The following is a 144,179-nucleotide window of genomic DNA, read 5'->3' on the forward strand; positions in this document are numbered from 1 at the left end:
CACCTTTGTACAGTGATTGTCAGTGTTGCAGCCCCTCAATGCTGTCAAACACTGACAGCAGAACTGTCAAACTTAATGTGGCTGTGGTCACTTTAAGGAAACCGGCTGATGATGCATCATCAAGTGACGTTGTCAGACCTGCTTCCTGTTAATTGGCCGGGAAGCCCGCAGGGCAGGACTTAACAACGCCAATCAAGGGAAAATCCCTTTGACAGAGCGGCTGCAGCCAGGCTCGTGACTGGAACCCGGAAACCAGCTCTCCCGCCACCATCCTGACACCGCTGATAAAATTACGGCCAAGGAGTGGGAAGGCCACGGAGGGATTTGAAAACAAGGATGAGAATTTGAAAAATTGAGGCGTTGTTTAACTGGGACCCAATTTAGGTCAGCAAGAACAGGGGAGATGGGTTAGCGGGACTTGGTGCGAGTTAGGGCACAGGCAGCCAAGTTTTGGATGACCTCAAGTTTATGGAGGTTAAGCACGACATTAGCTGCTTCACCTGCGAATCTAATTTACCTACCCAGCACTCTGGGGAAGGAGAGCAGATTGAATTTTCCTGCCAATCCCAACATTTGCATGAGTTTTTTTGACTTGTGTTCGAGCTCACCTCACAATTCAGCATAAATACCTGGCTTGGGTCACCATTATCCATTCCTGCTAACATTTTAACGCTCTTATTTTCACAAATTTCTAACCTTCGATGAAAATTAGTTCAGTTTAGATTGTTAAACATAACTGACAGTATTCCAAGTTACTGGGGGTCAGTTTTCATCAGCTGACTTACTGGAGTTTCATGTCCTGGCTTCCTGCTTTCTTCTTCCTCATTTAAATTCCTCGAATGATTTATATCAGATACTTATTCCCATATGAGAACTAAGAGCTGGGTGACTGACGACAAGTGCGGATCTGTTCTTCGCGAAGAAAACGATGTGGATTCTGATTCTTCTCGTTTGTTCCCTGCCCGGTGAGTGACAGCCAGAGCGGGATATTCAGATAATCAGTGTTAGTTTGAGTCTAGTGTACGGCTTATAGAGCAGAGAGGTTTAAATACTTGTAGACATGTAAAGGCACAAAATACCCAGCTAAAATATACATGAATAATATTTGTGTGAAGTCTTGTAATCTCTTTTTGACTGTACTATTGTACGAGACAAATATTTACCAATATACAATAAACTGCATTATTCATTGTGAATGGAAAATAAGGCCCATTTAATTTTTTTAAAGCTACACGAGTAACATAATCAAACTGCAAAGGTAATCCATTTTATTCTGTAAAAAGTGATTTTTTTATGCAGTCTGATGTCCAATATACACTGAAGACTGCAGCAGTAATAATCCCTCACACAGAACATGTCTCGAGTTTGCAATTGTTTCTGTTATTTAAAGCACAGCTGATGAAATATTGTTTCATGAGGCTCTGTCAGTGACACTGTTCCTCACTGGTAGAGGGTTGGTCTATATTACTCTCCCAGTAAGTAACCGCTTTCTTCTCACTCTAACTCTAACCAAGTAGATTTAACTTTTACACTCCCGCCCCATATTAACCTTACGATATTATGCTGTAATGGAATTTTTGATTAATCCAACTCCTCCATTTATGACAAATCGTTGTAACCAGCAATGTTGAACTCCCAGTCCCAACCTACCGTAAGCCACGACCGTTAATTCTATTACATCAAACCTCCTCATGAAAGTTTGTGCCTCTAGCTTACCAATTTTACACAGAATACTTTATGTACTTATGTACATGCAACTGATGCGTGCCCTGTCTGTTTGGCAATCTTCCTCTTTTCAATCCTTCCTCTTTCTGATCTGATGTCTTTAACTCCCTGTTTCCCTCTTTTATCTTTCCTATATCCTTTTCCCTTTCTGCTCTTCTCTCTGCCTCTTCACCTTGTTTTTAACCTCACACCTGCCATTTTAGTGTAAACTCTTTCCCCACAGCACGAGTTCCTCTCCCAGCAAGGCCATTGGTCTAATAACTGTTCAAGTAAAGTCCTCCCGTCCTCTACAGGCCGCTCCTCTTCCAGAATTGGCCCCAATGTGCCAGGAATCGGAGCCCTTTTCCTCTGAACCATCTCTCCAGACAAATAATCACTTCCCTTACCTTACTATTCTTATACTGACTACCATGTGGCACTGGGAGTAATCCTGTGGTTACTACCCTCGATGTCCTGCTCATTGATCTATCTCCAAGTTGCTGAATCTTCCCTTGCCGATCCTCAATCCTCTTCCTTTCTATGTCCTTGGTTGCATGAACCATGTTCACCTTCCCTCTCCAAATCCTGCTGGTTCAGGTTGCAGCAATGAAGTTGAGAGGGTGGGCATTCCTTTGGCTGTTCCCATGGTGCGGGATGAATGGGAGACGATCATCAAATTCAAGTTGTTGTTGCTGTCAGAATCAAAGACTTGTGTTTAAGTAGCACCTTTCACGACCTGAGGATGCCCAAAGCGCTTCACAGCCAATTATTTATTTGAAGTGTTGCCAAAGTTGCAATGTAGGAAAAGAGTCAGCAAATTTGCACACAGCAAGGTCCTACAAACAGCAAGGTGATAATGACCAGATAATCTGTTTCATATTGATTGTTGGTTGAAAGATAAATGTTGGCCAGGGCACCGGGAAGAATTCCCCAGCTCTTTTTTCAAATAGTTCCCTGGGAATCTTTACATCCACCTGAGAGGGAAAACATGGGCCTAGATTTTCACTGTGCCGTGAGGCGGGCTTTGAGGCATGCGGGGGGCTAAAATCCCGAATTCGGGGGTCCCGACACCATCCCGCCCAAAGGAGGCGGGCACCCGCCCTGTACTGGGACCCGCCGACCCGAGGCGGGAAGGGATTAGTGTCAATTAACTGCCTGTTAACAGGTAGTTAACAGGCAGTTTTTAGCCTAATCCCTATTTTGAGGGGTGTCGTGTGGGATTCCCGACGGCTCCAAACCACGCCAGGTTAGAGCAGTCGGGCCGTCGGGTTGAAGGACTTGGAGGGGTCGCGATGTCGGTGTTCAGGTGAGTGATGGGTGCATGAGTGCAAAGGTAAGTGTGTTTGGTGTGTCTAAAGTGTGTAAAGAAGTTTAAATTACCTGTACTTACCTTAACAGTCTTTCTTCCTCTAGACGTCGGGAGTCCATCACTCAGCCAGCACTGAAAGCTGAATGGCTGCGATCTGTCAAAAGTGACAGCCTTCAGCATTCAGTGCCGGTGAGAGTTCTAACTGAGTCTGTGTAGAAGGACTCAGGTTAGAAGTCAGACTATCAGTGTTTGACAGCTTCAAACAGCTGTGAAACACTGATATTTCATCTGTCAACACCTCTTGACAGATGAAATTTCAGTCTGTGACGTCACCTGTTGCCGGGTTGCCCTTAATTGGCCTGCTGAGCCCGCTGGGTGGACTCAACAAGGTCAATCAAGGGAAAATCGCGTGGATTGGCTGGACGTCGATGGTTGTAGTCCCGCCCCCTTCCCGACTGCTGAATGAAAATCCAGCCCATGGTCTCGGTTTAATATCTCATCTGAAAGACGGCACCTCCAACAGTGCAGCACTCCCTCAATACTGTACTGGAATATCAGTCTCGATTTTCTGCTCAGAGTCTCTGGAGTGGGGCTTGAACCCACAATCTACTGATTCAGAGCCGAGAGTGCAAACACTGAGCCACAGCTGACACAATAACAATAGTGACTGTACTTCAAAAGTAAATCATTGGCTGTGAAGTGCTTTGGCACATCCTGAGGATGTGATAAGGCACTGTATTAATGTTCCCTTTCATCACAAACTAGAAAGAATTCAACTGTGTTAATAGATGGAGCGGAGAGATTCCTCTGCACAGAGTGGTAACTCTTATTAAAATATATCTGTTTATATTAAGCGGTTATTTCCTGTTCAATTTCTGAAATGTTGTTGCCTCAGTTTCAGGTGCATTGTGGGCAAAAGCTGAAGTAACAGGAGTTGTGGGAAGAGCGATCACAATAGATTGTCACTATGACAAATCGAAGTACCAGTCACAGGTGAAATATTGGTGTCACGGCTGGACTCGCAAATGTTCAGTTGTAGTAAAAACAAATGGGCAACCTGGATGGAATGGAAGAGTGTCAATCACAGATAAGAAGGCAGCAGGAATATTTGTTGTTACTATGAAGGATCTTCGTCCAGGAGATGCAGGATGGTACAGCTGTGGGATTCAACAATCTGGCTATGATTCAATGTTTAATGTAAAGCTACAAATATCTTACGGTATATTTCTCAGCGATTTACTTTATTACTCTCGACTGAAATGTCTGATCAATGTTTTATCTGGGAGGAAACATGACAGCTCCGATATCCTGAGGCTCCGCAGCAGTGCAGAGTCTCACAGGTAGCGGGCAGAGGTCGGGAAATCCGACTCATGTTGAATATTCCAAATTCGTGGCCTGTCCAACTAGCTGACCAAGAATTGCAAGTATTATGGGACGAACAATTCCTTTAACTACAGAGTATTGCGCCAGCCATCATGTCTTCCTGTCTCTGAACTGTATTAAATGTCAGATGTTTGCATTCAGACTAAAGCTAATAGTCAGACAATAACAAAAGCAGTGAGCAGCAAGTCGTTACTAATGGTATAAATTCTTAGAAAATAATAAAAATAGAATTAATCCACAGAGCTTAACAGGTTTCATAAGTTTCCTGATATCATGGGCTGGATTTTTTCAATGGGAAGCTTTTGGAGGCGAGACTGCTGCTTACCGGCTTTCAATTCCACCTCCATCAGCTTCTGGCCAACCTGTGGGATTTTCCCCTGATTGACGTTGTTAAGCCCGCCCGGCGGGCTCAGCAGGCCAATTAGGGGGAATTCAGTGACAGAGCACGTCAACGTCTGACACGTCATCTGTCAAAAAATTTTGAAAGAAGTAATGTCAGCGTTTGACAGCTCTGTGAAGCTGTCAAACAGTGACATTCTGTGTAGTTTGATGAGACCTTGGCCTAGAAATTGAGTGGGCTTAGCGCCCATTTTGCGGCGCTAGAGGGCATTGCGCTGGACTTACAGCCGGTTTTGAAATTGACTAGGGCCCAACATCGGCGTTACACCGGTAGCGCTGCGCCGGCACCGATGACGTCATCGGTGTGCGCAGCGTCCCGGTTGCCGTGGTGACGGGCCCCAGCGCCGAAATTCAGTTGCGGCCGCCTCGCCCGTGGCAGCCGCAACTAAGACTCTGGCAACAGAGTCTTGCACGACTTTGCGCCGGCGCATAAAGGTGGAGCGGCGGCCGGCCGCTTTCCCGCCGGCCGCCTGCCCGCACCTCCCTCCCCGGACTCCCCCACCGCCCCCCCGCGGAACAGATGCTTCTCGGCTGCGAGCCCGGCACTTCCCCGAGGTGCCGGGCTCATTTTTGTGGCGATTTAACCGGCCAGCGGGCGGGTGCAGGCAGCTCCTCCTTAACTGAAGGAGGAGGCCTGCACTTCCCGAGCCTGCCGCACCACATCGGGCACCGCAGCGCCGGAATAGCGCCGCAATGCGGCGCGTAGCGCCAGTTTTCAGGCGCAAACAGCCTTCAGTAGCGCCGGCAGCCGTTTGGGCGCGGCGCTACTGAATTTTTGGCGCGCGCAGCGTGACTTAGCACCGGCGCTAAATTTCCGGCGTTAAGCCCCGGCGCAGCGCAAACTCAATTTCTAGGCCCTTGTGTTCAGGACTCATCAAACCTTTCAACTTTGCAGAAATCACCTGGCTGTTGGTTTGGAGGATCCAACAGCCAGTCTGTGATCTCTACAATGGAGATGTCGGGGACTCCGGCTCCACAGCGGCTGAAGGCTGTAGGCAGAAACAAAGGTAAATGAACATTTTCCAACACTTTACACTCACCTTACATACTTACCACTCCACATTTGCACCCATCACTCACCTCTACATCACACTTTCAGACCCCTCCAACCCCCGCAGACCTCCTACTCGTCTCCTACACCACGTTCCCCGAAGTCGGGAAGCCTGCACCTCGGAAGGAAAAATGGCGATAATCCTAATTTCTGTCTGTTAACTACCTGTTAACCGACAGTTAATAGGCTTTAATCCCTTACCCGCCTCGAGGAGACGGGACCCGGGGCAGGACGGCTTCCCGCCTCCTGGCAAGAGGGCACGGAGGTGGGTTGGGGGCAAGTTTGCCACCCGCCCCCATATTCTGCAACTTTACCGGCAGTCCTGCCTCCATACCCGCCTCCTCGGGGCTGGCAAAAGCCAGCCCGTGGCTCATATCATCAATAAGATATTTTGTTCAACTTTACAAGAGAACTAAACTAAAATTGAAAAGCCAGGTCACTGTTTTGATGGTAAAAGAAGCCTCTTTATTAATTGTTGAGACATTGGGGTAAAAATTGGGTAACACCCACTCAGTTTAGCGCCCCGAAAAAGTTAGCGACCCCGCAGCCGATTTTCCCAGTTATCAGCCCGATAGGGAAGAGGGGCACTACTGGAAGCACCCCGCATCCCTCTTGAGGCGCTGCGAGCCAATATCGTGGCGCTACGTGCCGTGGTACTGCAGGCCTTCCTCCCCTTATTAAAGGGGAGGGGCCTGGTGCAGCGCGTCCCAGCGCCCAGCTGGGCCACCAGGGATCGGGAGTGTCGGCAAATGAGCCCGGCACTCAAGAGGAGTACCGGGCTCACGGAGAGCAGCTGGCACCCCGCAGGGGGGCTTCACGGTGGGCCGGGGACAGCAGCGGGGACAGGCGCTAACAGGAAGCGCAAATCAACCGAATTTAGCCCTCATTATCTTCCTCCCAATCAGACCTCCTGATGGATCAACTATTAAACACAATGGCCCGGATATTAACTTCGAGGTGTGTTCGGAGTAGGGTATCCGATATCGCCTGGGAAACCCGGAAGTAATTTCAGTGCGTCTGTCTGTGGCATTTTAACGCAGCCACTCATAATAATTTTACTCCCGGGTTTGGCGTTGTATGTGCGGTAACGGGTGTGGTGCGGACCCTCATGATGTGATCTCAGCTCGAGTATTTAACTGGTCAATCAGAAGATGGAATTTGAAGGATTTGGGAGCTTTGGAACAGGGACAACAATCAGAGAAGATAGACTCAGGACTTGCAAAGTTGCACCCCGCTTTAACATCATCTCCCTTGATTCACTGCTGGGGGCAGTGCGGAGTCAGAGTGGGACAATAGAGCCATAACAGCACAGAAGGAGGCCATTCGGCCCGTCGAGACCATGCTGGCAAGGCTAACACCTGAACAGGAACCTGAACCCTGGACCCTCAGATTAAAAGTCTGATGCTCTACCACCTGAGCTATCCGGGCTCTTCCCCAGCCATGGCAATAAGAAAGCTACAAAGAACCCGTGCCTGGATGTGACCGAGGAGGCCAGCAGCAGGAGCATTATACCACGCTGCTGGAGTCAGCGCAGGAAACCCTTTAATGATCTAACCAGGTTAGGAAAGGTGAGTACAGTTGCTCATTCGCCTAATACCCGTTGAGCACATCACCCACCCCCTCACCCTGTCTTGCCAAGCCTACTCCATCACATCACTCCTCACACCCACCTACCTTGCATGCACACCCATCCTTCTCTTTCTATGCACTTCCTCATATCCGCATCTCTCCATCCACCACTGCCACTCACCATGATCCTTATGTAATTTCATGCCGTTCGCTGATAGTCACCCTCACCATATGCACTGCATCCATCGGGTGAACACATGCCATTACAGTCACTCATAGGTCTGTTCATTCTCCCGTTGCAAGAGAAGAGTGTGCAGAACACTAGGGAGAGACAGAGAGAACCTCAGGTGGTCCTTGACAGATCTCACAGCTGACAACTGCAGAGGAGGAAGCGCTGGAGATCAGTGGCAACTCGTCGTCCCTGGCCATTGGAGATATGGACCTCCCAGCAACCTGGTGACAGAATTAAATATCATGGGCCCACATGTCATAAAACACTCAGTCATGTTGACCTGATTTCAACAATTAGTCAAATATAATCATCTTCATAATGATAAGTAACAACATCCTTACCTTGCCAGTACTAATTCATATCTTTTCTCTCTGCCAGGGCCTTCACATGTGCAGCAGCAGTCAGTGGACCTCGTGGACGATGAATCCTCAGAGGAGCTGATTCCTTCTGAAGGTGCACCATCACAGGACTCATGCTTAACATGCACCAATGCAGATATTCACACTTCAGTGAGTTCAGTTAGACAGATAGTTGGGTTTTACCTCCTGAATCACACTTCAGAAGGGAGCAAGAGCCAACAGTGGTGGCAGGGACAACTGCAGAGAGTCCACGTCAGAGGGCAGAGCATTCTCCAAACTCTGCTCAACTGGACACAGGTGCTGCACTCTGGGGGCCGCCGATTAAAAGGCTAATTATTGTGGGGCAGCAGAAAATCTGCTACATACTGACAGGCCTTCCATGCACACTGTCCACAATTGCAGAGAGATGGGAGGAGTCCACCTCAAGCATGAGTGGGTTGATGTCACAAGGCATTGCGAGGAATTCTTGTTCCATGGAGAGAATGGCCAACTCCGTCGAGCATCAGTTACGACAATCAAATGAGTCCATGCAGACATTGACCACGGCCGTGCAGACTCTGGATGCCAACATGTCTGTCGCATTAAATAGGGTGACAGACACCTTAGCCTTGGCCTTACAGTGCATCACTGACCTGCACCAAGCTGCTCTCCAGCAGAGTGGTAGGAGTGAAGTGCGGCTGGGCCATGAGAGGAATGCTGCCTCCTCTCCCGATGGCTGTGTCTGCCCCTGCACAGGGGCAGATGGAGCAGTCTTTGGCGGGGGCCACGTTGGGCTTCAAACCCAGAGATCATCGACCAAGAGAATCTCAGCAGTCAGAGCAGGGATCTGAGCAGCCTGCCTCGACCTCTGCTGAAGCCATGAGGGTTGCACCACATAGGAGCGGTAGGAAAAGGAACAGTAAAGTTTTGTAGTTGCACAAGGGTATGCACATGTGTGTTTGAGAAATTGTTATGTTGTTAAGTTTATGTTCGTTAGCAGAATCACATAAAATATATTACTTTGCACCACTTTCCCATGTTGCCCATTTTTGGTTACTGGGTGGCAACTCACCTTTTCAGTTGCTCGTTAATGAATTGGAAGACCTGAATTGAGGGGGAGCAATGGGGGATGTGCAATGTGTGGTTGGTTGGTAGCAGGTCTGCTTTCTGTCAGTGGGATTGGAGGGGGGCGGGGGCAGTTCAAACCGTCTGTTGGATGTGGTTGTTACATCGGTCCAGTGGTGGTAACTAACTGAACCTTACAGCTATAAGGGAAACGCTGGCATCGCGGACAGCAATGTGAGTGACTGGTGATGCGTTGGAGTCACAATCTCCTTCCTCCTCCTGCTCCTGCTTCATTTCCTCTCTGTCCTCCATCTTGGATTCATCCGTAGACAATGTGTGTGATGTGCCTCAATAATTCCGAGACTCGATGTTAGCAAAACAAAACAAGGCTTTTATTAACTTAGAAAGTAACACGTAAGAGAGAGAGGTATCTTCCTTCTGGAGACTGAGGCCAGACTGAGCTAGCTTACAAAAGGGGCCAGGTATGGGCGGAGCCCTACACACAGCACATTCCAGCACATTCCAATAAACAATACAATGAGGACTGGGGGAAGGGAAATGACACTGAAACCGACCACAGTCACAGGCAGTGATGAATGGAATATTTCATCACATTCACCCCTTCTATAGATTTAGTCTGTTCGGGGGTTTGATAGTCCTCTGCGACCGATGTGGCTGTTGTGGTGCCGCGGGTGTCGGCTGGGTGTCCCCGGTAGCCTCCTGGGTCTCTGCCGGGGGTGCCGCCAGGGTTGTTGAAGGGGTAGTTGGTGGGGGTGCCGTTGGTCGATGTTCTTCCGGGGGTGATGAAAGAGTAGTGGGTGGGTAAGAGTTGCTGTGATCGTTGTTGCTGCTATTGCCGTGGTTGTTGTCGATGCCGGCTGGGGCGACGTCTTTTATGGACACGGTGTCCTCCCTTCCATCGGTGTGCCAGACATATGCGTATTGGGGGTTGGCGTGGAGTAGGTGTACTGGCTCCACGAGAGGGTCCGTCTTGTGGCCCCTCACATGCCTTCGCACGAGTACCGGACCTGGGGTGGAGAGCCATGACGGCATGGATACGCCTGAGGTGGATTTCCGGGGAAAGACAAACATTCGTTCATGAGGCGTGGCATTAGTGGCCGTACACAATAGCGACCGTATCGAATGGAGCACATCCGAGAGGACTTCCTGCCAGCGGGAGATAGGGAGGCCCTTGGTCCTTAGAGCTAGAGTGACTGCTTTCCATACTGTCCCGTTCTCTCGCTCCACTTGGCCGTTACCCCGGGGGTTGTAGCTGGTGGTACGGCTCGTGGCGATCCCCTTGGACAGCATGTACTGGCGTCGCTCTTCACTCATGAAGGACGCCCCCCTATCCGTATGGATGTAGCTCGGCATACCGAACAGGCAGAACAGGCTGTTGAGGCATTTAATGACCGTGGCGCTGGTCATGTCTGGGCAGGGGAAGGCGAATGGGAACCGGGAGTATTCGTCCACAATGTTCAGGAAGTAAACATTGCGGTCGACGGACGGGAGGGGGCCCTTGAAATCTAAGCTGAGCCGCTCAAAGGGCCGTGTAGCTTTGATTAAGTGGGCTCTATCTGGGCGGTAGAACCGAGGCTTGCACTCGGCGCAAGTGCGGCAGTTCCTGGTCAGAGACCGAACTTCCTCAATCGAGTAGGGTAAGTTACGGGACTTTATGAAGTGGAACAGCCGCGTGACCCCTGGGTGGCAGAAGTCGTTGTGGAGGGTCTGTAGCTGATCCCCGGTGGCGCTGGCACACATCCCTCGTGAGAGGGCGTCAGGGGATTCGTTAAGGGCCCCTGGCCGGTAAATGATGTCGTACTCGAAGGTGGAGAGCTCGATCCGCCACCTAAGAATCTTATCATTTTTAATCTTCCCCCTCTGTTTATTATTGAACATAAACGCTACCGACCGCTGGTCGGTAAGTAGGGTGAAGCGTTTGCCGGCTAGGTAGTGGCGCCAGTGGCGCACTGCCTCCACGATGGCTTGGGCCTCCTTTTCCACGGAGGAGTGTCTGATCTCAGGCCCTTGGAGGGTCCTCGAGAAGAAAGCTACGGGCCGCCCCGCCTGGTTGAGGGTGGCCGCCAAGGCGAAGTCAGACGCATCACTTTCCACTTGAAATGGAGTGTTCTCGTCCACTGCCTGTAGCGTGGCCCGCTCAATATCCTGCTTAATGCTTTTGAAGGCGGCGTGGGCCTCAGCAGAGAGCGGAAAAAAGGATGCTTTCAAGAGGGGGCGGGCTTTGTCGGAGTAGTTGGGGACCCATTGGGAATAATAAGAAAATAACCCCAGGCACCTTTTCAGGGCTTTGGGAGTGTTGGGCAGGGGCAGCTCCCGTAGGGGACGCAATCGGTCGGTGTAAAGTCTGTGGGTTGTGCAGTTAATAAATACACAGACTTCAGAAGTAACAAACAAACAGGTCTTTACTATTCGAAGGTCCGGGCGAATCTGCCCCAGCAATCCTGCCACAACACTTATATACTGGTGTGGTCACTATCGGTATTACAGTATACAGAAGCCAAACAAATAGTGCCACCCCTAAAGTAGTTCCCTTAAAGGTGAACGGTTACATTCAATAGTTCCCTTAAAGGTAGACGGGTACATACACTACAATCCTCCCTTTTTAGCTTATTACTTACAGGGTCTCCGTTAAACATACATATCTTCAACTTCCTATAAACAAATTACAGATATAATCTCGGTGGAGTCAATGTCATATAAAACAATTTACAGATATAATCTCGGTGGGAACAGTTCACAGGTTCAGTCTCTGCGGAAACAGTTAATAGATTCAGTCTCTGATCTTGACTCGTTCCGAACAACATTTCTTTGGTGTAGCCGGTTCACCTAGCTAGCGTGACTCCTCCATAGCCTTTTTCTTGACGTAACAGCTTGAACTTTCGTCCTGTTGAACCAGCAGTGCGGACTTTTACAACCAACTGGCTGTCTTGACATTTTCCAGTTTTTCAACTAATTTAGCTCCTTTCGTAGTGTCCCGCCTGAGATGGTAGAAGTGCTAATTTTTTTTAGACAGTTATTATCTTCTGCTTCTTCTTTTTCTTTTCTGCCTTTTTGAAACTCTCAGAGCTCCTTTCTCGGCTGCCAGCTGTAGCGCCACCAACTCTCTATGTTCCTTAGACCTTAAGTGCTTCCTCCGGATTTCAGCACTTTGGGAGTTTTCATCACAAGCTGGGCAGACCACATCCTCGTAATATTCAGTGTCACTCAACAGGTCATGGTAATATTCGGGTTCGTCCTGAGTTAGGCCAGCGAGAGAGCCTTCTTCTTCCTCCTCACCTGTCTGGACGTTAGCTGACGGTGGTTCCTTCCCTAGACATCTTTCTTGAAAAGACTTCTTCATGCATTCATATTCATCCCGCTCTTCCTGGGTTGTCTGCCATTCCTTCACTACTGACCTCATTTGTGAGTTCAATACCTTCTCTTCCACCGGGGATTGCGGTATCAGGCTATTTAATCCTTCTACTGAAGCAGCTGTTTCAACATTCTTCTGTTCACATTGACGTGATTCAACGAACTCTTCATAGAGTAAACTGTAACACAAAATCTGTGTTGCCACCTCAGTTATTTCCGTAACTTTTGGGAGCTCCGAATTCCTTCCCTTTGCAGATTGAAGCTCGTGTTCCCATTGTGGAGTCTTGTCTCTCAGCATGTGAAGGAGTTGGCTGACCGTTAACTCTTCCACGGGGACTCTGTGGATCAGAGTCTTCACCATTTCATCCACCTTTCCCTCCAATGCTTTCACCTTCCTTTCCTCTTGTACTTTGGTTTCAAGCGCTCGAAGAAGTTGCGCCTTGATGCTCCCAAGCTCATGTTCAGAGCCCATTCTTACAGTCTCTGTGTTTCTTACAGTTTCCTTCCCTTCCACTGAAAGGATTCCCAGTTGACTCTGCTCTTCAAGTCGTTGAACCTCGGTCATTGCCGCCTCATATTTGTCTTGGGTTTCCTTCAATATTTTTATGAGTTCTTGGACATCTTGTCTTTCATGTTCTGCCATGTCTTTCACCTCTAAATTCCCATCTATGGATGGAACTTCTACCGATGAGTCTGTCTTGGCCTTGAGCTCATCAAGAATTTCCTGCAGCCTTTGGACTTCTTGCTCATGTTCAACCTTTAGTTGTTCATATGCTTCTACTGAAACTAGCTTTTCGGAGGTTGCCGAGTTAATCCCCTCCAGAATTGTAGCCTGGGCCTGTTCATACTGTTCTTTCAACTTCTCACACTCTGCTTGTAAGGAGTCGTAGAGAAGAACTGGAATAAAATCCCGGCTTCCTGAAGATTCCTCTTCATTTGCTTCTTTCGCAATTTCCTGTTGGAGTTCAGCCAAGGCTGCTATGCTATCTGCCTCTTGAAGTCTCACTGCCATCAAATCTTCTTTATTCTTGCAGTCTATCTCAGTCATTTTCCGTTTATTTTCATTTAACTGAGTGATAAGCTCCTCTTGCCACATGGCCACATTATTCACATCAGGTAAAGAAGCGTTTCTCTTTTCCATGTCCAAGATTTTTTTCTGCATCTCTTTAAGTGCACACTGCAATTCAGCTTCTCTTAACCTTGCCTGCCCTAGCTCCGTCTCCAATTGCAGAATAAAATCCTCAGTGTAGCGTGGTTTGCCTTTATGCTGTATCTCTAGATCATGCAAATATTCTAACTCCTGAACTTCATAAGGGAGGTGTGATCGGTAATTGGTCACGATGGCTCTATGGTCGCTCTCTGCTTGAGCCAGCAGGTTCTGTTGTCTTTCCAGACTCTCCCATTCGGTGTCATAGAACTTTTTCATTGTTTTCATCTCTTGTACGAGACGGTAACTTAATTGTTCGAATTGTTGTCGTACTTTGAAATAACGTGGAGTTCGAGCTCGGTGTTCCTCCGTAATGCATATGTCTGTGACTTGAACAGACTCAGAATTCTCTGTCTTTATGCACGCCATCGTTTTTCCAACCTTAGTCAGTGAGTTCATGTTAACCTTGTTTTTCATACGTGGGCTGGACTTATCGTCTTCCGGCTCAGAGTCTGAGCTGCTTGTCTGCACCGAGTCCTCACTCGTCATTGCTTGTAGGTAGTGCCATTCCATGTCTATTTTCTTGATCCACTCCCGTCCTAGAAGTGGTGGTCCTCCCTCATGTAGTACATACAAGTTCATTCTTGGGTGTACTTTACCCCTATCTCTCACCTTGACTCTTATTTTTCCCATGGGGTATACTTTATGCCCCGTGTATGTCTGCAATACGAACTTGGTATCTCTTAAGGGTATGTGTGAGAATAGCCGGTGGTAATCCCCTCGATTTATGACTGATACAGCTGATCCAGTGTCCAACTCCATTTTCACTTGGACTCCAGCTATTTTTAGCATGACCCAGATAGTTTGTAGGTCAGCTTCCTTACTCACATGGTGGATACTCAGACTACCCAGCTCCTGGCCGTTTGGATCTGAGTCTGGATTCTGTTCGTCTGAACTCTTCTCAGCCCCCTTGTATACCTTGTTGTACTTTTCTTGTGATGGCTTCCTTTGGTTGTTGGTCTTCTTCCCTGACCGGCATATCTTAGCGATGTGACCCAGTTTGCCACATTTCCTACATTCTTGGTTCTTAAACCAGCATTGATTCTGGTCGTGTGTTGTCTTCCCACAACGATAGCATTTTGTTGTACTCGAGGTAATTTGGTCCACCCCGAGCGCCGCCGCCTTTAGTTGCATTTCCGCCGTTCCTTTCGCTGCGGCTTCGTGTGATGCGGCTATAAGGACAGCCCTGTCAAGTGTAAGGTCGTTCTCTTCGAGTAGGCGCTTTTGCGTCCCTTCCTTGGACAATCCGCCTACGAACTTGTCTCGCAGTGCCTCTGTCAGATTCCCTCTGAACTGGCAGTATTTCGCTAGCCTACGCAGTTCGACCAAGTATTCTGCGTTGTTTTCGTCTTCCCGTTGCGTTCTTGCATAGAATTTGAATCGTTCAGCCAACATCAACGGTGTGGGGTTCAAGTGGTCCTTCAGAACAACCACAATTTCTTCAAAAGACTGATCCGCCGGTTTAGCTGGTGCTAGTAAATCCTTCAAGAGCCCGTATGTCTTTGCGCCCATCGAGTTTAACAATGTTATCGCCTTGTCGTCTTCCTCTATTTTGTTGGCTTCACAATAGATCTCGATGCGTTCCACGTACGTGGCCCAGTCTTCTATCTCAGAATTAAAATCATTAATATTCCCTCGCTTAGGCATCTTTCTTCCCTTGGGAGCAGCACCAGTATTTCTTTAAGTATTCTTATTTATTTGTTTATTTCTAAGATGGCGGTTTTCCCGCGAAAATGGCGGTTTCCCGCTCTTCCTTTCTCGCCCCGCCCACTTCAATGGCGGTTTCCCGCTTCTGGCGTCTTCTCCGCCTAATGGCGGCTTCCCGCGTTTCTTCCCGGTGGAAGGGGTACGCTTCCCCCACAGCGGACAGGTTCAGCCGCTGGCTGGCTACCGCACAGCTCCCCTTACTCGGCTATGTCTTTTCCTCCCGCCCGCACGGCTCTACCGGCGCTGGGTACACCCCGTTAACAGAGAACAGTTCAGCCGCTGGACTGGCTCTCGCGCAGTCTCTCTCTCCGTACCCGGCTCTGTCGCTCTCTCACCCGCACGTTCGGTGCTACCGGCCCTGGGTACCCCGTTGGTGGAGAACAGCTCAGCCGCTGGACTGGCTCTCGCGCAGTCTCTCACCCCGTTTTCGGCTGTGTCTCTCACCCACTCCCGCACGTTCGGTTTTGCCGGCTCTGAGTACCCCGTTGGTGGAGAACAGCTCAGCCGCTGGACTGGCTCCTCGCAGTCTCTCTCTCCGCACCCGGCTCTCACCCGCACGGTTCCCGTTCGCCTCCCCAGCCCTCTCGCAGACCAGTGTTTCCCTCCCCGGCTGCGGCTGGGTTTCTCTTCCCGCGCCTACTCGCAGGCTCAGCGCTTCGTGGCTGCGGTCGCTGCCCGGAGTTTTCCCGCCGATCGCGGTCCGGCTGTCACCCGACGCCGTTGGACCCGACTTTTGGCCGGCACAGCTCCCCCTCGACCGAGGTCGAGTGCTCTGCCCTTATCCTCCGGATACTTCTACACCTTCCCCTACTCACAGTCTTTTCGGCCGCCTTGTTTCTTGCTGGTCGGCTCACTCCGCACCGTGGCAGAAGGGTAGTCAGTGCCTGTTGCTGATACAGCTTTTGTTGTTAGTCTTCCTGCTTTCTGTTGTTGCAGCCTCGTGTTTTCTTTCGGTAGCACGACGAGGGCGGTTGTCTCTCTTCGACGCTCTTCGTTGCTTTTGGTAGTCTTGCCGCAGGGTACGATCGGACTCGTCGCCACTGTAAAGTCTGTGGGTTGTGCAGTTAATAAATACACAGACTTCAGAAGTAACAAACAAACAGGTCTTTACTGTTCGAAGGTCCGGGCGAATCTGCCCCAGCAATCCTGCCACAACACTTATATACTGGTGTGGCCACTATCGGTATTACAGTATACAGAAGCCAAACAAATAGTGCCACCCCTAAAGTAGTTCCCTTAAAGGTGAACGGTTACATTCAATAGTTCCCTTAAAGGTAGACGGGTACATACACTACAGTCGGGGTCTGGTCCGATTTCCCCATTCTCCACCACGCTGCCTAGTATGCAGAGGCGCGTGGTGTTGAAAACGCACTTGTCCTCGTTGTAGGTGAGGTTGAGTTTTTGTGCGGTTTCCAGGAACCTCTCGAGGTTCGAGTCGTGATCCTGCTGATTGTGGCCGCAGATGGTGACGTTGTCGAGGTAGGGGAAGGTTGCCTGCAAGTGGTGGTCATCGACCATGCGGTCCATCTCCCTCTGAAAGACCGAGACCCCATTCGTCACCCCAAAGGGGACTCTGAGGAATTGGTAGAGGCGTCCGTTCGCCTCGAAGGCGGTGTACGGGCGGTCCTCTGGTCTGATAGGGAGCTGGTGGTACGCTGACTTGAGGTCGATGGTGGAGAACACCCGGTATTGGGCGATTTGGTTCACCATTTCTGATATGCGGGGTAGCGGGTAGGCGTCTAGTTGGGTGTACCTGTTGATCGTTTGACTATAGTCGATCACCATCCGTTTCTTCTCGCTACCCCTTACCACTACCACTTGGGCGCGCCACGGGCTGTTGCTGCGTTCAATAATGCGCTCTTTCAGGAGCCTGTCTACCTCGGTTGCGATAAACCGCCTGTCCTCCCAGCTGTACCTCCTGCTTTTGGTCGCTATTGGCCAGCAGTTAGGGGTAAGGTTCGCGAATAGCGAAGGCGGCTTTACCTTCAGGGTAGCCAGACCGCACACTGAGGGGCGGCTGGGACCCACCGTACTTGAGCGTGATGCTTTGGTGGTTGCACTGGAAATCCAGGCCCAAGATCACGCTCGCACATAGGTTCTTCATGATTAATACTTTAAAATTATCGTATACAGTTCCGTTAACGCCCAATTGTACCGTGCAGTAACCCAGAATGGTCGATGTCTGGGTTTTATCAGCCATAGAGATGGTACCCTGAGCAGGGACCACCTTTAGGGAGAGTTGTTGTGCCAGTTCAGAGTGGATAAAACTCTCCGTGCTTCCACTGTCAATTAAACATTTAACCCGGCACCCATTTACCTCGATGTCCACCATTGATTTGGATAGCGGGTGCGGCCTGGTCTGGTCCACTGTGACCGATGCCACTGTAGGGCCCTGATCGATACAAGATGGCGTCCACGCTGTCTGCTCATAAGATGGCGGACCCCACGAGGTCGGGCAAGATGGCGTCCAAGATGGCCGCTCCCACGGCGCACACGCGGCGGTGGCGGGTTTTCCGGCGGTTGGTTTTCCGGCGGGGTTCCCTCTGCACACCTTCCCGAAGTGCCCCTTCTTACCGCACTTAAAGCAGGTGGTGCCTTTCGCCGGGCACAGGTTTCTGGTGTGTTTTGGCTGCCCGCAGAAGTAGCAGTTGGGTCCCTGACGCGTCGCGGCTGTCGTAGGGCTTCTGGGGGGAGAGCGGGGCCCCGCCGGTGTCGGGCTGCCGGGCGGGGAAGATGCCTTCCAAGATGGCGGCGCCCTCGGTGCACACGTGGCGGCGTGGACGGCGTGGGCTGAAGAGTAGGCGTCCGAGTTTCTCTGGGCCACATCCAGGGATCGCGCGGTGTCCGCAGCCTGTTTCAGGTCCAACCCCGTTTTTTCCAGCAGTCTTTGCCGGATGTAAGTGGAGCTGAGGCCTGTGATAAAGGCATCGCGAACAAGCTCGTCAGTGTACACTGCAGCTTTTACATCTCGGCACTTGCAGTCTTTGCCAAGCATTTTCAGGGTGCTTAGGAACTCCTCCACCGATTCCCCAGGTCGCTGTGCGCGAGTAGCGAGCAGATGCCTAGCATACACCTCATTCGTAGGCTGCTGGTAATGCGCCTTTAAGATGTCGCAGGCGGCCAGGTACGTATCGGTGTCTTGGATGAGGGGGTAAACCCGGTGGCTTACCCAATTCCGCAGAATTCCGAGTCTCATCCTCGCAGCGTCCGTAGCGTCTTTGACGGCTGCGGAATTGTCCAGGAAGAATTCCATACACTCAAACCAGTGTCCGAAGCGTGCTGATGCGTCCGGAGCATGTTGATCCAAATCCAAACGTTCGGGTTTCAGGAGTTGATCCATAGTGTTGAAAAGTAAGTTAATAAAATTGATGTGCCTCAATAATTCCGAGACTCGATGTTAGCGAAACAAAACAAGGTTTTTGTTAACTTAGAAAGTAACACGTAAGAGAGAGAGGTATCTTCCTTCTGGAGACTGAGGCCAGACTGAGCTAGCTTACAAAAGGGGCCAGGTATGGGCGGAGCCCTACACACAGCACATTCCAGCACATTCCAATAAACAATACAATGAGGACTGGGGGAAGGGAAATGACACTGAAACCGACCACAGTCACAGGCAGTGATGAATGGAATATTTCATCACAGTGTGCTCAGCACCTTGTTCCTCCTGCAGCTCCAATCTTGCTGCTGTGCAATGTTGTGCAGAGCGCAGCAAACCACGATCATTCTGCAGACCCTGGCTGGTGATTACTGAAGGGCACCTCCAGATCTGTCCAGGCAACTGAAGCACATCTTGAGGGTGATGTCAGGAAACACTTCTTCACACAAAGGGCCGTGGAAATCTGGAACTCTCTAGCCCAGAAATCTGTTGAGGCTGGGGGTCAATTTCAAAACTGAGATTGACAGATTTTTGTTAGGCAAGAGTATTAAGGGTTACGGCGCCAAGGTGGGTAGATGGAGTTAAGATACAGACCAGACGAGATCTAACTGAATGGTGGAACAAGCTCGAGGGGCTGAATGGCCTACACCCTTTTCTATGTTCAGGACCGCCTGATAAATTTTCAGTGGATCTGGGAGCGTGAGTAGAAAAGTGCTCAGGGACAGGCTCGCAAGCAGTAGCATTTCAAGATAGACAGTCCAGTCACCAAGCAAATTTTGGCCTAACTGTTTCTGAGCACAGTTTGTGGCAAGGACAGAACATGTAACAGATATCTGCCAATTTTTTCCCCTCATATTCGGCTGTGGTTTTTTAGGACTCTCTCCAACTAATTAATGTTCGAGAGTCAAACAATTCAACAGCATTGGAGGCTGGCTACCTGCTACTGAGAGAAATTGTTAGCCCTGATTTTCACGTTGACACATCCTCAGTATCATTGCGGCTGTCCTGATCGGGAGCCCTGCTATGTTCTGATATAATGGCAGACAGGGTAGTTCAGGCTGCTCGGAGGGTGGAGAGACACAGAGAGGTAGATGTGCCGGTGAGATTCTAACATGGCAGGCCCTGGCTGAGAAGTGCTGGAAATTGGAGAGTATTTGATTTTTAGATGTTCAGTCAGTATCTGAATGTTTGTTTCTTTCCCACAGAATCCGTGTCAGTTCCTGTACTTGGATATTTATCGCCACCAAATGTCTCATGTTTTGGGGGCTCAGTGTCAGCCGACTGTGAGTCTGTCCAGGGATCCCTTCCCATTCAGTACACATGGTACGAAAAGACCCCGTCTGAAGATTCAAAGATCTCTGACACCAATAAACTGGATCTACATTGTCAATCCTTCAAACAGCAACATCATCAATATTACTGCACAGCCTCAAATAACCAGGGACAAAAACACAGTGAAATGGTTAAAGTATCAGTCTTCAACAGAGCAGGGAACAGCTGCAGTTATGTGACACAAATCAGTGACATTGGTAAGTGTTACTTTAAACAAACAACATGGTTAATGAATGTTTTAATTGATGTTTATCCAAACTGGTTGCTGGTGAATTTCCTTCAGTCACTCAGAGAAACCGCAATTGGCCAAATTCACTCCATTTGGATCCCTCAACAGTTAAAAACTGAATTACTCAGTCACCATAAAACAATGACCCTGGTTCTGACTTAAGGAGGAACTTTAGCCTATTTAAATGTAGCGGTTTAATTTTACGCAATGTGGGAAGCAATATGTTCACCATTGGATGCTCTGAGAAACATTAAAACGGTCAGAAAACAAAGAGAAATGCATTTTCTCCAGAGCAGTAATACATATAAATTAACATATGCAGATATTGACTCTAGCCATATGCTAATGTGGTCGCTTGCTTTAGCTGTCAGACAAGAAGGATGTCAGCAGCAGGTAGAAATTTCACCTGTAAATTGCATTTCTCCTGTAGGTGTCAGCAGTAGCTCAGTTGGTAGCGCTCTTGCCTCTGATACCAGTAGGTTGTGGGTTCAAGTCCCCCTCTAGAGATGTAGGTGGGAGAAATTGGGCACCTTTGCACCTCCGGCTATCGCCTCCGGGGGGCGATGATGGGGTGGTAATTACTTACTGACTGGGCGCGTTGAGAAGATCGACTCCCGCGATATTCGGCGGGAGCTTTACGGTGGCGCTATAGTGTTGCGCCCCGATCTCCTTCGCCCGGAGATGGTAATGTCATCGCCCCGGTAGCGCCCCAGACCCGAACTTCAATTCCACCCCCTGGTTACCTGGTTTGTTGTCCCACCAACCTGATCCCTTTAACTGCCCCAATAGTGACTCTGTGCCACCAACTCTCAGATATGGGAAAAAAACAGAAATTATCAGTAAAAATGGGCCACGGCCAGGTGTAAGCAGCATCTCTCCTTGCTACCAGGGAGGGGGAAATTACACAGGAATTAAATCATCCAGATCCATTATATCAACCAGGCTTTTACTCAAGTACTGAGGTTCCATTTGACAATAGTGCTCTCTTGGTTGACTACAGTGAAAATGAGGTGAATCTGAATTTTATTCCCTTGTTTCAATAGGAACTGAATATTCTTGTGACGGTTTTTCAACAGTATCACCAACAACTACACATTCCACAAGTACAAATATAATTTCCACTGATAATCGAAACCAATCTTCAGGATCCAAATTGCCGATAAGGTACAAAGTTCTCATTGCTGGTGTTTTGATTGGCTCTGCTTCCATGTGAAAGATTCGGGGAAAAATTTGCTCGCGCCCTCTTTGCGGCGATAACTTCGCCGGGACACTACTTTTAGTGCCCCGAAAAAGTTAGCGCCCCTGCACCGGAAATTGAATGGTAGCACCCAAAGCAGGAGGCGGGGCCCAACTGGAAGCGCTCCCCCTCCCTCTTGGGGCGCTCTCATTGAATATCGCGACGCTACGTTCAGCAGCATCACACGTGTCGGCCCCGAGCACCGCGGTAGTGCAGGCCTCCCTCCCCTGATTAAAGGGGCGGGCTCTAGCGTAGCGCGCACCGGGGCCTTGCTGGACCACCGGGGAGCGGGGCACCGGCAAGAGATCAATCGCCCAATCGCGGCCGGCATCCCGCAGGAGGAGGCGAGAGGTGACAGGTGCTGGCAGGCGTCCTGAAATAAAAATGGCCGCCCGGCACCTTGCCTTTAAATTAGTGCCACCCCGGCCGCAAACACGGCACCCTGACCCTATTGGACACAGCATCCGGTGGTAGCTCATGGGGAGAGAGCCAAGTTTGCAGCTGGGGGCGCGAGTGGGCGCTGCGTATAGCTATGACATCATCGCCGGAGGCACAGCTCCATGGGGCGCTATCGGCTACTGCCGCCACTAATCTCCCACTGAATTTTTAAATGGTTCTTTTATAATTTTATCATAAGGGGTGAAAATCATTTAGTGGCCCAGAAATTCGGGTCGGAGGTTTCCCACGGGTGCAAGCCCCCGACCTGCACTTACCTAGCGCGCCGGCTGTTGTGTTGTGGGCCCGCGTGGGATTCCAATCCTGGGCCTGCTCCAACTGCCGGTGCGCAGTGCTTGCGTATCCCAGGGGTGCAGTTAGTTCGAAGCGTCCCCTGGGATCACGTGGGCCATGGAGAGCCAATGGTAGCAGGGAATGCCAATTCATAAATTTGACAGGAAGAGCTGTCAAAACTATAAATACAAATCAGCCCCAAAACATAACTGAAACTTCAAATAAATATAACAAAACACATCACATTTTTAAAATAACTATAAATTACATAAAATAACAATTTTAAACAATAATTTAAATTTTGAAAAAATTAATTACAGTTTCTAATGGGGCTAAAAATAAATTTAGCTTTCTTTAAAGTATTTAAAAATAATAAACCTGTGGAAAAATTGTTTTAATTTTACTTAATTCACCACTTACCTTGTTAAAAGTAGGCCTTACGACTGCTTTTTACAAACGTAGCTCCTGGAGACTTACCCTCCTGGAGAAACCTGCAAAAAAAACGTAAGTTCCAGGCACACGCGCTGCCTCTCCGGCGCACGCGTTCGACCTGTGAACCTCTTCCTTTAAGGGAACGGAAGTTCCGGTTTCCCGCGCATGCGCAGTGCATGCATGAAACCGGCACTTTCGTTGGACCTACGCGTGAGTACCCAGCGCGTACTCACCCGTGGGGACCCGAATTTCTGGGCAATATTTCAGAATGTAAATGCGCATCAGAATGAAAATGGTAGCTGGGTTTACATCATGCTGTTGTGTTAGCTTCCTAATGAAGGTGCTATCCTTGTTGGTGGAAAATAAGAATAAAAATTACGTATATCCATTTTGCCACTCCTTAGATCGTGTTCTTTGCATTATTCAACCTGATTATTTCAACGTGAAGTTAATCTCATGGGGTTGCCCTTGCCACACTACAGCAATGCCAGTTTTCTTGCCCTTATCTGTTCTGGAGTGGCACTGACAGAAAAGTTGCATTCTCTGTCATTTTCTCCTTCTCAGTTCCCGATGTTATACACTGTTCCCAAACTGTGAGGGGGGGAAGGTTGCCTGATTCCAGCTGCTCAGCAATTGCCTGTTAGAAGAGCAGCGTAGGATGATGATATTCTGACTTTCCTGATTCCCTGAGGAGATATCTCACCATTGCTACATGACCCCAGGCAGCGGTGCTTCCCTCAGATGGCCAGTCACTTTTATAAAGTCCTCAATTATAAAATTGTGGCTTACCATTACACTGTGGACATGTTAATGAAAAAGTTTGCTTCATTTGATCTTTATCGAATGATCACAAAGTTGACTTTCCTCTAAAAGTCAAACATTAGTTTACTTTCCCAGCTAAAGCAGGTTAACAAGGCCATAAAAAAGCAAACCAAGCACTAGGGTTTATATCCAGAGGGACAGAATTGAAAAGTAGAGAAGTTATGCCAAACATCTATTGAATCTTGGTTAGACCACACTTGGAGTGCTGCGTACAAATCTGGTTGCCATATTATAAAAAGGATATAGAGGCACTGGAGAGGGTGCAGAGAAGATTTGCAAGGATGATACCAGAACTGCGAGGGTATACTTATCAGGAAAGAATGAAGGGCTGGGTCTCTTTACGCTTCAAAAAAGAAGGTTGATTGATGTCTTTAAAGTTCTGAAAGGTTTTGATAGAGTGGATACAGTGAGGGTGTTTCCACTTGTGGGAAGAGCATAACTAGAGGCCATCAATATAAGATAGTCACCAAGAAATCCAATAGGATTTTCAGCAGAAACTTCATTACCCAGAGGGTGGTGAGAATGTGGAGTAGTTGAGGCGAATAGTATAGATACATTTAAGGGGAGGCTAGCTAAACATATGAGGGAGAAGGGAATAGAGGGTTGTGCTGATAGAGTTAGATGAGGAAAGATGGGAGGAGGCTCGAGTAGAGCATAAACGCCGGCATAGACTGGTTGGGCCGAATGGCCTGTTTCTGTGCCGTATATCCTATGTAATCCTATGTAATCCCTTGGCTCTGCTGCTTTACATTGATGCACTGTACTAAGATTACAGTGTAAACAGGAGGGCTGGGATTTTACTTACCTTCGCGGGTCCAGTGTGGGCGATGTCGGTGGCAGGTCACTGCCCCGCTCCTGGCTCTATCCCGCTCTGTGAAATTATTTCCTGGTGATAGGGCTAGTGAATATAGAAACAGGAGGATATAATGGATGAATGCATGGCTGGAGAGATGGTGCAGGAGAGGGGGCTTCAGATTCCTGGGACTTTGGGACTGGTTCTGGGGGAGGTGGGACCTGCACATGCCGGATGGGTTGCACCTCAACAGAGCCGGAACCAATGTCCTGATGGTGGGGTTTGCTAGTGCTGTTGGGCTTAAACTAATTTGGCAGGGGAATGGGCACCAGGATGTAGCTTTAGAAAGGAGAAACAAAGTGCGCAAAGGATGGGGAGAGACAGATAGCACTAGAGTAAGAAATAGTGAGGTATTAGGTGCGGTCAGATTAAGAGAGAATACAAGAACGTTTAAGACAGGATTACAGAGCATGTGTGTAAACGCACAAAGCTTGGTAAATAAGATTGGTGAGCTACAGGTGCAAATAGCCACATAGGAATATGATGTCATAGAGATAACAGAGTCCTGGCTCAAAAATAGACAGTAGTGGGTTTTAAATATTCCTGGATATAAGGTGTTCAGTAAAGATAGGGAAGGAAAGAAAGGAGGTGCGGTGGCAGTATTGGTTAAGGAGAATGTTACAGTGCTGGAGAGAGAGGATGTCCTGGAAGAGTCAAGGACAGAATCTATTTGGTTAGAGTTAAGGAATAATAGAGCTGCCATTACACAACTAGGTGTATTCTACAGACCACCAACTAGTGGGAAAGATATAGAGGAGCAAATTTGCAGGGAAATTACAGAGAGGAGCAAGAACTGTAGAGTAGTGATAATGGGGGACTTCAACTATCCTAATATAGACTGGAATAGTAATAGTGTAAACGGCAGAGATGGGGAAGAATTTCTGAAGTCTGTCCAGGAGAATTTTCTTGATCAGTACGTTTCCAGCCCAATGAGGAAGGAGGCATTGCTGGATCTGGTTCTGGGGAATGAGGTGGGTCAAATGGAGCCAGTGTCAGTAGGGGAATATTTAGGGAACAGTGATCACAGTATGATAAGGTTTAGATTAGCTATGGAAAGGGACAGGGAGCAATCTAGAGTAAAAATACTTAATTGGAGGAAGGCAAATTTCAGTTGGTTGAGAACGAGTCTGGCCTGGTTAAATTGGAATCAAGGACTGGCAGGGAAAACAGTAATCAAACAATGGGCTGTCTTTAAAGAGGAGATGGTTCGGGTACAGTCGAGGTACATTCCCACAAGGGGGAAAGTTGGGCAACTAAAACCAGAGCTCCCTGGATGACGAAAGAGATAGGGAGTAAGATGAAGCAGAAAAAGAGCGCGTATGACAGATGTCAGGTTGAGAATACAAGTGAGAATCAGGCGGAATATAAAATGTTCAGAGGGAAAATGAAAAAGAAAAGAAGGGCAAAGAGAGAATGTGAGAATAGATTGGCAGCTAACTTAAAAGAGAATTCAAAAGTCTTCTATAGGCATATAAATAATAAATGGGTAGCAAAAAGGAGACCTACGCATGGAGGCAGAGGGCATGGCTGAGGTACTAAATGAGTACTTTGCATCTGTCTTCACCAAGGAAGAAGATGCTGCCAATGTCATAGTGAAAGAGGAGGTAGTGGAGATACTGGATGAGGTAAAAATTGATAAAGAGGAGGTACTAGAAAGGCTGTCTGTACTTAAAGTTGATAAGTCACCAGGATGAGATGCATCCTAGGATGCTGAGGGAGGTTAAGGAGGAACTCGCGGAGGTACTCGCCATAATCTTCCAATCCTCCTTCGATACAGGGTTGGTGCCAGAGGACTGGAGAATTGCAAATGTTACACCCTTGTTCAAAAAAGGGTGCAAGGACAAACCCAGCAACTACAGGCCAGTCAGTTTGACCTTGGTAGTGGGGAAGCTTTTAGAAATGATAATCAAGGACAAAGTTAACAGTCACTTGGACAAGTGTGGATTAATTAAGGAAAGCCAGCATGGATTTGTTAAAGACAAATCGTATTTAATTAACTTGATCGAGTTTTTTGATGATGTAACAGAGAGGGTGATGAGGGCAATGTGGTTGACGTGGTGTACATGGACTTCCAAAAGGCGTTTGATAAAGTGCCACATAATAGGCTTACCGGCAAAACTGAAGCCCATGGAATAAAAGGGACAGTGGCAGCATAGATACAAAATTGGCTAAGTGACAGGAAACAGAGAGTAGTAGTGAACGGTTGTTTTTCAGACTGGAGGAAGGTTTACAGTGGTGTTCCCCAGGGGTCGGAACGAGGACCACTGCTTTTCTTGATATACATTAATGACGTGGACTTGGGACTACAGGGCACAATTTCAAAATTTGCAGATGACACTAAAGTTGGAGGTATAGTGAACAGTGAGCAGGATAGTGATAGACTTCAAGAAGACATAGGCAGGCTGGTGAAATGGGCGGACATGTGGCAGATGAAATTTAACGCAGAAAAGTGTGAAATGATACATTTTGGTAGAAAGAATGAAGAGAGGAAATATAAACTAAAGGGTACAATCCTAAAGTGGGTGCATGAACAGAGAGACCTGGGGGTATATGTGCACAAATCGTTGAAGTTGGCAGTGCAGGTTGAGAAAGCAGTTTAAAAAGCATATGGAATCCTGGGCTTCGTAAATAGAGGCATGGGGGAGAAATTGGGTATCGCCCCGTTAACTTTAGCGGGAGCGCCAAACTATCGCCGGGCGCTACCCAATTCTAACGGACGCGCACTTCCGGTTTAGCGCTCCAGGAGGGAAGTGCAGCATTAAATCAAGCACTACCACTTCCCCATGAGTGTTAAACCAGGCAAGAGGGATGGTAACAGCAGAGCACGGCACAATCACAATGTCCAGTGCAGCATGCCGGGATCAGAGGCTCCTTCCCCCCCTTAAAGGGAAGGGCTGTTGCTGCAGGCTCTGCAAGAAAACGAATCCCCTGATCGCCGACGGGAATGTCCTGCCCCTGGGGTACAAGAGCAAGGAAGTTATGATGAACCTTTTATAAAACTCTGGTTCGACCTCAACTGGAGCATTGTGTCCAATTCTGGGCACCGCACTTTAGGAAGGATGAGAAGGCCTTAGAGAGGGTGCAGAAAAGATTAACAAGAATGATTCCAGGGATGAGTGACTCCAGTTATGTGGATAGACTAGAGAAGCTGGGGTTGTTCTCCTCAGAGCAGAGAAGGTTGAGAGGAGATTTGATAGAGGTGTTCAAAATCATGCGGGGTCTAGACAGAGTAGATAGAGAGAAACTGTTCCCATTGGCGGAAGTTCGAGAACCAGAGGACACAGATTCAAGGTGTTTGGCAAAACAACCAAAGGTGACATGAGGGAAAACTTTTTTACGCAGTGAGTGGTTATGATCTGGAATGCACTGCCTGAAAGGGAGGTGGAGGCAGACTCAATCGTGGCTTTCAAAAGGGAATTGGATAAGTATCTGGTGAGACATAACGGTACCCCCTGCAATGGTGGTGAGTGTGAAAGGATTGGCTTGGGCATTGTAGGGCTGCTTTATGGTGTTGGTGTGGGGTGGTGCCAACCTGGCGCATGATGTGGCAGCCAGGGTGTACAGCATCAAGTGAAGTAAATGTGGCCATGATGAGGTCATCCCTGGCCTCCCGGGCAGCAATGTGCTCGGGTGCTGATGCCCTCTGTCCTGTGCATCATCAGGTGATTACGGTGAAGGTTGTTGTTGTTGCCTGGTGATGCTGGTGTTGGGGCTGATCATGGTGGGATTATGAGGACCAAGGTGAGACAGTATAAAGGACACCCATATTGATGGAATAGATAGCAGGTGAAGTACAGATGACAGAAGCATTCTGTCAATGGTGAGAAAATTCTTCTAATGAGGTGAGAGTGGATGGAGAGTGGAAAGTGGAAAGCCTGCAGAATCTGTGCTGGAAAGGGACAGAGAAACAACTTGTGGCTGAGGAAAGTGAAGATCTGTCAGGTGGGAGCTTTTACTGTACATTTGAAGCTCTCTAGTAATCAGATGGAACAATGGCCATTGAACTCCCACCTCAGGTTGACAGCCGTGGTCCGCGAACATCATGGTTCCCGTGGCCATAAAGGTAAAGTGAAAAGGTAAGTTAAAAAAGCCTGTTAATGATCCATCAACAAGGCAATAATGAGCTTAATTGGGTCACCCATCACTGCCTGTCGGGTCTGCTCAGCGCTGACAGACCCGACATTGGGAAAGACGCGTGGTGGCGGGTTGACAGCGGAGTCACAACCCGCTGTCAAAAAACCCAACTTTCCTACATGACCCGCCACTGATCCCGTCCGCTGACCCCCCGGAAAATTCCCCTGTTATAAATGTTCCAAACAAAAAGCAATCTTGTTTCCTTCGAATGATTTTGTATTTCTTCTCTTTTGCTCAGTTACATTATATGGAATGTGGTACGCTGGGTGCTCTTTGCTCTCCTGGTGATTTGTACTATTTCAGTCACAAGGTGTACGAGAAAATCTAAGGTAGGAATTACGGACTTTATATAAATCACTCCATCAATTCTTTCAAAAATATTGATCAGTGTAAATTGCATTTATATAAACTCTTTCATGTCCTCAGGATGAAACAAATTGTTTTACAGATAATATGAGTTAGTTTTGAAAGGTTACTGTTGTAATGTAGGTAAAATCCAGTGGATTGCTTGTTCTGGATGGAGTCGGGCTTCTTGAGCCTTGTTGTGGCTGCATCCATCCAGAAGTGATCAGCAGTATTAGTCTAGGAAAACTTCCACTAATAAATAAGAGTTTCACTTTATCACTGAAGATCCTTATAATAAAATTTACACAGAGCCTTTCATGTCTTCAAGATGTCCCAAGCTCTTTACATCCAATGAGTTACTTTTGAAGTGTTACTGTTGTTCTGTAGGCAATTTGCACACAGCAAAGTCCCAAAAACAACAAAGGAGATAAATGACCAGATAACCTGTTTTGGCCAGGACACTGGGCGAACTCCTCTGCTCTTCTTCAAATAGTGCCGTGGGATCTGCTGAACAAGCAGACGGGGCCCTCAGTTAACGTTCCACCTGACTACAGAGCGCTACCTCTGTACGGCGCTGAAGTGCCAGCCTAGATTATGTGGTGAAGTCCCTGGCCAAACAGGCTCAATCCAGTTACTGAACTCCATGTGACAAGCCTTTTATTTCTAATTGGTGTCACTGGGGTAACGTATCATCTTCACAGCATAGGCGGTAATTCTGCGGAGCGATCACCCACCCGTTCTACAGCGGAAGATACAAAAGGACATAGACAGACTAAGTGAGTGGGCAAAACTATGGCAGATGGAGTTCAATGTGGGGAAGTGTGAGTTCATCCCTTTTGGATCAGAGAAAGACAAATCGGAATATTTTCTTATTGGCGAGAGACTAGAAGATGTGGAGGAGTAAAGAGATTAGTGTGTCCATGTACACAAGTCACTAAAAGCTAGTGCACAGGTACAAAAAGTAATCAAAGAGGCTAATGGAATGTTGGCCTTTATTTTACGGGGATTGGAAATCAAAAATGAAGAAGTGATGTTTCAGTTGTACAGAGCCTGGGTCAGATTTGCTCGGTCGGGGGATCCAGACTAAGGGGGCATAATCTAAAAATTAGAGCTAAACCATTTAGCAGTGAAATTAGGAAGCATTTTTTCACACAAAGGTCTGTGGAAATCTGCAACTTGCTCATCCTAAAGACCAGAGGCTGGGCCAATTGAAATTTTCACAGCTGAGATCACGAGATCTTTGTTGGGTAAGGATATCAAAGGATATGGATCAAAGGCGGGTAAATGGAGGTGAGGTACAGAGCAGCCATGATCTAATTGAATGGCGGAACAGGCTCGAGAGGTTGAATAGGCTGCTCCTGCTGCTATGTTCCCCTGTAACCCGCCCGTTATAGAATCCTCCCAACTTTCATTCCATTGTTATAAAACGGTGGTTACAAGGAAAGGAAGGGAGGAAATAGAAAAGGCTAAAAAAAAGGACTTTGCTGTAGGGCACCAGGGACAATGGTTTTCACACAAGAACAGAGGCAGGCATATTTATCCAGCGGAGCACCAAGGGGCTCTGACACAGACCCAGTGCTATTGTTGCTCACAGCCTCGACTGGACTATCGAAAATGTATTTAGTAAAGTAGCCAAGTCAATCTTTTTCTGCTGCCAACTGTCCACCATCACAGCTGCTGGGAAACATTTGTTGCCTGTGAGAAAATGGTGCTACATGTATTCAAGAGGGACACAACTTGCTCCTTTTCCCATCACACGTGCAATAGTGCTGGGGGAGGGAGGAGTGTGATCTCAACACAGCTCCAGTCCATCACAAGCTTTTCCTCAATTTGTTGCCAGTTCCAGAATTCTGTTCAGAACTGACATGTAAAATAATGCATCGTTCTCAGTATCAATAAATCTGATGCCTTAAATATTTTCTTTTTCAGTTACTCAATGAATCAGATCGTCACAGCTTGACCAATGTGGTAAAATGAAGATTCCCTGGTTACATCGACCTTGATGGAATTGTGTGTCCTGTCAAATATTCATTATTCATCCAGCTTTGCACATTTTGTTTAACAATTGTAAATAATAAAATTGATTTGGGCATTTAATTAATGGAGGAAAAATCAAAACCAAAATGATGGCTCTATCCTTCAAGTTGTTTTCTCTCTATCTACATCTTAAGAACATAGGAATTAGGAGCAGGAGTAGGCCATACGGCTCCTCGAGCCTGCTCCGCCATTCAATAAGATTATGGTTGATCTTCAACCTCAACCCACTTTCCTGCCCGATCCCCATATCCCTTGATTCCTAAGAGTCCAGAAATCTATCTACCTCAGCAAATATACTCAATGGTTCAGCATCCACAGCCCTTTTGGGTAGAGAATTCCAAAGATTCACGACCCTCTGAGTGAAGAAATTCCACCTCATCTCAGTCTTAAATGACTCACCCCTTACCCTGAGACTATGCCCCCTAGTCCAAGACTCTCCAGCCAGGGAAAAAACTCTCAGCATCTACCCTGTCAATCCCCTTCAGAATCTTGTAACAATAACAATGGGAAAATTAAGCAACCAAAACAAACCACAAGCTTGCCTACAGCTTTGAGACGCTTTTCATCCACACCATCACACAACCTCCCCATTCCAATGTCTCACAAAGTGTTCCTTAGCTGTCTCAACACAAGGTTCAAACAAGACAACATGCTTCCCTCATGGAACAAGTATAAATGATTTCTAATAATATGTTTAGAAAATAAAGGACTGGTTTTCTTTCTTTAAGTTGACTGTTGAAAACAGGCATCAGTGGTAAGATTCAGAGGTGATGGTTAGAACTGTTCCAGACAACTCCACCAGCATTGTATAGGACTTCATTTTAAATATCTATAGAGAGTAGAAGACCTGATAGAGGTCTGTAAAGATTAGTAATAATTTATCTGTGTGCCCATTTCCTGTCTGCACAATTTGACTTTTTGTTTCAAATCTTTGTCAATTTTTAAGCCTGAAAGTATCACTAACACATGAACAATAATCTGTAAGAAATAGGCAACTTGACTTATTCATTCACTGGAAACCGATAGCTCTAATAATGTGTTGCACTTTTACATGAGATGGAACAATGGCCCAGGTTTTTTGTTGAGAATAACGGTGAGGCTAACAACCCTCACCGTAATTTTGGAATAAATGGGACAGCAACATCTGGAGTATGCACACACGCTGTTAAATGCGGAAATCCGCGACTTACCCTGCTCCTCCACAGGCTGCACTACACTGGTACCTCGCCGATAGACTTGGCATTGAAATCAATGTAATTTTGTGGTACTTACCCACTAGTTACCCATTAAACAAGGTAGAAAAATTTAGGGCTGCTGCATTCAGGTGTAAGTGAATTTTTATGGTGTGAAGTCATAATTGCTGCCAGACAACCTCTCTGGCCCAGAAAATTTAATTTCACAAGTGTGGAGTCTCATTCCTTCAGAATTTAATTAATGTTGGAGACATTAAAAAAAAAATGTTTTAATGTTTCTATCTGTCTCTTTTATCTCGCTCTCTAAATCCTAATTTGCTTTCTGTACACGTTTGAAATCTAATTTATACTTCATGGTCTATAGTTCCTGGTTTAGACTCTGCAGGGGCAAAATTGGGCTCTGTAGCACCTGTTCAGCTATTGCTGCAATTCTATGCAGTTTGGGTGCTGTTCCATACTTGTTTAAAGTTTCAATAGTCTACAGGGAGAGGTCTGACTGAAGCTGAAGTACTTTTTGGTGACTTAAAGGCTTGTGCAGAAACCAGTTGCTTTCAGAAATGGGTGGCCTAGTAGGGCATTGAGCATGACTGGGAGATTGAGCAGAAGCCACTCAGAGTAGGACAAGCTGCTAGACGAGAGAGTTGGATGAGGGTGGAAGGGCTCTCAGCAATGTCCCTTCCCATAATGGCCAGCACTGTCTCCTCCATGGGGGTTAAAACATGCAGGCGTGCCTTTCCCTCTTCCATTAATTCCTGCCACCTCCTGTTGTGTGCCACCATCTCCTGCAAAAAAGAGGGAAGTGCATCATTGAGTGTCGTGCAATATGTTTGGGTGATGTGGCTGTTATGGTGGACTAGCTGCCAGTGTGTGCAAGCTTTGAGATGTGGGTGCAAGGCTTGCTTGCAACAGTGCTAACTGTTTGAGGATGAGGTAAAGCATATATTAGGTATGAGTCCTGATTGAGATTGTTGGTAGGTGAGTGATGGGGTTTAGTCAATTGAATGCTGGATGAGGCTAGTTCTTCTTCTCAGGCGTCCCTCGGAACTGAGGATGACTTAAATGAGGCTAGTAGTGCAGTTGGTAGGATATAGCATTCAAAGATACACTCACTGACCTTTACAACTCATGTGAGATCATTAAACTTCCTCCTGCACCATAATCAATTACTTGGGGCTACACTCCTGGCATTGATCTCCACTGGGATCTCTTCCCGCTGCCTTCTGACATATGTCTGGAGGGCATCCCACCCGCCGGAGGATACAAGACATCGGTCCTTCTTTCCACCTCTTCTATCAAGACCTCCAGTGAAGCATCCGCCGATCCACGGTGCATACTCTCTCCCATGGTCAGTCATTTTTGCTTAGCCCATAGCACAATATTCAGAATGATCTCAGCACCACCAGCAGCCACAATGAACCTCCCCTTTAAGAGGTGCAGGCCAGCTTTAAGTAGTACTAGGCACTCACGATATTGGGCCCCCTGCTGATGCACACAGCCAATAAACAGCACTGGCTGCACGCAGAAATCATGGAAATGAACAGGCAGCACAAAGCTGGTGCACTGCCTGCATTGCAATTAACGGCCGCGGGTTAATCATGCATCGCGATCCCTACACACATTTTCAGGGGTTATCCAATTTAACCCCCTGCGTGTCTCAGTGAGGATTCTTCAACCTGATTGGTTGAAGAGCCTCGCTGTTTCTTGTGCTGCTTAGAGATGTCACTGTAGGGTGTTTTGGTTTGGGGTTTTTGTCTGGCCAGTCAGTCGTGTGCCTGAGCTGCCCCAGCCCCGTGCGGTTCAAATCGCTTACCCCTTTTTAGTTCTGAGCACCAGACTTATTTACGAGTAGCGATATAGACAAACGAGACCAATGGTTTGGTGCAAAGAAAACCAATGTTTATTAAAATAGAGAAATAATTATTATACAGTGAAAATCACTATGGATACAACACAATTACACTTAGCGGGGGAGGAGAAACGGACACATCGAGGGAAAATGACTAAAATGACAATTTTAGCAATCCCCTTAACTCCCACCCTTTACACCTATCTAGGTTATCTTGTGATGGGCCAGAAAATTGATGCTCACCAGTCTAGGATGTTGGAACGCCTGCTCCGTGCCCCGTTGCCTGCCGATGTCTTTAGGGTTTGCATCGCCCAAAGCTGAGATACCCCAGTGATTTAAATGTAACTGTAGGTATCCTGCTTCCCTGGACGAACTCTTCGTCGATGATCCTCTTGATGGTAAGGCAGGGCACCGGAGTCGAGGCGGGAGAGAGAGAGAGAGAGAGAGAGAGGTGGCTTCCCGAGGGACTAGTTATACCCTTCCTGGTAGCCCTTATCTCTCGCCAGATCAGCTTATTTCTTTGTCTGACCTGGACGTGTTGAAGCTTATACAAAGGAAACCGATCTGGGCCCATCGACCTGGATGGCCGGTTAATCAGTTTTTAAACATCTCATGAGTGTTCCCCTTTGTCCAACTGGTTTGGTGATGGGGCCATTCCAGTTTGAATGCCCCGTTGATCGTTTGCAAACAGTGTTGATGTCCTCTAACAAAGGTCTGAATGCAGCTATTACATATTGATTTTCTGTGCAAACGACCTTGATGGGTTTTAATCAGAGGCCCGAATGCCACTGGGTTTGCTTCTCATGCATAAATGCAGAAGGTCTGTCTGCATTCTAATTTCTGGAAAGTTCCTTCTTTGTCAGCCCAAACTGAAACTTACAGGCCTTGGCCATGAGGTTGACCGCAGCCATCTTGTTGAGCCCTGGAGCCCTGGATTTTAAACTCAGTCCAGCCAGGCTTTCTCCAATAAGCCAAAAGTAAATCTTCGGGGGGGGCGGGGGGGAGACATGATATTTGCGAATCCTTTCACACAGACCACCTGTAGAGAGCGCAGTGCTGGATCAGATGCCAGATGACAGCAAGTCTACAGTCAAAAGCCCGCAAAATCTCTGTGGCTGAAACCCTCATCCATGCTGTTGTTCCCATCAGACTCGATTATTCCAACACTCTCCTGGTCGGCCTCCCATCTTTCACCATCCATCAACTTAAGCTCATCCAAAACTCTGCTGCCTGTATCCTAACTCGCACCAAATCCTATTCACTCATCACCCCTGTGCCCGCTGATTTACATTGGCACCCAGTCCCCAAATGCGTCGATTTAAAAATTCTCCTCCTCGTGTTCAAATCCCTCCATGGCCTCGCCCCACCCCCTGTCCATGTAACTCCCTCTGTGAACTCTGTGTTCCTCCAACTCTGGCTTCTTGTGCATTCCCCCACTTCCTTCACCCCACCTTTGACGGCAATGCCTTCAGCTGTCTAGATCCTAAGCTCCAGCACTCCCTCGCTAAATCTGCCAACTCTCTTTAACCAAACATTTCGTCACCTGTCCTAATGTTTCGGTCTTTGGCTCGGTCTCAATTTTATCTGATTACGTTTCTATGAAACGCCTTGGGATGTTTTACAATGTTAAAGGCGCTATATAAATGCAAGTAATTGCTGTTGTTAATGTTGATCACACTAATGTGGGAACAACAATAAATGAATGTGCTTCTTAAGCCACTGCTGTGGCCAATGAGAGGAATCTCCCTTTCGTTTTGTTGAGAGTGAAAACTTTCTGCATGTCCAACAGATTGCTTCAGTGGCCTGAGATTTCCCACTGGTTTCAATGGTTAAGAAGTTTTTGTTGGACAGAGAATGCTGCAAGTGAATGTTCTATCCTAAATGAAACAAATTCAGTTTTAGCACAATTCCATTAACTCCTCAAATATTTAAATGTTGAAAGAGTTGAGTGCTGAATAAAATGTGTGTTCAAGCGTGTTGCAGCTTGAGATGGTCATGGTGGTTTGAAACTGCAAAAAAATGTGTTGTTATTCTCTGTGTGGTTGTGAGACAGAAACACATGAATGTACAATGTCAGGAGGTGTTAGTTACTAAATGAAGGGTAGTGTGTGCAAGTGGCTGAAGAAGAACTACAATATTACAGGGCTTTTTATAGGCAAGTATCATGGGTACTGGTCCATTTATTGGACACTAGATGATGCAGATGGAAGAAACAGTGGGCAGGTGTACAGGGGACATACGAACCACACCATGGTGTGGACAAATGACCACAGAGGGAAGCATTACTATGCGAGATGTAGTTTTATAAATCTTAAAGAGAAGGAGAGGCTAAAGCTGAGCAAAGACTTCTTAATTGATCTACATGATGTGCTGCCAAAAGACCTGAAGAAGCAGTCAACAGTTAAACTGTGCTGTTAGGTGAAGTCAGAGTTACCACAGCTCTGAACATTGACATACTTTCCAGGAACTGAGTGGCAGATATCTCAGGAATCAATGGAAATGCTGTCAACTGTTGCACAAGGCACATTACAGAAGTCTTGTATAAGACATTTAAATATAGCCTTGTCCTTTAACCCATCCAACAGTTTCCAAAGTTGACACCCATGGAACAGACACCGCAAAACCCAAGGATTCAAGAACATCTTTCAAAATTGGCAAGAGGTTACAAGTAAGCTCACAAAAAACTGTTGCTTATAATACTCCTGATTATATCTAAGCATACACAGATTTATTCCCTTACTTTAAGATCAAGCACTAATATGCCAACTCTACATACATATTAACACCAGCGAGTGTTCAGTTCAGCGATGGCTAGACGTATGACTTTAACTGGCAACTGACCAAGTTGCCCCGGACTGCAGCAGACTGTCTTAAAACATCATCTCTTATACCCTAAAAACCTGGGCAGACTCTTCAATGCGTATGTGTCCCAAACTGCGTGACAAATGGTCGGCAGTTGCTTTCCTCTTTTTATCAATGGGCCGCCAAGCCGTTCACACCATTTGCCTGAAGATGGTCTTCATAACGTCCAACCATTTGTTCCTGCTCAGGGTCTGTCACTTCCATATCTGATTAGTAGCTTCCATACAAAGTTCCCACAGGAACCAACTTCTCAACCTCCCGAAGCATGCTGGTATATTAAATTTGGTCAACTTTTTTAACTTTGGTCAAGTTACAGCAAACTCTTACAGCAAATGGCTTATTCTTACACTTGCAAAGGCATGCACATGGGTACATAACATTCAGCAATACCAAACAGAAACAGCAGCCAAGCCTGTTTGCTTCTCACTGTGCTTGTAGGTTCTCAAAGGTGCAGGGACATCATTCTCTGCACACATGCGGCTATTCATTCACCAACCCACAATCCTGACATCAATCAAAAGGAATTCCATCGAATCCCATAGTTGAATAGCCCTTACTGTATGCAAGGTGTGAAATGTGCATATGTGTTTCATGAGAGGGCCATAGGTGTTGGGCATTGGGGTTTTAAGACCCTCTGGCCATAGAGTGAGGTTGAAATGGAGGGATGGAGAGGTATTGAAAAAAAGCCACTCACCCTGACGACCCGAGTGAGGTTGTTGAACTTTTTGTGACATTGAGTATGTGTCCTGGTCACCATGCTCCTGGAGGAGGCATTCTGAGCCAGCTCCCTCCACACTCCTCTGTAGTCGCATGGCAAAAGCCTCCTGCCACTCTCAGGGTGGAGTATAGATTTTCTGCACTCCACCACGCCAACCAGAGCCTCCAAGGCACGCTCGCTGAAGCGCTGAGCTTGCTCTCTCACCCTCTCCATAGTTCTTGGCTGGAAAATGTAGTCACAGGTCACTCCAGGCCGAGATTCAAGGGTCCAATGAGCAGGGTGTGGCTTGAGAGCAAGATCGACCCTCCCCTTTAGAACTGGCCGGCACCAGTGTGTCTGGGTTCCATCACTAACTGACATCACCTGCGCTGTGCCCGCGCTCTGAGGTAGCGTCTCACTCCTCGGCCTTTGCGCCTTAACACAGGTGTGCAGCATCTGATTTAGCACTCCAATCACCTCCAGGTACAATAAAAGCCAAGTGTGCAGTTTTTGCGCCTGGCCAATAATTGCGCCCCAATCGGGGCGATTCTGAATTTCTCCCCCAATATCTTTTGATGGTGTTGCTTCAATGATAAATACAGATGAGGGATCGAGTGGAACTCCCCTGCTTCTATTTGAAATAGTGCCGTGGGTCTTTTATGTTCACCTGAGAGGGCAAATGCGGCCCAAAAGATGGCACCTCTGACTGTGCAACGCTGCCTCAGTATGGCACTGGAGTTTCAGACTAGATTACGTGCTCAAGTCTCTGTAGTGGAACATGAACCCACAGCCTCCTGACTCAGAGGTGTGAGTGCTACCCACAGACACCTGCCTGGCTCCTAAATCTCATTGAACTGATATGAATTTACTTTTGGCAGTTCGAGAACACAAGATGCATGTGTCTGTGGTGGTTAACAACATGGAACGTGAAGACAGAAATGCAAGGAGTCGCTTGTGTATGTTGAAGAGTTGCTCACAGTGACCTGCCCAACCCTGGGAAGCAACTGGAGAAAGATGGGTCAGTGGAACTTGGTGTGGGATAGGATGGGGGCGGCAGAGTTTTAAATGAGCTGAAGTTTGCAGAGGGTAGAGGATGGGAGGCCACCAGGAGAATAGACCCAAAATTTGAGTATTTATATTCCGGTGGACCACACCTAAAGGGGTGGATTTATAAATTGCTGAAGAGGGATGTGATTTCTAGGTTTATTATCCAGCAGTTTCCCTCGACCCCCTCCTTGAATATTTTCAATGGGGTGTCTCTTCATTGTCAAAAGTTACTGGCTGATTTGTACATTAATGAAGGCATGAGTTGTTCACACATCGCTATTTTTTCCAGACATACTGAGCTGCTATATTTGCCTGCAATATTACAGGAAATAAGACATGTCAGGGTGATTCAATAACAAGCAGAGCCGGCTTGACCGGACATCCCAAGATGTCAACAATCGTATCCGCAGGCATTGGAACACCCTCCTGGCAGCAATTGTCTACAGTTCATCAAAGAGACAGATGTAGAGCTGTGCCTTCTGCTGCAAGGACATCTGCAGCTAACATGCAGCATAAAGCTGGCACAGCCAGTGACAGGAATGGTCAGCTGTGACCTCCATTCTGGAGGTACATGACGGGTGGAATGGTCCGAGAGCTCACACCATCATCCATTAATGTCAATAAACAGGATATTGTGGCTAGTGCACCCTACGGCATTCGAGATCCCACCGGTGGCTTTGGGCATCTGCCCATTAAGCACAATTTCTGGGAAGGACATGGGCGGGATGGGTGGAAATCCCATGGTCAGGCTTATCTACATATTGTAGGCAGATCCCTGGACCATTCCAGAGCAAATGGGACATATATCCTACGGTGGGGGTTGGGGATGAATTTTGCGGCAGGACCTTGCCCTGCAATTGTTTGCCACAGAGGAACGGACATTGAGAAAGCGGCTGACTGCACGTCTACCAGGATATGGTTCTGACACAGACCATGTCGTCACTATACAGGCTCTCCAACTGCTTGGCCAGATATTCTTCATGCTGTTAAAAAGCACTGCATTAACTGCTTCATCTGTGAATCTAAGTTACACACCCAGCACTCTGTGGGAAGGAGAGCAGATTGAATTTTCCTGCCAATCCCAACATTTGCTGAGTTTTTTTGACTTGTGTTCTAGCTCACCTCACAATTCAGCATAAATACCTGGCTTGGATTGCCATTTATCCATTCCTGCTAAGAAATAGTAAGGCATTAGGTGGGGTCAGACTAAGAGAGAATACAAGAAGGTCTAAGATATGTTTACAGTGCGTGTGTGTAAATGCAAGAAGCGTGGTAAATAAGGTTGGTGAGCTGCAGGCGCAAATATGATGCTGTGGCAATAACGGAGAACTGGCTCAAAAGAGGGCAGTTTTAAATATTCCTGGATATAAGGGCCTAGAAATTCGGTTGGTTGCGCCAGCGATTAGCGCCTAAAGAGCCCGAGATTTGGGGCGTTACCCAATTTTCAGACGTGCGCAGTGATCCTAGCGCATCCGGCCATATTGAGTAGCCTGTTCGCGCCGGCGCTAAGTCTTTGCGCCTGCTCGCGGGCACAGCCAGATCATGACGTCATTTCATTGTGCAACGCCTTTTTGGCGCCCCGTACCGGAAATTCAGTGGCGCCCCCCTCCGTTTTGCCTGGCGCTATTAGTGACAGTTGGATGGAACGTTACCAGGTCCATCTTGTACTCGGGGGGCGCTCTTTAAAGGGGACAGCACTACTATAAAACCGGCAGCCATTTGGCCTGGCCATTCTGCTCGCTGCTGGAGAGAGTTGCAGACCTTCAGTGGCAAAGACTTGTTGTTATTGAGCCAGAGGAGCCTTGGGACCTTCAGCCCTGTTCAGAGCAGTTGGATCCAGAAAGCTGACTGCGTCTTATTCGTCGGACAGAATAATGGGAGCTGCTTTGGAGGGGCACGTTATCCTTGCTGAACAGCTGGCAGGGGCACAGAGATGGAGGGAGAGAGGGCCAGGATTGGCCAGAAGAAGGAGGGCCAATGGACATCGCCAAATCCGACCATACGCTGCCAGGGTTTTCAGGCAGCAGGTCTCCTACCTTACCATGTCGGAGGAGCAGTGTCTGCGACGCCTGAGATTTGGTAAGGATGTTGTCTCTGAGCTGTGCCACCTGCTTGCTGGGGATCTGCAGCTGCGGATACGGTACAGGACATCTCTGTCGGTGGCCGTGAAAGTGACTGTTGCGCTCAACTTTTACGCCAGCGGATCGTTTCAGGCAGCAGCTGGGGACATTTCTAATATCTCTCAATTTGCGGTGCATTGCTGCATCCGGCAAGTTACAGCTGCCCTCTACAAAAGGAGGCGCGATTTCATCACCTTCCCTCTGATCCTGGAGAAGCAGGGGGAGCGTGCACAGGGTTTCGCGGCTATTGCGTACTTCCCCATGGTGCAGGGGGCCATTGATTGTACACACGTGGCTTTGCGGGCGCCATTGCAGAATCCGGAGGAGTTCCGTAACCGAAAGGGCTTCCACTCCCTTAATGTGCAGCTGGTCTGTGATCACCGGCAGATGATCATGGCGGTGAATGCACAATTCCCTGGCAGCAGCCATGACGCCTTCATCCTGCGGCAGACCTCAGTGGCTGACCTTTTTGAGGGCCCGGATCACCCACGAGACTGGCTTCTGGGCGACAAGGACTATCCTCTCTGCCCATGGCTCATGACCCCGCTCTGTTTGCCCACCACCCCGGCAGAAGAGCTTTACAACAGCAGCCATCAGGCCACCAGCAACATTGTGGAGCACACAATTGGTGTGCTGAAGCAGCGTTTCCGCTGTCTAGACCATTCGGGGGGCGCCCTACAGTACTCGCCGGAGCATGTGGCGCACATCGCTGTTGTCTGCTGCATGCTCCACAACCTGGCCATTCGACGCACCCAGCCAATGCCAGCCGACCCTCAAGGTCCAGCAGAGCAGGCGGACGAGGAGGTGGAGGAGGAGGAGGAGGAGGAGGAGCATGCGGGCGAGGAGGATCAGGAGGAGGAGGAGGAGGAGGAAGATGGGAGGGCTCCAGAAACTGGAAGGGCCGTTCGTCAGAGGCTCATAAGGACTCGGTTCTAGGCCCCTCGGACGGAATGGTGGCTGCGAATCGAACAGCGCCCTCCGGTTTGCTGTAAGCCTATGAAGGCATCGATGATTGTAAATAGTGTACAGCTCGATTGTAAATAAAAAGTGTTCTTTATTTTCAAACAAGTGCTTCCTTCCAGCATGACAACGTAATGGCAACAGAAATCATAACTAACAAACTAACAGGTAACTGTGTGGCAACCCAGCGAAACTAACCAAACCATAACAAACAAACACAACAGGTGTGGACTGCCTTAAAACCGGAAAAAGAGACGTCTTAGCACCTCCCTCTACTGGTGACCCCTTGATGGAGACCGACTCCTCTTACGAGGTCGGCCCCTTCCCTCCCTGCAGCTCCTCCGTAATTGTATCCCAGTGGCTGGGTCAAGGCTGGGGGACGCCTGCTGAGTGTCTGGAGGCGCTGAAGCCCCTGAGGGGCAGCCTGGCCGACCTCTGGGCTTGGAGGCCCCGCAAGCAGGCTGCTCCAACTGGGCATGTCTGCTAGCAGTGTGCCGCGCAGGTGGTGGCAGCTGCTCTGCTGACGTGCCAGAGTTGGCATCAGGACTGGTCACATGCAGAGAGAGGACACCTGCACCGTGGTCGGCCGACACACTGGCACTCTGACGGTGCCGCACCGGATCATCCGCCGCTATCGACTGCTCCACAGATTCATGGCCTGCTGTGGTGCTGCAAGGGCCTGGGGTGATCCTGCCTGATGCAGCTACGGTGGCAGCAGTGAGTGTTCGCGTGGCCTCAATCTGCGTGTGGACGAGGCCAGCAAGTGACTGCATGGCAGCAGTGAGGACCTGCGTGGCAGGTGCCAGTGCTTCGGAGAAGCCATGGACAGTCCTTTCCACTGCTTCAGACAAGGCCGGGACAGTCCTTTCCACTGCCTCGGACAAGCCCTGGACAGACCTTTCCATTGCTGCCCTGAAGCCCTGGACAGACCTTTCCATTGCTGCCCCGAAGCCCTGGACAGTCCTTTCCATTGCTGCCCCAAAGTCCACCACACTCTTTGCCAGAGTGTCGATGGACTCAGGCATCCTCCCCACTGCAGCCATAAGCTCAGTGTGCCTGAGCCGGGCCTGGGCGCTCATTTCCGCAAGGCTACGCACCTCCTCTGCACTCTGTGCAGCAGTCATGGTGGCCTGCCTCGCCCTCCGTGGAGACGGCCCCCGAGCGTCCCTACCCCCGCACGTTGCTGCAGGCCGCTGGTCCCTGCAACTGGCTCCTCATCAGAGCCCCCACCCCTCTCCTCAAGGGAACTACTATCCCCAGTCTCCACATGCGGTGGCTCCCCTGAGGCTGGCACGGATGGTCTGGCTTCCTCCTGGTCGTCGCCTCCGGAGGCACTTCCACTGGCAGCTTGAGGGGCCGGCTCCTGAGCTGGTGATGCAGCATCTGAAAGCAGGGAGGTTGAAGAGTGGCTTTAGTAAAAGGACAGTTTGGCAGCAAGGGATGCAACAGTGTGGCAATGCTATGACATGGATCCACATTGAGAAAGCATGCTGGCGGGGGAAACAACTGAAAGGTGACAGCTGTAATAGTTGAGAAACTTACCATCGCTGTGGACAATGGGGTCGGCAGCTGCAGTGGTGACAGGACCACTCAGACGTCCTCCCACAATCTGGTGGACTCTCTCCTCGAGATCCATCAGAGGCTCCACTTGAGGACGGCCTCGTCCGGTGCGAAGCTGCTCCTTTCGATTCCGCGCCAGCTTGGCCTGCAGGGCAAAGGACGGGAAGTGATGTTACATGATGCCCTGAGTTATCATCTCATGCCCCCATGGTGGAAGAGCCCTTAAATGATGCCCTGAGTGATGTTCTCATGCCCCCCATGGTGGAAGAGCCCTTACATGATGCCCTGAGTCAAATGTGGATGTGTGTGGCCAGAAGGGGCCATGGGTGCTTGCTGACAGATGGCCATTGGGGTATCGCACCCTGTAGCCATAAAGTCAGGTGCTCATGGAGGGATGCATAAGTTTACATTAACTCCACTCACCCTGACGACCCGAGTGAGGTCGTTGAATTTCTTCCGGCACTGGACAGGGCTCCTGGTCGCCATGCTGCTGGAGTTGACCCTCAGCGAAACATCCCTCCAAGCTCGTCGGTAGTCCTTATGATTAGGCCTCCTGCCATTGTCTGGGTAGAGGACATCTCGCCGGCGCTCCACTGCGGACACCAATTCCTCCAGAGACTCAGTGCTGAAGCGCTCTGCTCTCTGCCTCACCCTCTCCATAGGATCCAAGTTTGTTGCGCCAGAGAAGGGCCTGTGCCGATTTGCAGGCCTACAAGGCGCAGAGTGTGGATGCTGGAGCTGCCTGACCCACCCCTTTAAGAGCTGGCCGGCGCCGGGAAGTCTCGTGGTCATCGGTAATTGAGAGCACCTGCGCTGCGCCCGCCTGCCCCGATATTGAGTAGCGCCGGCATGTTAGCGCCTTAGGTACCCCGTGTAACGCCTGATTTCGTGCCTCAATCACCTTTGGGGCGCTGCAACCCAATATCGCACGAGGTGTCGATAAGTTGCGCCTGGCTATAAAATTTGCGCTCAGCCAATTCTAACGCCCCAAGCGGGGCTATACCCAATTTCTAGGCCTGGGTGTTCAGGAAAGATAGGGAAGGAAAGAAAGGAGGTGAGGTGGCAGTATTGTTAAGGAGAATGTTACAGTGCTGGAGAGAGAGGATGTCCTGGAGGGGTCAAGGACAGAATCTATTTGGTTAGAGTTAAGAAATAACAGAGGTGCCATTACACTACTAGGTGTATTCTATAAGCCACAAACTAGTGGGAAAGTTATAGAGGAGCAAATTTGCAGGGAATTTACAGAGAGCTGCAAGAACTATAGAGTAGTGATAATGGGGGACTTCAATTATCCTAAAAAAAAACAACTTGTATTTATATAGCACCTTTAATGTAGTAAAATGTCCCAAGGCGCTGCACAGGAGTATTTTAAGACAAAAAATCTGACACTGACCCCATAAGGATAAATTAGGGCAGGTGACCAAAACTTGGTCAAAGAAGTAGGTTTTAAGGAGCGTCTTAAAGGAGGAAAGAGAGGTAGCGAGGTGGAGAGGTTTAGGCTGGAAAGTCCAGAGCTTAGGGCCCAGCAACAGAAGGCACGGCCACCAAAGCATGAGTGATTATAATCTGGGATCCTCAAGAGGGCAGAATTAGAGGAGCGCAGATATCTCGGGGGTTGTGGGGCTGAAGGAGATTACAGAGATAGGGAGGGGCGAGGCCATGGGGAGATTTGAAAACAAGGGTGAGAATTTTGAAATCAAGGTGCTGCTTACCCGGGAGCCAATGTAGGTCAACAAGCACAGGGGGGATGGGCGAACAGGACTTTGGTGCGAGTTAGGACACAGGCAGCCGAGTTTTGGATGATTTCAAGTTTATGCAGGGTGGGATTTGGGAGACCAGCCAGGTGTGCATTCGAATAGTCAAGTCTAGAGGTAACTGTAGTGTATGTATCTTTAAGGGGAGAACTACTTTTTACAGCTCCTGTATACTGTAGTACTGGCAGTGACCACACCTGTATATAAACCCTGAGTAGGGATCTGTACGTTTAGTTTTAGAGTAACCCTCATCCAGTAAATACCTGTTGATTGTTCCTGCAGTCTCGTGTCTAGTTATTGAAGGACACACAACATCAAAAATACACGGATCTAACAGCCACGGTACTGCAGGCCTTCCTCCCCTTCTTAAAGGGGAGGGGCCTTGCACACCGAGACCCGGGGCCCAGCTGGGCCAACAGGGATCGGAGTGCCGGCAAAGGAGCCCGGCACTCAAGAGAAGTGCCAGGCTCACGGAGCGCAGCCGGCACTCCGCGGGGGGGCTGCTCAGGAGGCCGAGGACTGCAACGGGGGCAGGTACTGGCAGGCGGCCAGCCACAAAAATGGCCGCCCGGCACCTCGCCTTTAATTAGCACCGCTCCGGCCGCAGGTAGGCCCCCCTGACCCCGTCGGACATAGCATCCGGCAGTAGGTCAGGGGGCGCTACCGAAGATTGCGGCTGGGGCGCAAGCGGGTCGTGCACACGGCGATGACGTTATCACTGGCGGCGCAGCGCTGCAGGACGCAAACGTTACCGCTGCTGCTAACCTCCCGCTGAATTTCGCGGGAGGCGTTGGCAGTGCCTCGCCTGGGCGCGAGTTGCTTTAGGCGCTAACGGGAGGCGCAAAGCAACCGAATTTTTAGGCCTTGGACTTGGGTGTACGGGGCACAATTTCAAAATTTGCAGATGACACAAAACTTGGAAGTATGGTGAACACTGAGGTGGATAGTGATAGACTTCAGGAAGAGCGGCTGCTGAAATTCGCAGACATGTGGCAAATGAAATTTAACGCAGAAAAGTGTGAAGTGATACATTTTGGAAGGAAGAACGAGGAGAGGCAATATAAACTAAAGGGCACAATCCTAAAGTGGGTGCATGAACAGAGAGACCTGGGGGTATATGTGCACAAATCGTTGAAGGTGGCAGGGCAGGTTGAGAAAGCAGTTAAAAAAGCGTACGACATCCTGGGCTTCATAAATAGAGGCACAGAGTACAAAAGCAAGGAAGTTATGATGAACCTTTAAAAAACACTGGTTCGGCCTCAACTGGAGCATTGTGTCCACTTCTGGGCACCGCACTTTAGGAAGGATGTGAAGGCCTTAGAGAGGGTGCAGAAAAGATTTATGACAATGATTCCAGGGATGAGGGATTTCAGTTAAGTGGATAGGCTAGAGAAGCTGGGGTTGTTCTCCTTAGAGCAGAGAAGGTTGAGAGGAGATTTGATAGAGGTGTTCAAAATCATGAGGGGTCTATGTTGTGTATGTGCCTTTAAGAGAAGAACTGATTCTATACTGCAGTACCAGCAGTGACCACCCCTGTATATAAAGCCATAGCAGGCTTCTGTATTTCAGTCTTAAGTTCCAGCATTTCTGGCTGTGCAGCTGCCTCAGTCAGCAGGAGGAGAAGGAGCAGCCAAACCAGGAGAGTGGAAAGTGGTGGTCTCCTGACCAGGAAGAGGAGGATATCGATAGACCACCACCACCTCCACCTCCACCTCCATCTCCACCATCATCACAGCAACTGAGGTGCCTGGAGAGAGAGGACAGAGGAGGAGAAGGAGAAGGGAGGCCAGCAACAACACCAACCAGGGGAGAGGCCTTTCCATTACTGCCTCCCCAAATTGGCCTCCACTTCAGGAGAGGGAGAGCGGGGAGAGAAACAATCAACAACCACCAACTGTTTGGAAGGAGGGAAGAACAACATCATCTTTCAGGTGGGTGTTATTTGGTGCACTCTCCCAAATACTTTGTATTTTACGTGGGGGGAGAAAAGAAGAAACAAGGCCGGATCATCAAGGGGTGTCTGTGTGTGTGTGTGGCTCTTGTTAAAAACTAGGCCACACACACCACTAATAAGCACCCCTTCAATTGCCTGACCTGGGACAGCTGGAGCTGCCTAGGTGAAGTCCAATTACATCGTTAAGACCTGGTGTGGGACTGAGCCTGGGGCATCTCCAGCTTTCCCAGGTGAAGACATCTTCTCCCCCTGCCAGAAGACCACCTTCAAAGACTTTAAATTCCAATCGGAGAGTGCACCCCTGCCAACACCCACCCACCCACCATCCTGAGTGGCAACCCTGCCCTTGCAGCCTCCCTCCTTCCCACCCCCCCTCTCTCTCTCTCTTTGTCTCTCTCTGCCTATTTCTCTGAGGCACCTCAATTTCATCTCTTTTTATTAATTGCCTATTGAGCAGAGGGGTGAAGGCCCCTCTCCCAATTTCAATCAATAAGGGGAGAGGTGTGTCTTCATTTTAAACAGCTCCCTCTGCTCAATGGAGGACCAAAAAATACCTGAGGCCATTAACACCTTCAGGCCTGTGACCCCATAATGGCGACTGCATCTTCGCCGGTGGTGGGGCCAGCCAGGACTTATGTGGGTGTGGCAGCCACAGCCACAGCTGCTCCCACTGCTTCTGCTGCCCCGTCACCTTTTAAACTTATGACAAAAAAGCTTGGGGTGAAGAGCTACACTCACCCCACTATGACCATTGAGGCCTACGTTAAAGCCATGGCTGGGGTTGTCGGCCCCTCAGCCATCGTCGCGGCCTCAAAAATGTACGGGAAGGCTGTGTTCTTCCTGGGGTCGGAGCGGGCGGTGTTCCTGGCCGTCGCCAAGGGGCTCATTGTGGGCGGGACCTTCCTGCCGGTGGATCCTCTCGAGGCCACCGCGCAGAGGATCGTCATCTCGAACATCCCGTCCTATGTTCCTGGTGAGCTCCTCCTCCCCCATTTATGCCAACTTGGGGAGGTGAGGTCGGGGATTACGCCCATCCCGCTCGGCTTCCGGGAAGCCAGCCTTCGCCACATCTTCTCCTTCCGGCGTCAGCTGTTTATCCAGCTGGCGCGGGAGGAGGACACCGACGGGGGGACCGCCTATCGCGTCTTCTGGACGTCGGATGGTGTGCGGTGCCACGCCTGCAAGGAGGTGGGGCACATCCGGAAAAACTGCCCCGCCTCCAAGGCCGCCGGATCATCTCGTGCGGCCGAGGCTGGCGCCACCGACGCTCCTCCCCCTGGATCTGCCCGCGCGTCGGGAACGTCTGATGCACGGTCGACGTCGGGGCCACCAAGGCCTCCGGCGGGGGGGAGGGAGCGCGTCCGGCCGGAAAGAAGGCACGGCGGAAAAATAAACACCTTAGGGTGGGTCCCTCCGTGGATGGCCAGCCCTTGCCCCTTGCGCCCCTTACACCCGCGCTCCTCGCGGAGTTAATCGGGGCAGACGCGAGTGGGAGGGGCCTCGTGCCCGAGCCTGTGGCCGCAACTGCCGCAACGGTAACGCCAATACCTGCGGCCGGGCTCGGGCCCGAGGAACCCGACAAACCTGCTCCGCTGGAGGGAGCAGAGGAGGAGGCCTCTGCAGACATGGAGGTCTCCCTCGCTCCCTCCGTGCTAAAAAGAAGGCGCGACCCCCTGGAAGAGGAGGAGGACCGGGAGGAGGAAGGTCCCTCCGAGCAGGGGCAGTCGTCGCCGGCCACGGGTACTGCACCCCCCGCCCCCCCCCGCTGTCGTCATCACCAGCGATCGGCAGGGGTCGCCTGTCCCTCGGGAGGCTGAGGCAGATGTGTCTGTCCGGCATGTGACTCCTGGGGATGGGGATGAGACCCTGCCCGTGGGGGGGGTCGCGGAACAACCCGCGGCTATTGACATTTTATCGGTGCCGTTACCCCTCGCCGGGTCGGGCGGCCTGGGGTCAGGGACAGGCGAGCTCGAGGAAAATGCGACCCGGACATCTCCCAGGGGCTGCTCGTCCCAGTAGAGGTTTTAATTGAAAACACCCCATCCGCTGGGTCGGAGGTTGGTGGCGGGGAGGAGGATGGCCCCCTAGCTGCGTCTCTGGTGCCGGACGTACTGGAGGAGCTGGGAATTGTTCTCTCCCCGGTTTCTCTGATCGTTCCGGCGTCTGAGGCGGGGGGGGGACTCCGAACCGCCGCCGACTTCTGGCCCGGCGCCCCTAGAGGAGCCCAGGGAGGAATCCTCTGCCGCCGATCCTGGGGGTGGGATCCGGGCGGAGGCGGGGCCGGCTGGTGCGGCCGAGCCGTTCGCTGCGCACTGCGCGACGGACGGGTCGGCCACTGGTGACGACCCCCTGGAGGAGGATGGGGACTCGGTGATGGGCACGGAGGACGATTTGGACTCCACCGTTCACGAGGTGCTGGATGACCTTGTGCCCCTCGCCGAGTCTCTCCTCATTCCCGTAAGGGAACTCCGGGACTTTATGGCCACGTGCCGGGGTCGGCAAAATAAGATCCGGCTGGCCCTCGACAGGTGGTCGGAGCTGGCGCTGCTCATCGTGTCCGTCCGCGCCGCCGTTAAAATCATGGGCGTGGACGAGGGCGTGGACCCGCTCGAGCTGCGTCGGCTCAGAACGTTTCTCACTGGGCTGCTGAGGAAGTGGCGGCTGACCAGCGGCTGCACTCCCTGCCCCTGTTAGGTGTAGGTAGAGGTTGCACTATGCTTCTGACATGAAGATAACCATAGCCAGCCTCAACATCAACGGCAGCAGGGAGGCGCGCCGCAGATTCAACAACTTCTCGGTCCTTCGGGACGGGAAGTAGGCGGTGTGTTTCCTGCAAGAAACCCACACCGTTCCGGGAGACGAAGCCACATGGCTCCTGGAGTGGCAAGGAGGGGTCAGCATGAGTCACCTCTCCAACAATTCTAGCGGGGTGGCTATCTTGCTGGCCCCGCATTTTCAGCCGGAGATCTTGGGGGTCAAGGAGCACGTGCCGGGCCGCTTGCTCCAGGTCACTGTTTGCCTGGGGGGCGTGCCGCTCCATCTAGTGAACGTGTACGCCCCTCAGACCGGCGCGCAGCAAGTGCGCTTCTTCGAAGAAGTGTCCGCTCTTTTGGGCTCCGTCGATGCGGGCGAGTGCGTCATCCTCGGGGGGGATTTTAACTGCACCCTCGAGGTGAGGGACCGTTCGGGTCCCCCGCGAAGCCCAGCGGCGATGGAGAAGTTGAGGGATCTGGTCAGGTCCTTCGACTTGGTGGACGTCTGGCGAAATCTCCACCCCGGCTCCAGTGCCTTCACTAGCGTGAGGTCTGGGGGAGGAAGGTCCAGAATCGACTACCTCTACATTTCCCGGGCGTACGTCTCCTGCGTTCCGGCGGCTTCCATGCGGCTGGTGCCGTGCACGGACCACCACGTGGTGTGGGCGGAGCTCACTCCGCTGCGCGCGCGGGGGGGGTCCGCATACTGGCATTTTAACAACCTGCTGCTGGAGGACGCGCGGTTCCGGGATTCGTTTCGTCGGTTCTGGGCCGACCGGAGAAGGAAGCGGCAGGGCTTCCCCTCCTTGAGGCTATGGTGGGACGTGGGCAAGGCTCACATCTCTTCTGTCAGGAGTACGCGAAGGGGTCGACCAAGAGGCGGGAGGCCCGGGTCGGGCGGCTGGAGAAGGAGATGCTCAACCTGGAGTCCCGTCTCGGTCAGGCCGTCGAGGACCCGGCCCTGCAGAAGGTGTACGAAGAGAAGAAGGGCGCGCTGAAGGAACTGCAGCTCGTCGGGTCCCGAGGCGCGTACGTGAGGTCGCAGATCCAGCTCCTGCGGGACCTGGACCGCGGCTCCCCCTTCTTCTACTCGCTGGAAAAAAGACGGGGGTTCCGTAAGCAGCTCTTGGGGCTGCTGGCCGACGACGGATCACTGGTCTCGGATCCGGAGGGAATCAGCGCGGAGACCCGCGCCTATCACGGGGCTCTGTTCTCTCCGGATCTGTCCAGCGAGGATGCGGCAAGAGTTTTGTGGGAGGACTTGCCGAAGGTCAGCCCGGAGGGCACTGAAAAATTGGACGCTCCGCTAAGCCTGGCGGAGCTGACCGGCGCCCTCCGCCAGCTCTCTAGGGGAAAGTCCCCGGGGCTGGACGGGCTGACCGTGGAGTTCCACAGGGCGTTCTGGGACGTCTTGGGGGGCGACTACGCGCGGGTCCTGGGGGAAAGTTTGGCGACCGGGGAGATGCCCCTCTCTTGGCGCAGGGCGGTCATTGTCCTGCTGCCTAAGAAGGGCGATCTCCGCCTCCTTAAGAACTGGCGCCCGGTCTCCCTCCTCAGCACGGACTATAAAATCTTTGCCAGGGCCATGTCTGCTCGCCTTGGCACCGTGCTGGCCCACATGATCCACCCCGACCAGTCCTACATGGTCCCGGGCCGGACCATCCACGATAACATCCATCTGGTCCGGGACCTGGTCCACCACTCCCAGAGAGCTGGTCTGTCGGTCGCCTTCCTTTCCCTGGATCAGGAGAAGGCGTTCGACAGGGTGGACCACGAGTATCTCTTCGGGACTCTGCGCGCATTCGGGCTCGGGACGCATTTCGTCGCCCAGATCCGACTTCTGTACACCGCCGCGGAGTGTCTGATTAAAGTTAACGGGTCCTTGACGGCGCCCCTTCGCTTCGGGAGGGGGGTGCGTCAGGGATGCCCCATGTCCGGTCAGTTATACGCCATTTGCGTGGAGCCTTTCCTGCACCTCTTGCGGAAGAGGTTGACGGGACTGGCTCTGCAAGGGCCGGGCGTGGAGGTGGTCCTCTCAGCTTACGCCGATGACGTGCTCCTCACGGTCACGGATCCCGCTGACTTGCGGAGGATGCGGGAATGCCAGCAGATTTACTCGGACGCATCCTCCGCCAAGATCAACTGGGAGAAATGTTCCGGACTCCTGTTGGGTCAGTGGCGGGTGGACTCCCTGCCGGAGGAGTTCAGGCCTTTCGCCTGGAGCACCACGCAACTCCTCTATTTGGGAGTCTACCTTAGCCCTGCCGAGGACGCCTGGCCGGAGAACTGGCAAGAGCTGGAGGCCAAAGTCACCGCTCACCTAGGACGCTGGACAGGACTGCTCCAAGTGTTGTCCTACAGGGGTCGAGCGCTGGTCATAAACCAGCTGGTGGCCGCCATGTTGTGGTACCGGTTGGTCACTTTGATCCCTCCCCCTGCGTTTGTCACCAAGATGCAGAAGAAGCTCATCGACTTCTTCTGGGACAAAAGGAAGCACTGGGTCTCTGCCGTGGTTCTGTGTCTCCTGCTTAGGGAGGGCGGTCAGGCGCTGGTGTGCCTTCGCACCCAGGCTGCGACTTTCCGTCTTCAGACGCTGCAGAGATACCTGTACGTCGAGAATCCTCCGAGATGGTGTGCGCTGGCGACGTTTTTCTTCCGCCAGCTGCACGACCTCAATTACGACACGCAGCTCCTGTTCGCGAAAGTGGGTGGCAGGCGTGCCGGCCTGCGGGAGCTGCCTGTCTTCTACCAGGAACTGCTATGGGTTTGGAACTACGTCGCTTCCAGGCAGAGATCTCCCCCGTCAGGAGCGGCGGCTCTCCTTCGGGAGCCGCTGCTCAGGAATCCGCACCTCCACGAACGCGGGTTCGGGCGGCTGGCGGAGGGCAGGGCTGTGCTTGGTAAGGTGACCAGAGTCGGGGACCTGCTCGATGGCGGAGGAGCGGGCTGGATGGCGCCGGAGGAGCTGGCGCGATGCCTGTCCTGGGCCAACGTCCGGCTCGCGGTCGAAGCCATCGAATCGGTGAAAGCGGCACTGGGCCTCGACTCCACTAGGTGTATCGAGGCGGCTCAAGCACGTGGGGCGATCCCATCCGAGCTTACCCCCGTTCGGACGGAATTCCTCATCGGCACCCGGCCCCGAAACTCCCCTCGGGAACCGGCGCCTCACAACTTGAGCCGTCTCGAGGAAATACACTCCGTGCCTTTTCATTCCGCACGGAGGGGTTTCCTGTACGGGCTGCTCCTGCACACTCTCCACTTTGCCATCTTCATCTACCATCCGGACACGCCTTGGCGTGGCGTCTTGCCGACTGGCGGTGGCGGAGGTCCCCAATGGAGGGCTCTCTACGCAGGAGTCCTCCCTTGTTCCATCGGGGATTTGGCCTGGAGGGTGTTGCACGGAGCAGTCCCGTGCAATAAGGTTTTAAGTAGGTTCACGGACTCCCAGGCCGCCTGCATTTTTTGAAAGAGCTGTCCAATTTAGTCCCAAACCCCAGCTTTATCCCCAGAACTCTGCAAACTAGTCCTCTTCAAGTACATGTCCAATTACCGTTTGAAAGTTCCTGTGGAACCTGATTCCAGCATCCTTTCAGATGGTGCGTTCCAGATCTTAACAACCCTCTGTGTGAAAACAATTCTCTTCATTTCCCTCTAGTTCTTTTAGCAACTATTTTAAATCTGTGACCTTTGGTTACCGACCTGGAGGAGTCCGTGTTTCACGTTTATATGGAGTGTGAGAGGTTGCAGCCCCTCTTTCACTACTTGAAGGGGCTGCTCCTCGATTTTTGGTTGCACTTCAGTCCCACGCTCTTGATCTACGGTCACCCGGTGCGGAGGGGAGCGGACAGGTTGGAGGACCTCCTTGTGTGCCTGCTCCTGGGCCTGGCTAAAAGAGCCATCAATTGGTCCAGGCAGCGGGCGGTCGAGGGGGTCGTCCAGCAGGATTGCCTGCCTCTCTTCCGCGGCCATGTTCGCGCCCGGGTGGCCCTGGAAATGGAGCATGCGGTGTCCGCCGGCGCGCTTGAGTATTTCCACGACCGGTGGGCGCCGCGGGGACTGGAGTGCATTATCAACCCGGAAAACCAAATTTTAATTTGATTTGTTAAGTTTTAGTTGAACTTTTGTTTATTTACAGTCCAATTGGGTTTTTTTTTGGTCCAAACAAAAGAGTACCCTCTGTTCAAGTAAATACCTGTTTTATTGTTCTCCTGCAGTCTGAGTATTATTGATCCTCGGACACTACACTGGCGACGGGCAGGTTTGAACTCACCTGCAGTACTGCATCACCTCACGGGGATCTTTTCCCTGAAGAGAAGCTTCTTGGAGGTCGAAGTGAGAACAGCGGGCGTCGACCGCGGGCAACCGCCCAGGGATCCATCGGAGAGTTGCAGGGGAGGCTGTGGAGAGCTGGGCCTGGCTCCCCAGTCGAGGGTTTCAAGCAAGTCGTGCTGGTAGCAGGTAGTGCGCTGACCCTTCCGGACTGCGGCGGGCTCGGGCTCGATCGAGCGGCTCTGCAAAGGGGCCATGCAGCGTTGTCGGGAGGAAGAGAGAGAGAGAGGGTGGAGCGCACAGGGCACGGTCGGTGCTCAAGAACAGGGCAGCGTGGAGAGGATAGAACGCGGGGAAGGAAAAATGATACGCGCCGAAGCCGCGGGTCGCTGCCATTATCCTGTAGAACGCTAGGAGCAGCATGGCAGCAAGGGGAAGAAGGAAAAGCGCGGGAGGTGCCATTTTATTACATTGGGGAAGAAGGAAAAGCGCGGGAGGCGCCATTTTATTCCATTGGGGAAGAAGAAAAAGCGCGGGAGGCGCCATTTTAAATCACTCAAGATGCCGAAGTGTGGCAGTATCACTGCTTTCAACAACGAGGTAGAAGACTGGACCACGTATGTGGAAAGAATTGAAGTGTACTGCAAGGCAAATGAGGTGGCCGATGTAAAGAAGGCGTCGGTATTATTAAATTTGATGGGCACGAGAACGTACGGCCTATTGCGGAATTTAATTACCCCAGCTAAACCAATGGAGAAATGTTTTGAAGAGATTGTTAATATCTTACAGGAACACCTAAACCCTACACCGCTGCTGATAGCAGAAAGATTCAAGTTCCATAAAAGAAACCAGCACAAAGATGAGAGCAATGCTGACTATCTTACGGAACTACGCAAGTTATCGAAGCACTGCCTGTTCAGAGCAGGACTGGCAGACACCTTGCGGGATAAGTTTGTCTGCGGGCTCCAGAGTGAAGGAACCCAGAAACGACTACTTTCGGAAAAGAACCTGACGCTAGAACAGGCTTTCAGCGTGGCAGTATCCTATGAAACAGCAGCACGGGGAGCTGTAGAAATACAACAGAAACCACAGGAATACAGCGCTAACGAAATGGCGTATGGAGCAGAAAAGTGCTATCGCTGCGGCAGAACAACCCATGATCAGAAGGACTGCTGGGTTAAGGACAAAGTATGCAGGCAATGTGGGAAAATGGGACACATAGCAAGAGTCTGCAGGTCGGGAAAGAAAACCAACACTACAAGAACTACTAAGGAAAAGTACAAGAAAGTAAAGAAATTGACAGACAGTAGTTCGGAAGATCAGGAGAGTGATAAGGACTCCGGGAGCAGGAGACTAAGTTGCCTAAAGTTACACAACGTGATCGCAAAGGAGGATCACCGAACCATTTGGGTCACCCTCATGATAGCAGGGTCCCCAGTAAAGATGGAATTGGACACAGGATCAGCCCTAACTGCCATGAATCGACGAGATTATGAGCGGCTATTCTCACACATACCCTTGAAGGACACGTCCATTGTATTGAAGACATACACGGGGCAAAAAGTCTACCCGAGGAAAAATAAGGGTGCCAGTTGAATACAACGGCAAGGAAACACAGAAACTATATCTATATATACTACCAGATGGAGGACCACCATTATTGGGACGTGAATGGATCCGAAAAATACAATTGGATTGGCATTCCATTCAGGCGCTAACTGTGACTGATAAAAAGGATGATGACGTCACACCTGGACGACTGTCAAAAATTCTAACTGACGCGAAAGAGGTGTTCCAACAAGGACTTGGGACTCTAAAAGGAATAACGGCAACGATAATAATGGAAGATAACGCAAACCCAACATTTTTTAAGGCCAGACCGCGATCCGCCCAGCCATTGAAGCAGAGCTGGAGAGTCTGGAGCATTCAGGTGTGCTGTCCAAGGTGGACTGGAGCGAGTGGGCCACACCCATCGTTCCTGTAATGAAGAAATCATTGAGCAGCACGCCTGGGGAACCGAAGAAGGTTCGCATCTGTGGGGACTTCAAGGTAACTGTGAACCCAGTCCTGCATACAGTACAATATCCACTTCCACGGATAGAAGATATTTTCACCTCACTAACTGGAGGGAAACGCTTTACAAAGATTGATCTGGCCCAGGCGTATCTACAAATGGAGGTGGAAGAAGCGTCTAGGAAATACCTCACGATAAACACTCACAAAGGTCTTTACCAGTACAATCGACTGGTATTCGGGGTAGCATCAGCCCCGGCTATTTGGCAGAGGGCAATGGAACAAGTCCTGCAAGGGATCCCGGGGACCCAGTGTTATTTGGATGACATCCTGGTTATGGGCGAAAATGACAGTGAACACCTTGCCAACCTGGAGCAGGTGCTCACGAGATTACAGGAATATGGGCTACGAGCCAACGGCACAAATGCGAGTTCTTCAGGAGACAAATCTCGTATTGTGGCCACATGATTGATGAGGAAGGGTTGCATAAGTCGCCGGACAAGATTGAGGCTGTAGTCAAGGCTCCAGCACCGGAAAATGTATCACAACTGAGGTCATTCCTCGGGTTGGTGAACTACTACCATAAGTTCTTGCCGAATTTATCCACAATTCTGCACCCACTGAATGCCCTACTGCAAACTGGAGTAACATGGAAATGGAATGATGAGTGTAAGCGTGCCTTTCAGAAATGTAAATGCCTAATCACTTCAAAAGAAGTATTGGCCCACTACAATCCAACACTACCGATTCGGTTAGCATGTGATGCGTCTCCCTACGGCATCGGAGCGGTGCTGTCACACAAATTCCCTGACGGTTCAGAGAGGCCAATAGCCTTTGCGGCGCGCTCGTTAACCTCAGCCGAGCGTAACTACGCCCAGATTGACAGGGAGGCCCTCAGCCTGATGTGGGGAGTGAAGAAGTTCAATCACTATCTGCACAGGCAGAAATTCACCCTACTGACTGATCATCAGCCCCTGGTCTCCATTTTTAACCCAAAGAAGGGCGTTCCGGTGATGACGGCGCAACAGCTGCAAAGATGGTCACTTTTTCTAGGGGCACATCAGTACGACATAGAGTACAAGGGTACGAAACAGCATGGAAACGCTGAAGGGCTGTCGCACCTTCCGTTGCCTACGGTAGAGGAAGCACCTGCAGTGGACCCTGTCGAGATATTCCATGCGACCATAGTCGAATGTCTACCTGTTACAAACTCAAGTATAGAGAAGGAAACCCGAAATGACCCGACACTCTCTCGGGTCTATGATTTGACGGTGAAGGGATGGCCAGCACATGGCAACTCACTGTTGCCAGCATTCTCGCCAAGGAGAGAACAGCTGTCAGTGTGCCGGGGGACATTGATGTGTGGATCCCGAGTGGTAATTCCACCCAAGTTGAGAGATAGAGTGCTCAATGAGCTTCATGAGGGTCATCTGGGAGGGGTAAAAATGAAGAGCCTAGCCAGGGTGTTTGTGTGGTGGCCGGGAATCGATAAAGAAATCGAGGATATGACCAAGAAATGCACAGGATGCCAGAAGGTCCAAAACGCTCCACCACAGGCCCCGCTACATCCATGGGAGTGGCCCTCATCTCCTTGGCAATGGGTACACATTGATTTTGCTGGTCCATTTATGGACTCAATGTTCCTAATCGCTGTGGACGCCCATTCGAAATGGCCAGAGGTCATCAAAATGTCCTCCACCACCACGGAGAAAACTATTGCAGTCCTACGGACCATCTTCGCCAGGAATGGCTTGCCAGAAAAGATTTGCTCCGACAATGGGCCACAGTTTGTGTCAGAGGATTTCCGGAGGTTTCTGAGGAATAATGGGGTGAAGCATTCCACATCTGCCCCATATCATCCAGCCACAAATGGATTGGCTGAGAGGTTTGTTCAGACCTTTAAAAAGGCCATAAAGGCAATGCATAATGACGACATACCACTACAACACAAGGTGGATAATTTCTTGTTTGCTTGCATGCGACACATGCAGTCACCAACCAAGCTCCAGCCATAATGTTCTTCAACCGAAGGCTAAGATGTCGCTTGGATTTGCTCAAACCAAACATAAGACGAGATGTTGAGGATAAGCAATTCCAGCACATAAATGAGAAGCCAACCAGGAGCTTCAAGATAGGGCAACCAGTCTTGGCCCGTGACTACCGAACAGAAAAATGGCAGCCAGGAACAATATGCACACAGCAGGGACCACTAATGTACACAGTGGATGTTGGAGAGAGCATTGTGCGACGCCATGCTGACCAGATTCTAGAGTCACAGGAACAAGCCAAACCCATACCACGAGCAGGTGCACCTGGTAATCAACCCGAAGTACAAATTGCGTCTACCTCAGAAGCAGTGGTATTGGAAGCTGACGAACCAACCAATGACAATGAGCCAGAATCAACTCCGCCGCAAGAACAGGATACTCGAGAAAGGCGCTATCCAATCAGGATCAGGAAGCCTCCTCAAAGACTGAACTTATAAATGATTATTTCAGTTGATGTATATAGTACAGAGAAAATTGTAATTGTAATTAGTTATTATTTAGTTGTTAAATGAATGTTATGTACTGTTTATCTAAAAGGGGAGGAATTGTTGTGTATGTGCCTTTAAGAGAAGAACTGATTCTATACTGCAGTACCGGCAGTGACCACCCCTGTATATAAAGCCATAGCAGGCTTCTGTATTTCAGTCTTGAATTACTCCCTGTTCAGTAAATACCTGTTTTATTGTTCTCCTGCAGTCTGAGTATTATTGATCCTCGGAAACTAAAGTCTAGACAGAGTAGATGGTGAGAAAATGTTTCCATTGGCGGAAGGGTCGAGAACCAGAGGACACAGATTCAAGGTGATTGGCAAAAGAACCAAAGGCGACATGAGGGAAAAAAAATTTACGCAGCGAGTGGTTAGGATCGGGAAGGCACTGCCTGAAAGGGTGGTGGAGGCAGACTCAATCGTGGCTTTCAAAAGGGAATTGGATAAGCACCTGAAGGAAAAATATTTCCAGGGTTACAGGGAAAGGGCGGGGGAGTGGGACTAGCTGAAGTGCTCTTGCAGAGAGCCGGCACGGGCTCGACGGGGCGAATGGCCTCCTTCTGTGCCGTAACCATTCTATGATTCTATGATTTTAACCGTCTTGTTTCCAACATTTTCTAACCTTGGACAAAAAATAGTTTGGTTTTGTTTGTTAAATATAACTGACAGTATTTCAAGTTCTTAAGGGTCAGATTTCATCAGCTGGCTTTTGTGGTTTCATGACCTGGCTTCCTGCTTTTTCCTTCCTCATTTAAATTCTGCGTATGATTTATATCAGATACTTATTCCCATATGAGAACTAAGAGCTGGGTGACTGACGACAAGTGCGGATCTGTTCTTCGTGAAGAAAACGATGTGGATTCTGATTCTTCTCGTTTGTTCCCTGCCCGGTGAGTGACAGCCAGAGCGGGATATTCAGATAATCAGTGTTAGTTTGAGTCTAGTGTACGGCTTATAGAGCAGAGAGGTTTAAATACTTGTAGACATGTAAAGGCACAAAATACCCAGCTAAAATATACATGAATAATAGTTGTGTGAAGTCTTCTCATCTCTTTTTGACTGTACTATTGTACCAGACAAATATTTACCAATATATACTAAACTGCATTATTCATTGTGAATGGAAAATAAGGCCCATTTAATGTTTTTAAAAGCTACACGAGTAACATAATCAAAATGCAAAGGTAATCCGTTTTGTTCTGCAAAAAGTGATTTTTTATGCAGTCTGCTGTTCAATATACACTGAAGACTGCAGCAGTAATAATCACTCACACAGAACATGTCTCGAGTTTGCAATTGTTTCTGTTATTTAAAGCACAGCTGATGAAATATTGTTTCATGAGGCTCTGTCAGTGACACTGTTCCTCACTAGTAGAGGGTTGGTCTATATTACTCTTCCAGTAAGTAACCGCTTTCTTCTCACTCTTTAACTCTAACCAAGTAGATTTAGCTTTTTCACTCCCGCCCCATATTAACCCTACGATATTATGCTGTAATGGAATTGTTGATTAATAAAACTCTCCTCCATTTATGACAAATCTTTGTAACCAGCAATGTTGAACTCCCAGTCCCACCCTACCCTAAGCCATGACCGTTAATTCTATTACATCAAACCTCCCCATAAAAGTTTGTGCCTCTAGCTTACCAATTTTACACAGAATACTTTATGTACTTATCTACATGCAACTGATGCGTGCCCTGTCTGTTTGGCAATCTTCCTCTTTTCAATCCTTCCTCTTTCTGATCTGATGTCTTTAACTCCCTGTTTCCCTCTTTTATCTTTCCTATATCCTTTTCCCTTTCTGCTCTTCTCTCTGCCTCTTCACCTTGTTTTTAACCTCACACCTGCCATTTTAGTGTAAACTCTTTCCCCACAGCACGAGTTCCTCTCCCAGCAAGGCCATTGGTCTAATAACTGTTCAAGTAAAGTCCTCCCGTCCTCTACAGGCCGCTCCTCTTCCAGAACTGGCCCCAATGTGCCAGGAATCGGAGCCCTTTTCCTCTGAACCATCTCTCCAGACAAATAATCACTTCCCTTACCTTACCATTCTTATACTGACTACCATGTGGCACTGGGAGTAATCCTGTGGTTACTACCCTCGATGTGCTGCTCATTGATCTATCTCCAAGTTGCTGAATCTTCCCTTGCCGATCCTCAATCCTCTTCCTTTCTATGTCCTTGGTTGCATGAACCATGTTCACCTTCCCTCTCCAAATCCTGCTGCTTCAGGTTGCAGCAATGAAGTTGAGAGGGTGGGCATTCCTTTGGCTGTTCCCATGGTGCGGGATGAATGGGAGACGATTATCAAATTCAAGTTGTTGTTGATGTCAGAAGCTAAGACTTGCATTTAAGTAGCGTCTTTCATGACCTCAGGATGCCCAAAGCGCTTCACAGCCAATTATTTACTTGAAGTGTTGCCAAAGTTGTAATGTAGGAAGAGTCAGCAAATTTGCAGACAGCAATGTCCCACAAACAGCAAGGTGATAATGACCAGATAATCTGTTTCTTATTGAATGTTGGTTGCAAGATAAATATTGGCCAGGGCACCAGGAAGAATTCCCCAGCTCTTTTTTCAAATAGTTCTCTGGAAATTTTTACATCCACCTGAGAGGGCAGACACGGTCTCGGTTTAATATCTCATCTGAAAGACGGCACCTCCAACAGTGCAGCACTCCCTCAATACTGTACTGGAATGTCAGTCTAGATTTTCTGCTCAGAGTCTCTGGAGTGGGGCTTGAACCCACAATCTACTGATTCAGAGCCGAGAGTGCAAACACTGAGCCACAGCTGACACAATAACAATAGTGACTAGACTTCAAAAGTAAATCATTGGCTGTGAAGTGCTTTGGCACATCCTGAGGATGTGATACGGCACTATATTAATGTTTCCTTTCATCACAAACTAGAAGGAATTTAACTCAATAGATGGAGTGGAGAGATTCCTCTGTACAGAGTGGTAACACTTATTAAAATGTATCTGTTTGTATTGTAAGGTGTTTGGTTTCCTCGTCCTTACAAGGGTTCTTTGACTCTGGGTTTTACAGGAACAAAATGGTAGATGAAACAAAGGTTTATGTTCAACCCAAAACTGTTAGGCCTAGAAATTTGGTGGGCTGCACCACCAGTTAGTGCCTAAAGAGGGCATTCAGTGGCTTTAGCGCCACTGGCCACGCCTCCCGCGATATTTAGCGGGGCGCTAAGGGCGGCGTTAGCCTGTAGCGCTGCGCCGCCACCGATGACGTCATCGGTGTGCGCAGTGCCCCGCTACCGCCCCGATCGCGATATTTGGTCGCGCCCCCCCGCTGTAACGCCGGTCGCAATTTGCGACCGGGTCAGGGGGCCTACCTGCGGCGGTAGTGGCGCTAATTAAAGGGGAGGTGCGGGGCGGCCATTTTTTTTGATGGCCACCTGCCAGCACCTCCTCGCGCCGCCGTCCCCGGCCTCCTGAGCACCCCCCCCGGCCAGTGCTGGCTGTGTCCCAAGAGCCCGGCACGTCTCCTCGGTGCCGGGCTTTTTTGCCAGCACTCGCGATCTCGGTTCGCGCTGGTGCAGGCCCCTCCCCTTTAAGAAGGGGAGGAAGGCCTGCAGTGCCGCAACGCGCCGTGCTGCAGCGTGTGGCGCTTCGGCATGTTGCGCTGCGATATTCAGTTTCAGCACCCCAAGAGGGATGCGGGACGCCTCGAGCAGCGCCGCGCTTCCATTTGGGGCGCTGAAACTGAATATTGGGATGGCGCAAACGGCTCCGTTTGCAGCGGTAATTCCGGCACCCAGGCGAGCTTGTCGCCCCAAACGGGGTGCCACCGAATTTCTAGGCCTTAGTTTATTAAAACCAACAAAACACAGACAAAACCCTGTTGAGATTTGGCTGAACCTTACAATCACCCATACGGCCGGTCGTTACCGTTGTGGATTGTAGGCCTGGATCGGAGATGATCTGTCCCCATCCTCCTTTATCTGACTGCAGCTGCCTACACAGCACAAACCCCTTGTAGAGTCAACTGATATTTACAATCACCCGTCTGGCTGGTTGTGGCCGTCGATTGCAGGCTGGGAGCTGGAGATGACCGTCTTCTTTTCCTTCTTACACCTGGCAGTTGCTGTTGTCAGAGCTAGCTTCCAAGAGAGAGAGAGAGAGAGCTGTGGTGTGTTACTTCTTATAGTTCTTTTAGTCACCTGGCCCCATGCTGGGCCTCCCCCAACCAGTTTCGGTTGTTGATTTGCTGAACTGTCCGACATTCACAACTCGTCCACCTGTAATTCAATCACCGGAGGTGTACAGAGTTGTGAGATCAAAGATAACTCCTTATCTCCTCTCCCGCTTTCTGTAACGCATATTCAATGTGATTTCTATTACTGTTGATGGGCGGTTGGCTGATTGTCTGCTCGGGACTTGTGTATCTTCCATTCATGCCAGGAAGTCGAGCGTGACCCCCATTGTTTCAGTTAAACTCAGAGCATTGTCCAGATGTTAATTTTTCCCATCGAAACCAATCATGATTCGAGGCCTCACAGTTCAATGTCAATGTCCTGTTCAGAGTTAATCATGACTCAAACCTTTCATTGTCCAGTATCAATGTGTTCTCCAAGAACTGCAGACTTTGATGACTGGCACTTTTTCTGCTCTTACCACTGGGCCAAACTGTTCCATGAAGCTTACAGTATTCAGTGGTTATTTCCTGTTCAATTTCTGAAATGCTGTCTCTTCAGTTTCAGGTGCATTGTGGGCAAAAGCTGAAGTAACAGGAGTTGTGGGAAGAGCGATCACAATAGATTGTCACTATGACAAATCGAAGTACCAGTCACAGGTGAAATATTGGTGTCACGGCTGGACTCGCAAATGTTCAGTTGTAGTAAAAACAAATGGGCAACCTGGATGGAATGGAAGAGTGTCAATCACAGATAAGAAGGCAGCAGGAATATTTGTTGTTACTATGAAGGATCTTCGTCCAGGAGATGCAGGATGGTACAGCTGTGGGATTCAACAATCTGGCTATGATTCAATGTTTAATATAAAGCTACAAATATCTTACGGTACATTTCTCAGCGATTTACTTTATTACTCTCAACTGAAATGTCTGATCAATGTTTTATCTGGGAGGAAACATGACAGCTCCGATATCCCGAGGCTCCGCAGCAGTGCAGAGTCTCACAGGTAGCGGGCAGAGGTCGGGAAATCCGACTCATGTTGCACATTCCCAATTCGTGGCCTGTCCAACTGACTGACCAAGAATTTCAAGTATTATGGGACGAACAATTCCTTTAACTACAGGCTATTGCACCAGATATCATGTGGGATGCTCACCACATTTTCCTGTCTCTGAACTGTATTAAATGTCAGATGTTTGCATTCTGACTAAAACTAATAGTCAGACAATATCAAAAGCAGTGAGCAGCAAGTCGTCACTAATGGTATAAATTCTTAGAAAATAATAAAAATAGAATCAATCCACAGAGCTTAACAGATTTTGTAGGTTTCTTGATATGATGTGAGGCTCACATCATCAATGAGATATTTTGATCAACTTTACAAGCGAACTAAACTAAAATTGAAAAGCTAGGTCACTGTTTTGATGGTAAAAGAAGTCTCTTTATTAATTGTTGAGACATTATCTTCCTCCCAATCAGACCTCCTGATGGATCAACTATTACATGCAATGGCCCAGATATTAACTTCGAGGCGTGTTCGGTGCAGGGGATCCGATTTCGCCTGGGAAACCCGGAAGTAATTTCAGTGCGTCTGTCTGTGGCATTTTAATGCAGCCAGCTCATTATAATTTTACTCCCGGGTTTGGCGTTGTCTGTGCGGTAACGGGTGTGGTGCGGACCCGCATGATGTGATCTCAACTCGAGTATTTAACCGATCAATCCAAAGATGGAATTTAGAGGATTTGGGAGCTTTGGAACAGGGACAACAATCAGAGAAGATAGACTCAGGACTTGCAAAGCTGCACCCCGCTTTAACATCGCCTCCCTTGATTCACTGCTGGGGGCAGTGAGGAACCAGACAGGGACCATAGAATCATAGAATGGTTACAGCACAGAAGGAGGCCATTCGGCCCGTCAAGTCCATGCTGGCAAAGCTACCAACCAAACAGGGACATGAACCCTGAACACTCAGATTAAAATCTGACGCTATACCGACTGAGCTATCCGGGCCCTCCCCCAGCACTGGGAGGAAGAAAGCTACAAAAACCCATGCCTGGATGTGCCCGAGGAGGTCAGCAGCAGTAGCATTTTACCACGCTGCTGGAGTCAGCGCAGGAAGTTCTTTAATGATCTAACCAGGTTAGGAAAGGTGAGTACAGTTGCTCATTTACCTACTACCCATTGAGCACATCACCCACCCCCTCACCCTGTCTTGTCAAGCCTACACCATCACATCACTCCTCACACCCACCTACCTTGCACGCGCACCCATCCTTCTCTTTCTATGCACTTCCTCATATCCCCATCTCTCCATTCACCACTGCCACTCACCTTGATCCTTATGTAATTTCATGCCGCTCGCTGATAGTCACCCTCACCATATGCACTGCATCCATCGGGTGAACACATGCCATTACAGTCACTCATAGGTCTGTTCTTTCTCCCGTTGCAGGAGAAGAGAGCGCAGAACACTAGGGAGAGAGAGAGAGAACCTGAGGTGGTCCTTGACAGATCTCACAGCTGACAACTGCAGAGGAGGAAGCGCTGGAGATCAGTGGCTACTCGCCGTCCCTGGCCATTGGAGATGGGGACCTCCCAGCAACCTGGTGACAGAATTAAATATCATGGGCCCACATGTCATAAAACACTCAGTCATGTTGACCTGATTTAAGCAACGAGTTAAATATAATCATCTTCATAATGATGAGTTGCAACATCCTTACCTTGCCAGTACTAATTCATATCTTTTCTCTCCGCCAGGGCCTTCACATGTGCAGCAGCCGTCAGTGGACCTCACGGACGATGAATCCTCAGAGGAGCTGATCCCTTCTGAAGGTGCACCATCACAGGACTCATGCTTACCATGCACCAATGCAGATACTCACACTTCAGTGAGTTCAGTTAGACAGATAGCTGGGTTTTCACCTCATAAATCACACTTCACAAGGGAGCAAGAACCAACAGTGGTGGCAGGAACAACTGCAGAGAGTCCATGTCGGAGGGCAGAGCCCTTCCAAACTCTGCTCAACTGGACACAGGTGCTGTACCCCGGGGTCCATCGATTAAAAGGCTGATCATTGTGGGGCTGCAGAAAATCTGCTACATACTGACAGGCCTTCCACGCACACTGTCCACAATTGCAGAGAGAATGGAGGAGTCCACCTCAAGCATGAGTGGGTTGATGTCACAGGACATTGTGAGGATGTCTTGTTCCATGGATAGATTGGCCAACTCCGTCGAGCATCAGTCACGACAATTAAATGAGTCCATGCAGGCATTGACCACGGCCGTGCAGACTCTGGATGCCACCATGTCTGGCGCATTAAATAGGATGGCAGCACCTTAGCCTTGGCCTTACAGTGCATCACTGATCTGCACCGAGCTGCTCTCCAGCAGAGTGGAAGGAGTGAAGTGCGGCTGGGCCATGAGAGGAATGCTGCCTCCTCTCCCGATGGCTGTGTCTGCCCCTGCACAGGTGCAGATGGAGCAGTCTTTGGCGAGGGCAATGTTGGGCTCCAAACCCAGAGATCATCAACCAAGAGCATCTCAGCAGTCAGACCAGGGATCTGAGCAGCCTGCCTCGACCTCTGCTGAAGCCATGAGGGTTGCACCACGTAGGAGCGGTAGGAAAAGGAAGATTAAATTTTGTACTTGCACAAGGGTATGCCCATGTGTGTTTGAGAATTTGTTATGTTGTTAAGTTTCTGTTCTTTAGCAGAATCACGTAAAATATATTACTTTGCACCACTTTCCTATGTTGCCCATTTTTGGTTGCTGGGTGGTGTTAAGTCTGTGTGTTATAGTGATAATTACTACACAGACTAAGAGAGTAAATTCAACAGGTCTTTACTGGTTGGAGGTCGGGACTATATTGAATACAATATTACTACACAGTGCTTATATACCGGTGTGGTCACCACTGGTATTACGTATACAGCAGCCAGAGAAAGTAGTACATCTATTAAGGTGGAACAGGCTTAAGTTCTCTTAAGGTGGAACAGGTTACATACACCACAATCCTCCCTTTTTAGCTTAACAGTCATATCCCCATTTAACATAACATAATAACATATATACATATATAACTTCAGGTATAACAGTTCAAAGATTCAGTCTCTCAGGAGGCTTTCTGATGCGGCTTGGATAACGCCTCTCAGTAGTCTCTGATTCTTGTTGTTGAGGTGCCTCCTCTATTTGGTTTCCAATGTATTGGGTGTCATCATCATCAAGTACATTCCCTGCCGAGGTAGATGCTTCAGGTTCATTAACGTCTTCCACAGTTGTCTCTGTCACAACCATGGGTTCGACCCTTGCTCTCGACTCTACCAGTTGATCCGCATGACGCCTTATCACATTATGACCAATATCTACTGTGTACATCAGAGGTCCGTGTTTGGCCCGAATTGTTCCGGACTGCCATTTTTCGTTTCCATAGCCCCTTGCCAACACTGGTTGTCCTACGTCGAAAGTTCGAGTGGTCTTGTTGTTAATATGCCGAAACTGTTTGTTTTCCACTTCCCTCCGCACATTTGGTTTTAACAAGTCCAACTTGGACCACAACCTCCTGTTATAAAACATCATGGCAGGGCTTTGGTTAGTCACTGCATGATCGCCGTTTCGATACGACATCAGGAACTTGTCGACCTTGTGTTGCAGCAGAATCTGATCATCGTTCATGGCCTTAATTGCCTTTTTGAATGTCTAGACAAATCTTTCAGCCAACCCGTTTGTTGTCGGATGATATGGGGCAGAGGTATAATGTTTTACTCCATTCTTCTTTAAGAATTGTCGGAATTCTTCCGATACAAACTGTGGTCCGTTGTCCGAACAGATCTGTTCTGGCAATCCGTTCCTTGCGAATATTGTTCTTAACACCGCAATTGTCTTTTCTGAAGTAGTGGTATTCATCTTGATGACTTCTGGCCATTTGGAATGTGCGTCCACCGCGATTAGGAACATGGAGTCCATGAATGGACCAGCAAAGTCAATGTGTACGCGTTGCCATGGGGCTGAAGGCCATTCCCATGGGTGTAGCAGTGCTATCGGAGGTGCATTTTGCACTTTTTGGCACCCAGCGCAGCTTTTTGTTAACTCCCCAATCTGTTGGTCAATACCCGGCCACCATACATAAGCCCTAGCAAGACGTTTCATTTTAACTCCCCCCAGATGACCTTCATGCAGTTCGTTTAAAACTCTTTCCCTTAACTTGGGAGGAATAATCACTCTTGTCCCGTACATCAAGGTACCATGGCAGACGGACAGCTGGTCTCGCCTTGCCGAAAATGCCGGTAACAGAGGATCACCCCGTGTTGGCCATCCTTTCACTGTCACCTCATAGACTCTGGACAGTGTCGGGTCGTTCCTGGTTTCTCTTTCAATACTTGCATTGGTGACTGGTAAACACTCGATGATGGTCGAATGAAATAACTCAACAGGGTCAACTTTCATCGTGTCTTCTTCTTCAGGTAGTGGCAGGCGCGACAGCCCATCAGCATTGCCATGCTGTTTCGTACCTTTGAATTCTATTTGATATTGATGTGCCCCTAGGAAAAGAGACCATCTCTGGAGACGCTGCGCTGTCATCACCGAAACACCCTTCTTAGGGTTAAAAATGGATACCAACGGTTGATGATCTGTCAGAAGTGTGAATTTTTGGCCCTGCAGGTAATGATTAAACTTCTTCACTCCCCATACAAGGCTAAGAGCCTCCCTATCGATCTGCGCATAGTTGCGCTCAGCGGAGGTCAATGATCTGGATGCAAACGCGACTGGCCTTTCCGTGCCATTTGGCAACTTGTGTGAGAGTACTGCCCCAATACCATATGGGGAAGCATCACAAGCCAACCGAATAGGCAGTGTCGGGTTGAAGTGAGCCAACACTTCCTCTGAGGTGATCAATTCTTTGCTTTTGCGAAATGCCTTCTTACAGTTTTTGCCCCATTCCCATGGTACCCCTTTCTGTAAAAGAGCATTTAACGGGTGCAGTACCGTGGATAGATTTGGCAGAAATTTATGGTAATAGTTAATTAATCCTAGAAACGACCTCAACTGAGAGACATTCTCCGGAGCGGGAGCCTTTACAACTGCCTCAATCTTGTCAGGAGACTTATGAAGCCCCTCCCGGTCAATGACATGGCCACAGTACGAGATCCACTTCTGGAAGAACTCACATTTCTGCCGATTTACTCTAAGTCCATACTCTTTCAGTCTGTTGAGCACCAGTTCCAAGTTTGCGAGATGTTGTTCATCACCATCACCTGTGATCAGAATATCGTCCAGGTAACATTGTGTGCCTGGAATTCCCTGTAATACCTGCTCCATGGCCCTCTGCCAAATTGCTGGAGCCGATGCCACTCCAAAAACCAGCCTATTGTACCGGTACAACCCTCGATGCGTGTTGATCGTGAGGTATTGGCGTGACTCTTCCTCAACCTCCATCTGCAAGTACGCCTGCGCCAGGTCTATCTTGGTGAAATTTTTCCCGCCAGACAATGAAGCAAAAATATCCTCAATCCGTGGAAGCGGATACTGCACCGTGTGAAGCACCGGATTAACGGTGATTTTGAAATCTCCACAGATGCGAACCTTCCCTGGATCTCCTGGCTTGTTGCTCGCAGGACGTTTCATAACGGGAACAATGGGCGTAGCCCACTCACTCCAATCTACCTTAGACAGTACACCTGAACGTTCTAGTGCTTCCAGTTCCACTTCAACAGTAGGTCGTATTGCATAGGGTACCGGTCTGGCTTTAAAAAATTTTGGTTGTGCATGTTCATCAATCTTGATGTTTGCCGTAATTCCTCTCAGTGTTCCCAATCCCTGCTGGAACACCTCTTTAGCATCATCCAATATTCTGGACAATCGTTTAGGTTTGACATCTGTTTCCCCGGAATCTACCGTTAGTGCCTTCAAGGAGTGCCAGTCCATATTCATTTTCCTAATCCACTCCCGTCCTAGTAGTGGTGGACCTCCTTAAGGTAGCACATATAAGTCCATTACTTGGCTTTCTTCGCCCTTGTGGACCACTTCTACCTCTATTTTTCCGATGGGGTACACTCTTTGCCCCGTGTATGTTTTCAATATAATCTCCGTATCCTGTAGGGGAATATGTTGGAATAACCTTCTGTAATCTTTCTTATTCATGACCGTCAATGCCGATCCAGTGTCCAATTCCATTTTTACTTGGACTCCTGCTATCTGAAGAGAGACCCAAATTGTCTGGAGATCTGCATCCTTACCAACGTTGTGTACTCTTAAGCTATCCAGTTCATTACTGCTAGCGTCTGAATCTGACTTCTGTTCTGTCAAACTGTTCTTTGTCACCTTGTGTACCTTTGCGTATTTTCCTTGCGGTGACTTTTTGTTGCTGGTCTTCTTTCCTGACCGGCATACTTTAGCTATGTGGCCAAGCCTGCCACACGTTCTGCATTCTTGGTTTTTAAACCAACACTGGCTCTGATCGTGCGTTGTCTTTCCACAACGATAACATTTGACAGAACTCAAACCCAATTTGTTTGTACCGAGTTCCGGTGACCGTAGCTGCATTACTGCCGTGCCTCTCGCTGCGGCTTCGTGTGCTGCTGCCATAGTGACCGCCTTCTCAAGCGTCAGCTCATTCTCCTCGAGCAGTCGCTTTTGTGTATCCTGTTTAAATAAACCACACACAAATTTATCTCGTAGTGCCTCTGTCAGTCCCGTTCCAAACTGACAATATTTTGCTAGCTTACGTAATTCCATCAAATATTCAGCATTGCTTTCATTCTGCAGCTGCCTTCTGTCGTAAAATTTAAATCGTTCCGCTAGCATCAGCGGCGTGGGGTTTAGATGATTTTTCAGGACAGTAACAATCTCATCGAGCCTCTTATCCGCCGGTTCATCTGGTGATAACAGGTGTTTTAATTGCCCGTATGTCTTCGCACCCATTAAATTTAATAATGTTAGTGCTTTATCTGCATCAGGAATTTTATTTGCCTTACAATAATTTTGTATGCGTTCTACATACATGGCCCAATCTTCGATGTCACTATCAAAGGTATTAATGTTCCCATGTTTAGGCATCATTGCAATTTATTGTATTTTTATGTTATCCAAGATGGCGGCTTCCCGCTCTTTGTCGTCGTCCTCCGCCCACAAAATGGCGGTTTTCCCGCGCTTGGCGATCTTCAACCGTCCCCCGACGCTGTCTCAGCTTCACCGCGGCTCTCGCGCCTTCAGTTTCCCCAGACGCTGCGCCTTTTAGCCCGAATGCGGCCCTTATCTCCGGTCGCGATCGATGTCCCCGCGCTGCGCCTCTCGCTCGAAAGCGGCCCGGCCCTTATCTCCGGTCGCGATCGATCTCACCGCCCTTATTCCTCCGTCTTCCCAGCCCCGTCTGTACAGCCAACGCGGTTGACTTTCTGCCGCGTCGCTGCCCGGCTTACCCACCACCGAGGTAGAAGAAGAAAGCTGACAGTCGCTGATGGAGGCTTCGAGGTCAGGATGTCTTCTGCACTCCGGTTTCTCGATGCCTGCCGCTCGACGTGTCTTCCAGTAGGGTGATGAGGGTGGAAACCTCTCTTCGACGTCCTGTCTGTGGACGAAGCCGCCGTGGAAATAACTGCCGCAGGGTAAGAATCGGACTCGTCGCCACTGTTAAGTCTGTGTGTTATAGTGATAATTACTACACAGACTAAGAGAGTAAATTCAACAGGTCTTTACTGGTTGGAGGTCGGGACTATATTGAATACAATATTACTACACAGTGCTTATATACCGGTGTGGTCACCACCGATATTACGTATACAGCAGCCAGAGAAAGTAGTACATCTCTTAAGGTGGAACAGGCTTAAGTTCTCTTAAGGTGGAACAGGTTACATACACCACAGGTGGCAACTCACCTTTTCAGCTGCTCGTTAATGAAAAGGAAGACATGAATTGAGGGGGAGCAATGGGGGATGTGCAATGTGTGGTTGGTTGGTAGCACGTCTGCTTAGTGTCAGTGGGATTGGAGGGGGGCGGGGGCAGTTGAGAGTGGCCGTTGGATGTGGTTGTTACATTGGTCCAGTGGTGGTAACTAACTGAACCTTACAGCTATAAGTGAAACGCTGGCATCACGGGCAGCAATGTGAGTGACTGGTGCTGTGTCGGAGTCGCAATCTCATTCCTCCTCCTCCTCCTCCTGCTCCTTTTCCTCTTCCTCCTCCCTCTCGGATTCGTCCGTAGACAATGTGTGCTCAGCACCTTGTTCCTCCTGCAGCTCCAATCTCGCTGCTGTGCAATGTTCTGCAGAGCGCAGCAAACCACGATCATTCTGGAAACCCTGGCTGGTGAGTACTGAAGGGCGCCTCCAGATCTGTCCAGGCAACTGAAGCGCATCTTGAGGGTGATGTCAGGAAACACTTCTTCACACAAAGGGCCGTGGAAATCTGGAACTCTCTAGCCCAGAAATCTGTTGAGGCTGGGGGTCAATGGAAAATTTCAAAACTGAGATTGACAGATTTTTCTTCGGCAAGGGTATTAAGGGTTATGGAACCAAGGTGGGTAGCTGGAGTTAAGATACAGATCAGCTGAGATCGAATTGAATGGTGGAACAGGCTCGAGGGGCTGAATGGCCTACACCCTTTTCTGTGTTCAGGATCGCCTGTTAAATTTTCAATAGATCTGGGAGTGTGAGTAGAAAAGTGAATTAAAGCCACAGAACATGTAACAGATATCTTCCAATTTTTTCCCTCATATTCGGCTGTGGTTTTCCAGGACCCTCTCCAACTAATTAATGTTCGAGAGTCAAACAATTCAACAGCATTGGAGGCTGGCTACCTGCTACTGAGAAAAATTGTTAGCCCTGATTTTCACGTTGACACATCCTCAGTATCATTGCGGCTGTCCTGATCGGGAGCCCTGCTATGTTCTGATATAATGGCAGACATGGTAGTTCAGGCTGCTCGGAGGGTGGAGAGACACAGAGAGGTAGATATGCCGGTGAGATTCCAACATGGCAGGCCCTGGCTGAGATACAGAAGTGCTGGAAATTGGAGAGTATTTGATTTTTAGATGTTCAGTCAGTATCTGAATGTTTGTTCCTTTCCCACAGAATCTGTGTCAGTTCCCGTACATGGATATTTATCGCCACCAAATGTCTCATGTTTTGGGGGCACAGTGTCAGTCTACTGTGAGTCTGTCCAGGGATCCCTTCCCATTCAGTACACATGGTACGAAAAGACCCCGTCTGAAGATTCAAAGATCTCTGGCACCAATAAACTGGGTCTACATTGTCAGTCCTTCAAACAGCAACATCATCAATATTACTGCACAGCCTCAAATAATCAGGGACAAAAATCCAGCGAAATGGTTAACGTGTCAGTCTTCAACAGATCAGGGAACAGCTGCAGTTATGTGACACAAATCAGCAGCATTGGTAAGTGTTACTTTAAACAAACAATATGGTCAATGAATCTTTTTAATTAATGTCTATTCAAACAGTTTGCGAGCCAGTCCCTGATCAGCGACCCACTGCCGGTGTGTGCCGTTTGCCGTCGCTACCACAAGCTCAGAAATCCCAGCCCAAGAGCCAGGAAATGACCATTGCCAATATTAGCAGGCGACTGTTTAATGTATTCGTGTGACATTCGTCTGCAGATTATTTTAACAGAAACAGGGGGAGAAATTCGTTATAGCCCCGTTTGGGGCGGTAACTTTTAAAAGTTGCGAAAATTAGCGCCAGGTGCTAATCTTTCTCAACTTTTAGAAAATTCGGTTTTGTGCTCCAGGAAGGCAGTGGAGCGTTAAATCAAGCACACCACTTCATTCCTGGAGCGTAACAGGCAGCAGGCGGGCCGGTAGGTGAGCAGCGCTGTCACGTTGGAAGGCTCCTTCCCTCCCTTAAAGGGAAGGGCCATTGCCGCAGGCTCTGCAAGGGGAAAACTTACCTGATCCCCGACTGCAGCAGCGATCCGTCCCGATCAGCCCGATGCACTGCAGCAGAGTGCCGGGCTGATCGCTGGGAGGTGACGAAACAAAAAAAAAATGCAAAGTGCGTTTCAGATTTATTTTTAACCTACCTCGGCCACCTCGCCTTTAAGTATTGGCCCCCGAAGCGCCCGGCATCCCGATTGACGCCTCCTGCAGCTGTCGGTGTCATCGCCCGGCGATGCTGCAGGGGGCAGAATTAAATTTCGGGTCCGGGGCACGACCGGGGCGATGCGCAGCCGGATGACGTCACGCTCTCGGGGCGCAGGAGATCGTGGCGCTAGGGTTTAACACCGCCGTAAACCGGCAGGTGAATTTCGTGGGCGACCATAACATCGTCGCACCCGGGCGGAGAGTCCTTAGCGCCCCATTATCTTCCCCCGGAGGCACTAACTGGAGGTGCTAAGGCACCGAATTTCTTGCCCTGCAGAGAAACGCCATTCGAATTTTAACTGCTTGTCCACTAATATCGACAGCAGTAATTCCTGGTCTAATATTTCCCTCTGCACAGTTGCCGTTCCTTTTCCACTGAGGATATCTCTCCCGGACAGAATTGTGGTTGCTCAGCCCCCAGAAATACATTTTCCGGTGGTGGCAGAGGCCAGCTCTCTGGCTGGAACTTTCCTTTACGCTTGCGCAGGGAAAAAAATGGTGATACCTGGTTTGTAGTCCCACCAACCTGATCCCTTTAACTGCCCCAATAGTGACTCTGTGCCACCAACTCTCAGATATGGGAAAGAAACAGAAATTATCAGTAAAAATGGGCCACGGCCAGGTGTCAGCAGCATCGCTCCTTGCTACCAGAGAGGGGGAAATTACACAGGAATTAAATCATCCAGATCCATTATATCAACCAGGCTTTTACTCAAGTACTGAGGTTCCATTTGACAATAGTGCTCTCTTGGTTGACTACAAGTGAAAATGAGGTGAATCTGAATTTTATTCCCTTGTTTCAATAGGACCTGAATATTCTTGTGAAGTTTCTTCAACGGTAGCACCAACACATTCCACAAGCACAAAGTCCAATGATAATCAAAGCCAAACTTCAGGATCCAAATCGCCGAGCAGGTACAATGTTCTCATTGCTGGTGTTTTGATTGGCACTGCTTCCATGTGAGAGATTAAATGTTCTTTAATAATTTTGACATAAGGGGTGAAAATAATTTATTATTTCGGAATGTAGCTCATCAGAATGGAAATGCTGGCTGGGTTTACATCATGCTGTTGTGTTAGCTTCCGAACGAAGGTGCTATCTTTGTTGGTAGGAAATAGAAACATAGAACATAGAAAATTAGGAGCAGGAGTAGGCCATTCGGCCCTTCGAGCCTGCTCCGCCATTCAATATGATCATGGCTGATCCTCTATCTCAATACCATATTCCCGCTCTCTCCCCATATCCCTTGATGCCTTTTGTGTCTAGAAATCTATCTATTTCCTTCTTAAATATATTCAGTGACTTGGCCTCCCCAACTGTCTGTGATAGAGAATTCCACAGGTTCACCACCCTCTGAGTGAAGAAACTTATCCTCATCTCAGTCCTAAATGTCCTATCCCATATCCTGAGACTGTGACCCCTCATTCTCGACCCCCCAGCCACGGGAAACATCCTCCCTGCATCCAGTCTGTCTAGCCCTGTCAGAATTTTATATATTTCAATGAGATCCCCTCTCATTCTTCTAAAATCTAATGAATACAAGCCTAGTCAACTCAATCTCTCCTCATACGACAGTCCTGCCATCCCAGGAATCAGTCTGGTGAACCTTCGCTGCACTCCCTCTATGGCAAGTATATCCTTTCTTAGGTAAGGCGACCAAAACTGCACACAATACTCCAGGTGTAGTAAAACTGTAGTAAGACATCCTTGCTCCTGTACTCAAATCCTCTTGCAATAAAGACCAACATAGCATTTGCCTTCCTAACTGCTTGCTGCACCTGCATGTTTGCTTTCAGTGACCGGTGTACAAGGACACCCAGATCCCTCTGTACATCAACATTTCCCAATCTATCTCCATTTAAATAATACTCTGCCTTTCTGTTTTTCCTACCAAAGTGGATAACTTCACATTTATCCATGTTATACTGTATCTGCCATGTATTTGCCCACTCATTCAACTTGTCTAAATCGCCTTGAAGCCTCTTTGCATCCTCCTCACAACTCATAGTCCCACCAAGTTTCGTGTCGTCAGCAAACTTGGAAATATTACATTTGGTTCCTTCATCCAAATCATTGATATATATTGTGAATAGCTGGGGCCCAAGCACTGATCCCTGCGGTACCACACTAGTCACTGCCTGCCACCCTGAAAAAGACCCATTTATTCCTACTCTCTGTTTCCTGTCTGTTAACCAATTTTCAATCAATGCCAGTATATTATCCCCAATCCCATGTGCTTTATTTTTGCACACTTACCTCTTATGTGGGACTTTATCAAAGGCTTTCTGAAAATCCAAATACACCACACCCACTGGTTCTCCCTTATCTATTCTACCGGTTACATCCTCAAAAAACTTCAGTAGTTTTGTCAAACACGATTTCCCTTTCATAAATCCATGTTCATTTTGTCTAATCCTGTTGATATTTTCTAAGTGTCCTGTTATCATATCCTTTATAATAGACTCTAGCATTTTCCCTACTATTGATGTTAGGCTAACCTGGTCAGTAGTTCCCTGTTTTCTCTCTCCCTCCTTTTTTAAATAGTGGGGTTACATTTGCCACCCTCCAATCTGCAGGAACTGTTCCATAATCTATAGAATTTTGGAAGATGACAACCAATGCATCCATTATTTCCATGGCTACCTCTTTTAGTACTCTGGGATGCAGATTATCAGGCCCTGGGGATTTATCGGCTTTCAGTCCCATTAATTTCTCCAGCACTATTTTTTTACTAATACTAATTTCCTTTAATTCCTCCTTCTCACTAGACCCTTGGCTCCCTAGCATTTCTGGAATGTTATTTGTGTCCCCTTCCGTGAAGACAGAACCAAAGTATTTGTTTAATTGCTCTGCCATTTCCTTGTTCCCCATTATAAAGTCTTCTGTTTCTGACTGTAAGGGACCTACATTTGTCTTCACTAATCTTTCTCTTTTTACATACTTGTAGAAGCATTTACAGTCTGCTTTTATGTTCCTTGCAAGTTTACTCTCATACTCCATTTCTCCCCTCTTAATCAATCGCTTGGTCCTTTTTTGCTGAACTCTAAACTGTTCCCAATCCTCAGGCTTGCTACTTTTTCTGGCAACTTTATATGACTCCTCTTTGGATCTAATACTATCCTTAATTTCTTTTGTTAGCCATGGTTGGGCCACTTTCCCTTTTGTGTTTTTGCGCCAGAAAGGAATGCATAACTGTTGCAATTCATGCATTAGTTCCTTAAATGTTAGCCGTTGCCTATCCACAGTCATGCCTTTTAATGAAGCTCCCCAATCTATCATAAACAACTCGCTCCTCATACCTTTGTAGTTTCCTTTGTTTAGATTTTGGACCCTAGTTTCGGATTGGACTTCTTCACTTTCCATCTTAATGAAGAATTCTATCATGTTATGGTCACTCTTCCCTAATGGACCCCGCACAACAAGATTATGAATTAACCCCTTCTCATTGCACAATACCCAATCTAGGACAGCCTGTTCCCTAGTTGGCTCCTCAACATACTGGTCTAAAAAACCATCTCGTACACACTCCAGGAATTCATCCTCCACAGTATTATTGCTAATTTGGTTTGGCCAGTCTATATGTAGATTAAAGTCATCCATGATTACTGTAGTACCCTTGTTACATGCATCTCCTATTTCCTGTTTGATGCCATCCCCTACATTACCACTGCTGTTTGGAGGCCTATAGACAACTCCCACCAATGTTTTCTGCCCCATGGTGCTTCTTAGCTCCACCCAGACTGATTCTACATCTTGATTTTCTGAGCCAATATCCTTTCTCACTATTGCTCTGATTTCATCCTTTACTAACAACACCACCACACCTCCTTTTCCTTTTTGCCTGTCCTTCCTAAATATCGAAGATCCTTGGATATTCAGCTCCCAGCCTTGGTCACCCTGCAGCCATGTCTCCATAATTGCAATTATATCATATCTGTTTACATCTATTTGTGCTGTTAATTCGTCTACCTTATTACGAATGCTTCGTGCATTCAGATACAGTGCTTTTAGATGTGTCTTTTTAACATTTTTAAACATCTTAACATTTGTTTGTACTATGGCCCTATTTGTCTTATTACCATTTATTCTTACCCGGACCCTATTTGTTCGTGCACTCCTTTGTTTGTACGCTCTGTCCCTTCCTGACACAATCTGGTTATCCTTACCCCAATCACTTTCCTGTATTGCTTCCTTGTCTTTTCTCTTTAGCATTCTAGATTTCTCTCCACCGGGACCCTCCCCCCCTTATTTAGTTTAAAGCCCTATTTACCTCCCTAGTCATTTGATTCGCTAGAACTCTGGTCCCAGCATTGTTCCGGTGTAGTCCATCCCAACGGATCAGCTCTCTCTTTCCCCAATACTGGTGCTAGTGCCCCACGAATCAAAACCCACTTCTCCCACACCAATCTTTGAGCCACGCATTCATCTCCCTGATCCTATTGATCCTATGCCAATTTGCTCGTGGCTCCGGTAATAATCCAGAGATTATGACCTTTGTGGTTCTGCTTTTTAATTTAGTCCCTAGCTGCTCAAACTCTCTCATCAGAACCTCTTTCTTTGTCCTACCTGTGTCGTTGGTACCTACGTGGATCATGACAACTGGATCCTCCCCCTCCCACTCCAAGTTCTTCTCCAGCCCAGAGGAGATGTCCTTTACCCTGGCATTGGGTAGGCAACATAGCCTTCGGGACTCACGCTCCTGGCTGCAGAGAACAGTGTCTATCCCCCTAACAATACTGTCGCCTACTACAATCACCTTCCTTTTTACTCCCCCTACTTGAACGGCTTCCTGTACCACGGTGCCGTGATCAGTTTGCTCGTCCTCCCCGCAGTCCCCGCACTTGTCCACAAGGGTTGCAAGAACCTCAAATCTATTGGACAAGTGCAAGGACTGAGGCTCCTGCAATACTACCTCCTGGATCCCCATACCTGCCTCTCTCGCAGTCACACCCTCCTGCCCCTGACCACATGTCAATTCTAAACTATTTAATCTAAGGGGTGTGGCTGCCTCCTGGAGCAAAAGGTCCAGGTAACTTTCTCCCTCCCTGATGTCTTGCAATGTCTGCAGCTCGGACTCCAGCTCCTCAACTCGGAACCAAAGTTCCTTGAGCCGCAGACACTTACCACAGATGTAGTCGCCCTGGACAAAAATGTCCACAAGATCCCACATATTGCAGCAGCAACACATCTCCTGTTCTCCCATTATTTTATTTATTTAATTCATTAGCTTAGTGTTAATCAAATGATTTATCTCATTTAGTTTACTAAATTAAGTTTAGTTTTTAAAATTTATTTATATGTTTTATGTTAACTTAAAACTTAAATACGAATAAGAAGTAAGCGCCTCCATTTTGCCGCCCCTCATGGTGCTCCTTGCAGTATTCACCATGTTTACTTCACCGCTAACCTAACCTCATGCTGACATCTGTTCTGGTGTGGCACTGATAGAAAAGTTTCTGCTGGTGAAAGGGAGCAATCACAGCGACATATCTGCACAGCCCTTGATATCACGAGTGAGCGACATCTTGCAGCTTTGGTCCAATTCTCAGTGTCGGTCACTACAACTGCAGGAAGTTTCTTTTCTTAAAATTTGTTCCTGGGATGTGGGCAATGTTGACAAGGTCACTTTTATTGCCTGTCGCTAGTTGCCCTGAGAAGGTGGTGCTGGGCCGCCTTCTTGATCTGCTGGGCAATGGTGTTAAGTAAGAAATTCCATGATTTTGAGTTAACAACAATAAAGAAACAACAGTATAGTTCCAAGCCAGAAAAGTGTGTAACTTTCAGGAGGTGGTGTTCTCATGATGTTGGATGTCTTGCCCTTTTTGGCGGTACAGGCCATTGGGCTCAGAGGTGATTTTAAGTTAAGCCGGAAAAGTTTTTTTAATTGATTCTCACGCTGTGGGCGTTGCTGCATTGTGTCCTGTAGATAGTATGCACTGTAGTCACCGTGCACCAGCGGTGAAGGGGGTGGATATTGAACTCAGTGGCAGGGGCACTGACCATATGGACTGCTTTGTCTTAAATAGTGGTGAACCTCTTGAATATTGTTACAGCTGCACCCATCCAAGGTGAGTATTCCATCACACTCCTAACTTGAGCACTGCAGATGATGCAGAGGCTTTGAGAGATCAGGGGGTGAGCCACTCGTTGCAGAGAACCCAGCATCTGCCCTGCTTTTGTAGCCACAGTGTTGGCATAGCTGGTCCAGTTAAGCTTCTGGGCAACAACGACCCCTCGGATGTTGATGGCAGGGGACTCGTTTTTAGTGGTGCCGCTTTAAGTCAGGGCCTGGAGAAGGTTTTCTCCAATTCATATTCTCTGGCTATATATTTCACCCAATGTGTTGGGATGTAAATACTCAATTAACATAACTCACTTCTCATTTCTGTATTATTAGCCCGCGCTGTAGGCAATAAGCTGCAGAAATTGTGGTCCAATGTAAACACTAAGGAATTGGGTCTTTGAAGTTGCAATGGTAATAAGGAGAAAACACCAACTAAACGTCAAACAAAATCAGAGACTGCTGGAAGCACACAGCAGGTCCGTCCGCACCTGTGGAGAAAACAGACACACCTTTGGTTCGGGTGCAGCACTTCTTCAGGATTCTAGTTCACACCAGAACCTAAAAATATCTGTTCACCCCGCAGATTCCGGCGGAGCTGCTGAGCATTTCCAGCAACTTCTGTTTTTCTTTCAGATTTCTAGCACATGCAGTATATTTATTTTTACCAGATAAATGTTAATTATGTAACAAATGTTGAAAATCTATGCACTTTATTTTAGGGCATATCCCTATGTCTGTTCTGTTATATAAATTTGACAATGAAGACCATCTGAATATAAAATCCATAGAGTGCATGAAACTGTTGTTGCTTCGATTTTTTCAGGTGTCACCAGGTATTCTTTTGTTCTGTTGTTTTGTATGTGAAACTTACCACACGTTAAAATGGCTCAGTGGGTAGCACACTCGCCTTCTGGCAGAGGGTTGTGGATTCACGCCCCACTGCAGAGACTTGAGCGTAATATCTACGCTGACACGCCAGTGCAGTACTGAGGGAGTGCTGCGCTGCCGGGGGGTGCTGTCTTTCAGATCTTTCAGTTCTGCTTCGGCAGCACCTCCCAAGCCCGCAGCCTCTACCACCCAGAAGGACAAGGGCAGCAGGCGCATGGGAACACCACCACCTCCAAGATTCCCCTCCAAATCACACACCATCCTGACTTGGAAATATATCGCCGATCCTTCATTGTCGCTGGGTCAAAATCCTGGAACTCCCTCCCTAACAGCACTGTGGGAGCACCTTCATCACAGGGACTGCAGTAGTTCAAGAAGGTTGCTCACCGCCACCTTCTCAAGAGCAATTAGGGATGGGCAATAAATGCTGGCCTTGCCAGCAATGCCCACATCCCAGGAACGAATAAAAAAAAGATGAGACGTTATACCAAGGGCCCATCTGCCCTCTCAGGTGGAAGTAACAGATCCCGTGGCAATATTCCAACAAGAGCAGGGGAGTTCTCCTTAGTGGCCTGGCCAATATTTATCCCTTAATCAACACCACTAAAAAAACAGATTATCTGGTCACTATCATGTTGCTGTTTGTGGGACCTTGCTGTGCACAAATTGAATGCCACATTTCCTATATTACAGCAGTACATTCAAAAGTATTTCATTGGCTGTAAAGTGCTTTGGGATGTCCTGAGGCCGTGAAAGGTGCTATATAAAGGCAAGTTCTTTCTTTAAACAAATGGCCAAGAATCAATTGAGACCCAGTGCTGACCTTTTCCTATTCTCTATACCACAGCCTGATTTACATTGTGCTCGGTGTGCTGGGGGCCCTTATTCTTGTGCTTGCTGTTTCTCTACTTTTCTACCGGATGCAAAACAACAAGGGTGAGTTTCTATTTTTCTTTAATTATTTCATTATATGTCAATAGTTTGTTGCAGAATTAAAGAGAACATAGTTCATTGTAATCAACAAACACGTATGATTGTAATATTCTGCACATTCTAGTCTAGATGTATAAAACATGGAAGAATAATTAAGTTGTTACTCTTGCTAGGTAACAGCCAATATTCCCCTGAGCTCTGCAGGAAGCAAAATTGAACAATGGTTTAGAAAGATAGAGGTGTATGACAGGAAGTGATTCAGTAGATGGGCCTTGGGCCTAGAAATTCAGTCGCGCCACTTTTGGGGCGCTAAAGTCGGGCGGTCGCTAAAGTTAGCGCCCGCCGGAAAGTGTAGGCCACTTTGCCGAAATTCAGTAGATTTGGCCAAGGAGTTTGGGCGAGCGCTGAAACTGGCGTTGCACTCCTATCTTTAGGCGCTAAGCCGGCGGTGCGGACTGATAACGCCGAGGCCGGGCGCAGCGCAGGTGCGGTCATGTTTTGATTGACAGCAGACACCCTGACGCCGGCCAGCTCTTAAAGGGGGAAGGGTCGACTTTGTCTGCTGCCACGCCCTGGATAGTGGAGCCCTGCAGCTAGGCCTCAACACTGCTGGTGGACCCAAATAGCGCCTGAAGCCATGCAGAAGGCCCGTGAACGAGCGCAGCGCTTCTCAGAGCCTGCTTTGTGGGTGCTGCTTAAGGGTTTGGAAAAGAGAAGAGAGATCTTGTGCCCGGACAGTGGCAAGAAGGCTCCCAGGAGGCAGTTCAGGAGAGCCTGGAGGGAAATCGCCCACAGGGTGTCAGCCACCAGCGATGTCCCCAGGACTGGTGACCAATGCCGCAAGAAGTACAACGACCTCACTCAGTTGGTCAAGGTGAGTAGCCTTTCCAGTGTCCTCCTCATCCTTGCATGTGCACCTCACATTATGGGCAAAGGGACCGCAAAGGCCTAATGGCCATCCCTCCTCCCGCAGCTATGGCACTGGCATGATCATCAATAGCACTTTCTGCACTTTACACACTGGCCAAGCTATTCGACCATGGGAGGCAGTGCACACAACAACAGGGCACCACACTGGCCAAGCTATTCGACCATGGGAGGCAGTGCACACAACAACAGGGCACCACACTGTACTTAGAGGCCGTCCTTTCTCTTGCAGGCCAAGCTGGCCCAGAATATGAAGAGCCGGAATGTCACCGGGGGAGGCTGTGCCCAGTTCCAGGAGCTCAGTGAGCTGGAGGAGCGCGTGGCTCGACTCATGCGTGGCCGGGTGGTTGGCCCCGTTGCTATTGGTGATGCGGACCCTGTGCTGGGCCCCAATGGTAAGGACATGACCGTTTGGACCTCTCTCGTTCCCCTTGCGCTTCAGATCTACATCCTTTGCCACTGTCCGACCAATGCGCATAATGCCACCACTCATGCCTCCCTCGCTGATGCCCTGTCCTCACTCTAAAGCTACTCTTGTGCCTTCCTGCTTTCAGCTGGTGAGGAGGAGGTCCATGAAGCTGAGACTGCCAGTCCCTCGGAAGAGGAGGACGACGAGGACCAAGAGGAAGGCGGCACATCGGGGGAACCCTCATCCGCGCCAGGGGATGGCAATGGAGGGGAGACGTCTTGCCTGGAGGAGAGCCAGGGGGAAGTGTTGCAGGGGGGCGTAGCTCCTGGGCCCAGTGGCATCCAGGCATGCGGGAAGGGTCGGGCAGCACGGCTGCCTTCTCCCCAGAGGGGGAAAGTGTTGCAGGGGAGGGCAGTTGCTGGGCCCAGTGGCGTCCAGGCACGCGGGAAGGGTCGGGCAGCACGGCTGCCTTCTCCCCAGAGGGGGGAAGTGTTGCAGGGGAGGGCAGTTGCTGGGCCCAGTGGCGTCCAGGCACGCGGGAAGGGTCGGGCAGCTCGGCGGCCTTCTCCCCAGAGGGAGAGTCCGCCCTCCAGTCCGGAGACGGTCCTCGCCCAGGAGGTGCGCCTCCTTGATGAAATGTCCGTGGCCTCGGAGCGGCGCCACAACGAGTTCATGGGGGTTGTGGGACAGATGCCTCAGGCCATTGAGTCCCTGGCTCATAGTGTGGCCGCTTTCGGGGACTCACAGGCCAGGGGTGTCGACCAACTCGTGGCAGCACAGGCCAGGGGTGTCGACCAACTCGCGGCAGCACAGGACGCGAGTCGCGAGTTCATGAGTGGTGCCGTGCAGACACTGGCTGATCTGATGCGGGCACAAACCAGGGCAGTTCGGGCACTCACTTCTGCCACACTCGCGGTGTCACGGAAGCATCGCCAGGGCACCCGCCACCCTGCTGCAGCACAGCGGTCTGGCCTCCACCAGATTGCTGCGCTTGCTGCAGTGCCAGCCCGGCCGAGTGCCAGTGTCTCTGGCGACCAGCGAGCGCCTGGCATCAGCCAGCTTGCCCCCATTGCTGCAGCCGCCACTGCCACTCCCCCAGCCAAGGTGCGACGAGCTGATGCAGAGACTGATGCTGCCCAGCCACAGCTGCAGCAGTCAGCAGCCGGCCCCTCCAGGGCCGGACCTCGTCTAGGCCGACCCCCAAGGGCATCTGCTGTCACGCAGTGTGCCCCTCAGGAGCCTTCCCCCAGCCTTGCCACACCCACAGGGCCCAGGTTGAGGCGGAGCAACAGGTCGGGCAGGGGCCGGAGAAGCCTGCACAAGGACTCGTCCTCTCGGCACACCAAGTAGAGTGTGTTGCCAACTGTTTTTTTTATATGGGGGTGTTTGTGTTCTGGCGGGGGGGGCTTATTTTGGGAAGGCCGAAGATGAAGGCAAATGTTTTTTTATATGGGGGTGGTTGTGTTCTGGAGGCGGGGGGACTTATTTTGGGAAGGCCGAGGATGAAGGCAAATGTTTTTTTATATGGGGGTGGTTGTGTTCTGGAGTGGGGGGGGCTTATTTTGGGAAGGCTGAGGATGAAGGCAAATGTTATTGACAAGTTTTGTTATTCCTCCCCAGGTTGTGGGAGTGAGATATGTTTTTGACTGTTTTTTGGGGGTCTTGTCTGTTTCTCTGTTTCATGTGGGAAGGGCCCTGAGTTTGTTAAATAAAGCTTTTTATTTATTCAGCTTGTCCAGGTGTCATGTTTCAAGTGGTTGTTGCGTTAACCGGCTGAGGGCTTGCGGAGCGGCTGCATTCAGGTGCGTTCATTGCCACAAGCCATTCCCTGACAGGGGGCCTAGAAGTGCCGTTCAATAAGCCGCCGGCGGACGGCCCTTGGACCTTGTGGCTCCCTCCTGGGCTGGTACTCCTCCTCCTCCTGCTCCTCCTCATGGTCCTCCTGCTCGTCCTCCTGAGGTGGTGGTCCAACGTGAGGTGGCAGTGCCTGAGTCCTGCGGATAGCCAGGTTGTGCAGCATGCAGCAAACGACGACGAACTGGGAGACTCTATCCGGCGAATACTGTAGAGATCCGCCGGAACGATCCAGGCAGCGGAACCGTTGCTTGAGGACGCCAATCGTTTGCTCTATGATGTTCCTTGTGGCTTGATGGCTTTCGTTGTATGCCTCCTCCGCAGGGGTCCTGGGCGCGCGGAGCGGGGTCATGAGCCATGTACACAAAGGGTAGCCCTTGTCCCCAATAAGCCATCCCCTTGGTGGAGGCTGTGCCTCGAACATGTCAGCCACAGTAGTCTGGCGCAGGATAAATGCAGCACGGTGGCATAGTGGTTAGCCCTGTTGCCTCACAGCGCCAGGGACCCGGGTTCGAATCCGGCCTCGGGCGACTGTCTGTGAGGAGTTTGCACGTTCTCCCCGTGTTTGCGTGGGTTTCCTCCGGGTGCTCCGGTTTCCTCCCACAGTCCAAAGATGTGCGAGTTAGGCTGATTGGCTATGATAAATTGACCCTTAGTGTTAGGGGGATTAAATGCGTGGGGTTACGGGGATAGGGTGGGATATGTGTTGGTGTAGGGGTTACGGGGATCGGGTGGGATATGTGTCGGTGCAGGCTCGATGGGCCAAAATGGCCTCTATCTGCACTGTGGGGTTTCTGTGATTCTGTGAAATGCATCGTGGCTGCTTCCTGGAAAGCGGGCATTGACAGCTAGGATGCGCTGCCTGTGGTCACACACCAGCTGTACATTGAGGGAATGGTAGCCCTTCCGGTTGCGGTAATCCTCGGCATTGTCGATAGGTGCCCGCATAGCCACATGCGTGCAGTCAATGGCGCCCTGCACCAGGGGAAGTCGGCGATCCTGGCAAATCTGACTGCACGCTGCTCCTGCCTCTCTAGGGTCATGGGGAAGGAGATGAATTGGTGTCTCCTTGCGAAAAGGGCATCGGTGACCTGCCGGATGCAGTGATGCACGGCGAACTGGGAAATATTTGCTATGTCCCCAGCAGCGGCTTGGAATGGTCCGCTTGCATAAAAGTTCAGAGCCACCGTGACCTTCACTTCCACCGACAGAGACGTCCTGCACATCAGCTGTGGACGCAGATCTCTGTGAAGCAGCTGGCAGATCTCTGCAACCACCTCCCTTCTGAAGCGCAGCCTCTTAACACAATGCACGGCAGTCATGGTGAGATAGGACACCTGCTGCCGGTATTCCCTGAGTGGGTAAGGCCTACGTTGCCGACGCCTGATGGCCCCTCTGCGTCTAGGCATGGCTGGCCCTCTCACACAGCGTCTGCGAGCCCTTCGCACATAATGCTGGAACTGAGGGTTGGAACCCCATGCAGCCCCCATAATAAACTTGCAAACAGTGAAATCACAATGAGTGAAAGTTCCAAGCTCTGGCCAGAAGCCAAAAATACCTCTCCTATGTTGTCCCAAATCAGGAAGGTCTGTTCCTTGGTCTCTGTCCAGAAATCCAAAGCACTAAAGTCATTGCAGCAAAATGGCTGGCCTTTATAGTTCAGTGTAAGTGCCCTTTAATTAGCGCTCCCCGAGGCCCGCAGGGCCTCTGCTGCGTTCCACTTCACAGTTCTTAACAGCGCCACGCCCACATTGGGCGGGCGCCACTGAATTTCCGGTTTGGGGCGCACAAACAGCGTTGCACGACGAAATGACGTCATAAGCTGCGCGCGCAGCTGAGCGGGCGCAAACACTTTGCGCCGGCGCTAAATGTCAACTGAAGTTGGGCGTAGGTGCAGATCGGCCTGCGCCCGGGCGCTAAGTGCCTAGCACTGGAAATCTACCCCTCTTATGGCGCTAACGGCTGGCGGACGCAGCTGAATTTCTAGGCCTTGGTCTTTCTACTATGAAACTGAGCTGTTGGGTAGCGGCTGTTGTAATTGAAAGTGTTCAGGGTTTAATCAGCTAAATTTCTCTGCTTCGACCCAATTGTATTAAGTTGCAGTCAAACACAAGATATTTAAGAGAATTAGTTAGGGAGTCAGATGACCAATATTGGAATGGTTACTGTGGTGTATGTAACCTGTTCCACCTTAAGAGATGTACTACCTTCTCTGGCTGCTGTATACGTAATACCGGTGGTGACTGTAAAGTCTGTGGGTTGTGCAGTTAATAAATACACAGACTTCAGAAGTAACAAACAAACAGGTCTTTACTATTCGAAGGTCCGGGCGAATCTGCCCCAGTAATCCTGCTACAACACTTATATACTGGTGTGGTTACTATCGGTATTACAGTATACAGAAGCCAAGCAAATAGTGCCACACCTAAAGTAGTTCCCTTAAAGGTGAACGGTTACATTCAATAGTTCCCTTTAAAGATAGACGGGTACATACACTACAATCCTCCCTTTTTAGCTTATTACTTACAGAGTCCCCATTAAACATACATATCTTCAACTTCCTATAAAACAAATTACAGATATAATCTCGGTGGAGTCAATGTCATATAAAACAATTTACAAGTATAATCTCGGTGGAAACAGTTCACAGGTTCAGTCTCTGCGGAAACAGTTCATAGATTCAGTCTCTGATCTTGACTCGTTCCGAACAACATTTCTTTGGTGTAGCCGGTTCACCTGGCTAGCATGACTCCTCCATAGCCTTTTTCTTGACGTAACAGCTTGAACTTTCATCCTGTTGAACCAGCAGTGCGGACTTTTACAACCAACTGGCTGTCTTGACATTTTCCAGTTTTTCAACTAATTTAGCTCCTTTCGTAATGTCCCGCCTGGAATGGTAGAAGTGCTAATATTTTAGACAGTTATTATCTTCTGCTTCTTCTTTTTTTTTTCTGCCTTTTTGAAACTCTCGGAGCTCCTTTCTCGGCTGCCAGCTGTAGCGCCACCAACTCTCTATGTTCCTTAGACCTTAAGTGCTTCATCCGGATTTCAGCACTTTGAGAGTTTTCATCACAAGCTGGGCAGACCACATCCTCGTAATATTCAGTGTCACTCAACAGGTCATGGTAATATTCAGGTTCGTCCTGAGTTAGGCCAGCGAGAGAGACTTCTTCTTCCTCCTCACCCGTCTGGACGTTAGCTGACGGTGGTTCCTTCCCTAAACATCTTTCTTGAAAAGCCTTCTTCATGCATTCATATTCATCCCGCTCTTCCTGGGTTATCTGCCATTCCTTCACGACGGGCCTCATTTGTGAGTTCAATACCTTCCTTTCCATCGGTAATTGCGTTATCAGGCTATTTAACCCTTCTACTGAAGTAACGGTTTCCACATTCTTCTGTTCACCTTGACGTGATTCAATGTACTTTTGGCATCCTTGTAAAATTTGTGTTGCCACCTCAGCTATCTCCGTGACTTTTGAGAGCTCCGAACTCGTTCCCCCTGAAGATTGAAGCTCGTGTTCAGATTGTTCCCCTTGCAGAGTCTTGTCCTTCAGCATATGAAGGAGTTGGCCGACCGTTAACTCTTCCCTGGGAACACGGTGGATCAGAGTCTTCTCCATTTCATCCACCTCTTTCTCCAATACTTCCACCTTACGTTCCTCTTGAACTTTGGCTTTCAGCGCTCGGAAAAGTTGCGCCCTGATGCTCTCTAGTTCATGTTCAGGGACCATTCTTACAGTGTCCTGTTCTTCCACTGAAAGGATTCCCAGTTGAATCTGTTCTTCAAGTTGTTGAACCTCGGCCATTGCCGCCTCATATTTGTCTTGGGTGTCCTTCAATGTTTTTATAAGTTCTTGGACATCCTGTCTTTCATGCTCTGCCATGATTTTCACCTCTAACTGCTCATCTATGGATGGAGCTTCTATCGATGAGTCTGTCTTGGCCTTGAGCTCATCAAGAATTTCCTGCAGCCTTTGGACTTCTTGCTCATGTTCAACCTTTAGTTGTTCATATGCTTCTACTGAAACTAGCTTTTCGGAGGCTGCCGAGTTAACCCCCTCCAGAATTGTAGCCTGGGCCTGTTCATACTGTTCTTTCAACTTCTCACACTCTGCTTGTAAGGAGTCGTAGAGAAGAACTGGAATAAAATCCTGGCTCCCTGAAGATTCCTCTTCCTTTGGTTCATTCTGTAAATATTCTAGTTCCTGAACAGCATCAGGGGAATGTGATTGGTATTTGACCACGATGGCTCTATGGTCGCTCTCTGCTTGAGCTAGCTGTCTCTGTAGTCTTTCCAGGTTCCCCCATTCGGTGTCCCAGAACTTTTCCATATTTTTCATCTCCTGTACGAGACGGTCACTCAACTGTTCCAATTGCTGTCGTACTTTGACATAAGTTTGCGTCCGAGCTCGGTGTTCTTCCGTCATGGATGAATCCTTTGCTTGAACAGGCTCAGAATTCTCTGTCAACCTGGAGTTCTGCTCTGCAGCTTTATTCTTCTTGGTACCATAAGTCCTTCTGCATGTCTTCGTTTTCTTTCCCATCGTCGGCAAGTCCCTTTTAGCCTTGTCTTCCATTTTCGACTTGGTCTTATCATCATCCATTTCAGAATCTGAGCTAATAGCTTGCACCGAGTCCTCCCTCATTATGGCTTTTAGGTAATGCCATTCCATGTCTATTTTCTTAATCCACTCCCGTCCTAGAAGTGGTGGTCCTCCCTCAGGTAATACGTACAAGTTCATTCTTGGGTGTTCTTTACCCCTATCTCTCACCTTGACTCTTATTTTCCCCACGGGGTATACATTATGCCCCGTGTATGTCTGTAATACGAACTTGGTATTTCTTAAAGGTATGTGAGAGAATAGCCGGTGGTAGTTCCTTCGGTTGATGACTGATAGAGCTGATCCAGTGTCCAGCTCCATTCTTACTTGGACTCCAGCTATTTTTAGTATGACCCAGATGGCCTGTAGATCCGTTTCTTTACCCACATTGTGGATTCTCAGATTACCCAGCTCCTGGTTGTTTGGGTCTGAGTCTGAATTCTGTTCATCTGAACTCTTCTCAGCCACCTTGTGTACCTTGTTGTACTTTTCTGGTGGTGGCTTCCTTTGATTATTGGTCTTTTTCCCGGACCGGCATACCTTCGCGATGTGACCCAGTTTGCCACATTTCCTACACTCTTGGTTCTTAAACCAGCATTGATTCTGGTCATGCGTTGTCTTCCCACAACGGTAGCATTTTGTTGTGCTTGAAGTAATTTGGTCCACCCCGAGTGCCGCCGCCTTTAGTTGCATTTCCGCCGTTCCTTTCGCTGCGGCTTCGTGCGATGCAGCTATAAGGACAGCCCTGTCCAGTGTGAGGTCGTTCTCTTCCAGTAGTCGCTTCTGCATCCCTTCTTTGGACAATCCGCATACGAACTTGTCCCGCAGCGCTTCTGTCAGATTCCCTCCGAACTGGCAGTATTTCGCTAGCCTACGCAGTTCGATCAAGTATTCCGCATTGCTTTCGTCTTTCTTCTGCGTTCTTGCGTAGAATTTGAATCGTTCAGCCAGCATCAGCGGTGTGGGGTTCAAGTGGTCCTTCAGCACAGCCACAATCTCTTCGAAGGTCTGATCCGCTGGTTTATTTGGTGCTATTAGATGCTTCAAGAGCCCGTATGTTTTTGCCCCCATCGAGTTTAGCAATGTTATCGCCTTGTCGTCTTCCTCTATTTTGTTGGCTTCGCAATAGATCTCTATGCGTTCCACGTACGTGGCCCAGTCTTCTATTTCAGAATTAAAGTCGTTAATATTCCCTCGCTTAGGCATCTTTCTTCTCTTGGGAGCAGCACCAGTATTTCTTTAAGTATTCTTATTTATTTGTTTGTTTCTAAGATGGCGGTTTTCCCGCGAAATCGGCGGTTTCCCGCTCTTTCCTTCTCTCCCCGCCCACTTCAATGGCGGTATGTCAATCAAGATGGCGGTTTTCCCGCGAAAATGGCGGTTTCCCGCTCTTCCTTTCTCGCCCCGCCCACTTCAATGGTCTTCCCCGCCTAATGGCGGCTTCCCGCGTTTCTTCCCTGGTGGAAGGGGTACGCTTTCCCCACAGCGGACAGGTTCAGCCGCTGGGCTGGCTTCCGCACAGCTCCCCTTACTCGGCTCTGTCTTTTCCTCCCGCCCGCACGGCTCTACCGGCGCTGGGTACACCCCGTTAACGGAGGACAGTTCAGCCGCTGGACTGGCTCTCGCGCAGTCTCTCACCCCGTTTTCGGCTGTGTCTCTCTCTCACTCCCGCACGTACGGTTTTGCCGGCTCTGAGTACCCCGTTGGTGGAGAACAGCTCAGCCGCTGGACTGGCTCCTCGCAGTCTCTCTCTCCGCCCCCGGCTCTCACCCGCACGGTTCCCGTTCGCCTCCCCAGCCCTCTCGCAGACCGGTGTTTCCCTCCCCGACTGCGGCTGGGTTTCTCTTCCCGCGCCTACTCGCAGGCTCAGCGCTTCGTGGCTGCGGTCGCTGCCCGGATTTTTCCCGACGATCGCGGTCCGGCTGTCACCCGACGCCGTTGGACCCGACTTTTGGCCGGCACAGCTCCCCCTCGACCGAGGTCGAGTGCTCTGCCCTTATCCTCCGGATACTTCTACACCTTCCCCTACTCACAGTCTCTTCGGCCGCCTTGTTTCTTGCTGGTCGGCTCACTCCGCACCGTGGCAGAAGGGTAGTCAGTGCCTGTTGCTGATACGCTTTTGTTGTTAGTCTTCCTGCTTTCTGATGTTGCAGCCTCGTGTTTTCTTTTGGTAGCACGATGAGGGCGGTTGTCTCTCTTCGACGCTCTTCGTTGCTTTTGGTAGTCTTGCCGCAGGGTACGATCGGACTCGTCGCCACTGTAAAGTCTGTGGGTTGTGCAGTTAATAAATACACAGACTTCAGAAGTAACAAACAAACAGGTCTTTACTATTCGAAGGTCCGGGCGAATCTGCCCCAGTAATCCTGCTACAACACTTATATACTGGTGTGGTCACTATCGGTATTACAGTATACAGAAGCCAAACAAATAGTGCCACACCTAAAGTAGTTCCCTTAAAGGTGAACGGTTACATTCAATAGTTCCCTTAAAGATAGACGGGTACATACACTACAGTGACCACCGGTATATAAGTACTGTGTAGTGATATTGTATTTAGTATAGTCCTGACCTGCAACTAGTAAAGACCTGTTGAAACTTTATTCTTGTAGTCTGTGTCAGTAATTAATCTTAATACAACTGGAACACACAGACTTAACAGTGGCGATGAGTCCGATTCTTACCCTGCGGCAGTTTATATCCACGGCGGCTTCGTCCACAGAACGGGCGTCGAAGAGAGACATCCACCCTCATCACCCTGCTGGAAGACACGTCGCGCGGCAGGCATCGAGAACCCGGAGTGCAGAAGACATCCTGAACTCGAAGCCTCCATCAGCGGCAGTCAGCTATCTTCTTTCTACCTCGGTGGTGGGTAAGCCGGTCAGCGACGCGAGCAGAAAGTCGGCCGCGTTGGCTGTACAGACGGGGGAGGAAGACGGAGGAATAAGGGCGGTGAGATCGATCACGACCGGAGATAAGGGCCGGGCCGCATTCGGGCCGAAAGGCGCAGCGCGGGGACATCGATCGCGGCTGGTGATAAGGGCCGGGCCGCTTTCGGGCCAAAAAGGCGCAGCTTCTGGGGCGACTGAAGGCGCGAGAGCCGCGGTGAAGGCGAACGCAGCCGATGCTAATAACCGGGCTGCAAGAAGGGCTGCGAGGCGCGACATCGGAGAAGCGCGAATGCCTGAGGGAGCCACAGTGAAGCGGAGACAGCGTCGGGGGAGTTACTAACCGCTGGGAAAGGGGAGCAGCAGCGGCACGCCAAACGCCACTGCAGCCAGTGGGTGAAGACCGCCAAGCGCGGGAAAACCGCCATTTTGTAGGCGGAGGACGAAGACAAGAGTGGGAAGCCGCCATCTTGGGATAAAATTTAAAAAAATTAAATAAATTGCAACGATGCCTAAACATGGGAACATTAATACCTTTGATAACGACATCGAAGATTGGGCCATGTATGTAGAACACATACAAAATTATTGTAAAGCAAATAAAATCCCAGATGCAGAGAAAGCACTAACTTTATTAAACTTAATGGGTGCGAAGACATACGGGCAATTGAAACACCTTTTATCACCAGATGAACCGGCGGATAAGACGTTCGAGGAGATTGTTACTGTCCTGAAAAATCATCTAAACCCCACGCCGCTGATGCTAGCGGAACGATTTAAATTTTACAGCAGAAGGCAGCTGAAGGATGAAAGCAATGCTGAATATTTAATGGAATTGCGTAAGCTAGCAAAGTACTGTCAGTTTGGAATGGGACTAACAGACGCGCTAAGAGATAAATTTGTGTGTGGATTATTAAAAGAAGATGCACAAAAGCGACTGCTCGAGGAGAATGGGCTGACGCTTGAGAAAGCGGTCACTATGGCAGCAGCACACGAAGCCGCAGCGAGAGGCACGGCAGTAATGCAGCTACGGTCACCGGAACTCAGTACAAATAAATTGGGTTTGAGTACTGTAAAATGTTATCGTTGTGGAAAGACAACACACGATCAGAACCAGTGTTGGTTTAAAAACCAAGAATGCAGAACGTGTGGCAGGCTTGGCCACATAGCTAAAGTATGCCGGTCAGGAAAGAAGACCAGCAACAAAAAGTCACCGCAAGGAAAATACATAAAGGTGCACAAGGTGACAAAGACCAGTTCGAACGAACAGAAGTCAGATTCAGATGCTAGCAGTAATGAACTGGGTAGCTTAAGAGTACACAACGTTGGTAAGGATGCAGATCTCCAGACAATTTGGGTCACTCTTCAGATAGCAGGAGTCCAAGTAAAGATGGAATTGGACACTGGATCGGCATTGACGGTCATGAATAAGAAAGATTACAAAAGGTTATTCCAACATATTCCCCTACGGGATACGGAGATTATATTGAAAACATACACGGGGCAAAGAGTGTACCCCATCGGAAAGATAGAGGTAAAAGTGGTCCACAAGGGCGAAGAAAGCCAAGTAATGGACTTATATGTGCTACCTGAAGGAGGTCCACCACTACTGGGACGGGAGTGGATTAGGAAAATGAATATGGACTGGCACTCCTTAAAAGCACTAACGGTAGATTCCGGGGAAACAGATGTCAAACCTAAACGATTGTCCAAAATATTGGATGATGCTAAAGAGGTGTTCCAGCAAGGACTGGGAACACTGAAAGGAATTACGGCAAACATCAAGATTGATGAACATGCACAACCAAAATTTTTCAAAGCCAGACCAGTACCCTATGCAATACGACCTACTGTAGAAGCGGAACTGGAAGCGCTAGAACGTTCAGGTGTACTGTCCAAGGTAGATTGGAGTGAGTGGGCTACGCCCATTGTTCCCGTTATGAAACGTCCTTTGAGCAACAAGCCAGGAGAACCAGGGAAGGTTCGCATCTGTGGAGATTTCAAGATCACCGTTAATCCGGTGCTTCACACGGTGCAGTATCCGCTTCCGCGGATTGAGGATATTTTTGCTTCGTTGTCTGGCGGGAAACACTTCACCAAGATAGACCTGGCGCAGGCGTACTTGCAGATGGAGGTTGAAGAAGAGTCACGCCAGTACCTCACGATCAACACGCATAGAGGTTTGTACCGGTACAATAGGCTGGTTTTTGGAGTGGTATCGGCTCCGGCAATTTGGCAGAGGGCCATGGAGCAGGTATTACAGGGAATTCCAGGCACACAATGTTACCTGGACGATATTCTGATTACAGGTGATGGTGATGAAGAACACCTCGCAAACTTGGAACTGGTGCTCAACAGACTGAAAGAGTATGGACTTAGAGTTAATCGGCAGAAATGTGAGTTCTTCCAGAAGCAGATCTCGTACTGTGGTCATGTCATTGACCGGGAGGGGCTTCATAAGTCTCCTGACAAGATAGAGGCAGTCGTAAAGGCTCCCGCTCCGGATAATGTCTCTCAGTTGAGGTCGTTTCTGGGATTGAGTAACTATTACCATAAGTTTCTACCGAATCTATCCACGGTACTGCACCCGCTGAACACTCTTTTACAGAAGGGGGTACCATGGGAATGGAGCGAAAACTGTAAGAAGGCATTTCGCAAAAGCAAAGAATTGATCACCTCAGAGGAAGTGTTGGCTCACTTCAACCCGACACTGCCTATTCGGTTGGCTTGTGATGCTTCTCCATATGGTATCGGGGCAGTACTCTCACACAAGTTGCCAAATGGCACGGAAAGGCCAGTCGCGTTTGCATCCAGATCATTGACCTCCGCTGAGCGCAACTATGCGCAGATCGATAGGGAGGCTCTCAGCCTTGTATGGGGAGTGAAGAAGTTTAATCATTACCTGCAGGGCCAAAAATTCACACTTCTGACAGACCATCAGCCATTGGTATCCATTTTTAACCCTAAGAAGGGTGTTTCGGTGATGACAGCACAGCGACTCCAGAGATGGTCCCTTTTCCTAGGGGCACATCAATATCAAATAGAATTCAAAGGTACAAAGCAGCATGGCAATGCTGATGGGCTGTCGTGCCTGCCACTACCTGAAGCAGAAGAGATGACGAAAGTTGACCCTGTTGAGTTATTTCATTCGACCATCATCGAGTGTTTACCAGTCACCAATGCAAGTATTGAAAGAGAAACCAGGAACGACCCGACACTGTCCCGAGTTTATGAGGTGACAGTGAAGGGATGGCCAACACATGGTGATCCTCTGTTACCGGCATTCTCGGCAAGGCGAGACCAGCTGTCCGTCTGCCATGGTACTTTGATGTACGGGACAAGAGTGATTATTCCTCCCAAGTTGCGGGAAAGAGTTCTAAAGGAATTGCATGAAGGTCATCTGGGGGGAGTTAAGATGAAAAGTCTTGCTAGGGCTTATGTATGGTGGCCGGGCATTGACCAACAGATAGAGGAGTTGACAAAAAGCTGCGCTGGGTGCCAAAAAGTGCAAAATGCACCTCCGATCGCACCGCTACACCCATGGGAATGGCCTTCAGCCCCATGGCAACGCGTACATATTGACTTTGCTGGTCCATTCATGGACTCCATGTTCCTAATTGCGGTGGACGCACATTCCAAATGGCCAGAAGTGATCAAGATGAATACCACTACTTCAGAAAAGACAATTGCGGTGTTAAGAACAATATTCGCAAGGAACGGATTGCCAGAACAGATATGTTCGGACAACGGACCACAGTTCGTGTCGGAAGAATTCCAAAAATTCTTAAAGAAGAATGGGGTGAAACATTATACCTCTGCCCCATATCATCCGGCGACAAACGGGTTCACAGAATCACAGAATCTACAGTGCAGATAGAGGCTATTTCAGCCCATCGAGCCTGCACCGACACATATCCCACCCTATTCCCGTAACCCCACGTATTTAATCCCCTAACACTAAGGGTCAATTTATCATAGCCAAATCAACCTAACCTGCACATCTTTGGACTGTGGGAGGAAACCGGAGCACCCGGAGGAAACCCACGCAGACACAGGGAGAATGTGCAAACTCCACACAGACAGTCGCCCGAGGCCAGATTTGAACCCGGGTCCCTGGCGCTGTGAGGCAACAGTACTAACCACTATGCCACCGTGCCGAGAGATTTGTCCAAACATTCAAAAAGGCAATAAAGGCCATGAACGATGATCAGATTCTGTTACAACACAAGGTGGACAATTTCCTAATGGCATATCGAAACGCCGCTCATGCAGTGACTAACCAAAGTCCTGCCATGATGTTTTATAACAGGAGGTTGCGGTCCAGGTTGGACTTGTTAAAACCAAATGTGTGGAGGGAAGTGGAAAACAAACAGTTCCAGCATATTAATAACAAGTCCACTCGAAGTTTCGACGTAGGACAACCAGTGTTGGCAAGGGGCTATGGAAACGAAAAATGGCAGTCCAGAACAATTCGGGCCAGACAAGGACCTCTGATGTACACAGTAGATATTGATAACAATGTGATAAGGCGTCATGCGGATCAACTGGTAGAATCAAGAGCAAGGGTCGAACCCATGGTTGCGACAGAGACAACTGTGGAAGACGTTAATGAACCTGAAGCACCTACCTCGGCAGGGACTGTACCTGATGATGACGTCCAATACATAGGAAACCAACAAGAAGAGTCACCTCAGCAACAAGAATCAGAGACCACTGAAAGGCGTTATCCAAACCGAATCAGAAGGCCTCCTGAGAGACTGAACCTTTGAACTGTTTATCCCTGAAGTTATATATGTATATATGTTATTATGTTATGTTAAATGGGGATATGACTGTTAAGCTAAAAAGGGAGGATTGTGGTGTATGTAACCTGTTCCACCTTAAGAGAACTTAAGCCTGTTCCACCTTAAGAGATGTACTACTTTCTCTGGCTGCTGTATACGTAATACCGGTGGTGACCACCGGTATATAAGTACTGTGTAGTGATATTGTATTTAGTATAGTCCTGACCTCCAACTAGTAAAGACCTGTTGAAACTTTATTCTTGTAGTCTGTGTCAGTAATTAATCTTAATACAACTGGAACACACAGACTTAACAGTTACTGTTTACTCAAGCAGATTCTCGATTCTCTGTGGAACTGGCTGCTGTAAGAGTAAAATCTAATGAGGTTTAGCTTCATTTTGTAAATAGATCTGTTTAAGACCAAGCCAATCCTTCCCCTAGTCATACCACGGGAAATTTTCCAGTGAGTGATCTTCCAGTGTGAGTGCATACGGCATGTAAACCAAATTCCTGTCAGCAATAACTTAAGGCAGTCATGAATGAAATGGGTTCATGATTGCCTTAAACTCATGCTCGCATGAATTTGCTGAGAGCACCTTGAGCACTCTTACAAAAAAAGTTGCAGCTGAAAAGATTTTCCGGTGATATTTTGTATTAGAACATCGGTTCAAATTTGACTGATTATCTGAAGCCAAAGCTTTGTACGGCGGGAATCCAGATGTGTTTGGCTTTGATGACCGAACTAAAAAATTCAGATGTGAAATTCCAAAGGCTGAGCCCTAAAGATGACACGTGCTGGCTGGGATGTTCCAGCTTGGCAGCTAAAGCAGAGACAACACTACAAGAAGTTTATAAAAGTTAATAAAATCCACAATCTTCTCATTTTTCACCCATTTTTACTGTTTTTAAATAGAATCACAGAATCATAGAATGGTTACAGCACAGAAGGAAGCCATTTGGCCTGTCGAGCCCATGCAAGAGCACTTCAGATAGTCCCACTCCCCCGCCCTTTCCCCGTAGCCCTGCAAATTTTATTCCTTCAGGTACTTATCCAATTCCCTTTTGAAAGCCACGATTGAGTCTGCCTCCAACGCCCTTTCAAGTAGTGCATTCCAGATCCTAACCACTTGCTGCTTAAAAAAAAAGTTTTCCCTCATGTCGCCTTTGGTTCTTCTGCCAATCACCTTAAATCTGTATCCTCTGGTTCTCAAGTAATGGGTCCTCTAGGAAAGAGTGATCATAACATGGTTGAATTTCAAATTCAGTTGGAAGGTGAGAAAGTTGTATCTCAAACCAGTATCCGGATCTTAAACAAAGGCAATTACAATGGCATGAGGGCAGAACTGGTTAAAGTGGACTGGAAAAATAAATTAAAAGGTAAGACAGTTGAAATATAGTGGCGGACATTTAAGGAGATATTTTATAACTCTCAACAAAAATATATTCCAGTGGGAAAGAAAGATTTTAAGAGAAGGGAGCACTATCCGTGGCTAACTAAGGAAGTAAAGGATGGTATCAAATTGAAAACGAAGGCATACAATGTTGCCAAGATTGGTGGGAGGCCAGAGGATTGGGAAATTTTTAAATAAAGAAAGAGATGAATTATGAGAGTAAACTGACAAGAAATATTAAAACAGAAAGTAAGAGCTTCTGCAGATATATAAAAAGGAAGAGAGTAGCTAAAGTAAATGTTGGTCTCTTAGAGGATGAGAATGGGGAATTAATAACAGGGAACAGGGAAATGGAAGAGACTCTGAACAAATATTTTGATCTGTCTTCATGGTAGAAGACACTAACAACATCCCAATAATGGATAATCAAGGGGCCACGGGGAGGGGGGAACTAATGACAATCACTATCACTAAGGAAAAAGTACTTGGTAAAATAATGGGACTAAAAGACGACAAGTCCCCTGGACCAGATGGCCTGCATCCCAGGGTCTTAAAAGAAGTGGCTGCAGAGATAGTGGATGCATTGGTTGCAATATACCAAAATTCCCTGGACTCTGGAGAGGTCCCAGTGGATTGGAAAGCCACAAATGTAACACCCCTATTTAAGAAAGGAGGGAGACAGAAAGCAGGAAACTATAGACCAATTAGCCTAACATCTGTCATTGGGAAAATGCATGGCCTAGAAATTTGGTGGCGCCCCAAGCTGGCCTGGGCACCAGACTTTCTGCTCCAGATGGAGCCGCTTGCGCCAGCGCGATATTCAGTTTCAGCGCCCCAAACAGAAGCGGGGCGCTGCTCGAGGCGCCCCGCGTCCCTCTTGGGGCGCTGAAACTGAATATCGCAGCGCAACGTGCTGCAGCACCACACGCTGCGGCACGGTGCGCTGCGGTACTGCAGGCCTTCCTCCCCTTCTTAAAGGGGAGGGGCCTGCACCAGCGCAATCTCCGATCGCGAGTGCCAGCAAAAGAGCCCGGCACCGAGGAGAAGTGCCGGGCTCTTGGGACACAGCCGGCACTGCCCGGGGGAGATCAGGAGGCTGGGGAAGGCGGCGTGAGGAGGTGCTGGCAGGCGGCCAGCGAGAAAAATGGCCGCCCCACACCTCCCCTTTAATTAGCGCCACTACCGCCACAGGTATGCCCCCCTGAACTGGTCGTGAATTGCGACCGGCACTACGGGGGGGGGGGCACGACCCAATATCGCGTTCGGGGCAGTAGCGGGGTGCTGTGCACACGATGACATCATTGTGGTGGCGCAGCGCTACAGGCTAACGCTGCCATTAGCGCCCCGCTAAATTTCGCGGGAGGCGTGGCCAGTGGCGCTAAAACCACTGAGTGCCCTCTTTAGGTGCTAACTGGTGACGCAGCCCACCGAAATTCTAGGCCCATGAGTCCTTCATGAAGGAAGCAGTAGCAGGGCATTTGGAAAATCATAATGCAGTCAAGCAGAGTCAGCATGGTTTTATGAAAGGGAAATCATGTTTAACAAATTTGCTGGAGTTCTTCGAGGATGTAATGAGCAGGGTGGATAAGATTGAGCCAGTGGATGTGGTGTATTTGGATTTCCAGAAGGCATTCGATAAGGTGCCACATAAAAGGTTACTGCATAAGAAAAGAGCTCACGGAGTTGGGGGTAATATATTAGCATGGATAGAGAATTGGCTAACTAACAGAAAGCAGAGAGTCAGGATAAATGGGTCATTTGGCAAACGGTAACTAGTGGGGTGCCACAGGGATCGGTGCTGGGACCTCAACTATTTACAATCTACATTAATGACTTGGATGAAGCGACCGAGTGTAATGTAGCCAAGTTTGTGGATGATACAAAGATGGGCGGGAAAGCAAGTTGTGCAAAGGACTCAAAGAATCAGCAAAGGGATATAGACAGGCTAAGTGAGTGGGCAAACATTTGGCAGATGGAGTGTAATGCGGGAAAGTACGAGGTTATCCACTTTGGCAGGAAAAAAAAAAGCAAATTATTATTTAAATGGAGAGAGATTACAAAATGCTACAGTTCAGAAGGACCTGGGGGTCCTTGTGCATGAAACACAAAAAGTTAGTATGCAGGTGCAGCAAGTAATCAAAAAGGCAAATGGAATGTTGGAGTTGGGGTTTGGAGTATAAAAGCAGGAAGGTACTGCTACAACTGTACAGGATATTGGTGAGTCCACACCTTGAATACTGCGTACAGTTTTGGTCTCCTTATTTAAGGAAGGATATACTTGCATTGGAGGCAGTTCAGAGACGATTCACACGATTGATTCCTGAGATGAGGGGGTTGACTTATGAAGAAAGCTTGAGCTGGTTGGGCCTATATTCATTGGAATTTAGAAGAATGAGAGGTGATCTAATTGAAACATATAAGATACTGAGGGGGCTCGACAAGGTAGATGCAGAGAGGATGTTTCCCCTCGTCGGGAAATCTAGAACTCGGGGGCACAGTTTCAGAATAAAGGGTCGCCCTTTTAGAACTGAGATGAGGAAGAATTTCTTCTGAGGGTCGTAAATCTGTGGAATTCTCTGCCCCAGAGAGCCGTGGAGGCTGGGTCATTAAATACATTTAAGGTGGAGATAGACAGATTTTTGCAAGATAAGGGAGTGAAGAGCTATGGGGAGCGGGCAGGGAAGTGGCTTTGAGCCCAAGATCAGCTATGATCTTATTGAATGGCAGAGCAGGCTCGAGGGGCCAAGTGGCCAATTCGTGCTCCTATTTCTTATGTTCTTATGTTCTTAATACAGGAAGCTTTTTTTTATCCGGCACCGACGGGACCGGCATGGCGCCGGTTGATCAAAAAGTCCGGATTACAGAGAGGTATACTTACCAAGGTACGAGAGCCCCGTACATGGCCACAGATGCAGGAGTCCCAGTTACACGGCCACAGATCCAGGAACCCCGGTTACACGGCCACTAATATATAGTAAAACGTACCTGAACCTACTCCTGAATTTTGCCGGTTAAGAGAGAGTTTCCTGTAGAAGTTTTCAAAGATATGAATAGTTCTGAGCGAGTGAATAGGGAAAAATGATTTTGTCTGTTTGGGGTGTCGGTGATGAGGGGATCATCAATTTAAAATTGTTACCAAGACAGTGGTTAGGAGATGGTTCTTTATTCAGAGGGTTATTGGAGCATGGAATGCTTTGTCACAGGGAGTGGTAAAGACCCTTGGGTCTTTTAAAGGGAAATTGGATAATGATTTGAAGCAGAGGGATATACAGAGCCTTGAAGAGCGAGCAAAGACATTAGCCTTAGTATTGGATTGCTCCAGCAAAGAGCTGCCACAAACAGCTATGGTTCTCTGAGACAAATGCTATTCGTGGACCAACAAGGAGGACAAATTTTCCGCTGCTAATGCTGCTCCTGAGATCGCTGAGGTGACAACCTCTAAGATTTCTCCCAGCTGCTTATAGTGAAACCACTATTCTCGGCCATGGAGATGATTTGGTAATTCCCTGTCAAACGCGCCTGGAGACTGCACTGCTGTAAGTGACTGGGATTGATTTTATGCACATAATTTGCACGTAGCTATCTTCCGCACCACATTTTGCTGGAGAAATAATCAAATTGTATTATGTAACGACCCTTCACTCACTGCATTTTTCTGGAGAAATCACCCTGGCCTAGAAATTCACTGGCCTTAGCGCCGCTTTTGAGGCGCTAGAGGGCCTAGCGCCGAAGTTATGGCCAGTTTAGAAATTGACAGGGGCCCTAAATCGGCGTTAGGCCGGTAGCGCTGCGCCGGCACCGATGACGTCATCGGTGTGCGCAGCGTCCCGGTTGCCATGGTAACCCGCCCGAACTCGGAAATTGAGTTGCGGCCGCCTCGCCCGTGGCAGCCGCAAGCAACGTTCTGGCAGAGGTGCCTTACAGAACTTTGCGCCGGCGCATTAAAGGCCCCGCGGCGGCCGGCCGCTTTCCCGCCGGCCGCCTGGCCACAGCTCCCTCCCCGGACTTCCCCCCCCCCCCGGAACAGAAGCAAGCCCGGCACTTGTCCGAGGTGCCGGGCTCATTTTTAAAAAGATTATCGCGGGCCGCGGCCGGGTGCAGGCAGCTCCTCCTTAACGGAAGGAGGAGGCCTGCACTTCCCGAGCCTGCCGCACCGCAGCGGGCGCCGCAGCGCCGGAATAGCGCCGCAATGCGGCGCGTGGCGCCCGCTGCGGTGCGGCAGGCTCGGGAAGTGCAGGCCTCCTCCTTCCGTTAAGGAGGAGCTGCCTGCACCCGGCCGCGGCCCGCGATAATCTTTTTAAAAATGAGCCCGGCACCTCGGACAAGTGCCGGGCTTGCTTCTGTTCCGGGGGGGGCGGGGGGAAGTCCGGGGAGGGAGCTGCGGCCGGCCGCCGCAGGGCCTTTAATGCGCCGGCGCAAAGTTCTGTAAGGCACCTCTGCCAGAACGTTGCTTGCGGCTGCCACGGGCGAGGCGGCCGCAACTCAATTTCCGAGTTCGGGCGGGTTACCATGGCAACCGGGACGCTGTGCACACCGATGACGTCATCGGTGCCGGCGCAGCGCTACCGGCCTAACGCCGATTTAGGGCCCCTGTCAATTTCTAAACTGGCCACAACTTCGGCGCTAGGCCCTCTAGCGCCTCAAAAGCGGCGCTAAGGCCAGTGAATTTCTAGGCCTTTGGCCTAGAAATTCGGTTTTGGCGCAGCGAGGGCTTTAGCGCCGGAAGTTAGTGCCGGCGCTAAGTCCCCCTGCGCGCGCCAAAAATTCAGTAGCGCCGCGCCCAAACGGCTGCCGGCGCTACTGAGGGGTCTCAGCGCCTCAAAACTGGCGCTATGCGCCGCATTGCGGCGCTATTCCGGTGCTGCGGCGCCCGCTGCGGTGCGGCAGGCTCGGGGAGTGCAGGCCTCCTCCTTCTGTTAAGGAGGAGCTGCCTGCACCCGGCCGCGGCCCGCGATAATCTTTTTAAAAATGAGCCCGGCACCTCGGACAAGTGCCGGGCTTGCTTCTGTTCCGGGGGGGGGGGGGGGGGAAGTCCGGGGAGGGAGCTGCGGCCAGGCGGCCGGCGGGAAAGCGGCCGGCCGCCGCGGGGCCTTTAATGCGCCGGCGCAAAGTTCTGTAAGGCACCTCTGCCAGAACGTTGCTTGCGGCTGCCACGGGCGAGGCGGCCGCAACTCAATTTCCGAGTTCGGGCGGGTTACCATGGCAACCGGGACGCTGCGCACACCGATGACGTCATCGGTGCCGGCGCAGCGCTACCGGCCTAACGCCGATTTAGGGCCCCTGTCAATTTCTAAACTGGCCATAACTTCGGCGCTAGGCCCTCTAGCGCCTCAAAAGCGGCGCTAAGGCCAGTGAATTTCTAGGCCTTTGTGTTTCAAAACCCTAAATACACGGGAGGCTAATTTATACCTTCACATCTTGGGCGATAATCTGACAGAGCACCTCGTAGAAATCAATGGGATGAAAATTGGGACCTACAACAGGCAGGTGATCTGATGCATCAGATGGTGAAGGTGAAAGTTACCTCCATGTTTTCTGAATATTATGCATAATAACCAGAGCAGTTTTACACTCTATGTAGGGAATCATGGGTGCAATACAGATGAGGTTCACATGAATGTAAATCTATGTAAGGGTGTGTATGCTGAAACATATGCTCAATTTGGACATTTTAAACATATTAATCGTTCCTGTTATAGCTTTCAACAGTAACATTGTAATTTTTCAGATACAAACTGCATAATATGTCGTGGAGGAGACGACACTCTTAATGATAATCAGGTAAGGATAATAAGTATGAATTCACTGAACAATGTTTTGAAATTTGCAAAACTGGATTACATAGAATTTACAGCACAGAAACAGGCCATTCGGCCCAACTGGTCTATGCCGGCGTTTATGCTCCACCCGAGCCTCCCACAAACCCATCTTCATCGAACCCAATCAGCATATCCTTCTATTCCTCATGTGCTTATCTAGCTTCCCCGTAAATGCGTCGACGCTATTCACCTCAACTACTCCTTGGATTGGCTACAATCTTGAATATCATTACTGAGGGGCACAGAGGGAGGTTGGCCTTGGCTCTACTGTTAGAAATGAGCCTTTGTTAATTGTTTAACGCGGTCTTTGCATTTGATGACTTTTCTCAGTCTACATTTTCATATATTCCTGTGAAGTCCCAAGTACTAATGCAAGAACTGAAAAAAGCTTTTAAGAACAGGAACAGGTCATCAGACCCAACCAGCCGGTCTGCTCTGCTCTCCAAGGTTGACCTCACCGACCCACTTTCTCACTATGTCTGTCAATGCTTTCCCGCTCCAAAATGCATCTTATTGACTCTTAAACCTATTTATCAATAGTGTTTCCCAGTAATATTTTCCACAACTCTATTGAGTACAGAAAGTTTGACCTGACTTGAAATCTTACTAATTTCAACTTGACATCCCAAGAATTTGAACCTTTTGCCAGAGTGAATTTTTGACTGGGTCAATTTTATTAATTAGCTTCATAATCTTAAACATTTCAATTTCATCACCTGTCTCTCCTCATGTCCAAAGACTGTACTATACCAGTGAGGACGTTACAAATTTCAGGTCTGCCACAGATATTCTCTCATGTTAGCATCACCAGTCTCTCCCATAAGTAGAACCACATACCTTACAATCTGGAGTTTACTTCAGCTATGCAATATATCTAGATGTACGGCAGCATAACAATGAGAGCACCACCCCCCCCCCACCCCACCGCCCCACTTATTATATGAACTGGATGTTGTCATTCTTCACTTGTGCTTCTCCAGTCTTCTGCTAGGTGGACTCGTTGACCTCATCACCCCGAAGTTTATTTTGGAGAATGCACATAGCTACACAAAGTCGCATTTCCAGACTTGAACTTCTTCTATAATGCTTCACATAACCTACAAAACAACAGACACGCTGCACTATCCCAAACAGGGGGCTAAATGCTCAGTTTTGTTTCCCTTTGTGAGACAAACAGCACAGCACCTAGACTGCTGAGAACCTTGTGACCCATGAGGGTGAAGCCTCAAAGTTTTAAAATATTTTTAAACTAGTGACCTTCTATTGGCATTGCCCAAAGTACTTCAAGAGCAGGGCTCTGGTCAAATGTGGCCTGGAACATGACAGCCCAATGTTGACAGTGGTAAATAAGGAATTCCCAAATGTTGTCTTAGAATGATGATATAAAAGCGTTACTCAAAAATTGTGAAACTGGAAATTAGGTTTTTGGACCCGGAAGTTGCACGTGCATTATTTTAACATCTTACCATCCTCTAGTTCTACAACTCTCCAAGGACTCCGCGTTCTTCCAACTCTGGCGTTATGTATCCCCCCACTCCCTTAACCCCACCATTGGCGGATTTGACTTCAGACACCTCGGCACTAAGCTCTGGAATTCTCTCCCTAAACATCGCTACTGCTCTCTCCTCCTTTAAGACGCTCCTCAAAACCTTTTTGCCTTAAAACCTTAAACGCTTTTGGTCACCTGCTCTAATGTCTCCTTCTTTGGCTTGGTTTCAACTTTTAACTGATTACACTCCTGTGAAGCACCATGGGACGTTTTACTACATTGAAGGCGCTACATGAATGCAAGTTGTTGTTGTAAATATAGATGTAGTTAATATTGATTTAGGGCCATAGAGTCATAGGGCTGGATTTTCATTGAGGCGGCGGGTAGGAGGCGGGGCTACAACTTTTGGGGTTGTAGTCCCGCCTCCATCGAGTTCTAGCCAACCCACGCGACTTAGACTTGATTGACCTTGTTGAGCCCGCCCAGCGGGCTCAGCAGGCCAATTAAGGGCCACCCGGCAACAGGTGACATCACAGATTGAAATTTCATCTGTCAAGAGCTTTTGACAGATGAAATATCAGCGTTTCACAGCTGTTTGAAGCTGTCAAACACTGACAATCTGTACTCCAGGTTAATTCCTTCTTCTCAGGATGATTTAGAGATCTCCCCGGAACAGAAAGCAGAGGCTGCAGATTTTGACAGCTGGCGGTCATTCTGCTTTCTGTGCCAGTGAGATGAGGGACTCCCGAGACCTGAAGGAAGGAAGGCTGTAAAGGTAAGTAAAGGTTAGTAGAACTTCTTTAAACGCTTTACACAGACCAAACACACTTACCTCTGCACTCATGCACACATCACTCACCTGAACACCGGACATCTCGACCCCTCCAAGCCCTTCAACCCGATGGCCCGCCTCGCTAACTTGGCGTGGTTTGGAGCCGTCGGGAATCCCACATTTGAACAATGAAAATAGGGATTAGGCTAAAAACTGCCTGGTAACTGTAATGTATATACCTTTAAGGGGGGGAACTATGTTTTACAGCTCATGTATACTGCAGTACCAGCAGTGACCACACCTGTATATAACACTGAGTAGTAATCTGTACAGAGCAGTTCCACTGTGAGCCACGTTGAGTAAACACCTGTTGTACCGTTCTCCGCAGTCTGTGTCTTATTATACACGGACGCAAAATTGGCGACGAGGCAGGTTCGAACCTACCTGCAACTCTGCATCACCTCCCGGGGATTCGTTCCTGGAGATCAGTGGATTGGAGGTCAAGGCCAGAGACTCGGGCGGCGACCACGGGCAACCACCCAGTCATCCAGCAGAGACTCGAGAATTGCGGGGGAGGCTGTCGAGAGCAAGGCTTGGCTTTCCAGTCGAGGTGTTCCAGCGAAACGGGCTGGCAACAGGTAGTGCGCAGACCCTTCCCGGACAGCGGCGGGCTAGAGCCCGACCGAGCGGCACAGCAAAGGGCCGAGCAGCGTCAACGGGGGAGAGAGAGAGAGGGCAGAGCGCACAGGGCGCAGCCAGTGTTCAGGGGCCGAGCAGCGTCGGAGAGAGGGAGAGAGAGACGCGCAGAAACCCGCAAGGCGCCGCCATTGCCATGAGGACTGCCGAGAGCGGCGTTGGCAGCAGCGCAGGAGAAGCGCGCGAAACATACAGGGCGCCGCCATTGCCACGAGAACCGCCGGGAGCGGCGTCGGCAGCAGCGGGGGAGGAAGGAAAGCGCGAGAGACACCATTTTAAGCCATTGGGAGACGCCATTTTAAACCACACCCAAAATGCCGAAGAGTGGCAGTATCACCGCATTTGACAATGAAGTCGAAGATTGGACTACATATGTCGAATGAATAGAGGTGTACTGCAAGGCAAATGGGGTGTCAGATGACAAGAAAGCGTTGGTATTGTTAAATTTAATGGGTGCAAAGACGTATGGTTTATTACGAAATCTAGTAACCCCAACGAAGCCAATGGAAAAGAGTTTTGAAGACATAGTGACGATACTAAAGGAACATTTAAACCCCACACCGCTGCTGATAGCAGAAAGATTCAAGTTTCACAAATGGAACCAGCATAAGGATGAAAGCAATGCTGATTATTTAACAGAACTGCGCAAACTATCGAAACACTGCCAGTTTGGAGCGGGACTGGCAGATACCTTAAGGGACAAGTTTGTGTGTGGGCTTCAAAGTGAAGGAACCCAGAAATGGCTTTTATCTGAAAAGGACCTTACGCTGGAAAAGGCTTTCAGCATTGCGGTATCATATGAAGCAGCAGCACGGGGCGCTGCAGAGATACAACAGAGACCGCAAGAATATGGCACAAACAAAATGTCATATGGAACAGAGAAGTGCTATCGCTGCGGCAGAACAACACATGACCAGAATGATTGCTGGTTCAAAGACAAAGTGTGCAGACAGTATGGAAAAGTAGGACACATAGCACGAGTCTGCAGGTCGGGAAAGAAAACCAGCAATAAGAAACCTACCAAAGGAAAGTACAGGAAGGTACATAAGATGACGGAGAATAGTTCAGATGAACAAAAGAGTGATAACGACTCCAAAAGCAGGGAACTGAGTTGTCTGAAACTACATAATGTGATCACAATGGAGGATCACCGAACCATTTGGGTCACTCTCAAGTTAGCAGGAGTCCAGGTAAAGATGGAATTGGACACAGGATCAGCCCTAACAGTCATAAACCGACGGGACTACGAGCGGCTATTCTCACACATACACTTGAGAGACACAAAAATTATTTTGAAGACGTACACGGGGCAAAAAGTCTACCCCAAAGGAAAAATAAGGGTGACCGTTATATATAACGGTAAGGAAACACCAAAACTAGACCTGTATGTATTGCAAGATGGAGGACCACCATTACTGGGACATGAATGGATCCGTAAAATACAACTGGATTGGCATTCCATACAGGCACTGACTGTGGCTGACAAAAAGGATGATGACGTCACACCTGGGCGACTCTCAAAGATCCTAACTGATGCAAAAGAAGTGTTCCAGCAAGGACTCGGAACACTAAAAGGCATGACAGCGATGATTAAAATTGAAGAAAACGCAAGCCCAAAATTTTTTAATGCCAGACCGCTACCTTATGCGATCCGCCCAGCCATCAAAGCAGAGCTGGAGAGTCTGGAATGTTCAGGTGTACTGTCCAAGGTAGACTGGAGCGAGTGGGCTATACCCATCGTCCCTGTGATGAAAAAGTCGTTGAGCAGCACGCCTGGGGAACCAAGGAAGGTTCGCATCTGTGGGGACTTTAAGGTAACAGTGAACCCGGTCCTTCACACCGTACAATATCCACTTCCGCGGATTGAAGATATTTTCGCCTCGCTATCTGAAGGGAAACGCTTCACTAAGATTGATCTGGCCCAGGCGTATCTGCAAATGGAGGTAGAAGAAGCATCGAAAAAATACCTCACAATCAACACCCATAAAGGTCTCTACCAATACAACCGGCTGGTATTCGGGGTAGCATCAGCTCCGGCTATTTGGCAGAGGGCAATGTAACAAGCCCTGCAAGGGATCCCAGGGACCCAGTGTTATTTGGACGACATCCTGGTCAAGGGCGAAAATGACAATGATCACCTTGCCAACCTGGAGTAGGTGCTCACTAGATTGCAGGAATATGGGCTCCGAGCTAACCGCCCCAAATGCGAGTTTTTTAGAAAACAGATCTCGTATTGTGGCCACGTTATCGATAAAGAGGGGTTACATAAGTCCCCAGAGAAGATTGAGGCAGTAGTCAAGGCTCCAGCACTGGAAAATGTGTCACAACTGAGGTCGTTCCTCAGGCTGGTAAACTACTACCATAAGTTCTTGCCAAATTTGTCTACAATACTACACCCACTGAACACCCTACTGCAAACTGGGGTGCCATGGAAGTGGAGTGACGAATGTAGATGAGCTTTCCAGAAGAGCAAAACACTAATCACATCGAAAGAGGTATTGGCCCATTACAACCCAGCATTACCATTTCGGTTGGCATGTGATGCGTCACCCTACGGCATTGGAGCGGTGCTGTCGCACAAATTCTCAGACAGCTCAGAGAGGTCAATAGCCTTTGCGTCACGATCACTAACCTCAGCCGAGCATAACTACGCCCAGATTGACAGGGAGGCCCTCAGCCTAGTGTGGGGAGTGAAAAAGTTCAATCACTATCTGCACGGGCAGAAATTCACCTTGCTGACTGACCACCAGCCTCTTGTCTCCATTTTTAATCCGAAGAAGGGCGTCCCGGTGATGACTGCGCAACGACTACAAAGATGGTCACTTTTTCTAGGGGCGCACCACTATGAGATTGAATATAAGGGCATCAAACAGCGTGGAAATGCTGATGGGCTATCACGCCTGCCACTGCCTACTGCGGAGGAAGCACCAGCAGTGGATCCTGTCGAAATATTCCATTCGACTATAGTTGAATACCTACCGGTAACTAACGCTTTTATCGAAAAGGAAACCCGAAATGACCCGACACTCTCTCGGGTATATGATTTGACGGTGAAGGGATGGCCAGCACATGGCGACTCACTGTTGCCAGCATTCTCGACAAGGAGAGAACAGCTGTCAGTGTGCCGGGGGACCTTGATGTGTGGATCCCGAGTGGTAATTCCACCCAAGTTAAGGGATAGAGTGCTCAATGAGCTTCATGAGGGTCATCTGGGAGGGATAAAAATGAAAAGCTTAGCCAGGGCTTATGTGTGGTGGCCGGGAATCGATAAACAAATCGAGGACCTGACCAAGAGCTGCTCAGGATGCCAGAAAGTCCAAAATGCACCACCACAGGCCCCTCTACACCCATGGGAGTAGCCCTCATCTCCATGGCAACGGGTGCATATTGATTTTGCTGGTCCATTCATGGACTCAATGTTTTTAATAGCCGTGGATGCGCACTCGAAAGGGCCTGAGGTCATCAAAATGTCCTCCACCACCACGGAGAAAACTATTGCAGTCCTACGGACCATTTTTGCCAGGAATGGCTTGCCAGAACAGATTTGCTCCGACAACGGACCACAGTTTGTGTCCGAAGAGTTCCGGAGGTTCTTGAAAAAGAATGGGGTAAGGCATTACACATCCGCCCCGTATCATCCAGCCACAAATGGATTGGCTGAGAGGTTCGTACAAACCTTTAAGAAGGCAATAAAGGCTATGTATAATGACAACATTCTGCTGCAGCACAAGGTGGACAATTTCCTGTTCGCCTACCGGAATGCGACACATGCAGTCACCAACCAGGCCCCAGCCATGATGTTCTTTAACCGAAGGTAAAGATCTCGTCTGGATTTGCTCAGACCAAACATACGAAGAGATGTTGAGAGTAAGCAATTCCAGCACATCCACGAGAAGCCAACAAGGAGCTTCAATGTAGGGCAACCAGTCTTGGCCCGCGACTACCGAACAGAAAAATGGCAGCCAGGAACGATATGCACACGGCAGGGGCCACTAATGTACACAGTGGACGTTGGGGAGAGCATCGTGAGACACCATGCTGACCAGATCCTAGAGTCACAGGAACAAGTCAACCCCATGTCTCGCCCATACGTACCTGGTGATGAACCCGACGTACAGGTTGCATCTACCCCAGAAACAGTAGCATCAGAAGCTGATGAACCAACCGACGACAAGGGGCCAGAATCGCCTCCGCACCAAGAGCAAGACACTTGGGAAAGGCGCTATCCAGAAAGGATCAGGAAGCCTCCCCAAAGACTGAATATATAAATAGACTATTTTCAGCTAATGTTGCATGTTAAAAGTGTTAATTGTAATTAGTTTGATATTTAATTGTTAAATGAGTGTTATGGTACTGTTAATCTAAAAGGGGAGGAATTGTAATGTATATACCTTTAAGGGGGGGAACTATGTTTTACAGCTCATGTATACTGCAGTACCGGCAGTGACCACACCTGTATATAACACTGAGTAGTAATCTGTACAGAGCAGTTCCACTGTGAGCCACGTTGAGTAAACACCTGTTGTACCGTTCTCCGCAGTCTGTGTCTTATTATACATGGACGCAACGGTAACTACCTCTTAACAGGCAGTTAATTGGCACTAATCCCCTTCCCACCTCGGGGAGGCAGGTCCCAGTGCAGGGCGGGTACCCGCCTCCTTTGAAACTGGCATGGAGGTGGGTTGGGGGCGGGATGGGGTCGGGACCCCGATTTTGGGATTTTAAATTCCCACACGCCTCCAATCCCAACTCCACGGCCCAATGAAAATCCAGCCCATAGAGTCATAACAGCACAGAAGGAGGCCATTCGGCCCAATGAGTCCGTGCCGGCTCTCTGTAGAGCAATCCAGTCAGTCCCATTCCCCCGCTCTATCCCCGTAGCCCTGCAAATTTATTTCCCTCAAGTGCCTATCCAGTCTCCCCTTGAAAACATTGAGTGTCTCTGCTTCTACCACTTCCGTCGGCAGTGAGTTCCAGGTCCTCACCACTCGCTGTGTAAAAAAGTTTTTCCTCACATCCCCCCTGTATCTCCTGCCCAAAACCTTAAATCTGTGTCCCCTAGTCCTTGTACCATCAACTAGTGGGAACAGCCTTTCCCCGTCTAGCCTATCCAAACCCATTATAATTTTGTACACCTCCATCAAATCACCCCTCAACCTCCTTTGCTCTAATGAAAACAAATCCAGCTTCTCCAACCTGTCCTTGTAGCTAAGATTCCCCATCCCCGGAACCATTCTGGTAAATCTCCTCTGCACCCTCTCAAGTCCCTTCACATCTTTCCTAAAGTGTGGTGGCCAGAACTGGACGCAATACTCCTGTTGTGGCCTAACCAGCGTTTTATAAAGGTTCAGTTTAACTTCTCTACTTTTGTACTCAATACCTCTATTTATGAAGCCCTGCTATGTCACCTATGAGATGGTGATATGTAAGGTGTTATCATACTCTCTTGGAAAATTAAAAACTTATGGAAAGGTTGAACAGACTAGAGCACTTTTCTGAAAAGAGAAGACTGAGGGGTGACCTGATAGACATCTTCAAGATTATGAAAGGGTTTGATAGTGTAGACGTAGAGAAGACGTTTCCACTTATGGGCGAGACCACAACAGGGGCAATAACTACAAAATAGTCACTAATAAATCCAATGGGGAATTCAGCAGAAACCTCTTTACCCAGAGACTGGTCAGAATGTTGAACTCGCTACCACAGGGAGTAGTTGTGGCGAATAGTATAGAGGCATTCAAGGGGAAGCTAAATAAGCACATGGGGGAGAAAGGAATAGAAGGATATGTTGATGGGGTGAGATGACGAGTGGTGGAAGGAGGCTCGAGTGGAGCAGAAACACCGGCACAGACCAGTTGGGCCGAATGGCATGTTTCAGTGCTGTAAATAATTTGTCGTACTTTGTAATACTTTGTAAACTGATTTGTAACAATCTAGAAATAGATTTCTCCTCCTAACAGCACAAATCACCATTCAAGTTAATCAGAAATAAATTGGACCTTGTATTATTTTATTTTAGCAATTGGCAGCAGCAGAAGGAAGCACTTTATACGCAAGTGTAAAGCACATTCAACGTAGCTCAGTAGAAACGCCCAGCGAGGGAGCTGCCCAGTTGAGTAACGACGAAAATGAAATCACGTATGCAAGAGTGCAGTTTCAAAAGAGATCGACAGCACGGAGCGGTGAGGTGGCAAGGCACTCAGTTAACAACGAGGACAGTGTCATCTACAGTGGTATCAAGATTCAAAGCCAGCCCCCAAAGAACAATAGAGAACCTCCATCACTTGATACTCCACAGGACTCTGAAATGACAATTTATGCTAACGCTAGATCTTAGGAAAACCATTCATGTGGTACATGTGTTGCTTATTGTTTTACTTTGCCTTTCAGTTGCATTGAATTTCAGCTGCTATGGGCTGCCCGCATACTTCTTATGTCCAGCACATTCTGTAACTTCTGAGTTGCTCTCTCCAATTCCACTGCTCCTCCCAGTTTGGTATTATCAGTAAATGTAATCAACTTACATTGAGTTTCTGAGTCCAGGTCACTGATGTAAATGAGAAATAGTAGCGGTCCCAATACCGGGCCTTGCAACACCCCACTTAGTACCCATTCCCCTCCCACACCTCGCCCCCACCATAACTCCTCTAAGGGGTTAGCTTTGGCTCACCATCAAACTCTTGACTCTCAGTCAGAAAGTCGTGGGTTCAAGCCCCCCTCCAGAGCTTGAGCCCATAATCCAGGCTGATCCCGACATTGCAGCATTCCCAGATGAGGGAGTGCTGCACTGTTGGAACTGCCATCTTTTGGGTGAGACGTTAAACTCAGGCCCCTCCTGCCATCTCAGGTGGATGTAAAAGTTCCCACAGAACTATTGAATGAGTTCTTCCAGTGTCCTGGCCAATATTTATTCCTTAACCAACATCACTTAAACAGATTATTTGTTCATTCATCTAACTGCTGTTTGTGGGACATTACTGTACACAAATTGGCTGCCGCATTTCCTTACATAACAACAGTGACTACATCTCAAAAATACTTCATTGGCTGTGAAATGCTTTGGGGTGTCCTGAGGTCATGAAAGACGCTATATAAATTGCAAGTTCTTTTTTTTCTTTCTTTTCTAATGAGCATTAGTTTCTTGGTACCATTCAGACAGTTTCTTATCCATTCCCAGGGTTTACCCTGAATACCCAGAGCTTTGGGTCTAACTAATAGCCTTTCATGAGAGACTTTGTCAAATGCCTTTTGAAAATCGTAGAGCTTTCCAGATTCCACTTGGGGATGTTACTTCCTCCAAGAAGTCAAGAAGGTTGGTCAGGTGATACCTTCCCCTTCCGAATCGATGTTACTCTTTACTAGGTTATCATTCTGCAGATACTTCTCCAGTTTACTCCCAACAATAAGTTCCACTATTTGCCATGAATGGAAGTGAGACTAATGGATCTGTAGCTGCCTGTGTCGGTTTTATTAGAGAGGAGCAAGTGGAGCAGCTTCTGAAAAGTCTCCTGCCCCTTACTGTAGGAGCTAGACAGGGAAACTGACATAAATCTAGTAATGACAGAGAAATGGCATTGAATAACGACTTCACCTCAGTTATTACTGAGGACTATAACAAAATAGACACTTCACTAGAGGATGAGCTTAAAAAGAATAGTAATAAAGTTGGGATTGAAAGGGAGAAAATAATAGACAAACTAACAAAACTAAAAGAGGATAAGAACCCAGGTCCAGATGGTATGTACGCACAGATACTCAAGCAAACTAGGGAGGAGATCGCAGAGGCACTAGTTTATTTATATATGTATATACAAAAATTCCATAAAAGAGGGGGTAGTGCCAGAGGACTGGTGGCTAGCTAATGAGAAATTTGTTTACTCAGAGTGCACTTAGAATGTGGATTTCAATACCAAAGGAAGTGATTGAAGCAAATTGTTTAGATGCTTTCAAAAGGAAATGTATATGAGAGAAAAGGGAATAGAAAGATATGCTGAAAGGCTGAGATGAGGTAGATAGAATAGGAGGAGACTCATGTGGAGTATAAACAGCAGCACAGACTGGTTGGGCCGAATGGCCTGTTTCTGAGCTGTATATTCCCTGTAAATCTATCTAAGTTCTTGCCATTGTTTTTAAATGAGTGCAGCTTTATTCATTGCAGTTGGAAAGTTCTTTTTTCAAATAGATGCAGCTTCCTTCAGTCTTAAATTCCTACTGAGCCATTTTGAATGTATGTACAATTGGAGTATTTACATATTAAAAATTGAAACTGATAAAATTTTACTGTGGTATCAATTTATTCACTAGTGTTTATACAAAGCATGTTATAGTCTAAATTTTACAAACCTAAATAAAATGCAGTAATAAAAATATGTACAACCATAACTGCGTCAATACAAATAGGGAAGGAAATCTGCCGCCCTTACCTGGTCTGGCCTATATGTGACTCCAGACCCACAGCAATTGGGTTGACTCTTAACTGCCCTCTGAAATGGCCTAGCAAGTCACTTAGCTGTAACTAACCGCTACGAAACAAAATAATAAGAATGAAACTGGACGGACCACCCCGCATCAACCTCGGCACCGGCTACAGACACGGCAACGGCACACCCAGCCCAGTCGACCCTGCAAAGTCCTCCTCGCCAACATCTGGGGACTTGTGCCAAAATTGGGAGAGCTGTCCCACAGACTAGTCAAGCCTGACTTAGTCATACTCACAGAATCATACCTTTCAGCCAATGTCCCGAACTCCTCCATCACCATCCCTGGGTATGTTCTGTCCCACCGGCAGGACAGACCCACCAGGGGTGGCGGCCCAGTGGTATACAGTCGGGAGGGAGTGGCCTTGGGAGTCCTCAACATTGACTCCGGACGCCATGAAGTTTCATAGCTTCAGGCCAAGCATGGGCAAGGAAACCTCCTGCTGATTACCACCTACCGCCCTCCCTCAGCTGATGAATCAGTACTCCTCCATGTTGAACACCACTTGGAAGAAGCACTGAGAGTAGTAAGGGCACGGAATGTACTCTGGGTGGGGGACATCAATGTCCATCACCAAGAGTGGCTCGGTAGCACCACTACTGACCGAGCTGGCTGAGTCCTGAAGGACATAACTGCCAGTCTGGGCCTGCGACAGGTGGTGAGTGAACCAACATGAGGGAAAAACCTACTTGACCTCGTCCTCACCAATATACCTGTCGCAGATGCTTCATTATCTGTGGAGTTGCGAATGGCACTGAACACTGTGCAGTCATCAGTGACCATCCCCATTTCTGACCTTATGTTGGAGGGAAGGTCATTGATGAAGCAGCTGAAGATGGTTGGGCCTAGGACACTGCCCTGAGGAACTCCTGCAGTGATGTCCTGGGGCTGTGACAATTGACCTTTAACCACCACAACCGCATGCAACAAGACCTGGATGACGTTCAGGCTTGGGCTGATAAGTGGCAGGTAACATTCATGCCACAGATGTGCCAGGCAATGACTATCTCCAACAAGCGAGAGTCTAACCACCTCCCCTTGACATTCAATGGCATTACCATCGCCGAACCCCCCACTATCAACATCTTGACGGTTACCATTAACCAGAAACTTAACTGGACCAGTCACATAAATACTGTGGCAACAAGAGCAGGTCAGAAGCAAGGTATTCTGCGGCGAGTGTCTCACCTCCTGACTCCCCAAAGCCTTTCCACCATCTACAAGGCACAAGTAAGGAGTGTGATGGAATACTCTCCACTTGCCTGGATGATTGCAGCTCCAACAGCACTCAAGAAACTCGACACCATCCAGGACAAAGCAGCCCGCTTGATTGGCACCCCATACACCACATTAAACATTCACTCCCTCCACCACCGGCGTACCGTGGCTGCAGTGTATACCATCTACAAGATGCACTGCAGCAACTCGCCAAGGCTTCTTCGGCAGCACCTCCCAAGCCCACGACCTCTTCCACCTAGAAGGTCAAGAGCAGCAGGCGCATGAGAACACCACCACCTCCAAGTTCCCCTCCAAGCCACACACCATCCTGACTGAGAAGTATATTGCCGATCCTTCATCGTCGCTGGGTCAAAATACTGCAACTCCCTCCCAAACAGCACTATGGGAGTACCTTCACCACACGGACAGCAGCAGTTCAAGAAGGCGGCTCACTACCACCTTCTCAAGGGCAACTAGGAATGAGCAATAAATGCTGTCATTGCTGGCCATGCCCTGATCCCATAAAATAATTTTTTTTTTCATTTAGAACAAATGTAACACTAAAACATTTCTCATATACGATTTGTATAGTAACTGATAGGAGATAAAATATACATGTCTGTTTCCTTTCCTTGTTAATGGTTATTCTTTTCTTTTTGATCCTGGGTGATTCAGCCTCACAGCTGTCTCACTCCTACTAAGCCCATGGTGATGGACATGCTGATTATTGGAGAATTCTCTCAGGCTCACCCGCACGCCAAGCCCTTAAGCATGGATGAAGTGGTTAAAGGACTTCATGGTATACGGGAGTAGAGGCCAGTACAAACATAGAAACATAGGAGCAGGAGTAGGCCATTCGGCCCTTCGAGCCTGCTCCGCCATTCAATATGATCATGGTTGATCGTCTATTTCAATACCATATTCCCGCTCTCTCCCCATATCCCTTGATGCCTTTTGCATCTAGAAATCTATCTCCTTCTTAAACATATTCAGTGAATTGGCCTCCACAGCCTTCTGTGGTAGAGAATTCCATATGTTCGCCATCCTCTGAGTGAAGAAATTTCCCCTCATCTCAGTCCTAAATGTCCTACCCCATATTCTGAGACTGTGACCCCTCGTTTTAGACCCCCCCAGCCAGGGGAAACATCCTCCCTTTATCCAGTCTGTCTAGCCCTGTCAGAATTTTATATGTTTCAATGAAATCCCCTCTCATTCTTCTAAACTCTACTGAATACAGGCCTAGTCGACCCAATCTCTCCTCATACGACATGAGCTTTGACTTTGTGAAAACTACTGTTGGCCATCTACAGATAAACCAGTAAAACAGCAGCGGACGGCGTTGAGTGAAGCGAGAGTTTGGTAAGTGAGAGAAAAGTTATTTAAGTTTATTTAGTGAATTTAAGTGAAGGGAAAATGTAATTTTCTAAAGTTTAATTTATTAAAGTAAGTTAAACTGCTGGGGAGTTTAAACCGGAAGTAGAATCCGGGTATAAAAAGGGGCGGGCCGAGTGCGGCAGCGCGAGTGCGGACGGCGTTGAGTGAAGCGAGAGTTTGGTAAGCGAGAGAGTTTGGACAAGTGGGAGGTGAGGGGGTGTTTTGCCCTGTTTTTTTTCCCACTCTCAGACTTATCCAGCACTGCGGAAGCGGAGCAGCGAGACGACTCAACCAAAAAGGGAGGTAGGTGATCAGCTGGTTGGTAGGTCCTCTTCCTTCTCTGTTATACCTTATAAGTTGGTAAGTCCTATTAAATAGTGGTGTGATATTCATCACCTATATCGGGGCAGAGGGTCTTCATAACTAATAATAAGAAATTTAATTAATTACATAGAAATGGGTGAACAGGTGATGTGTTACTGTTGCAAAATGTGGGAGCCGGTGGACCCCATTGAGGCTCACGGTGATTACATTTGCAATAACTGTTTGCTGCTAGAGGAACTCAGGCTCCGTGTTAAAGAGCTTGAGACCGAGCTTCAGACACTGTGACACATCAAGGAGGGGGAGAAGTACCTCGACTCTATGTTTCAGGAGGTAGTCACACCTATGAAATTAATTAATTCAGATGTAGCCCGTGGTCAGGAACAGGACGGTATGACTATGAGTGAGGCAGGTACGGGGATCCAGGAGGTAGTGTTGGAGGAGCTGCAGCCCTTGCTCTTGTCAAACAGGTTCGAGGTTCTTACTCCCTGTGAGGGCGGGAGCGGGGACTGCAGGGGGGATGAGCAACCTGGCCACAGCACCATGGAACGGGGGGCCATTCAAGAGGAGGGAGTAAAAAGAAATGTTGTAGTGGTAGGGGATAGTATCGTTAGGGGGATAGATAGGATTCTCTGCAGTCGAGAGCGAGAGTCCCAAAGGCTGTGTTGCCTGCCTGGTGCCAGGGTTAAGGACATCTCTTCTGGGCTGGAAAGAAACTTGGAGTGGGAGGGGGAGGATCCAGTTGTCGTGGTCCATGTTGGTACAAATGACGTAGATAGGACAAGGAAGAAGGTTCTGTTCAAGGAGTATGAGCAGCTAGGGGGCAAATTAAAAAACAGAACCTCAAGGGTAATAATCTCTGGATTATTACCTGAGCCACGAGTGAATTTGGCTAGGGTAAATAAAATTAAAGAGTTAAATGCGTGGCTCAAAGACTGGTGTGGGAGAAATGGGTTTTGCTTCTTGGGACACTGGCATCAGTACTGGGGCAAGAGGGAGCTGTTCCGTTGGGACGGACTTCACTTGGCCAGTGCTGGGACTAGAATCCTGGTGAATCGTATAACTAGGGCTGTAGAGACGGCTTTAAACTAATTAGTGGGGGGGAGGTTTCTAGAGAGCAAATAATAAAATTGACAACGGAGAAGGTCATAGACCTAGGTAGCAGTAGGGGAATTTAAAACCAGAGCATGTCAGGAAGGGACAGAAGGTATGGAGTAAAAGGTAAAGTAGTAAAAGGGGAAAAAGCAGGAACTAAGTGTCACAAAACATATTTGAAAGTTCTTTATCTGAATGCACGTAGCATTCGTAACAAAATGGACGAGTTAACGGCACAAATAACTACATATGGGTATGATCTTGTGGCCATTACAGAAACATGGCTGCAGGGTGACCATGACTGGTAATTAAACATACCAGGGTGTTTAACAATCAGGAAGGACAGGCAGGAAGGAAGGGGAGGTGGGGTGGCGATGTTAATAAAGGAAGGAATCACTGTAATACAGAGAAATGATATTGGGTCAAAGGATCAGGATAGTGAAACAGTTTGGGTGGAGATAAGGAATAATAAGGGGAAAAAAACATTAGTGGGCGTAGTCTATCGGCCTCCTAACAGTTGTAACTCTGTTGGACGGAGTATTAATCAGGAAATAGTTGGGGCTTGTAATAAGGGAACAGCTATAATTATGGGGGATTTTAACTATCATATTAACTGGACAAATCAAATTGGGCAGGGCAGCCTTGAGGAAGAGTTCATTGAGTGTATTAGGGATGGGTTTCTTGAGCAGTATGTAACTGAACCGACCAGGGGGCAAGCAACCTTAGATCTGGTCCTGTGTAATTCGTCAGGATTAATTAAAAATGTCCTAGTAAAGGATCCCCTTGGAATGAGTGACCATAACATGGTTGAATTCCATATTCAATTAGAGGGTGAGAAGGTTGGATCTCAAACAAGCGTACTGAGCTTGAATAAAGGAGACTATGAAGGTATGAGAGCGGAATTGATTAGAGTGGACTGGGAAAATAGATTGAAGGGTAAGACGGTACATGAGCAGTGGTGTACATTTTAGGAGTTATTTTACAACTTTCAAAAAAATATATTCCACTGAGGAAAAAAGGGTGTAAAAGAAATGACAGCCATCCGTGGCTAAGTAAAGTAATTAAGGATAGTATCCGACTAAAAACAAGGGCATATAAGGTAGCCAAATCTAGTGGGAGGATAAAAGATTGGGAAGTCTCCAAAAGACAGCAAAAAATAACAAAAAGATTGATTAAGAAAGGGAAGATAGATTATGAAAGTAAATTAGCAAAAAATATAAAAACAGTTAGCAAGAGTTTCTATAGTTATATAAAAAGAAAAAGGGTGGCTAAAGTAAATGTTGGTCCCTTAGAGGATGAGACCGGGAAATTAATGGTGGAAAACATGGAGATGGCAAAAACGCTGAACAAATATTTTGTTTCAGTCTTTACGGTAGAGGACACTAAGAATATCCCAACACTGGACAAACAGGGGGCTCTGGGGGGGAGGAGCTAAATATGATTAAAATCACTAAGGAATGGGTACTCGGTAAAATAATGGGACTCAAGGCGGATAAATCCCCTGGACCTGATGGCTTACATCCTAGGGTCTTGAGGGAAGTGGCGATAGGGATTGTGGATGCATTGGTAATAATTTTCCAAACTCCCTGGACTCAGCAAAGGTCCCAGCAGATTGGAAAACTGCAAATGTAACACCCTTATTTAAAAAGGGTAGTAGGCAGAAGGCTGGAAACTATAGACCAGTTAGCCTAACATCTGTGGTTGGTAAAATTTTGCAGTCCATTATTAAGGAGACAGTAACGGGACATTTGGATAAACATAATTTAATAGGACAAAGTCAGTATGGTTTTATGAAGGGGAAGTCATGCTTGACAAATTTGCTTGAGTTCTTTGAGGACGTAACATACAGGGTGGATAAAGGGGAACCAGTGGATGTAGTGTATTTAGACTTCCAAAAGGCATTTGCCAAGGTGCCACACAAAAGATTATTGCTCAAGATAAAAAATCACGGGATTGGGGGTAATATTCTGGCATGGGTGGTGGTTTGGTTATCTAACAGAAAGCAGAGAGTTGGGATAAATGGTTCATTCTCAGACTGGCAATCAGTAACTAGTGGTGCTCCGCAAGGGTCAGTGCTGGGACCCCAACTCTTTACAATCTATATTAATGATTTGGAGGAGGGGACCGAGTGTAACATATCAAAGTTTGCAGATGATACAAAGATGGGAGGGAAAGTAGTGAGTGAGGAGGACATAAAAAACCTGCAAAGGGACATAGACAGGCTAAGTAAGTGGGCAGAGATTTGGCAGATGGAATACAATACTGGAAAGTGTGAGGTTATGCACTTTGGCAGGAAAAATCATAGAGCAAGCTATTATCTTAATGGCAAGAAACTGGAAAGTACTGAAGTACAAAGGGATCTGGGGGTCTTGGTGCACGAAACTCAAAAAGTTAGTATGCAGGTGCAGCAGGTGATCAAGAAGGCCAATGGAATGTTGGCTTTTATTGCTAGGGGGATAGAATATAAAAACAGGGAGGTATTGCTGCAGTTATACAAGGTATTGGTGAGACCGCACCTGGAATACTGCATACAGTTTTGGTGTCCATACTTAAGAAAAGACATACTTGCTCTCGAGGCAGTACAAAGAAGGTTCACTCGGTTAATCCCGGGGATGAGGGGGTGGACATATGAGGAGAGGTTGAGTAGATTGGGACTCTACTCATTGTAGTTCAGAAGAATGAGAGGCGATCTTACTGAAACATATAAGATTGTGAAGGGGCTTGATCGGGTGGATGCGGTGAGGATGTTCCCAATGATGGGTGAAACTAGAACTAGGGGGCATAATCTTAGAATAAGGGGCTGCTCTTTTAAAACTGAGATGAGGAGAAACTTCTTCACTCAGAGGGTAGTAGGTCTGTGGAATTTGCTGCCCCAGAAAGCTGTGGAAGCTACATCATTAAATAAATTTAAAACAGAAATAGACAGTTTCCTGGAAGTAAAGGGAATTAGGGGTTACGGGGAGCGGGAAGAAATTGGACATGAGTCTAGGTTCGGATCGGTCATGACCCTGTGGGTGGCAGAGCGGGCCCAGGGACCATGTAGCCTGGTCCTGCTCCTACTTCTTGTGTTCTAATTCTGTGTTAGATTTCAGGAGATGGTTCTATTCACAGGGATTAGTGGAGACCTCGGGAACAGGCTGCCAGCTAGGAGTCCTTCAAGAGTAAATTGGGCCTGTTCCTGGCTGGGGTGGAGAGCATCTTTTACAGAAGGTAAGTACTGCAGGAAATACAGGGACAGAGTGATCTCCTGGATGAGTTTCGATCGCCTAGATGGGTCGGAGAGGAATTTCCCAGATTTTTTTCTCCCAAATTGGCCATTGGGTTTTTATCTGGTTTTTTGCCTCTCCTGGGAGATCACATGGGTTCGGGTGGGATGGAGAGTGGAAGTAGATTTGAGGTTAGGATCAGATCAGCCATGATCTTATTGAATGGCGGAGCAGGCTCGAGGGGCTAATTGGCCTACTCCTGCTCCTATTTCTTATGTTCTTATGTTCTTATGTAAAGTTCCAAGGACCTAACGCTCCCGTTCCTGTATAAGTTACATAGTGCATGCCACATATCTGAGACATGGGCATCTGCATATGGCCCCAATCAACGTGTTTATGGCAAGAAGCTCACACACATTTCCGGCTGGATGTGCGCTGCCCACTATATTGGATGAGGGGGCTTCAGGAGCGCATGTCTGGAACATTCAAAAGCGGTAATAATTTATTTGAGTTAGGGCCCTGTGCCTCTTGCGGGAACAGTTCTCAATTTTCGAACGCCCAGCACAATGTAGCACTAACCTAGCAGGAAGGACTCCATACTTAACCAGAACGTGGAGCCGGGAGGAGCAGGACTCCTCCTGACCCCACAGTAAAGCATCCTGAGACGCTCCCATACAGCCCCCCACCCTCAAACGGCCACTGAAGCCACCCCCCCCCTCCACCGACCAAAACCACCACCCCTCACCCCCACCCCGGCTAGCAAATCCAATCCCCAGCCACTAATCTCACCCCCTCCCAACATCACCCCTCTTCCTCACTTACCTTCTCCTCACTTACCTACACCTGTGCAGAGATGGAACTGATGTTCTCGGGGTAATTTTTGATAAAGCAGTTCGGGAGCATTTAAACTAGTATGGCAGGGGGCTAGAAACCTATGTAGTGAAATAGAGGAAAGTGAAAGGCAGACAGAAATAAATGGTAAAAGGGTGAGGAACAAAAAACAAAGGGCCAAACTAATTCATAAAAAATGTGAGCATAAAAAAAGCCTGAGGGTTTTATACCTTAATGCGAGAAGCATCAGGAACAAGGTAGATGAATTAGCTGTGGAAATAGAGGTTAATAATTATGATCTAATTGGGATTACGGAAACATGGTTGCAGGGTGAGCAGGGCTGGGAGCTTAACATACAGGGGTATTCAGTATTTAGGAAGGATCGACAAAAAAGAAAGGGAGGAGGGGTAGCATTGCTAGTAAAAAAGGGGATAAATGCAATTGAAAGGAAGGATATTAACTCAGTTAATACAGAATCTATATGGGTGGAGCTAAGAAATAGCGAGGGGCGAAAAACATTAATAGGAGTGGTATATAGGCCTCCAAATAGTAAAATAGAGGTTAGGGAGGGCATCACGAGGGAAATTAGAGAAGCGTGCAATAAGAGCACAGCTGTCATCATAGGTGACTTTAACTTACATATAGATTGGACTAGCCTAATCAGTAAAAATAATGAGGAGGAGGAATTCCTTGAGTGTTTAAGGGATGGTTATCTGGATCAATATGTCGAGGAACCAACTCGGGAACAGGCTATATTGGACTGGGTACTGTGCAATGAGAAGGGACTAATCAGTAATCTTGTTGTACGGGGACCCTTGGGTCAGAGCGATCATAACATGATCGATTTCTCACTCGAAATGGAGAGCGAAGAAATTGACTCAGAGACTAAGGTCCTGAATTTAAACAAGGGGAATTATGATGCCATGAGACGGGAACTGAGTAGGTCTGATTGGACAACGTTCCTGGGAGGACTGGAGGTAGATAAACAATGGCAAACATTTAAAGATAGAATGACAAAATTGCAAAAATTGTTTATACCAATCTGGCATAAAAGGAAATCTAAAAAGGTGACTCAACCGTGGATAACAGGGGAAATTAGAGACAGCATAAAATCCAAAGATAGGGCGTATAAAATAGCCAAAAAAAGCGCCAGAGCGGAAGATTGGGAACAGTTTAAGATAGAGCAAAGGAGGGCAAAGGGCATAATCAAGAGGGGCAAAATAGCTTACGAAAACAAGCTGGCGGAAAATATAAAAACTAACTCCAAAAGCTTTTATAAGTATATCAAAAGGAAAAGACTGGTGAAAACCAAAGTTGGTCCATTGCAGTCAGATACGGGGGAATATATAATGGGAAATAAGGAAATGGCAGATCAACTAAATGCATACTTTGGGTCAGTCTTTACGAAGGAAGACACAAAAAACCTCCCTGGGATATCGGGAAAAATAGGGACATTGGCAAAGGAGGAACTGACGCAAATCAATATCTCTAAGGATATGGTGTTAAGGAAGCTAAAGGGATTGAAGGTGGACAAATCCCCAGGGCCTGATAACATGCATCCTAGGGTACTGAAGGAGGTGGCCCTAGAGATAGCGGATGCACTAAGGATGATTTTTCAGAATTCATTAGACTCGGGAACAGTGCCCATGGATTGGAGGGTAGCTAACGTTACCCCACTATTCAAAAAGGGGGGTAGGGAAAAAGCAGGTAATTACAGACCTGTAAGCCTTACATCAGTTGTGGGCAAAATGCTGGAGTCCATCATTAAGGATGAAATAGCGGAGCACTTAGCAAATGGGGACAGGATAGGACAGAGTCAACATGGATTTACAAAGGGTAAATCGTGCTTGACTAATCTATTGGAATTTTTTGAGGGAGTAACTGGTAGAATAGATGGGGGAGAGCCAGTAGATGTGGTGTACCTGGACTTCCAAAAGGCCTTCGATAAGGTCCCACATAAAAGATTAGCATGGAAAATTGAGGCTCATGGGATAAAGGGGAAAGTATTGGCGTGGATAGGGAACTGGCTGTCAGATAGAAAACAGAGAGTTGGAATAAACGGCTCATTTTCTGAATGGCAGGCAGTAACAAGTGGGGTACCACAGGGATCTGTCCTGGGCCCCCAGCTGTTCACAATTTACATTAATGACCTGGATCAGGGAGTCGGATGCAGCATTTCCAAATTTGCAGACGACACTAAACTAGGAGGGGGGGTGGGCTCAGAGGAAGAGACCAGGAAGCTCCAGAGCGATTTGGACAGACTGGGCGATTGGGCGGATAAATGGCAGATGCACTATAATGTGGACAAGTGCGAAGTTATCCACCTTGGGTGCAGGAACGGGAGGGCAAATTATTATTTAAATGGCAATAGATTGGGAGAGGGGGAAGTACAGAGAGACCTGGGTGTTCTTGTACACCAGTCACTGAAGGCGAGCATGCAGGTGCAACAGGCGGTCAAGAAGGCAAACGGTATGCTGGCCTTCATAGCAAAAGGGTTAGAATACAGGAACAGGGATACCTTGCTGCAGCTGTACAGGGCACTGGTGAGACCACACCTCGAGTACTGTGTACAGTTTTGGTCGCCTCATCTGAGGAAGGATGTTCTTGCCATGGAGGGGGTGCAGCGGCGATTCACCAGGCTGATACCAGGAATGGCGGGAATGACCTATGAGGAGAGACTATGTAGTTTAGGGATGTACACACTGGAGTTTAGAAGATTGAGAGGGGACCTCATAGAAGTGTATAAAATTCTGACAGGTCTAGACAGACTGGATGCAGAAGGAATGTTTCCCTTGGCGGGTGAGAACAGAACTAGAGGACATAATTTAAGGATAAGGGCTAAACCATTTAGGACAGAGATGAGGGGGAATTTCTTCACTCAGAGAGTGGTGAACCTGTGGAACTCATTGCCACAGAGGGCAGTGTACGCCAGCTCATTAAATATATTTAAGAGGGAATTAGATATATTTCTACGGGCAAAAGGGGTTAAGGGTTACGGAGAGAAGGCGGGGACGGGATACTGAATTAAAGGATCAGCCATGATCTCATTGAATGGCGGAGCAGGCACGAAGGGCCGAATGGCCTACTCCTGCTCCTATCTTCTATGTATCTATGTATCTATGTACCTGAGGGCCGCAGCTAGCGTCACAGCTGCTCAATCTTCAGTGACGCTTCACCGGGAAAGAAGCCTCTTACTCTCCGCAGTTCACCCGCTTGGTGGAAATGAGGCCCGAGGCCCAATATTGGGGGCGCCTCGGGCCTCACCATTCAGGCATAGGGATTGTACCCTTTCCCCCCCCCACCCCACCCCACCCCACCACATGCCTAAAAATAGGCACACCTACATTTCTAGGCTATTGTGTCTGTTCTTTGTTTTCCTTCTTCCCTTGAGAGCAGATGCCGAGGGGACAGAGATCACACCGAACTAAATATAAATTGTGGTGTACTCATTTACTCATTCAGTTTAAAATCAACCAGAAAAACAGGAACAAGCTTTTCACAACTGCGACGGTTGTGATAAAAAAATTTCCTCCTGACTCAACCCATTCAGGTTTTATTTATAAATTTTGTAGTATCTCTAGATGGGAAGTTTGTGGTTGAAGCACGTGATCGAGTCTGCTACTTCAGTGTGGTGCTGGGAACATTGACTTTTTTTAAAAGTCATCTGTAATAGTTTTACAAGCATTATAATCCGCACCATAATTTAATAATGGATATTTTACAGGTCGTTGATTCATCTGTTGTCTAATTTGCTCAGCAACACAATTCACGGGTAATCCTCTGCGGCTGGCTTAACATTTTTAAAGAAAGGAGAGAAAAAAAAGAACTTTCGCAACCTCAGGAAGTCTCAAAGCGCTTTACAGCCAGTGAAATGTAGGGCTGGATTCTGCCAGTCCTGGGGAGGCGGGACTGCCGGGGAAATGGCAGAATCTGGGGGCCAACCCGCCACCGTGCCATCTTGCCAGGAGGCGGGTAGCCGTCCCGCGCCGGGTCCCGTCTCCTTGGAGGCAGGGAGGGATTAAAGCCTACTAACTGCCTGTTAACAGGCAGAAAATAGGATTATCCCCATTTTGCCCACACAAGTACGGGCTTCCCGAAAGCTCCGAAACCCGCCAGGGTCACTGAGGCGAGTAGTGGGTCTGCGGGGGTCGAAGGGGTCAAAAAGTGTGCTGTGGAGGTAAGTGATGGGTGCAAGTCTGGAGAGGTGAGTATCTGAGGTAAGTAGAAAGTGTTAGTAAAAGTGTACTTACCTTTGTTTCTTCCTGCAGGCTTCAATCAGTGGGTATGCGGAGAGTCTCGCACCTCCACGGTAGAGATGACAGACGGCCGTTGCATTCGCCAATGCAACAACCATCTAATTTCTGCTAAATAAAGAGGTTTGATGAGGTCTTGAATTCAAGACCTCATCAAACTACAGAGAATGTCAGTGTTTGACAGCTTCACAAGGTCAGTCAAGGGAAAATACGGTGGGTGGGCCAGAAATTGATGGAGGTGGGACTGAAACCCGACAAGTGGGAGTCCCGCCTCCAAAAGCTCCCCATTGGCAAAATCCAGCCCGTAGTCTCTGTTGTGATATACGAAATATAGCAGCCACTTTTCGCACAGCAAGCTCTCACCAACAGCAATGAAATAAATGACCAGATCATCTGAATTTTTGGGTGTTGGTTTAGGGATAAACATTGGCCAGGACAACAGGAGAACTCCCTGGCTCTTCTCCAAATAGTGCCGTGCGATCTTTTACGTCCACCTGAAAGTCTCTGGAGTGGAACTATGAACCCATGACTTGGAGGCAAGAGTGCTACCCACTGAGCCAAGGCTGACACTTTGGGCTCGATTTTAACTCAGGTGCGGGCTGTTGTCGTATTATCCGAATTTCGTGTTTCCCACACGAATCTAAATGGATGTGGGAGATTGATGCAATTTTAATTCAACTGGCCAATTGATTTCCAACGTGTGCGAAGCCTTTGCAAAGGGGTTTTTCATGACTGAAAGTCCCCTCCGATTATGTCATCATTGCTGCTGCATTTAAGGTCCACAGCAAGCCTTGCTTCTTCTGCAGACTGCCAAAATTCCTCCATTTGCTGCCAGAGGGACCTGCAGGAAAGATGTCAAGAAGGAGGGCAAGAGCAGCTCCTCGCTTTGACGAGGCATCACTGCAGGCATTGGTGGATGGGGCTAGGGCCAACAGGGAGCTCCTGTTCCCTTCATCAGGGAGGAAGAGGCCTCCCACTCAGACCAAGGCTGTGTGAATGCAGGTGGCTGAGGAGGTCAATTCCTTGGGAGTCACCCGCAGAACCTGGATACAGTGCAGGAAAAGATTTCATGATCTTCAGCGCACTGGAAAAGTGAGTATGAATTTCCCATCTGATCCCCATTGCCTTTCTTCACCAGCACTCAGCTTTAGCAATCTCTTCCTCCACATCCCACTTGACACTGACATCCATGCACCCTTATCCATTCCCTCTCTCTCTATGCTCACATTCACATAACTATTCGACCATGCAGCCCTCACATTCCCTATCACTCTGAAGCTTTGAACACAACTGACAACACACAGGGAGAGCTCTTGGTCTTGCAACCTCACTCCATCTTTGTCTCCTTCTAAGTATCTATGCTATGCAATCTCTACACTCACTCCTTTATTCTCACTCAACCTCCACTTGTCTCCCTCATTGCAGGAAAAGAGAGCTCACAACAAGAGAGAGCGAGCCAGGACAGGAGGAGGGCCACCCTCAATAGCCCACGTGACCCCCTGGGAGGAGGCCATCCTGGAAATCATGGGCATTGAGGATGATTTGCACGTGAGGGACGGACAGATGGGTGCAACACAGCAAGCTGGTGACAGAAAAGTTTCCCATCTCTCTCTTTGACATTGCATGAGTCGCTGATAATGATTGTGAAGCTGTAACAGATGCACTTATGAGTATCTGCAAAAAGCTATGTGCATGTAGCCTTTGCATCACATCTCTGACTCTTTCCTTTACTCCCCCACAGGACCATCACAAGCATCCGTCCCCCCTAGCCAGGAAGAAGAGGCTGAGCAACCAGACTCCTCAGAGGAAGCTGCAACCTCTGAGGGCGCAGCTGTTGTGTATGTCCCTTTAAGGGAATAACTGGTCTCAGACTGCAGTACCGGCAGTGACCATCCCTGTATAAAAGGCCCTGGCAGGCTTCTGTAGTTTCAGTTTCCAGATTGTCTCCATTCAGTAAAGACTTGTTAAACCAACTCCTGCATTCCGTGTCTCCATTAACACACGGATTTAATACTGGCGACGAGTAAGAAACGAACTTACCTGCAACTCGGCAGCACCTCAGATGACGTTATTGCAGGTCGAAGCCAGAAAAGGGAAAAAAAAAAATCCAAAGAAACTCGAGAAACGGGCATCGACCGTGGGCTACCGCCCTCCAAATCATCGGATTGAAAACTTGCAGGAGAGACTGTCAAGAGCCAGGCTTGGTTCCCCAGTCTGTGGTTTCCCAGCTAATCAGGCTGGTGGCAGGTAGTGCACTGATCCTTCCTGGGCTGCGGCGGGCTAGAGCTCGATCGGGTGGCTCTGCAACGGGGCCGGGCAGCGAGTCGGGAAGCAAAGAGAGATAGAGAGGGTGGAGCACACAGGGCGCGGCCGGTGCTTCGCAGCCGGGCAGCGTTCGGAACTAAGAAGAGGGAGGGAAGTGTCCCAAAGGGTCCGCTCCACGACGGGAACGGTTAAAAATAAAAATACCGCGGAGAGCGGCGTTGACAGCAGGGGCAGCGGCGGGAAAGCGTGGGAGGCGCCATCTTAACTCAGCGGGGAAGAAGGAAAAGCGCGGGAGGCGCCATTTTGATCCATCGGGGACGAAGGAAAAGCACGGGAGATGCCATCTTAGGTTTTCAAGATGCCAAAGACTGGCGCTATCACTGCCTTCGATAATGCAATAGAAGACTGGTCCACGTATGTGGAAAGAGTCGAGGTATATTGCGAGGCAAACGAAATAGCCGAGGAGAAAAAGGCATCGGTATTGCTAAATTTAATGGGCGCAAGAACGTACGGCCTATTGCGGGACCTGATTACTCCAGCCAAACCGAAGGCGAAGAGTGTTAACGAAATTGTTGCTATCCTACAGGAACACCTAAATCCTACACCGCTGCTGATAGCAGAAAGATTTAAATTCCACAGGAGAAATCAGCATAAAAATGAGAGCAATGCTGATTACCTTACAGAACTATGCAAGCTATCAAAGCACTGCCAGTTCGGAGCAGGACTGGCAGATACCTTACGGGACAAATTTGTCTGTGGACTCCTGAGTGAAGGAACCCAGAAGAGGTTACTCTCAGAGAAAGAGCTGACGCTAGATAAGGCTTTCAGCGTGGCAGTATCGTACGAAGCAGCAGCAAGGGGAGCTGCGGAAATACAACAAAAGCCACAGGAATACGGCACCCACGAAATGACACGGGGATTTGCAAAATGTTATCGCTGCGGCAGAACAAACCATGTCCAGAAGGACTGCTGGTCCAAGGACAAAATATGCGGGCAATGCGGAAAGATGGGACACATTGCGTGAGTTTGCAGGTCTGAGAAGAAGACCAACGACAATAAAAAGGCTACTAAGGAACCGTACAGGAAAGTACAAAAGATGACGGACAGTAGTTCCGAAGACCAGATGAGCGATAGTGAATCCGGAAACAAGAGACTAAGCTGTCTCAAACTTCACAACGTAATCGCAAAAGAGGATCACCGAACCATTTGGGTCACCCTCACGATAGCAGGGTCTCAAGTCAAAATGGAATTGGATACAGGATCAGCTCTAACCATCATGAATCGACGAGACTACGAGCGGCTATTCTCACACATACCCTTGAGAGAGACATCCATTGTCTTGAGGACGTATACGGGGCAAAAAGTATAGCCCAGAGGAAAAATAAGGGTGCGTGTCGAATACACGGCAAGAAAATACGGAAATTGTATCTCTACATTCTGCAAGATGGTGAACCACTATTTTTGGGACGTGAATGGATCAGAAAGATAAGTTTAGACTGGCACTCCATTCAGGCACTGACGGTGGCTGGTAAAAAGGATGACGACGTCACTCCTGGACGATTGTCAACAATCTTAGCTGATGCCAAAGAGGTATTTCAACAAGAACTGGGCACTCTTAAAGGCATAACCGCCTCGATAAAAATAGAGGAGAATGCAATTCCCAAGTTTTTCAAAGCAAGACCGGTACCATATGCAATTCGCCCAGCCGTCGAGGCAGAGCTGCAGAATCTGGAGAATGCAGGCGTGTTATCTAAGGTAGACTGGAGCGAGTGGGCGACACCCATCGTTCCTGTCATGAAGAAAACGTTAAACAATAAGTCTGAGGAGCCAAGGAAGGTTCGCATCTGTGGGGTCTTCAAGGTGACAGTGAACCCAGTCCTTCACAGTACAATATCCTCTTCCAAGGATAGAAGATATCTTCGCCTCACTATCTGGAGGGAAGCGTTTTACAAAAATTGACCTAGCGCAAGCATATTTGCAGATGGAGGTTGAAGAATCCTCTAGGAAGTATCTCACGATAAACACTCACAAAGGTCTTTACCAGTATAATCGACTGGTATTCGGAGTAGCATCAGCTCCGGCGATATGGCAAAGAGCGATGGAACAAGTCCTGCAAGGGATTCTGAGGACTCAGTGTTACTTGGACGACATCCTAGTGACAGGTGAAGATGACAGTGAACACCTTGCCAACCTAGAGCAGGTGCTCACTAGACTACGTGAACATGGGCTACGAGCCAATCGCCCCAAGTGCGAGTTTTTTAAGAAACAGATATCGTATTGCGGCCACGTGATTGATGAAGAGGGGTTGCATAAGTCCCCTGACAAAATTGAAGCGGTAGTTAAGGCTCCAGCGCCTGAAAATGTGTCACAACTGAGGTCATTCCTCGGATTGGTGAATTACTACAAGTTTTTGCCGAATTTGTCCACAATTCTGCATCCACTGAACGCCCTACTACGAACGGGAGTAGCATGGAAATGGAGCAATGAATGTAAGCGGGCCTTTCAGAAGAGTAAGGACCTAATCACTTCAAGAGAAGTATTGGCTCACTACAACCCATCACTACCGATAAGACTGGCGTGTGATGCGTCTCCCTACGGCATTGGGGTGGTACTGTCACTTAAATTCCTTGATGGTTCTGAGAGGCCGATAGCTTTTGCGTCACGCTCGTTAACTTCAGCCGAGCGTAACTACGCCCAGATTGACAGAGAGGCCCTCAGCCTGGTGTGGGGGGTGAAGAAGTTCAGTCACTACCTGCACGGTCAGAAATTTACTCTACTAACTGATCATCAACCTCTCGTCTCCATTTTCAACCCTCAGAAGGGCGTACCGATAATGACGGCACAATGGCTACAGAGGTGGTCCCTTTTCCTAGGGGCACACCAATATGACATCGAGTACAAAGGAACTAAACAGCCTGGGAATGCTGATGGATTGTCACGCCTACCGTTGTCGACGGTGGAAGAAGAACTGGCAGTGGATCCAGTGGAGTTATTCCACTTGACTATTGTCGAATGTCTCCCTGTGACGAATGCAAACATAGAAAAGGAAACACGAAATGACCCGACACTCTCCTGGGTCTATGATTTAACGGTGAAGGGATGGCTAGCACATGGCGAACCACTGCTGCCAGCATTCTCGCCGAGAAGAGAACAGCTGTCAGTGTGCAGAGGAACCTTGATGTGTGGATCCAGAGTAGTAATTCCACCCAAATTGAAGGATAGAGTGCTCAATGAGCTTCATGAGGGTCATCTGGGAGGGGTAAAAATGAAGAACTTAGCCAGAGCGTTTGTGTGGTGGCCGGGAATCGATAGAGAAATCGAAGAGATGACCAAGAGCTGTACAGGATGCCAGAAGGTCCAAAACGCCCCACCACAAGCCCCTCTACATCCATGGGATTGGCCCTCATCTCCATGGCAAAGGGTGCACATTGATTTTGCTGGTCCCTTTATGGACTCGATGTTTTTAATTGCGGTGGATGCACATTCAAAGTGGCCAGAGGTAATAAAAATGTCCTCAACCACCACAGAAAAAACCAGCACAGTCTTACGAACCATATTCGCCAGGAATGGGCTGCCTGAACAGATTTGCTCTGACAATGGACCACAGTTTGTGTCTGAAGAGTTCCGGAGGTTCTTAAAGAACAATGGTGTTAAGCATTACACATCCGCCCCATATCATCCAGCCACTAATGGATTGGCCGAGAGGTTTGTTCAAACATTCAAGAAGGCTATCAAGGCAATGTGTAATGAAGATATACCCCTACAACACAAGGTGGATAACTTCTTGTTTGCCTACCGGAATGCGACACATGCGGTTACCAACCAAACGTCAGCCATGATGTTCTTCAATCGAAGACTACGATGCCGCTTGGATTTAGTTAAGTCAAACGTCAGAAGAGATGTGGAGAACAGGCAGTTTCAGAATATGAATGAAAGGCCGACCAGGAGTTTTAAGATAGGTCAACCAGTTTTGGCCCGGGACTACCGCACAGAGAAATGGCAGCCAGGAACAATCTGTACACGGCAAGGACCTCTAATGTATACCGTGGACGTTGGAGAGAGCATTGTAAGACGCCATGCTGACCAGATTCTAGAGTCACTGGAAAACCTCAACTCCACACCACGATCTGATACACCTGGCGATGAAACCGAAGTACCAATTGCATCTACCGCAGAATCGGTGATATTGGAAGCAGACGAACCAAACAACGACATTGATCCCGACTCAACCTTGCCAGAAGAACCTGATATCCCAAAGAGGCGTTATCCAGACAGAATCAGGAAGCCTCCTCAAAGACTGAACTTATAATTGCTTAACTTCAACTAATGTATCTAGCAACCGTAATTGTAATTGTAATTAGTTATTATTGAGTTGTTAAATGAATGTTATGTACTGTTTATCTAAAAGGGGAGGAATTGTTGTGTATGTCCCTTTAAGGGAATAACTGGTCTCAGACTGCAGTACCGGCAATGATCATCCCTGTATAAAAGGCCCTGGCAGGCTTCTGTAGTTTCAGTTTCCAGATTGTATCCATTCAGTAAAGACTTGTTAAACCAACTCCTGCATTCCGTGTCTCCATTAACACACGGATTTAATAGCAGCGTCAGCTGAATTCAGCGGACCCAGCACCAGCGCAGACGCTCACACCTCGGTGGGACCTTCGGGACATAGAGCAGTGTTGTCACCTGGTGTATCACAGCTCACAAGTGAGCATCGGCAGGTTGTGGAGACAGGGACAGCAGTGGAGCGTCCTAGTCGGAGGGCGCAGGACTCTGCCGGCTCGGCTCAGCAGCATGTCGACCCTCTGCCTTTAGGTCCATCCGTAAGATCAGAGATGATGGAACTCCATGCACAGATGCAGGAGTCTCTGGCAGGTTTTGTCTCTAGGATCGCTGCGAGTGTGGAGCGAATAGAGGCGTCCATAGCGAACATGAGCAGGGCCTTTGTGGAGTCATTGGCGCATGAACGCATCACCACGGAAGGGATGGCTACCTCCGTGGAAACGCTTGCTACCTACATGGTACGGCTGGCTACCATAGAGGAGAGGATGGCTACGGTAGAGGAGAGGAGGGCTACGGCCATGGAGTAGCTTAGTCACCAGGGTATGGAAAACATGATCATTGTTCAGAATAGAATGACATCTCTTGAGGAGCGATGGGCATCTATTGAAAAGAGAAACCAGACCTTCATGGAAGTCCTTCTGAGTAGGACTGCCATTGCAGATACGGGTCCCCATGGCCCCCCTGATGTGCAGCAAGGTGCTCTCCAGCCACTTGCAGGCGTGGAGGGGGACCTGACCCATGAGAGGGAGGTTGGTGGCAGACCTCAAGGAAGTGGGGGTTCCTCTCCAAGCGCTCACACTTCCATGCCACTGCAGAGCCCTCGGTCAGAGCCCCTCAATGGCGTCATCAGCCATGTACTCAGGGGATAGCCCTTGTCTCCAAGTAGCCATCCGTTAAGTTGGTCTGGCGGACTGAATAGCGGAGGGACACTAGACTGGCGCAGTATGAAGGAGTCATGGCAACTGCCAGGGTACATGGCACAAACATGCAAAATCTCCTTCTTGTGGTCACACACCAGCTGAACGTTAAGGGAGTGGAAGCCCTTGCGGTTGACAAAAATACCTGGATTGCGATGGGGTGCCCTAAGGGCCATGTGTGTGCAGTCAACGACGCCCTGCATCCTTGGAAAGCCTGCCAGATGAGCTAATCCAACCGCTCGCGCCGTGACACTTGCTCGATCCTTGGTGAAATGGATGTGATTGTGCGCGAGGGCAAAGAGGGCATCGGTTACCTGTGTGATGCAAGTGTGTGCGGCCGCCTGGGAGATGCCGCTGATGTCTGCTGCTGATCCCTGGAATGAGCCTGAGGCAAAAATGTTGAGTGCAGTGGTGAATTTGATGGCCACCAGTAATGCTTGTCCACCTGGTCCTCTGGGCAGCAGGTCTTGCTGTAGCATTGCGCAGATGTAAGTCACTACCTCTCGCGAAAGTCGGAGCTGCCTTTGGTACTGCTGCTCAGACATGTTGAGATAGGTGACCCTGTGTCTGTAGACCCTGTTTGGGGGGTATCTCCTGCGCCAACGGGCTTCCAGGCGCTGGCCCCTTCTGGCCTGTGCAGCCTCAGGTGGGTGAGCAGCAGCCTGGCACTCCTGCTGCTGCTGCTGTTGCTGGTGCTGCTGTTGTTCCTGGTTCTGCTGCTGCCGCGGCTGGTGCTCAAGCTCCTCTAATGCCCAGATGGGAAGGAAATAAATGGCTCCCATGCTTCTGGTATATGCCTCCGTTGAGGAAGCGCTGAGTGAAGGTGGCGAGAGGGGTTTCCCAGGAGGCCACACTGGAGATGGGTGTGAGGCTCCAACCTTCCACAGGTGTGGTTAAGCCTTCTAAAAGTTGCCTCATTCCTGAGACCACTAAGTCCTGCCACCTGCAAATGATGACTGATCAAATATCCTCTTTAATGGTTGAACTGCAGTTGATAGTCAGCAATCCAATAGTGCTCCCGCCAGGTTTCACATTCGTGATTCCCACCAGGCGTGCTTTACGTGGGAAAAGGGTTAAAGTTGTAAGAGCCTGTTAAAATAGGATTATAGAGGCCATTTAGTTGTTATTAAGGGCCTTAAGGACCAGTCCCGCATGTTGGATGCGGGACGGAGTCGGGACCATCAGACACGCCTGAGTTAAAATTGCTCGGAGTCGGGAACCAGGCGGGGGGGGGGGGTCCCGCCCGCCAGTTTTTGCGATTTTAACCCCCCGCACGCCTCCAAGCCCGACTCCACGGCTCAATGAAAATCGAGCCCTTTTTGTTTTTCATTCTCAATATTTTCCACTGCGTCCCATGTCACTCCTATAGGAAGTGTTTTCTTACATAACAGAAAAAGAACTTCTTGAAAAACTCAAGGACCTGCGACCAGGAAAAGCCTGCGGGACAGACGGCATACTAAACGAGATGATTAAACACACAGACAACAAAATGAAACTGGCTATCCTAAAACTCTTCAACTTGGTTCTGAGTGTCGGTTATTTCCCTGATATCTGGAACAAAGGACTCATAACGCCCATATACAAAAGCGGGGACAAAATCGACCCAAACAACTATCGAGGCATCTGCGTAAACAGTAACCTGGGGAAGGTATTCTGTAGCATCATAAACAAAAGACTTATAAACTTCCTTGAGGAGCACAATGTCTTGAGTAAAAGCCAAATTGGATTCCTGCCAAACTATAGAACATCCGATCATATCTTCACCCTACAGACCCTAATTGACAAACATGTTCACCATAACAAAAGCAAAATCTACACATGCTTTGTAGATTTCCAGAAAGCTTTTGACTCCATCTGGCATGACGGTTTATTCCTGAAACTTACCGAAAGCGGGGTAGGAGGGAAAACATATGATGTAATTAAATCAATGTATACAAACAACAAATGTGCAGTTAAAATTGGAGACAAACAAACAAAATACTTCCCACAGGGGCGGGGGGTGACACAGGGCTCGCCAATCTCACCGACACTCTTTAATATTTACATAAATGGATTGGCAAAACTACTTGAACAATCCACAGCACCCGGCCTCACCCTATATGAATCCAAGGTTAAATTCCTCCTCTATGCAGACGACCTGGTTCTGCTGTCACCAACTAAAGAGGGTCTACAGCAGAACCTGGACCTGCTGGAGTCATACTGCCAGACTTGGGCCCTGACAATAAATCCCCAAAAAACCAAAGTCCTTGTGTTCCAGCAAAGATCCAAACATCAGGGACCCAAAATAAATTTCACAGTAGGAACAACCAAAATTGAACAAACCACTAACTACACATGCTTGGGCTTAAAAATCAGTTCTACGGGAAACTTCAAACTGGCTGTGAATGAACTGAAAGAGAAAGCAAGAAGGGCTTTCTATGCCATCAAAAAATCAATCCAAATAGAAATCCCAATTAGCATTTGGCTCAAAATTTTCAAATCAGTAATTGAACCAATTGCACTCTATGGCAGTGAAGTATGGGGACTGCTAACTCAACAAGAATTCGCAAAATGGGACAAACACCCAATTGAGATCCTACATGCAGAATTCTGTAAAAGTATCCTCCGGACTCAAAGGAAAACAGTAAACAATGCATGCAGGGCGGAACTAGGGCAATATCCATTACTAATCACTATCCAAAAAAGAGCCACCAAATTTTGGAACCACCTACAAATGAGCAACCCCCAATGCTATCACTACGACGCCCTGAAATGCCAAGAGCTGACCATAAAGAAGAATACCCTCAGTCAACTAGTCCTGGGACTCAGTGAAGTAACTACTAACAATACTAACAATAACCAGCCCCAGGACAGTGACAGGGTAACACAAAGAATTCGACCCAACACAATCGTCGCTAAGCAAAAGGAAAAATATCTGACATATTGGGCAGAAATAACAAAAACCCAAAGCAAACTCAATTGCTACTTGGCCCTAAACAGACAATACAACATAGCTGATTACCTGACCATGGTAAAGGATAACAAACTAAGAAGAACCTTGACAAGGTACAGACTTAGCGAACATAGCCTAGCGATCGAAAAAGGCAGACACAGGCAGACCAGGCTGCCAAGAGAAGACAGGATATGCTCTCACTGCAATCAGGGAGTAGTGGAGACAGAGATGCACTTCCTCACAGCCTGTGGAAAATATCAGGACATCAGGGAGAATTTCTACCAAAAATTCTCACAAATATGCCCTGAATTCAGAAATCTGAATGACAACCAAAAACTCCGATTCCTACTGGGAGAGGAGAGAAGCTGTGTAACACTGGCGGCACACTATGTTACAGCTTGCCATGAACAGAGGGACAACCAGTAAACTAAGAAATGAATATATATAAACAATGCGAATGTATATTTATACACTCAGGGATATACCTGTTTATACAATGTATGAATAGAACTGCGTTTATGTGCTCAACCATAAATGTATTTTGATGCTTTGGCAACATAAGATGTAACTTATCATGCCAATAAAGCGATTTGAATTGTGAATTGTGACTGCTCCAATCATTGTTTGAAAGTTATAGAGATTGAATTCAGTGTTCCACTCTCAGAGTTGGATAGAAGAGGGTGAATATTAAGAAGAACAACAAGCATTATATAAATGCATGTTCTTTCTTTCTTAAATCAGAATAGAAAATGTTATCCATTAGTACAACAGGAAAGTCTGCCTAATTCTGCAATTTTTATACAATACCCAGTACTTTCCAGCACTGGGAATTTTTATGATTGCATCAGACCAGAAGATGAAGCTATTAAAAGCTACACAACCTATTACCACTTTGACTGTTTTCAGGTGCATCGCTTAATGTATGTGAGGGTTTACTCCCTCTATAATGTAACAAACTCACATACAGTTACGATTCAGACACCATAACAACAACAAAAATGCCTATTCTAGGTTTTAACAATTTGGACAGAGAGCATGATCTCATTTTACTTGTTCTAATATACATTTTCATAATTAATATTCCCAATATTAATAAGGAACTAACAGTTTCTGTTATTCTCACTAAAGCCAAAATATAGGAAAGAGAGAACTAACTCTTTTGGACTTCAATGTTCACAGTAATGTGGTGGTCACAGGGATGGTTACACGTATTGCGACAGATGTAAAGAAAACCTCAAAGAAGCAGGAGAAGAGGCAGATTGCAATTTGTAACTAAAGGTCATCTTAATTTTCAGTTCTACAAAATAATGTTGTAATTTCTGCTTTTCTTCTATGAAATTAAACTATTTTGATTTCTACCTGGGAGAAGGAACCACTTACTTTAGTCAGACATTGGTAACCTCTTGGTGAACCATCAAGTCAGGTCTCTGAGCGAGAGGAGAACCATTTGTAGGATCGATTCCTCTTCCCCCAACGGTAAAAATATTGGATTATGAAATATAAAAACCCAGAACTGCAGAGCCTGCAAAAAGGGCTCGGCAATAAGGGGTTAATTCAAACATTGCAGCTGAAACTACGACTGGATCACAGACAATCTAAAATCAGAACAAGAACATTCGCATATTCATGTACCTTAAGGTTCATTATTGCCCGCTTTGCGTTTCCACCCAATACCAGTTTCACCCCCAACATTTATTGATGAACTTACTTTATCTGAGCTGCACATTTTGTACCATGATCTATATTCTTTGATTGTTTTGGTTTACACCGTGTTCAATCTGGGAATTGTTTGTGTAACATGCTTTAACATCTTAGCATTCTGAATTGTAGCCTATATCTAAGCAATAGTTATCCTGGCTAATTAGGTGTCCTGGCCAATATTTATCCCTCAATCAGCATCACTAAAAAACAGATTATCTGGTCATTATCACATTGCTGTTTGTGGGAGCTTGCTATGCCCAAATTGGCTGCTGCGCTTCCTACATTGCAACAGTGACTACACTTCAAAAAGTACTTCATTGGCTGTAAAGTGCTTTGGAACGTCCTGAGGTCGTGAAAGTCGCTATATAAATGCAAGTCTTTTTTTTTTAGTTAACGCTATTCAAGTGCCACTATGATGTTATGAATAAGACCCTGCTGATCGATAGTATGGAATCAGTATAAAACTCTTGGGCCCTGGTCCCTTAGTTTCATGTATTTCACGGTAGTGTATTGTGAAGTTACAGTGTCACAAATTGGGCAATAAAATAGGCATCCTGCAAGCCTTTGGTGGGAAAATGGAAAGGACAATGCTGCCAGGCTAACTTTTGCATCTCCCCAGCATTGCAACTGTGCAATTCACAGTTATAGAATCATAGAATGATACAGCACAGAAGGAGGCCATTCGGCCCATCGTGCCTGTGCCTCTTTGATGGAGCTATCCAATTAATTCCACTCCCTTGCTCTTTCCCAATAGTTCTGTAATTTTTTTCCCTTCAAGTAGTTATCCAATTCCCTTTTGAAAGTTACTATTGAATCTGCTTCCACCGCCCTTTCAGGCAGCGCATTCCAGATCACAACAACTCGATGCATTAAAAATAAGTTTCCTCATGTCGCCTCTGGTTCTTTTGCCAATCACCTTAAATCTGTGTCCTCTGGTTACCAACCCTTCTGCCACTAGAAACAGTTTCTCCTTATTTACTCTATCAAAATCATTCTGAACGCCTCTATCAAATCTGCTCTTAACCTTCTCTGCTCTAAGAGCTACCCCTGTGAACACACCAGAAATGCAGCAATCGGATTGTTTCATAGTGGTATCTGGAACACTCCTGGCAATCAGTAAAAATAAAGTAACTGTGTAGAAGTAATAGCAAAGGATAGTGTTTTATAATTACAGTAAATAAGGAGAAACTGTTTCCAGTGGCAGAAGGGTCAGTAACCAAAGGACACACATTTAAGGTGATTGGCAAAAAAACCAGAGGCGGGGGTAAGGAATCATTTTTTGTGACACTGTAAATTCACAAGATACAATACACTTGAACTTTTGACTCAGAGGAGACCGCTCTCTGTTAACCATCTGACTAACTGTTCACACCTTGTTGCTATGCCCTTCTGTGGCTCAGTGTGGCACACTTGCCTCTGAGTTGTGGGTTCAAGTCCCACGCCAGGGACTTGTAGCACATCTCCTTCTTCTTCATAAAGCTAGGCTAGCACATAAAGCTAGGCTGACACTCCAGTGCAGTGCTGAGGGAGCGCTGCACTGTCGGAGGTGCTGTCTTTCGGATGAGACGTTAAACCAAGGCCCCGTCTGCTCTCTCGGGTGGATGTAAAAGATCCCACGGTACTATTTCGAAGAAGAGCAGAGGAGTTATCCCTGGTGTCCTGGTCAATATTTATCCCTCAATCAACATAACAAAACCAGATTATCTGGTCATTATCACATTGCTGTTTGTGGGAGCTTGCTGTGCATAAATTGGCTGCCGCGTTTCCCACATTACAACAGTGACTACACTCCAAAAGTGCTTCATTGGCTGTGAAGCGCTTTTAGATGCCCGGTGGTTGTGAAAGGCGCTATAGAAATGCAAGTTTTTCTTTTTCTCACATTTTGTGACTAACCGTGTGAATTTTCCCCTCCCACATACCCTCCTAACCAGTTTATATCTTTCCCCACTGTCCTATTTACATTTTCCACAAGGATACGGGTAACTCCCTGGTTTAGGTGAAAGCCATTCCATCTGTACAGCAATCCTTGGCTTCAAAAGTGGTCCCAATGATTCAAGTATCGGAAAACCTCCCTGCTACACCATCTTCTTAGCCAAGCGTTGACAATCCTAATCTTTCTCTCCCTGTCTGGTCCAGCACGTGGCACTGGGGGTAATCCAGGTTCTGCTCCGTAACCTAGAATTTAGCTCCTTGAAATGCCTGTGCATAACTTTGATGATCACATTCACCAGGTGTATGTTAACTGTAACGATAGCAAAATACTGCGGATGCTGGAAATCCGAAATAACAACAGAAAATGCTGGAAAAACTCAGCAGGCCAGGCAACATCTGTGGAGAGAGAAACAGAGTCAACGTGTCAGGTCAAAACCCTTCTTCAGAACTGAACCCTTCTACAGAACTGAGTTCTGTAGAAGGGTTTCGACTCGAAACATTGACGCTGTTTCTCTCTCCGCGCATGTTGCCTGGCCTTCTGAGCTTTTCCAGCGTCTTCTGTTGTTATTATGTTAACTGTTAACCCACTTAGCTTCCTGCTGATGCAATCTCTGCCCCAGCTCCCGGTTGAAGGCACACAGAGGGTCAGCACCCACCGCACCAGCCAGCAACACAGTCCAAAGGCTCACTACTCTCTGGGGAAAGAACAACCGCCCAACATCGAGCCTATTCCTACTCTCGCCTAGTTTAAATGCATGTCCCCTGGTCCTTCCCAATCTGTCAAACTGAAATAATTTATCAATAAGCATGGGATCCAGCCCTTTCATTATCTGATATATCTCTAGCAGATCACCTCTAAATCTAAACTGCTCTAAAGTAAATAGACCCAGCTCTTAAAGCCTATCTGAGTAACTAAAGTTCCTTAAGCTAGGACATGAGGAAATATTCTACTTGATAATAAGCAGACAAAGTCATACTGGATAAATCCCCAGGCCCGGATGAAATGTATCCCAGACTGTTAAGAGAAGTAAGGGAAGAAATAGCAGAGGCTCTGACCATCACTTTCCAATTTGGATACATTTCTTTATTCAGGAGGTTGTTAGTGCATGAAATCTTTGCCACAGGGAATGGTACCGTTGTTTAAAAAGGGAGAAAGGGATAGACCGAGTAATTACAGGCCAGTCAGCCTAACCTTGGTGGTGAGAAAATTATTGGAAAAAATTCGGCGGGACAGGATAAATCTTCACTTAGAAAGACACGGATTAATCAGGAACAGTCAGCATGGATTTGTTAAGGGAAGGTCATGCCTGACTAACTTGATTGAATTTTTTGAGGAGATAACAAGGAGGATCGATGAGGGTAGTGCGTTTGATGTAGTGTATATGGATTTTAGCAAGGCTTTTGATAAGGTCCCATATGGCAGACTGGTCACGAAAGTAAAAGCCCATGGGATCCAAGGCAAAGTGGCAAGTTGGATTTGAAATTGGCTCAGACGCAGGGAACAAAGGGTAATGGTCAAAGGGTGTTTTTGTGACGGGAAGGCTGTTTCCAGTGGGTTCTGCAGAGCTCAGTACTGGGTCTTTTGCTTTTTGTGGTATATGTCAATGATTTGGACTTGGATGTAGGAAGTATGATTAAGAAGTTTGCAGATGATACAAAAATTGGCCATGTGGATGATAATGAAGAAGAAGATTCCAGCATCGGCGGGAATCTCGAGCGGCAGAGCACGGCTATAAAAGCCCCAGAGACCAGGTAAGGCCTCACAGCGTTGGTGGGAATCTCAAGCGGCAGAGCGCGGCTATAAAAGCCCCAGAGACCAGGTAAGGCCTCACAGCATCGGCGGGAATCTCGAGTGGCAGAGCGCGGCTATAAAAGCCCCAGAGACCAGGTAAGGCCTCACAGCGTCGGCGG

At 48.4% G+C, this 144,179-nt stretch overlaps 1 protein-coding gene across 1 annotated transcript; it reads left to right on the top strand.

Moving 5' to 3' along the window:
• The first annotated feature begins 392 nt into the window (after window positions 1-392).
• On the top strand, window positions 393-74,633 carry LOC147105071 (polymeric immunoglobulin receptor-like). The gene is made up of 9 exons (XM_086011780.1): window positions 393-965; window positions 3,909-4,232; window positions 19,918-20,241; window positions 21,317-21,437; window positions 28,719-28,809; window positions 38,918-39,074; window positions 63,134-63,457; window positions 72,642-72,965; window positions 74,476-74,633. The coding sequence occupies exons 1-9, from the start codon at window positions 929-931 to the stop codon at window positions 74,631-74,633; spliced, it is 1,860 nt and encodes a 619-aa protein (XP_085867906.1). The 5' UTR covers window positions 393-928.
• The last annotated feature ends 69,546 nt before the right edge of the window (window positions 74,634-144,179 follow it).

This window comes from Somniosus microcephalus, chromosome 18 (genome assembly GCF_052327205.1).
Source record: "Somniosus microcephalus isolate GS21.2 chromosome 18, FLI_Smic_1.0, whole genome shotgun sequence".
Lineage (NCBI taxonomy): Eukaryota > Metazoa > Chordata > Chondrichthyes > Squaliformes > Somniosidae > Somniosus > Somniosus microcephalus.

What these genes read in the sequence shown, in the direction of transcription:
- LOC147105071 (XM_086011780.1), top strand. Translation starts at nt 929, where the DNA reads ATGTGGATTCTGATTCTTCTCGTTTGTTCCCTGCCCG. An exon ending in AAAGCTACAAATATCTTACG is followed by an intron (nt 4,233 to 19,917) that starts GTATATTTCTCA and finishes TCTTTCCCACAG; the next exon opens with AATCCGTGTCAGTTCCTGTA. An exon ending in GGATCCAAATTGCCGATAAG is followed by an intron (nt 21,438 to 28,718) that starts GTACAAAGTTCT and finishes TCTTTTGCTCAG; the next exon opens with TTACATTATATGGAATGTGG.